Source organism: Sarcophilus harrisii, chromosome 4, assembly GCF_902635505.1.
Source record: "Sarcophilus harrisii chromosome 4, mSarHar1.11, whole genome shotgun sequence".
NCBI lineage: Eukaryota > Metazoa > Chordata > Mammalia > Dasyuromorphia > Dasyuridae > Sarcophilus > Sarcophilus harrisii.
Window position 1 is genome coordinate 448,315,188 of NC_045429.1, and position 115,142 is coordinate 448,430,329.

General features: G+C 45.5%; 2 protein-coding genes across 4 annotated transcripts; one reads left to right on the plus strand and one right to left on the minus strand.

Annotated features, from left to right (window-relative positions):
- The first annotated feature begins 9,950 nt into the window (after positions 1–9,950).
- BAZ1B (bromodomain adjacent to zinc finger domain 1B) lies at positions 9,951–68,668 on the plus strand. Of its 3 annotated transcripts, none has more exons than XM_031967959.1 (19): positions 9,951–10,516; positions 17,068–17,184; positions 25,599–25,743; positions 26,012–26,195; positions 28,553–28,674; positions 32,571–32,768; positions 47,867–49,571; positions 51,141–51,279; positions 51,682–51,815; positions 53,296–53,401; positions 53,707–53,805; positions 54,622–54,799; positions 55,969–56,151; positions 60,431–60,578; positions 62,740–62,887; positions 63,483–63,598; positions 65,255–65,400; positions 66,275–66,378; positions 66,593–68,668. In XM_031967959.1, exons 1-19 carry the CDS (start codon positions 10,410–10,412, stop codon positions 66,951–66,953), a joined length of 4,440 nt encoding a protein of 1,479 aa, XP_031823819.1. In that variant the 5' UTR covers positions 9,951–10,409; the 3' UTR covers positions 66,954–68,668. The 3 variants fall into 3 exon arrangements, with proteins under 3 accessions (XP_031823819.1, XP_031823817.1, XP_031823820.1); XM_031967957.1 differs by having other exon boundaries at positions 10,410–10,516; positions 26,012–26,213; XM_031967960.1 differs by lacking the exon at positions 9,951–10,516 and adding an exon at positions 16,132–16,216 and having other exon boundaries at positions 26,012–26,213.
- Positions 68,669–70,886: 2,218 nt separating this feature from the next.
- FZD9 (frizzled class receptor 9) lies at positions 70,887–79,452 on the minus strand. The gene is given in 4 exon segments (XM_031968750.1): positions 70,887–72,163; positions 72,166–73,500; positions 78,627–78,735; positions 79,354–79,452. Coding segments are annotated over 4 exon segments (2,478 nt in total). The 3' UTR covers positions 70,887–71,228.
- Positions 79,453–115,142: the final 35,690 nt, after the last annotated feature.

A 115,142-nucleotide genomic window follows, 5' to 3' on the forward strand; every position in this document is an offset into this window, starting at 1 on the left:
CTCTGACAGAAGGCTAATCAGGGCCTGGAGCTCTGGCAATCCCAGAAAAGGTGATTGAAAGAATCTTCCCAGAAACCTAGATTTGAAAGGAAGGGATCTCAGATGGAATCTAGTACAACTGCCCTGGTGGAAAATTAGGAAACTGACTTTAACCCCCCTTATTTAAGTGACTTGTCTGAGGCAGCTGGGAGATTTGATGAGTGAGAGAATGCCAGATGGGGGTTCCAGAGGGATTCAGATCTCTTGGTCTTGGACTCTCTGACCACCAGGGAGGAGGCCAGCTTCCCTACCTCTGAGGAGTCGAGATGAATGGGGGATTCCATTTCTGCTGGAAGCTGCTGTAGCTGGTACAGGGGTCTCACTGCAAAGTAAGAGACTTTTTGGTCAGCCTTTGAAGATTTCCCATGGGGAGGCGATGGGTTAGGCTATTATTTAGTTATGCTAAACCGGTACAATTGGGACTAAGGAAAACAGAATTTAAAGCTTAGAAGGGACCTCAGAGATAACTTAGTTGAGCCAACCCACTTTGTTTGGCTCCAAGTGGAGGCCGAGAGACTTCTCCAGGGCCAACTGAGGCCCCTCTCAGACACGACTGAACCTAGGTTCTATGGCTATAGAGTCTTTCCTCACTCAACCTGTTTCACTAGTCCATCTGGTTCCTTATAATTGTAAATATATCACAATTTAAAAACAAAAGTTACTTCTGATAAACATTTTCCTACTTTCCATCTTTCTTGGGAAGAGAATGAGAATTTCTGCCTTCAAAGAGTCTGCTTGGCCCTTTTGGGAGCCTCATTTCTCCACCTGCATGACACTTTAGAAAGCCTAGCTTGCACCATTGCTCTGAAAACCAAAAAAGGCCACAGAAGTGCTGGAGAATGAGAAAGCATTTATTAAGTGCTGACTTTGTACAAATTATCCTGCTGAAAGCTTGGAAGAGACTACCCCACCTCCAAGGGGGCTCACATTCTAATGAGGGATACAATAGTCCCCAGTCAGAAAGAAAGGTCCTTCAGATAGATCTTTAATGTTCTTATAAAATCCTATTAGTTTTTGCTACTGAACTAATTGACAATGCCAAGGATTTTGGTGGTGTGAAACTGTTTTGGATCTCTAAGAGCTGGGGCTGCAATGCTTGCAGGAGTTGTTGCCAGTTGGCATCTGGGTGGAAGGAAATTGTTTACCCACACATGGCCTTGGGGAGGTTGGGCTAGAAGTAGGACCTGTGCTCTTGGAGAGGTTCTTGCCAAGACTTCTTGGGCTGACCTACCTGTCCATGACATTTAGTGAGTACAAAAGGTGGGTCCCTTCGCCAAGGTGCTTCTTCCTCTCCATGAAGCCTATTGGGGCCAGGTGAGAAGCAGACCCATGTTTCTGTCAGGGCTCTAGGCTCTTGCCTTTGGGATCTGAGGGGAGGCAGAGGTGGTTGAATTTGCCCAGCATAAGCCCTCTCCTGGCTTTAAACATTTTTCAGGTTCAGAGAGGCTGGTTTGTTGTACCCCAAAGTGGAAAAGAAAATGCTGAGGCCTTCCCACAGTGCAGTCAATGCAGATAAAGGACTAACCTCCACCTCTACAAAGTCCCTGGATCAATCCTTGCCTTCGGACATCCCATAAAGTCAGGCAAATGCAAAAGGAAGTAAAAGTAGCTTTGGTGGGAGCTGGATCTATATTGAATTTTGAGCTAGCCAAGGAAGCACTTGGATACTCTGGTTAGCTGAGGTATCCTTGTGTTTTTTAGTCAATTCTGTGACCCCATTTGAGGTTTTCTTGGTAGAAATTACCATTCTCCAGTTCATTTGAGAGCTGAGTAAACTGAGGCCCAGAGGGGTTTGTCCAGTCATATAGGCATTATCAGTAGCAAAGCTGTTTCCAAATCATCCAAACTCATCTAACCCTCTTTCTACTGCACTATCCAAAGCTGTCCTGGTTTTCACCATCTCTTTTACAACCAAAGTGAAGGAAAAGCTCAGGGAAGATAAGAAGGAACCACCAATGACCAGTTAGGAAAAGAAATCTTTGAGGCTCTCACTCTGTATGGTACTAAGTGGGCATGTCTGAATCCCTGGGTATACAGATACAAGGTCTGCCCCCGAGAGAACCCACTAGAGAAGAATGCTTGTGGAGTGGGATGGCATGGTCTGTGTGTTGGATTAGAACAAGAACATCAAAATTACTTATAAATAACAAAATTAGACATTCCCTAGCCAAATCAAAGTGATGATACTAATTCATCAGATAATTCATGAGTACTTAAATGTACAAGACATTTTTGGATAAGTTGTTTTGGGATTTTTTTAAAATAGCTTTTTATTTTTCAAAATACATGCAAAAAGAGTTTTCAACATTCACAATTGCAAAACTTTGTATTCCAAATTTTTCTCCATCCCCCCTCTCCTAGACAGCAAGCAATCTGATATAGATTAGACATGTATAATGTCCTCTAAATGTATTTCCACATTTGTCATGCTGTGCAAGAGAAATCAAATCAAGAGAGGGAGGAAAAGCAAGGAAACTAAAACCAAAAAAGATGAAAATAGTATGCTTTGATCTACATTCAGTGTCCATAGTTCTCTCTCTGGATGAGATTGGCATTTTCCATCCCAAGTCTATTGAAATTGCTTTGAATCAGTCATTGTTGAAAAGACTTGGGAGTTGACCATCAGAATTGATCATGACATTATTTTGTTGTTGCTGTACACATTCTCTTGGTTCTACTCATTTCACTTAACATCAGTTCCTGTAAGGCTCTCCAGGCCTCTCTGAAATCATCCTGATGATCATTTTTTATAGAACAATAATATTCCCTTACATTCATAAACCATAACTTATTCAGCCCTTCTCCAACTGATCGGCATCCACTCAGTTTCCAGTTTCTTATCACATCAAAAAAGGCTGGTACAAACATTATTGCACATGGGGATACTTTTCCCTCTTTTCTGATTTCTGGGATACAGACCCAGGAGTAGCATTAAAGGATCAAAGAGTATGCATAGTTTGATAGCCCTTTGGGCAGTTCTAAATTGTTCTCCAGAATGGTTAAATCAGTTCAAAACTCCACCTACAATGTATCAGTGCCCTAGTTTTCCTACATCCCCTCCAACATTTATTATCTTTTCCTGTCATTTTAGCCAATCTGAGGGGTATGAAGTGGTATCTCAAACTTGGCTTAATTTGCATTTCTATAATAATTAAGAGCACTGTTTCTTATGACTAGAAATGGCTTTAATTTCTTTGTCTGAAAATTGTTCATATTGGATACCAAGTTGTACTAGTTGGGTTCAGTCAAAAGCAAATGCTTTTTAACATTTAGGGTATCTGAAGGCACAGCAGATGGAGGCCTAGTCCTGGATTTAGGAAGACCCAAGTTCAAAATCAACCTGACCCTAGACACCAGTGACTCTGGGCAAGTCACTTCCCCTATTTGCCCCATTTTCATCTGTAAAATGGGGGAAATAGTACATATCTCCCAAGATTATTGTGAGGATCAAATAAAGTTCTTAGCACAGTGCTTGACACATAGTAATAGCAAACATGATATAAACATTTGCTATTACTAATTATGTGTCAGCACTACACAAAGAAAATGCCCTAATTCTGTGACACAGTTGAAAAGTTATGGAGAACAGAAATCTTTACAATCATTGTTTTTATTCAGTCATATCCAACTCTTTTGTGTCCCTACTTGGGGTTGGAAAAAAATTCTGGTTTATTGCTTCCTTTCCAGCTCATTTGACAGGTGAGTAAATTGAGGCAGATAGGATTAAGTGACTTACCTAGGGTCACACAGCTAGTAAGTGTCTGAGGTCAAACTTGAATTCAGGAAGAAGAGTCCTCTATCCACCCAGTACTCTATCCACCAAAAATCTTTTTTGCCCATACAAACACATATAATTGTATACATATCTACTACATATGTATACACATATAATTTTAATCTTGTTTTATAAAGGTTCTCTTTGAGGACAAAAACTTTGATGTTCCTAACACTTAGAATAGTATTTTGCACAATAGTTCCTTGCACACAACAGACATTTGATACTTCTGTAATTTCATTGCATTGATATCCCTTGTAGTCTGCTTGTTGTCTGATTTCTATATATCTTTTTGCTTTTCCATATTTTTTTACAGGGATGGAGGGGAAGGGAGGAAGGGAAAGGAAGGCAATTGGAGATTAATGACTTGTCCAGGGTCACAAAGCTAGTGAGTGTTCAAGTGTCTGAGGCTGGATTTGCACTCAGGTGTCCCTGACTCAGGTCTCATTTCACAAATGAGAAAACTGCCACTATAACTGAAGGACTTGGCAAAGGTAGGATCCAAACCAAGTTATTTTTTCTTCCTGTTCCTTTCCGCTATACTAATTACTATATTACCCTATTAAAATGTAAATATTACTTCAGGGTTAATTTTATTTAAAAACTCTCTCTTTCCTTTACTCTGCACAAAGTAAAGACTTTATGCCTGTGGAATAGAACATCCATTAGTAAGCATGCCGATGACCCTGGTGTTATGGTGACTGTGAAGTCTTGAATGTTCTGCCAGTGGAGCGCAGGCGCCAGCAACTCTTACTCATCTGGAATAGTTTCAAGTCTGACCCACTGATAACTGAATGTCTGCTGGTTCTGACAGATGGCTTCCCTGAGGTTAGAACATGGTAGTGGCCAGCTGAAGACAAATCAAGGAGGGGTTGTGCAAAACAAAGGCAGGTCCTGCTCAACCATGAAACGACATCCTTGACATTCTTGGCAAGGCCCTGAAATAGGATATAGGGCCATCCACAAAGCCTCTTTCCCACCTGGATACACTCCTTTAGGACTCTGACTTCAGTCACCATTGGGAAATACCATCCAGCAAGATCCAATCTTGCTTTCATGTTTCTTCAGAATCCTCTTCTGAGTGGAAGACTACAAACCCCATTTAAGGGGACACTGAGCAGACAGTTCATTTCCTACCCGAGCTGTATTTATTTGGGTGTTTTCTATCATGCCCCTTGTCTTCCCTTTTTTATCTTTCCTGTTTTGTCTTTCTTCATTGGATTGTCAGCTTGAGAGCGGCGACTTTTTTGTTCATGTTTTACCCCTAGTGGTTAGCACAGTGCCTGGCACATAATAGGCATTCTGTTCCAGTTGCTAAGGAGTTTTGTCTATTCCATCTTGTCCTGTACTCTTCCATCTTGTGCCTCTGTCCTTCCTGTTTTTCCCCCTTCCTAGAACACATTTGATTGCTGGAACTGGATTGGTTAATTCAACTCAGTACCAACTATAAACCCAGCAATCTAAACTATGGCAGATTGCCTCTCAAAGCACTATGTACTACAGGCCCCCCCCCCCAAAAAAAAAAAATTGGCCACATTCTTATTTTAGTTCTTATCAATAGTGATACATGGGGTCCAACACAATCAAGAGCAGATTAGCTAGCTCTAGATTAACTTCTTCAGCCCAATAAAGTGTCAGGAAGAATATGATCACTTCTCATCCCAGTTCTGTAGAATGATTCATTCACTCTTGCATTAGTCAGCATTAGTAGAGGTCCTTGCGCCCATGCAAATAGCCCCTGCCCTTTAGTAATTTTGTACTCCAAGATGAGACTAGGATCTAGGAAACTAAATAACTGGATTAGGTCAAATAGCAGGGTTCATGTTAATGATTTAAGTATTTAGCTACATTGGTCTCTATATACTTGGCTGTGCTCCCAATTGGAGCCCCCTAACTTGTCTCTACTGCCCCAAAATGAATGTCATGGAACATCACTTTCAAAGGAGTGGACAGAAGAGGGTTCATAAAAACCTAGACTTTGAGGAGAGTGAAAAAGAGAGGGAAGGCCTGCTGAATCTCTCCTGATCTTAATGCCAGTGCCTTCCTTCTACTAATTATCTCCCCTGCACAATTTAGCTTTTTCTTCATCATTGACTGGCACTCTTTGAAAGGCACAGTTGGCCCAATATGTGCTTTTCTAGCAGACATAAAGTGCTCCAGAGTGGAATGGGCCTGGTGTCTGGATACTTCTTGGGGAGTTAAAAGCGATGCAGAAAGTAGGACTGCTAAATAGCATCAGGTTAAAGAAAGCTCTGAAAGGTAGGTCATTATCCCCTAAGGCTAAGGTGAACCAATGGGAAGTTTCAGAGTAGCCTCAGGAAAGGAAGTCGCTTCTATTTAATAGCTCAATTAGATTTTAACCATCTATTGCAAAAGAAGAAAAATTGGGGTTGTTGGCGGCCCTTAGTTCTTGAAGAGGACCATGACTTGAGGGAGGTGAAGTCAGGACATTCAAAAGGATTAGATTTAAGTGAGGGAGGGCTGTGCAAGGTCACCTGCCTCACTTTCCCCTCCAAAGCCATCAGGGTCTCTGGCCAGGATGATAAAGAGATGGCCCAGAAGCAGAGGGAGAAGTTAGCCTTTTTAAGTTAAGGTCTTTAACTGGTCTAGGTCAGACTAAGACCACAGTAATTAAGGCTAAGTACCAATTAAAGTAAAGAATGGTCTCTTTCACCTACCCTTTAAATGAATAAACCTGGGAGGGGGAAGACCCTCAGGATTCCTGACCAAAATGGTGCCCTGCCCTATCCCTAATTCTTAGAAGTCAATAAATTTTAGAAACAAAATCGTTTGCTATGTCTGAGAACAGGAAAGTTTCTCTCTCCCCAAAATACAGACTCATCTTGGCCAGAAATCACCTCAAAAGCGGTTCTCTGCTCACTGAAAAGAAAATTTGGCTTAACCCCAAAGTCACACTGCTAAGTCTGGTTGGAGTCAAAGGATCTTAGGGACCTGCTCTCATGACAACACAAGAACACCCTCTTTGGGCCTCAGTTTCCTTATCTATTAAAAATAAGGGTATATTCAATTAGATGGTCTCCGAGGTATCTTCCAAAACTAAATCCACCTTGTGAATGAAGTTCATTAATGATCAGCAAAGTTGGCTCACTGGGAAGAAATTGCTATTTTTTTTATCGTCATCAAATAAACAAAAACATACAAAAGTAACTTTGAAAATCCAAAATTGGCTTCCTAGCCTCGTCTCTTCCCACTTCCATCCATTGTCCAGTCTGATGACAGTGATTTCCTAAACTCAGGTCTAATACTTGAGTATCAGTACTTTCTTCCAGGGCTCAGTCTTCAATGGCTCACCATTATTACCAAGGCCAAATCAAGCTCCAGCTCCTCCACTCAACTCCTCTCCACACAATCCAATCTTGGGCCCATGGGCTGTTTCTTCACATAACTCTGCATTTTCAGGCTCCTTTGCACCAGCAGTCTTTTCGGTCTTGGAATATTTCTTTCCTCTTCACCTCCAAGACTTACCTCAAATCCCACTTGTGCAGGTAGCTTTTCCTGGTCTCCCTCGTTCCCCAATGCTTTCCCTTAAAAGTTAACTTCCATTTATGTTTATGTCTTGTACAGAATTGTTTCTTGGTTTTCTCCCCACATTATAGAATGTCTGCCCTTTGGGGGCAGGAATCCCAATTTGGGCCTTTCTTTAATATCCTCAGAGTTTAGATCTGTGTAAGGGACAATGTAAACACTTAATGAGGGATAACTGGCTGACCTTTAAAACCTGAATAAATGTCAGCTATTGTTTGGAGTATTTAGCATTATAAAGTTCTTTTAAAAAGTTCAAATAAGTGATCAATCATGCTTACATTCGCTTTTCTTGTCCCCAGGGCTTAACAGTTTGAGTTTTGTTTTGCTTTTGAGGTTCCTCAAATAAGGACGGCAGATTTGCAGACATTTAGCCTGCAAAAAAGAAAACTTTGAATCCCAACTTTCCTGATCCTTTAGGATATAACATCCTAGCGATCTGAGAATTTAAAAAGCCGTCCTAGTGAAGGGAATTGACTTTCCTAAGTTTGATTCTGAAAGTAAAAGCAGCTGTGGCAGAGACAGATTTATGTTTGAAGTACGCAAATGTGGCCCTAAACTAAGATTCTTGTTTCTAGGTGAGGTGGACTTGCTAGGAAGAACCTTGGCAAGCAGGGACCCAGGGGCTGGGGGAGAAGAAGATTCTGGCTCATATGCTTTAACACCTCTGAGGGGTTCTTTCCTTCCAGGGTGGAGATGCTGTCCCCGTGCAGATTAGTATTGCCAGTGATTCTGGCTGACTATAAACCTTAGCCAGTTTTTACCTTACCCAGTTACTTACCTAGAATCAAACATTTAATAGAACAAAAAACCAAAGTGCCCACAGCCTCCCCCCCATGAGATCCCGTTGAATCCAGGGCTGCACAGGAGAGCTGGCTCCCTGCTACGAGTTTGCAGCTAGACTAACAATACAGATATGGACAGGCTGTCCCAAATCGATGTTCCAGTGTCGAGTTTTCTGGGAAGTGGGTGCAGGTCTGGTTATTTTTTCCCTCCCTCAAATAGAGTGTACTTGGACACTGCAAAGAGGTGGGTGGGGGGTAGGGGACCTTAAACTACCGACAAACATTTTGCTGAGGGTGGCAGCGGAGGCCCGGGGACGGCGAGCGGGCCACGGGTCAGAAAGACTGCCTTGGGGTACCAGATGGGGGCCTTCGGAGGTTTGTCTCTTTTTTTTTAATCCGTAAAATGGGAGAATAAGAGCACAGGATGGTGAGGATCACATAGTGTCTTGGTAAAAGCGCTGAGGACGGGGCGCCTGCAGGGAAGCGCAAAGCCCCAGTGGATACGGGGGGAGGAGTCATGCTCAATTTAGCCCAGGCTGGGGCCCTGCTCCCTTCTCTCCGAACCTGAATTCAGAACTGAACGCCCAGAACGGCGGGTTCGCCCCTTGTCTGACCGCGGAACACTGCGGAGACCCCGGGGCCGGGGCTCCGATTCTGGACTTTCAGACTCCCTCCGAGAGTCACAAAACAAAAGTTGGTGAGAAGAGTGGTTCCGAGCAGTCCCTGAGCCCGGGAATCTAGACCCGGGGGGCCCCGGGATGGGGGGTGGTGGGACACCCCGACACTGTCATCCCCCAACACCCCAGTGCCATTGGGGTCCTGCGCGGCTCCGCGTCCCGCCCGGACTCAGACTTCCCGGAGGCAGGACGCGAGCAGTGGGACACTCCCCTCCCCCCCGCTTAGTGGTCCTCTCCTTTCGGGGGTGATCCTCCCCCAGAGCGCCGTCCGGCCTTTCCCAGATGCACTGAACCTTCTAAGGAGCCCAGGCTCCGGAGTGTGTCCGCAGAGCATTTCGGAAGGGGGGGGGAAGGAGGCGCCCGGGTCCGGATTTGTGGCCAAGGGGACGCCTCGGGGTCTCCCATAACAAAAGGGGGCTCCCCCGGCTCGGAGAACGGAGAGAACAGGCTTTGTTCCCTTTAACGCTAGCCCTCCCGAGGGCCCCCCAGAGAGAGACTGCAGGCGGCCCTTCGAGCCCCGGGACGCGCGGCCCCTCCGGGCCCTGACGCCTCTCACTGGGCCTTGGCCTTGGCCCTGGGCACCCTCCCGGGGTGTGGCCCCGCGCCTCCCGCCGCGCGCGGCTCCTTTAAGACGGGGGCGGGGCCCAGAAGGAAAGACAAAGCCCCCGGACGCGCGCGCCCCGCCCCCCTCCCCTCCGGCGCACGGACCGTAGTGCCCGGATGTCGGTGTCGCCGTCGGTGACAGATGGCGCAGTGTCCGTAAGGAGCGGAATTCTCCTGCTTGACCCCTCCGCCGACCCTCTCCCCCTCACTTAGCCCCCGACTCCGTTGGTCACCCACTGCCTCCCACCCTCACTGGCGCCCTCCCTCCCTCCGAAAATCGAGAGCCGGCGTCCAGCGCTTACATAACTTGACCTTTCACCTCTTCACACTGCCCTCTATTGCGCCGCAGCCCAACTACCCGGCAGGAGCCGAGGAGGGGCGGGGCCTTCGAGAGCTGAGCGACGGCCAGAGGGAACCAATCAGGCGCGAGCGCCGGCTGGCTCTCCGCCTATTGCGGCCGTCGCCAGAAGCGCCACGGGGGAGCAAGTTAGTGTGAGCGCCGGACGGGCGGGGGGAGGAGGGCAATCTCCCGCCATTTTTCAATAATTTCCTCCGGGGCCGCCGAGGAGTCGCGGCGAACGCTGGATTCCGGGGCTTCGGGCCGAGCTCCGCGGGGGGTCGGCAGACGCCAGGGAAGAGCGGCGGCGACGGCGGCGACGGCGGCGGCGTGGGGCAGAGCTCCTCGTCCCCCTCCTGAGGGTCCTTCCCGCGGCGGCCTCCGCGCCGGCGGGACTAGAGCGACGAGAGTCGGGGCTCCCGCCTCCCCCCGCCCCGGAGGGAGGGAGGGAGAGCGAGCGAGCGCGCGCAGGAGAGCGCGCGAGAGCAGCTCGCGCCGGGCCGAGAGCTAGGCCCAGCGTCGCGCGCCGGCCGGGGCTCGCGGAGCAGCCGCCCCCTCCCTCGCCCTGCGCTCCTCTCCCTCCCCCTCTCCCCCCCGGGCCGGCCTCGGTCCCGCTCCGGCTCGGGCCGGGCCCGGCTCCCGCCGCCGCGATGGCGCCGCTGCTGGGCCGCAAGCCCTTCCCGCTGGTGAAGCCGCTGCCCGGAGAGGAGCCGCTCTTCGTCATCCCGCACACGCAGGAGGCCTTCCGGACCCGGGAGTATCCTTTGGGGCCTGGTTGTTGCGCGGTGGGGGCGGCTGTCAGTGGGGCCGGGGGACCTGCGGGAGCGAAGTGCGCTCGGGTGGAGCCTGGACCTTCGGCCCGGGCCCCGGGGAGGGGGCGGGAGGACCACGCGGCGGCCCCGAGGCCGCTTCCTCCTAGTTCTCGGCGCCGCCGCCACTGGCCATTGTTGTCAGAGCCCCCGGCCCGGGCCCCTCCAAGTTTGTCCTCCGGGGCACTCCGGTGACACTTGTCCCGCCGCGCCTCAAACAAAGGCCGGGTTCCCGCTGCCCCTTCCTGGGCCCAGGGCTTGGGGGCCACTTGTTCGGCCCGGGAGCCCTCGGGTCACTTTTATCTTGGAAGTAGTCTGGCGAGGGCGGCCGCCAAAACAAAGGGCCGGGCCCAGCGCGGCCGAGGCGCAGAGAGCGGAGCCGGCCCCGGAGCTGGGCGGCTTGGGGCTTGACCGGCCCTCTCCCCGCCTCGGCGGCGGCTCTGCGGAGAGCTCGGCGCCCTGCTGTGGCTCCCCCCTCACTTTCCTGGGCACTGCTGTCATTGCGAGCCGCGCGCCCCTCTCTGAGACAGAACTTAGGGGATCCCCCAACCTGTTAGTCTGCTGTTCCTGATGAGGAGGGCTCGGGGAGCTCGGGGGCCCCGGCCAAGTCCGGCAGCGGACCCTGGGTGCCGGGCCGGGGTCCGGGGGGGGGGGATGCAAAGACAAGTGGCGCAGCCTTAGCCGTGGGGACTACTGGGGTCCTAGAGCCGAAGCCTCCCGAAGCATTTCATGGGACATGTGCTGAAGGCTCTTGTCTTGCCTAACGTTATGTCTCCTGCCATTATTTTTACGAAGCCTTTGGACGGGAAGTAAAGCCCTTTAATTGGCTTGCATTTTATAGATGAAAAATCGCTCTCTCGTGGATTGCTACAAATGGAAGCTCTTCCAGGGTTTTAAACAATTGAGCGATATGATGTCTCCAAGGTCCTTAGTGGTCTCCCGGAAGTGAATAAGTCCCTGGGTTGGCTAACAGTGATTGCACATAAATTTCCAGTTCCACATTCTGATTTTGATAGGCTCTGCTACTTTGGTTTTTTAGTTTCTTTACCTGTTGGTGTATACCGCGTAGCGAATGTTCCAAAACATTTTATTAATAGCTGTTGTTGGTATGTGTTGGAATATATAGATGTAGAGCTTTCGGCTTCATTATAATTCAAAAAGGTAGTTGTGAATAATGTTCTTCGGTTATATAACTGACTTTACGTGTCAGTAATGGTGATTTCTGTGAAATCTAACTCGGATTAGCAGACTAGGTGTGGTTTGAGATTGAGAATTGTAAAAACCCCATCAGAATCATTCCTGAATTTGATTATGTTGGATTAGGATTGGATGTTACATTGAACATTGTATATAAACAAGTCTTTCAAGAGGAGCTTGTGGTTAAAATAAGCCTGTCAGATTAATTTTCTGGTTATTATCATTTTTTGCTTGGTTTCAGCTGGGGGTTTTTCTGTGCTAAGTAAACATTCAAGTATAAAGCAACTTTGCAAACCGTAGACTTTCCTAAGTGTGTATGGAAGCTATAGGAGGCACAAGGAGCAAGGACTGTTTGAATGTTAATATGTAGTTGTACTGGACAAGAATGTGACCCCGGGTTTGTCTTGATGAAAGCTAGGCAGCTGTAGATGGAGTTAAGTTGCAGTTACAAGACAGAATTGCATTGGGCAGATGGAATGCTGAGCTGTTATGCCTTCTGACTTTAATATTTTGCTTTATTTTTAAGTATAAGATTATGTGAAAGTTAAGTGGGTTAGTGAGAACACAGAAGAATAATAAACAAATTAGAAATTCTTTTATTTTTCCTCACCATTAATAATGTCGCACTTTATTTTTCCTGCTTTTCTGTTGCTGGAGGAAATGTCAGTTTCAGCTTTTCTGACTGAGGATAAGGTGTGCTGTACTTGCCTCTTTCCTTCACTCTCCTTACCCTGCTCTTCCCATCAACCATTCTTTTGAAAGAAGCTCAATCACATTACAAGGCTAAGGAGAACAAAGGCTCTTTTTAACTCCACCCCCCTACCCCCCAAAAGGCTGAGTGGCAGGAAGGCCAATTGTAGCCTTTCTTAGCATAGATGCACTTAAAAATCTTCCTATATTTAAACGTGTTTCTCACTGATCAAAGGGCTGGGATGTTGCTGTGAGATTTTGTGTTTTTACTGCCTGTGGAGGAATCACTGAAACATGGAAACTTCAAATTGTGATTCTGTGAGTGGTTTTTGGAAAGGTAGATTTATTTTGGAAAAATTGAAATCTGAAATGCATTTTGGAAATAACTACAGTTTCTGCCAAATGGATATTTTTCTTTCATTTTCATTTTTTCTTCTAGTTCCCCAACATTGTTAAAGTGATATCTAAACTAAAAAAAACCCAAAAAACAACCAACAACCCTATCAGTGTTGAGACAGGATGTAGCTGAAGTCATTTTGCTCCCCTTCTAAACTTTTGGAATACTGGTAGATGTTTTAGTTGTTTTTTTATTTAACACTGAATTGATGGAGACTAAATTACCAAGTAAATGCTTGGCCCCTGCCTTCTGTAGCCTTCCCAGCCTTTCTTTCCAGGATTGTTCCTAGTAACTGCATTTCTGCCACCCTGGCCTTAATTGCTCATTGCTCTTATGCTCAATTCCATCTCCTTGCTTTAGGTCTTTACTCTGGCTATTTCCCACTCACAGTATTCTAGAACCCCTAGCTTCATTCTCCACGCAGAAGCACGATTTCTTAAGAAAAGAATGCAGTATCCCTAAGAGCAGCCATTGTTTCTTTTTTCTTTTTCTGTGTTTTATTGTTGACACTTTTGTATTTACCAGGCACTTGATATGTTCAAGTCTCGTCCAACTCTTCATGACCCCATGACCCTGGTGTGGCACACCATGTCCTCCTACTTGTAATATGCAGCTCTGTATAGCAATTAGCAGAATAATTTAGTTCCATTCTGGTAAATTAGGGGTCTTTTATAGGAAGACATGATTGTCAGAAAACAATCTTCAGAAGATACCCCCAAAAAACTATTATTAAGGGACCTCTGGCATGACATACATTTTTAACCTTTTGAAATAAGAATTTACTTAGTATCTGTGAGGAGGAAAACTTTGACAAATGCACTTCAAGAAGCACCTTCTCATCCAAGTGCTCCTGGTATCTGAACCAGACTGTAGTTAGCCAACCCAAATTCAGCCTGGTGATTTTTGTAAATTTTAGTTCCATTCCCTCAAGAGGTTTTCTTAATCTTTCTAGACTTGAGAAAGCTAATCTTTGCCTCCTTCCTCCCCCTCTACAGTCTGGCTGCCTATGCTGAGTTATCAGAATTACCCACCCTTTCCTCTTCTTGCTCTTATTTCATTAGTATAAGGAATTCTTAGTGAAGAATTTTTTTTTTTTTTTTTTTTTTAAACCAGCTCAGATCAGTAATTGATCACAGGTTATGGCCCTTACAGCTTTGAAAGTGCGGGGGCACTGAGTCCATATGAGTCAGAGATGGAACTGGAACCTGCCTTGCTGTTTCTTACTCCTGAGGCCTGCTTCCTGTACATACATCATGCTGTGCGGTTTCTCATAGTAGGGATTATCCTAAATGGATTACTTTATACCTGCCCAAATAAAGCTCACCTACTGCTGTTCTGCTGGAAGGCCTGATCTTTCCTGTTGACTTGGCCATTTTACTCTGGAAAATTTTGATGTCATTTGGAGATTTCACTGTACATTGTATCTTTTGTAGATTTTTTTTTTTTTTGTTCTTTTCTTTATGACTGCCCTTGATCAGTCTGGCTTTTCACCAACCAACATGTAACTTCTTCCAGCTCTTTTAAGTATAAAGAATGGCTAAAAGTCTCTCTAGGAGAAGTTTTTGTGGTTTTGATTTGTTATTTTGATATCCCTTTATTTTCTACCAGTGAGGTAGTATTTCCTTTGATATCTTATGGCAATTTATTTAACACTGAATTGATGGAAACTAAATTACTAAATGTTAGAATAGCAATCAATAGATGGTAAACTCTAAAAAAAATTTTTTTAAGTCTTAGTGATGCCTTTTGTTTCATGTGGATTATTTCTAGAAATACTTCTCTATACACACGCAAAAATAAACCCTTGTAACCAAAAATCAAAGTTTTAAAAAACATACCTGATTATAGTAATATCTGATAGTAGATATAGCCTTCTGCCCTACAGCTCCCCCCATTGACTGTTTTAGAAATTCTTTCTAGAGCTGCATACATATTCTCTTGTCCCCCCATACTTGATATAATTGTTTATTGATTAATAGTAAATTTGCGTAGCACTTTGAGGCTTTCCTCTCCACAATCCTATGAAGTAGGTAGTGTGAGCATTATTCATTTGGAAGAAATTGAGAATTAAGTGACTTGTCTATGATCAGTAATCTTTTATTTTTTCCAAAAATAGTTTTAAACATTTCATTTTGCAAGACTTTTATGTTCCAAATTTTTGTCTATCACTCCCTCCTCCCTAAGACAGCAAGCAATCTGCTATAGGTTAAATATGTGTAATCCTTTTAAATATATTTCCATATTTGTCATGTGCAAGAAAAGTGAGACCAAAAGGGAAAAACCACAAGAAAGAAAACAAACAGAAGGTGAAAATACTAAGCTTCAATTTACCTTCAGTCTCCATAGCTCTTCTTCTGGATGCAGATGACACCTTGTCTATGATCACATAGAAAATTAGGTATCAAAGCCTTGATCCCCTCTAGGTCACCTGACTTCTGGTCACTGGATCTCTTGCCCAGTATGGAAGTGAGGCCTGTGGCTCATAGTGCTTCTGTTTATCTCTGATTTTTTTTTTTTTTTTCTAACTAATTTTGGATGATTTGCTGTTTATGAGTCAGAGTGCCAGAAGTGATAGGAAAATAAAAATATGTTACAGATTATTCAGAAAGATCAGGGAGTAAGTAGAAACTGTTGAGCCCTCATAGTTTTATGTTTTGTTAGTAGGTTTGATTTGCCCATTTTCCTGAGTTCTGATTATAACTTAATCAAGTGAGTTGTTGACTGGAAGGGAATAGTTACATTCTGGAAGTTGCACAGAGAGAGGTTTTCATCCCATCTTTATTAAAGCAGTCACTTGGAAGGTACTGCGATTGGCAGAGGATGACTATAGGGGTACTTTATGTTGCTATAAGTTATAAATATATTAATTACCAGCCACGGACAGCTTGTGATTTGCATATGCTGCATGATTTTAACTTGCCCTTGGGATAGCATAGAGTTTTAAAAAAAAAAAAAAAAGTGTGGAACCATTAAACTTGACTATTTTTTCTTGCTTAGCTTCTAAAAAGTTGTTGCTAAAACCCCCAAAAAGACATTTGGGGATGTCATTTCATTGAAGACGGCCAGAAGGATGAGGAGAGAGGATATTATTATGAACTGGCTCTCTGAAGATTTTTTAGCTGCTTTCTAAAGAGAGATTTCATTTCCAAGAGGACTCTGTGGGTCTTTTCCCAGGCATAAAGCTGCCAGTACAAAGTCAGTGAATTGAATTAATTTCTCCCACTGCAAGTTTCTCATAAATTTATCTCACATTTTTCAGATAATCCCTTTTTTCTCTTTTAGCTAGTTGAGAGATCAGAGAGGAGGTCTTCTGGTTCGATTTCTCTGAGTTTACTGTTGAGGAATTTAATCCAAGGAGATTAAGGTATTTTCCCCTAAAGTCAACTGGGTTGGGATTGATTACAAATACAGAACAAGAGAGGGTTCTCATCTTAGAGAAGCAAACAGATATTCAAGGTCATTTGGCCCCCAGATTGAAACTGTTTCTTTCCTCTTCCCTCTTCAAATTTCAAATCCTTTCCATCATGCTGCTGCTCCTCTTAGGCATAAGGATTGGAATCTTGTGAGTCTGAGCATTAGAACCCCAATCTGACTTCTCCTAGATCTGACTCCTGACTGGCTCTTCTTAAACAAGAGTTGCTCAGGCTGTTCCTCCTCTCTCCACGTCTCCCTAAGGCTCAGCTTTGACCTCTAGCCAGAGTTGCCCTCTGGATGTGTTCCTGGGAGACAGCCTGTAGCTTTCATTTGGGGTCCTGAGTGACTACTTTACCTGAGGTTGGTAGATTATTTTCCTGGACCAGAACTCTCTGCCGGAGAAAACTTCTACCAATCCAGAGAGACTTGAGCTCTGTACCTTGACCCTGCTTGGGGCATTAAAATGAAGTTCCTTGCTCAGGATCACACAGCAAGCATGTGCCAGTCTTAGGACTTGAACCAGGGTCTTATAAGGCACCAGTTTGAGCCTGTTTGCTCCTCTGTGATGGGTTTAGTAGGGTTAAAAGAGCACATGTACTCAGGAGTGCTGTGCATATGGACTGAAGCCCGAGTTAATTTAATGATGATTCTGTGCACCAGCTCTTTCTGTACTTATTCAAGACCCTGGAGCTCCTTTAGCTTGGTATATTTGGGTCGGGATGCTCTGGACTCTCTGTGACTCTTGTAATTATGGCAAGTATCATTATTTGATGTCATTTTCCTGAACTTGGGTCACCCCAGAGAGTATGAGGCCCGCTTGGAAAGATACAGTGAACGGATTTGGACGTGTAAGAGCACTGGAAGCAGCCAGCTGACACACAAGGAGGCCTGGGAGGAAGAGCAGGAAGTGGCTGAGCTGTAAGTAGCACTGGGGTTCAGGGTTCAGAGGGGAGGTAGGGGCCAACACTAATCTCACAAATGCTCTTTGACATTTGAAAGTTGGGATCCTTGTGGCTCTGATGAGGCTTGGGCTCCCACCTATCCTGCTTCTTCAGGTGTGAAGTGAAGCAGACTCTGCTCCTGCTGCTAAAGCTTGTTCTCTGTTTTCAGTACAAAGGACCACTCAGGCAAATGTGGCCCTACTTGGCTGGAATATGGACTTCTTTTCTGGGGAAAAAATGGTTTGTTGTCTGCCTTTAATCAAAGGAAGTACTTTGTACTTCTTTTAGAGAATAGTGATAAAACTATCAGAGTTGACAGATTTCCTGAAATATATTCACGAAGTCTTGGTTGAGAGTTAAGGAAGAATCTTATGTTGTTGTATCCTTAAATTTTAATAGCACTTCGCTTCTTGGTGTTATAGAAAGATTACCAGAGATCTGATTTTGAGCCATGTGTATGTGTAATGTTGGGTTATGTTGACTGGTTGACTTATAGGCCACTGGTCGATCTTATAGGCCATGTTTTTGTTTTTTTTTTTTTTTTTTTTTTTCATGTATTAAAAAAAAACACTGGGGCTTTCTTGGTGTTTTTTCTTTATCAGTGTAGAAGAGAAATATGTAAGCTTAAATGGGTTAAGAAACTGATCTTATAGATCAGTTGTTTGGTTCATCAAAATATTGGATCCTGGAAACAACGTTACAGATGATTACTTTTGGGCTATATTGTGTGTCAACAATATTTTAGGGCTTAAAGCCTAGGAACTTAACCATCATTTGAAACATTTGTTTCTATAGGAAAATATGTGGCAAAATGGGAAAGTAAGGAGTATCCACTATGGGCTTTGGAGGCTGTGTGGGTAACAGCATTTTATCCCTGCTACAGCCCAGGTGAATCATGATATAGATGCAGAGGTGTTCAAAGGTCAGGAATTGAGAACTTAGGAGAGTTTCTGAACTTCATTTTCTTTAAAAATGTAATTTTTAGGAATGCGAGTTCCATGTAAAGAAGTATAATGTCTTACTTATCTAACTTCAGTTTCCTTATTTGTAAGGTAGGGATAGTAATTTGGCATGATAGAGTACTTATCTCAAGACATTTAGATAGGTGAGATGTGACAACCCATAAGTGAGGAAACAGACTTAGGGAGGGCAGCTTGACACATCTAGCTAGAAAGTAACCAGGGTTTGAACCAGGAGTTCTTCACAGAGAATTGGTATTTGTTCCATGGTTTAGGAAATATTTCAGTACAAGACAAATGCCAAGGGCCGCATATTGTTGATATTCCTTGTAAAGTTAGGAAATGTGGAACACAATCATTAGACTATAAACTGAAGAATGGCTCTAATAATTGTTTAGCCGTTTTTCTTTTTTTTAATCTGTTACTTTTACATCACCAGCATTTCCTGGCGTTTTCCTCCTCACTCTCATCTCAGAGCTATCTGTTATAACAGAATAAGAGAAAAAGTTCAGTAGAATTGATCAAATTTATAATATTCAACAATGGCGTCTTGGGTGGTAGTATTTTCACATCCATATTTCCCCCAATTTGGGAAAGAAGGGAGGAATCGGAATCTTCTTTAAATAGTTTTTGGGACATACTTTGGTTGTCATTGTTGAACAACATTCAATTTTGATATTGGGTTGTTGCATCTGTTGTTTCTCGGAGACATGGCTTCTGTATTCCTGGCTCTGCTTACTTCCCTTTATCCTAGTTCATATCAGTTTACTTGTGCTTCTTGACATTTATTGTATAAAATAGCACTCATTATTTTGCTTTGTCTTGGAGGAAGCTGCTTCTGCAGGTGTGGATGAGCACCTGCTCTGCAGCTTCATCTTAGCTGCCTGGGACAGGGGCTGAAAGCTGCTTGGCTTTGCCTCTGGCTGTACAGGTGGGTCCATCCCAGGCTCGAATTGGCCTCATTGACTGTTCTATCCCACTGAAAATTGCAACCAGAAGACCAAGAGGAGGAGAGGAGGGAAGGACTTGTGGTTTTCCTCTTCAAATGACTTAGGTAAAATAGTCCCTCAGGCCTTTTCCATCTCTAAAATTCTGATTGCTTCTTAAAAGACATACTTGGAATTTGAAGATAGAAGCAAAAGGTAAATTACCTTCTCAGAGTCAAGGAATCTTAAACCCCACCCTGGGGGGATGGGGTGAAAGAGAAATTGTTCCTTCTACTTCTTTTTTGGTCAATGGATAGAATTTCCAGCTAAAATAGAAATTCATTTTCCTGGCTTGGGTCAGTTGTCTGGGGTTTCTAGAAGGGCTCCTTCAGTTAATGTGTTCTAGACTTGGCGTCATTGCAGATAGTTTCTGATCTGAGCAAAGTCTCCTGAACCTTGGTTTCTTCATTTTTGAAGTGGGAGACAAAAACAGTTGTTGAATCAAATAAAATAATGGCTTTGTGTAATGTATATTGTCCCTGGGGAAAAAAAAAATTCTCTCAATCTTTTGGTGGTCTTTGCTGAACAAAATCTTTTATTGAGTGGTGGAAAGAGAATCTCTAAGCATTGAGTTGGGGTAATAAAGTGTGATTTTTTTTTTTCCTTTACAGAAATTATATTACTTTTCCAAAAATATATTATGTTTATACTTAGTTTCATATTATTTTATATTTCGTACTTATTTCTTATCCAGTATAGAGAGCACCATTTGCTTTCAGGCTTTCCTTGGACATTGGGGGGATTGCATTGACCTTCCACTGCCAGTTTCCAGACTTCCAATGACAACTGACTGGCATTTGTAATGAATTTGTAATGGAAGGTTATACATTTTGGTCATTGATTCCAACTTTACCTTGAGTTGTGCTTTTTTGTTTTGTTTTTGTTTAACTTTTTGCTATATGTTATTTTTATGACAAATGACAGTGAATAGTCTTAATTTTTTTATGATGAATATACTCAAAATGTCTGATTAAAATTTTAAAAGGTCCCCTAATATTGGGGTGAGCTGGAGGGAGATCTTTCAGCAACTACATTTTTTTTTCCCCAAGAGGATTATAGATGATCAGAGTAAAGCAAATGACTTCTTTAAGTTTATGTAGCTCAGTGGTACTAAATGGTAGATAGATAGATGATTCAAACCCAGTGCTTCTACCTCCAAATGCAGTCATTTTCCTCCTCTGTCACCAACAGAGCCACCAACACAGAGCCAAATGCTTCCGAGTGTGTTCTGATTTCTGTGCCAGGACACAGCTGACAGTTTCTAAATTATTGGGCTGTCTTTTTGACTGTTGGTAAGAAGTATTGACAGTTTTCTTATGAGATTATTACTGAATGGTATGTTCATCTCTTGGACCTTGAGTGGTATATACCTTTATTGGTAATTTATAATTATAATTCAAGAGTGAAAACCAGCTTTGAGTAATTTGGATTTCTCCCCCAAATGTCTTCATATTTTTCTGAGCTTTAATATTTCCAAATATGCCAAATTACAATTTCATCCTATTGTATATATTTAGGTTTTTGTTTTCTTTATCTTAGAGATTTTCAACAGTGGTCTCAATTTCTTGAAGTTTATATCTGTATCACAGATTATCAATTAAGTGCATTTTAAGAGGCTGCTTAGCCCAAACAAGTCTGAACATGAATCCTCTCTTCCACATCCCTAGGCTGTGGTTGGCCACCCTGGAAAACTGAAATGGGGGAAGGGGAACCTGGGAATTCTCCATTCTTGCATAGGGTCATTTATTTTGAGTGAGGAAGTCTTGGAGGTCCAGCCCCTCATTTTGCAGGCCAGGAAGTGACTGGTTACTTGTCCAGTAGATAGTAAGGTGGAGTCAGAATCAGATCTATAGTTTGCTCTTTGGTCACTTATGCACATTGCTAATTCTGGCCCCTGGGGACACAAAGAATGAGTCTTAAATAGGATGGCCTTCCAGATATCCAAGTAATTAACCCTGGGCTCCCACTAGCCTTCTCTTATCTTCATCTAAGACAAACAACACTAGTTCCTTCAGCTGATACTCATGACCTGAACTGAAACTGTTTACTATTTGTAATTCTGTCTTCATAGATATTGTCAAGTTATCAATACCCTTTCTAAAATAGAACATTCAGGTTGGAGCCATAAGTGATATGTTCCGACCAGGACAATGGGACTGTTGACTGCTTTTGGTGTTGTGGTTCTTTTAATATAGTCCAACAGATGGCATTAATTTTTTTTGCTACCTTGTTACACTTAATATATTGAGCTTGAAGTTCATTAAAACTCTTTTAAAAAAAAAACTTTAAGAAAAAAACCCAACAGTTTTTTTTTAATCATGTCTACTATTAATCCCATTATCCCTGGTTTTCTTCTCCCTTCCTGAGTCATCTCATAACAAATAATATTTCTTTTCTTTTTTTTTTTTTTTGTAATAGCTTTTTTCTCCCCCCTCAAATACATGCAAAGATAGTTTTTAGCATTCACTTTTTCAAAACCTTTGTGTTCCAAAATTTTCCCCCCCAGCCTAGACAACAAAGCAATCCAATATAGGTTAAACATGTGCAGTTCTTCTAAATATATTTCCATAATCATCATCCTGCACAAGAAAAATCGGATAAAAAGGGAAAGAAAAAAATAACAAGCAAACATCAACCCCCCAAAAAAAGAAGATAAAAATATTATGCTTTTATCTACATTCAGTCTCCATAGTTCTCTCTCTAGATGCAGATGGCTCTTTCCATCCCATATCTATTGGAATTGGCCTAAATTACCTCATTGCTAAAAAGAACCAAATCCATCATAGTTGACCATTCCATAATCTTGTTGCTGTGTACCATGTTCTCTTGATTCTACTTACTTAGCATCAGTTCATGTAATTCTTTCCAAGCTTTTCTGAAATCATCCTACTGATCCATTTCTTACAGAACAATAATATTCCATAGCATTCATAGACCATAACTTATTCAGTCATTCCCCAACTGATGGGTATACATCTACTCAGTTTCCAGTTCTTTGCCACTATAAAAAAGGCTGCTAAACATTTTTGTCTATGTGGATTCTTTCTTAAGAAGGAGAAAGTAGCCCAACTGATAAGTAACATTGATAGAATCCAAAAACATGGTCAATTGTTGACAGTTCTTGCCTCCAAAAAGAAATGAGTAGAGGGTTTCTATTCATCTCTTCATTTGAATCTTTTGATCTTCATAATTTTGTTAAATTTACCTTTTGTGTGTGTATGTGTGGGTTTCTTTTTCCATTGTATAGCTCTTTTCACACTTCATTATCACATTATCACATTATATATAGTGTAGTAATTTTCTATTACATTCACATTCTACAAATTGTTTATTTGTTTCTCAATTGATGAGCATCTACATTGTTTCCAAATCTTTGCCAATATAAAATTTTTGATATATGTTGGACTTTTCTTTGACTTCTCTTGTGGTCTGAGAAGAGCAATCTTACTATGAACATTTTAATCATTTACTTAACATATGTAACTCCAAATCTCTTAACAGGATGCTTAGACCAATTCAAAACCTCAGCAGTATCGGTATATCCTTTCCATAGTCCCTCTTCCATTGCTAGATGCGATATAACTCAGTTTTAATTGGCATTAGTCATTTGAAGCAGTTATTGATAGTTTTCCTTCTTTTGAGAAATGTGTCCCTTGATCACTTATTTATTAGGGAGTCTTTATTTTGATCTTATCTGATTTAGTTTGTTATTCCTTAGGAATATTTGCAAATATATTCTCAACTGTTTCCATTGTTGTCTTTGTATTTTTTTTTTTTCCATGCAAAAGGTTTTTGATTTCATGTGATCATTGATTTTAATCTTTTTGTGATTTATTTATTTATTTAGTGAAAGGCCATTTCCCCTCTTTCCTCTACCTCCCCATACTTTCCTTTCCCTGAAAAATACCTGATCTAGATGTGTCGATCTTTCTGTTCAGGTTATATGTGTATTTTGAGTTTATTGCTACATATCCTGTAATTTGTTGATCTGATTAAACCTGATTCTAACATTTTGCTTTCCAGTTTTCCCAGCAATTCTTGTCAAATAAAAAAAAATTCTGATCATTTGAATGTATCTTAATTATGGTATTCTGCTCTCTAATATATTGTTTTTTTTTTTTTAATAAGAAAGGAATTCCCTTAATTATTGCTATTCTGTCAAGTATCAAGTTGTATCTTTGAGATCAAATTTGCTGACTTGTGCTTTGTTACTTGCTAGCTACCCATACTCTTAAATCTTATAGAGACAAATTCAATTGGATCTTATTATTTGATGTTTTTATTCTTTTGCTTCCTACTTTGGTAAAATATATACACACTTCCACTAATTTTTTTTAGTTTTAAAGACCCCTTGATTAGATTTGCCAGACTAAGCAGACACATTCTTCCTCTCTCATGTCATTATTTACTGCTTCCATGGATAGGAGATTGTCTTGAATTTTATTCTAGAGCCCCTAAATTCAAATCTTGTTCTTAGACACATTTTTTAAAACTAGTAATTCACTTCCAAAATGTTTTCTTTTGACACTTTTGTCTTTGAACTGTAGTGAGGAAAACGCCATCTATACAATCTTATCTTCATTTTCTTGCTCCATATTTCGAAACTTTAATTAATACTCTAAATTTCTTCTGGCAATGTCTTCCATGTTTAGTTATCCCTAAAAAGTAGGTCATCATCGTGTGGTTTTGACCATTTGGGGACCTCTCCTACTATGAGAACAACACATCACTTTTTCTGTGTAACTGTGTGAAAGTACTGCCTTCCACTGCACAATTCTTCTGACCCTCCGTGGATCATCTTTAATCTAAGAGACACCAGAATTAACATAATTTTTCCTCTTCAAAAAGATTCTCATTTGTTTCTTAGTTCCAACAGTCCTTCCCAACCTGTCATCATGGTCAAGATTCTCCTCCCTCTTTTGATGTTTGTTTTTATATCCAAGCCTCCTTAAATCTCAGCTTCTATTTGTGGTGTCTTTTGTTTTTGCGCTCTCTGAATGAACTACTTAGAACTCAGGCAACGAAAAAACTGCTCACCGATGCATCAGATGTCAAGTATGAAGTTTTTTTTTTGTTGTTGTTTTTAAGAAAAATTTCATTCTTCTTAATATCAGGGTGCAAAGAGCTGTTTCTTGAGCTTGTTTGACTTTTCTGATCAAGCATTTCTCAAGAAGCACCTACTGTGTCAGATACTGTTCAAGCCTAAAAGGATGCTGGTCCCTGCATCTTCATCTTTAGTTGCTGAAAATGACTCAGTAGTTCTCATTCTTTGGGGGTTCTCTCTGCTAGCTACAGCTCTGGGGGATTTTTCACTTTCTCAGCTGCTACTATCTTTATTTGCTCTGTTAGTAAGTACCTCAAAAGTCATCCCCCACCTTCTCCTTCACCACCATCTTTGTCTTGCCAAAGACTCTCTTTTAGTAATTACCCTTCTTGATTCTTGGTCTTGAGTTTCTCCCTCCAAGATTGTATTCTGATTTCTTCTTCAGCTCCAGTCCTTCTCTTCTTCCTTCAGAAACTTCCAACCTTCCAAAGCCTGTGGAGTTGAATCACATTTGGTAGTATCGGAACCCTTTAGATAGTTCTGGATAGCTTGGAGATAAGTCTTTCAAAGCCAAAAATTCTAAATTTTTGCTATTGTTATTGTGTTAGAAAATTTTCTATTTTTCTATATAGTATGATTCCTGTTCTTTTCTCTTTTGTAAGTAGCTGTTAACCGCATATGAAATGTTCCATAGACTTTAAAGAAATAAATTAGATATTTATTTTTGCTTTGGACTTAATTTTATCTTTTTTGATGACTCAAGTTCCTAATTTTTGACATTTGTTATTTGTTTTAAGGCTTCTTTTTGACCTAAACTTGTAGACTTAGATAAGAATATTGGGCTGGTCAGTCTTAGACCTCTACACATTCCAGCCTGAAAACTAACTTTTCCAGACCCTAGGGAAGAGGACAGCCCATTTGCAGGTTAGGAATGAGAGTATGGATCCTAAGTTTTGCCAGATATAAAACTTGAATGCTATAGGATTCAGTGTCTCAATAAAAGGACAGTTTTGGTTTGGTTGACTGTTGTTGGACCATCTATCCAGTGGTCTTCAGATTGCTTTTAGAGTACCTGTGTGTATCTTTAATTTTTGTATCTTTTCCCTTTCTGTCATTTTTGATGTTCTTTCTCCTAACTTGTCCTTTATAACAATTTTGCAAAATTACTTGCTAAGAATTTCATAGCTATTAAGTGTTGGAGTGCGCACATTTCACATAGCTGTGTTAGAAGGTGACTTTGGATTGTTAATTTCTAAGTAGCAAAGGATACTTCTGACTGGGGTAGTTTAGGCCACACGTCTAACTTGAGTGCTAGCCAGTAGCATTACTTTGACCAAATGGCTGAAGTTGCCAGTCGTTTTAAATTTTCATTCTTCTAACTAATAATGACATCTTTGCTTAGCTTGAAGGAGGAGTTCCCTGCTTGGTATGAGAAGCTTGTGCTGGAAATGGTCCACCACAACACAATCTCGTTAGAGAAGTTGGTCGATTCTGCATGGCTTGAGATCATGACCAAGTATGCTGTGGGTGAGGAGTGTGACTTTGAGGTGAGTGTTTACTTGGGTCTGGAGCTACTGAAGTTACCTCCTGTAGTGTCCAGGTAGGGGGTGTGCAGTGGGCTCAGCTTACCTCTGAGGTATGGGGAAAAGCTGCTAGGGACTTAAACAAAGGGTATTGTCCACCAGAAGATAGCACCATTTCTATTGTGAAAACATCTAAGGTATTCAGGTGCTATGACTTAATTCAGTAACAATCTGTGTCTATCTTATTTATTCTAGACCCTTTTCTTTTTTTGTTTTGTTTTTCTTTTCATAGGTTGGGAAGGAAAAAATGCTGAAAGTAAAGATTGTGAAAATTCATCCTTTGGAGAAGGTGGATGAGGAGACCACTGAGAAGAAATCTGATGGTGCCTGTGATTCTCCATCAAGTGACAAAGAGAACTCTGGTCAGGTGGCCCAGGATCATCAGAAGAAGGATCCCGTCATAAAAGAGGATGAAGGCAGGAAAGATAGTATTAGTATGTATGGTGTTAGTTTTAATCAAGGGTTTGTAATCAAAAGCCAGTTCATTTTGTGCTATTCAGAAATCGTTTGTATTAATCTCACTGTTTTGTCATTTAACCTCCGGGATGAGTTTATAAAACAAGAAGCAGACACTTAAACCTTCCTAGGGCAATTGAACAAGGCGGCAACCCTGAAGTCCATTTGGTGGTTATTTCTTGTGTTTCTGTGGATGTATGATTACCTCAATTGCTAAGGTAGCCCTAGAGAAAAGGAGACTCAACTAAAGAAAAATGTAACTAAATGGCCCACATTTTTTTTTTATTATTATTTAAATATTTTTCAGTTACATGTAAAGAAAAATTTTTTTAAAGTTTCAAATTTTCTTCCTCCTGCCCCCCCTTTCCTTCCTTGAGAAGGCAAGCAGTATATTATTTATAATGTAAAGTCATGCAAAATTTCCCTATTTTCATATTAGCCTTGTGCAAAAAAAGAAAATTCACATATAAAACAAAGTTTTTAAAAACATGCTTCAATCTGCAATTAGACTTTTATTAATTCTTTATCTGGAGGTGTTGATGTTCATTAGAGTAGCTAAATGAATCACAATTCATCATATATTACTGCTTACTGAGTACAGTGATCCTCTACTCACTTTACATTAGTTCATGTGAGTCTCCCCCAATTTTTCTGAAATGATCCCTCTCATCATTTCTTAGAGCATTAGAGCACAATAGTATTTCATCACATTCATATACCATAATTGGTTCAGCTGTTCCCTTAATTGATAGGCATCCCCTCAATTTCCAATTCTTTGCATCACAAAAAGAGCTGCTGTAAACAAATGGGTCTTTTTCACTTTTCTTGTGACTGTTTGGCATATAAAGTTTTGGTGAATTGATAAAAACTTGGCCTGGTGGTATATGGTTTAATAATTGTCTTTGGTTTTGATTTGAAACCTAGGATACCACAATTAGTGTTCAAGATAGGAGTTAGCAGGGAAGTTCCCATTTGTGACTTTAATTCAGCTTTTTCTCTTTTTGAGCAAGGTACAACCTAAACTGGGCTTCCCTTTTCCTACCAGCATTTCCCAGACCAGCTAAGTGGGTTGTTAATCAAAATTGTAGGGGCAAACCATTTTCTTCCTCTCATCTTCCCACTAAAAGAACATAAATTTGTTAATGGTATGAGCATTTTTATTCAGGTGTAATATTTAATACTACTTTTAACTTTTCCACTTCTGGAAAAGTTTTTTTTTTTTTTTTTTTTTTTTTTTTTTTTTAATTCTTTTTTATTTTTGGCTAAGCAGTTGAGATTAAATGTTAGTAAGTGTTAAGTGTCTGAGATCAAATTTGAATTCATGTCCTCCTGACTTCAGGACCAGTACTCTATACACTGTGCTGTCTAGCTGCCCCTGAAAAAGAATTTTTAAAAATAACCTAGGAACCTAGAAGTAGCATATGCTTAAAAGAGTGACACCATAAAGTATACTTCAGCTATTAAGCTATTAAATTCTTTTCTTGAATAATATATTCACCATGGCATAAACTTTTTTTTGTCCCTTTTATTTTTTTTATTTTAAAAAATTTTTAATTGAGGCTTTGTTCTTTTTTAATTGAAAGAGAAAATAAAAATAATAAAATTATATATATTATATAATGCAAAATATATGTAATATATAATTATACATAATAAATTGATAAATAAATAATAAAATAAAAATAAATTTTAAAAAATGCCACCAAACTTAATAAGTAAATGACTTGAATAGTTATCAGTCATCCCCCCATTCTGTTTTGGCCCGTTTTGGCCTGTTTTGATCCCTTTTACGTAGGATCTTTCAGATTGAAAATGCTATAATATCCTAAAGTTTAGGGAATTAGGAGTCAGTTTTTTTTGGGGGGGGTTCTTCCTAATTTTTTCTAACATAGACTAATTTTGGGGGGACCATTTTATTTAAACATTAACAACTTAGCCCTTAGATTCTAATATTTCTTCTTACAAAATTAAATAACTTGGTTCTTTCTTTAAAAAATGGATAATTGGAATTATCATGTGACAATAACATGCCTATATATGTGCTTTGTATAAGGATATTATAGTAATGGTAATTATTACATAATATAGGTTTTACATGGCTTTGGCAAATTAAGAGTAAAGCCTTAAATTTAAGCATTCTTTGGAAGTATTTTTATCATGCATAAGAGTCAGGTAATAAATACTTGAATTCTTCAGGGGGGGTAAGAGTTGTATCCTAGACTAGTAGACTAGGATCAATAGGGCAGTGTGATTTTCAGACCTGAGATTTATTGTTCTATTACTTTTTCCTTAATTCATTTTTTTTTTTTAAATCCAGGTGACAGGGCACGTAGGTCTCCTAGAAAACTCCCCACTTCACTAAAAAAAGGGGAAAAGAAATGGGCTCCTCCAAAATTTCTGCCTCACAAATATGATGTGAAACTCCAAAATGAAGAGAAGGTATGTTGGCTCTTCACTTTCCTTTTCAAGTATCAAGGAAAATTGAAAAAGTTGAAATTTGAAAGAGTTGAAAATTGAAAGGAGTTTAATTATTTACTATATGAATGATTAACAGTCCTAATTTAACTACGTCAGAGGTCTGAGAAAGTTATAATAATAAATGGGAGGACAGGTGGAAAAGCTGTCCAACCACAAGGTCGGGAGGCTGGCAGCTGCAGGAAATGAGTTTCTACTTCATTCCAAGGTATTATTTCTTTACAAAGGGATTGACTATAAGTAGAAATTAATAATGTCCCTCTGTAACAAAATTATTATAGTCTGTATTTTTAAAATTTTACATATTTAGCTTATTACTTTTCAAAGTATATTTTTATTGAATGTCTTTTTACTTTGCCTGAATTTACCAGTGTATTCTTTCTGATTTCAGAGAAACTTCCTCTATAACAAAGAACTTTTAGAAAGAGAAATAATGGTTTAGTAAAATTTAATTACATTGAAAAAGTTCATCTCAATGTACTTAGGAAATTGGCAAAAGAAAAAACAAAAAAACCCAAAACAACTAATTGAAATATTTAATAGTTTCAGTAATATGTAGCAGGTTAAAAAGTAAATGACATTTTTGTATGGCAACACAAAATCTAGAAGGGAATAAAGAGATAAAAGTCCTATTTATAATTATCAAATGCATACATGTATCCAAAATATTCAGTAGTTCTGTAATTTCAAAATGCTTTTTCAAGAAATAAGATAACTGAAAGATATTCATATTCATGCCTGGTCATGACAATACTACCATAATTAACATAGAAATTTAGTGCTATATGAGCATAAGTGCTAGAAAGAAATGCTATTTACCTCGAAACAAACAAAAAAAATCCTCAAAACAAAAATTACTCCAGTTCTACTACCTTGCTACTGCAGAAAAGGCTGCTGCAAACATTTTTGCACATGTAGGTCCTTTTTCCTTTTTTATGATTTCTTTGGAATACAGACCCATTAGAGACGCTTCTGGATCAAAGGGTATGCATAATGTGATAACCCTTTGGGCATAGTGTCAAACTGTCCTTCAGAATGATTTGATCAGTTCACAACTCCACCAACAGTATATTACTTTATAAAGCAGTCATCTAAACTATTTGTTAGTACTGGTTTTGGAAATTCAACAGTAGATCATTACAATGGATTAGATTCACTTTACAGAATGATCTCAGAAAGAGTTCCATTTTTGATAGAACTGTCTAAGAAAGCTGGAAAGCAGAAAATTAGGTCTAGATGAACAATTTCTACCACATAACCACAATAAACCCATTGGTTATTCAGCTGGGATACTGAAGCTCGCACCATTAAGAAAGAAAAACCAAGCAAACAATGCTACCACCAAAAAAGCATGGAAGCAAATAACAAAAGAGGTGGAAAAGTCTATCTTGATCCATACTCAGTCTCCATAGTTCTCTATAGATGCAGAAGCCTTTCTCTGTCCCAGGTCTATTGGAATTGGCCCTAATCTCACCCCATTGTTGAAAAGAGCCACATACATCAGAATATTGATCACTTATAATATTGTTTTGCTGGGTACAATTATCTCCTGGTTCTATTGACTTCACTTAGCATAAGTTGATGCAAGTCTCTCCAGACTTCTCTGAAATCACCCTGCTCATTGTTTTCTATAGAACAATAATATTTCATAACATTCATAAACCATAATTTATTCAGCCATTTAAATTAGTCACTTTCTTGGCTGGTGATGAATGTGCAATAAAGATATAAAAATTATGAAAGATAAACTGAGCATTTCAGTTGTAAAGAATTTTAAAACCTACACAAACAAAAGTCATGCACCTAATATAAGAAGGAAAGGGCTTAATTCTGGAAAGGAAGCCCTTTATGTCAATACATCTGAAAAAATATATTAGCTCATAATATGTAAAAGTAAAAACCTTTCTAGATAGATGGTCAAAGGATATAAACAGTTCTCAGAAAGTTTCTCAGCTATTAACATTGAAAAAATATTATCAAAAATCACCCAAGGATTAGGAGAACTGCAAATCAAACTTATTCTCATGGTCATATATTAAATTGTCAAAGATAAGACTGCTGGTCAGTGTTGTGAAAAGACTTGGTTGAATTGTGAACTGGAATGATGATTCCTCAAAGCAGTTTGTAAATCAGAAAAAGAAGCTAAAATTTTATTGTTAGGCACTCCTTATTCAGAAGTGAATAGCAAGAGCCCTACGGACACCAATCACTGATTATTAAGCATTTACTATGTTTTGAATACTTGGGATATGTATTAAAAGAATACAACATCTACTTGATTAGTATTTTAGTGGAATCAAAACTGGATAGTGATAAAAGCCCATCCATTGGTGACTGAATATTATGCCGTAAGAAATGTTGACCATAATGGATTCAAATAAGGATAAGAAGATGAAAATGTTGTAAAGTGAAGTAAGCATAACCAGAAGAAAAAATGTATATGTATATTATGTGTATATATGTGCGTGTGACATGATATACACACACACACACACACGTAATCATCCAATTATTTTTTGTATTAACAGGAAAGACATTGTTCTTTTTTGGGGAGTGAGGGTGGAGAGGCAGTCGGGGTTAAAGTGACTTCCTCAGAGTCACAACTATTAAGTGTTTGAGATCAAATTTAAATTCAGGTCCTGAGTCCAAGGCCAATGCTCCATCATCCACTACCTCACCTTATTGTTTGGCTCAACAAATATTTTTCCATCCAACAAATAGTGGCTCTCTGTGATAAAAAGAGAAATTACTTTGGAACTTTAATACTAAAGGGTTATCTTTGGAAATCCTGGGGAGAAAAATCCTTAATTAAAATGGAACAAATAAAAATAGAAAATAACTTATAAGAGGTCAAAGATATCAATTCCAATGTTGCTGAGGCATTTATTGAATAGTTGATCTAAAGTAGCTATTTTATGGATTGTTCGTATAGTCCCCTCTTTCTGAAAGGCATAATAAATGATAGAGCTGAAAGGAACCTCTCCAATTCTGCTTTTAGGTTAGTAAGATTTTTCTCTTAAGAGGTCCTCCTCTGGAAACTTATCTTTGGGCCATGTTGCATCATGATAACTATTGTCCAAAAATATTTAAGAGGAGGAAGAAGTGTAACTTAAATAAGCGTAGCCTTCATCAAATTTTACAGATTTTGTTGTGAATCACTCTACTTCAAATTTTATTTCTTAAAACAGTAAATAATAAAATAGTATTGATAGTTTGAATTTTGGAAATTTTCTGCTATTGGTAAATATATAGGCCCTGTAGTGGAGAGGCAGTTTTCTTGACTTGAAAGAATTCCTTTTAAGATGACATTTTATCTTTAAACTTGTCATTTTGTTGTTCCATGTCAGTTGATAATGTTCTACAAATGACATTAGGGTCTGTTTGGAGAATAACAAATTACAGGGAAAATAGGGATGTGGTTGCTCTTTTCACATAATTGAAGGATTTTCATGAAAGGATTGCTATTTAAAGTTCCAGAGAGTAGACAACAGAGTATCACAGGTGAGCAATTGTGGAGAGTGAACCTGGAACTTGGTATAAGGAAATATTTCCTAATATTTTGAACTGCTTGAAACTGGAATAGACATTCCCTTAGTGAGTTGTCCATTTATGCAAATATTTGATGACCACTTGTCAGCATTGTGGGTGATGTTTGGGTTTAGAATTAGGATAAGACTATATATCTGGTGTCTGAGACCCTTTATATGATTAAGATCTCGTGATCTTAAGTATTTGAGAATAACTTGTGTCTCAGAATCATGAAATGAGCCCTTTTCTCTTTTCAAAAATGTCATGTTGTTCTTGATCTATATGGTAATTCCATTTATGCCCCAAAAACGAATTTTGTTTTGACTTCTTAGATCATCAGTAATGTCCCAGCAGATAGCTTGATTCGCACTGAGCGGCCACCCAATAAAGAGATTCTGCGATACTTTATCCGCCATAATGCTCTCCGTGCCGGCACGGGTGAAAATGCACCCTGGGTGGTAGAGGATGAACTGGTGAAGAAGCATGCCCTGCCGAGCAAGTTCAATGACTTCCTACTTGATCCATACAAGGTAAGAATTCTTGGTTGTGGAACACAGAACATTAGGTCAAGTGCTTGGGAATGGGGTGAGGGGAACACAACAGGAGCAGTTACTGCAGCAAGGCGTCGAAACTTTTGGAACTAATAATACTCCACTGGGAAAAGAGATATTGAGAAGTTGTATTTGACATTCTGGGGTTAAAGCTAGAAGTTCCCAAAGAAACATCATTGATTAGGAAAAACACTTGTTCAGTAGGGTTTGTATTTTGTACCAGCATGTGTGAATCTTTGCTGAAACAAAAGGAAGTTAAATCATAAGGTTTCCTAAATGTAAAAACTGAATTTATATGTTGTAGTGGTTTGTAAATAAGTTGGTGAAACATTCCTAAATTGCCTCTAGCAACATTTATTGTGTCTTTTGTCTGAAATTCTTGTGCTTTGTGGTTCTAAAAAACCGATTCTGTGAATCAGATAAAATCACTTATTGGCAGTTCTTATCCAAGAGGCAGCCGGTATTCTGGGTAGGCTAGGAGAAATTCTCATGTTTTCTAGAAGCTGAGGTTCCTGGGAATTTTCATTTTTTAGGTTTCTTGCAGGTGATGGATGAATTTATGTCTACTTTGCATTCTGAATTTAAGGGATCTGGACTGCTTTTTTTTTTTTTTTTTTTTTTTTTTTTTCTTTTTTTAGGGTTTGCAATCGGGTAAAAAAAAATTTTGTAGATAATGTTTTTTAGATCACTTGCTTTTGCTATAAGATATCTTAAGATTTTCTTCTTTTTTCAATCTTTTGGCATAGCTTCAGTATGATCCATTATAATTTTCAGAGTCTATTGCTTGGGCAGTGTTTTATACCTCATATGCCTACCTGTTAATTTTCATTTCATTTCATTTCTTTCTTCCTTAGCTCTTGTTTCTTTTCCATATTTTCCCCTCTTAACTCATTTCATTGTTTAAAAAAAAAAAAAAAAACAAAAAAACTTTAAAGTTCTTTCTTCTTGTGCCCAAGTTATATTTTATTTTGAAACTTTGCTTGTAGAGGGATTGAATTTCAAAGCCCAGAACCACATGCTTCCCCATCTCCCTTAAAAAATGCTAGGTTCTCCCTGCTCCAGCCCCCAGCTCTTCTTGAATCCTGACAGACCTAGACTTCCAAGTGACCCTTTGTTCTTTGTGGTCATCATGGACGTCCTCACTCGTTCTCTTTAACCCAAAGCAACCCCATTGGTGAGGCCTCTAGAATCATCTCGTCCATTAATGGGCAGGCTTATTTAAAAGTATTTTGAGGGAGGCGTCATTTCAAAGCTGAGTGTTGGGACACTGAGGGTGGCCTGTGAGTGGAGTGTTTGTCTTTAGGATGAATCCTCTTTCTTATCTTCTCCCACTTCCCAGGTCTTTCTGGCAGGGCACTTTCTAGAGCTGTGCTGTAGCTGGTTTTCTGGTTACATCCTGTTGCCCTCCTAAAGCCCCTTTGTCCAGCTGACATTCCTTCTTCATCTCTGTCTCTGGAAATAATTTTCTTTAGGACCTAGCTCTGGGCTTGGCTCTTCTGTGTTACCTTCCCAGTTCATTCATCCCCGGTCTCTTCATATTTCCTACAGTCTTGGGATGGAACTCCCTTTGGCCTCATCACTTTTTACTTTAACCTGGGCAGCACTCTGTTGTTTTTTTTTATTTGTTTGTTTTTGTTTTTGGCCAGTTTGGGGGGGAATTGTGTGAAGAGATATTAATCTCTAAAAGTTAAAAAGTGTCATGATTTTCTTAGTTTTGGCTGATTTCTTTCTCATGAGTTCTAGGTTAAACTGTAGAAGAGATGGCACTGGCAAGAAAAGTAATGACCAGTGGATGTCATAAGTTAAATTTCATATGTGAATCTAGTACTAACAATGGTTTTAATGATATAATTCATTTAATAAGGACATACATTAGTTTGAAGCAAATGGTGGTTATGGCAGGTGATAGAAGTAGTTGGCTTTCCTTACTGTTAGTGTGATCCAGGTTGCTAAAACACGTCTAGATAATTAGCCATTAGGGACAGCTTCTGCTTATATGATGGCCATTACTAACCAACCATCAAGTATTTATTAAATACCTGTCGTGTGTCAGGCATGCCAGAGTATCAAGTGCTGGGGCTACAAAGAAAAGGAACAGTAAAGACATAAGCACTTCATAAATACCTGGAATAAAGAGACAGTACAAAATGGCAAACTACAAGGTCTTTTATGAGGCTTCATGAAAGAGGAGGGGGCGCTGTGAGAGGGAGGGCATTCCACAGCTGGGGATAACCAAAGCAAGAGCACTGACCAGTCTTCTCCAATGAGTGACCTCTCAGAAATCATGCCAGAGTCCCAGACTGGGAGAATTGTCAAGGGAGTAAGTTTTGGGGGGTTAGTTTCAACATGTTTATTTTGAAAATGTCTCTAGGACATCCAGCTGAAAATGTCCATTAGGCGATTGGTGGCTTGTGAGTCATCTGTGGAAAGCGAGAATTAAATCTATAGGAACTGAAGAGAGGATCTAGGGAGCCCGGAACAGAGATGTGGTGAGCACCCCAAAGGGTTCTGAGAGACAAATGGGGAAGGAGGGAACCAGGCAAGAGGGAGGTCAAGGAAACCCACAGAGGAGGGAGAAGATCCAGGAAGAGAAGGGTATTTGGGAAGGATATGGATGGGGAAGAGGCCAGCCAGCAACCACTGAATCCCTAGGGACTATTCTGTACTTCAGTGAGCTCCGATCCCCAGAAAAACCAAAGCCTCTGCCTTAAAGGGAGCCTGCATTCTAGTTGGGGGATAGGTGGTAAGAACCAGCTTCCTACAAAGCCTAGCTACAAGCTCCGCCAGCCTGAGGTATCTGAAAGGCCTCCTCCACAATGGGGTTTGTGTTGTCTCCTGAAGGAAGCTAGAGGGAAAGTGGGGAGAGGGAGTATTCTGGGCACGAGTGCGAGATGGGAGATAGGATAGAAGGGATGGTTAGTGAAGGAGGTGCTGAGGTGGTAAATAGTTTTAAATGACAGAAGTTTTTCATTTGATCCTGGATATGTTAGGGTGCAATGGAAGTTGGGGGGGGGGTGTAATGCAGTTATTTCAGTTCTTTGGGAAAACTACCTTAGCAGCTGGTGGTTTGGAGAAGGGGGAAGGAGCCCAGGGTAGGAGGTGATGAGGGCGTTGGACTAAGGTAGCAACAAGGTGAGCAGAGAGAAGGGGCAACAGGCTGGCAACTGAGAGAACTTGGTCACTTCGGAGAACAGTTTCATTTGTGTGAGGTCAGCATCTAGATTGCAAAGGGCTGAGGAGTGACATGAGAAGAAATGGAGCTAGAGAGTAGCAGAGAAAGGGAGGAAAGTTGTAGAGTGGCACCTTGGAGGGGCAGGGTCTAGTGAAGGTGATGGTTTTGTTTATTGTTTTTTAAACAAGCTTTGAGTTTCAGATTCTCTGACTTCCCTTTTCCCCTCCTTAAGGAGTAAGCAATCAGATAAGGGTGATACATACAGATATGTGCACTTATGTATTCATCATTTTGTACACGAAGACTCAAATGCAAGTAAAAAACAGCATGTTTCACTCCTTTCTCTGTGGTCAGACAGGATTCATCATCATGAGTCCTTTGTCTTAGATCTTTGCATTATTGAGAATAGGCAAGTCATTCACATCATCTTCGAATAGTGTTGCTGTTGCTGTGTACAACGTTCTGATTGTTTACTGCACTGTGCATCAGTAAGTGTCTCCAGGTTTTTCTGAAATCACAGTGATGAATGCATTGGGAGAAGTGTGAAGATTAGAACGATGATTGAAGTTTTAGTCTGCTGGTGAAGACTGGAGGTGGAGGGAGGGGTTAGGTTCAAGTGCAAGGTAAAGTGAAGGGCCTTTTCCAAGGAGACAGAGTTGGAGGTGCTTTCCATTATTTGAGAAGAGTAAAGGAGACAAAATAGCTCAAGCAATTGGCCTTAATTTTCTTAATGAAGGGAAGTCCTTGGTTGAGAGAGGATAGAGTAGTGGAAGACAAGTAGGAGGCTTGAGGATTGGTATGGTTAAAAGAAGCTTCTCTTGGGAGTGTTAGACAAGCAGTCAGTTAGAAATTCCCTTCCCCCATCTCTCCCAATGAGTTGATTATGCTAAGTGGGGGGTGGTTTTATACTTTTTCAGATACCCTTGAGTCCAGCCAAGCCGGCTCCCACTCGGCTGTGACTGCCCAGCATGCCCCATGCTGAGATGATCCAGCTGCTGAAGGACTCTGCTCACCCAGGGAGCCGGCCATTTGGGAGGGGGTTGGGTGAGTCCATTTCTTTGCTTTTTAAGAATATGTGGTGTGGCTTTAAAAAAAATCACACCTTCTAAATAAAAGGGGTTACTGGACAATTTTGCTCACCCTCAAAGCCAAACTCCTCCAGCAGCTCTGGTATCCTTGGAGCAAACTCTGAAACATTTTAGGCTTGGCTGGAATGGAAAACTGGACTTTGGAGAACATGATACCAACTTTGAAAAATTTATCAAATAATATTAATTTGTGGGGGCAGAGGTAGCTTTATTTTAAAATTTGAGTTCCAGTGTCTCTCCCCATTCATTGAGAAGTCAAACAATGTATCATTTATATATATAAAATCTTGCAAAACATTTTCATATTAGATGTATCACAAAAATTGACAAGTGAGAAAATTATACATGAATTTGCAGTGAGAGTTCATTTATTAGGTCTCTAGTGGAGGTGGATAGTATGAGTCTTTTGGAATTGTTTTGGATCATTGTATTGATTAGAGTTGCCAAGTGTTTTACAGTGATCCTCATTGCAACATTGCTGTTACCATGTACAATGATTCTCCTGCTTTCATAGTTCACTTTGCATCATTTCATATAAGTTTTCCCACTTTCTTCTGAAAGCATCCTGCTCATTTATTATAGTATGGTAGTATCCTATCATGGTCTTATATCACAGCTTATTCAGCCGTTCTTCAATTGATGAACATCCCCTGAATTTCTAGTTCTTTGCCACCACACAAAGAGCTGCTATAAATATTTTTAAACATGAGTTCTTTTCCTTTGATCTCTTTGAGGTACAAACTAGTAGTGGTGTTGCTGAGTTAAAGGGTATACACAGCTTCATAGCCCTTTGAGCATGATTTCAGATTGTTTTCCAGAATAGTTGAACTGCTTGACTACTCTACCAGAGTTCTTTAATATACCCATTTTTCCTCATCCTCTCCTAAGCATTGCCATTTCTCATAGGTAGGTTTTTTGTTTTTCTTTTTTCCTAGTCAGTAGTGATTTAGAACTTACATGATTATATATAGCTTTGATTTTTTTTTTTTTTTTTTCTGGAAACCAAGTGTTCTTGTTCTTTTCATCTCTTACTGAATACTGGCTCTTTATTTTTACAAATTTGATTGAGTTTCCTATGGATTTTAAGATAGGAATTCTTTATCCAAGAAACTTGATATAAAATTCTTTGATATTCTTCATTCTTCTAAGATCTCTTTTAAGGAAAATATAGTTTCACTGATTATTTCCTTTAATTAGATATATATTTTGCTTTTATTTTCTCTGAGATCACGATTGTGCTTTTTTCTGCTTTTTATTTACTTCAGTTGAAACATAATAGATTCTTCTCCATTGCTTTACTCTAACTCTCAATCTATCTTTCTATTTGAAGTGTCCCTTGTACACAATATATTGTTGGATTCTGGTTTCTCATCCATTCTACTGTCAGCTTCTGTTTTATGGGTAAGCTCAACCCAGTCACTCACAGATATATGATCACTACCTGTTTATTTCCCTTCAGCAAAGTTTCTTCTGTTTATCCTGCTCTTTCTCTTTTTATCTTGTCCCTTTTCAAGTCTTTTTTTGTTTCTGACCATTGCTTGCCCTTTTCTGATCTCCTTTTTATCATTTCCTCCTATCCTTTTAAGCTTAGTCCCCTTCCCTCCTTATTATTGGTTAGGGTCAATTTTTTTTTTACTCAATAGAGTGTGTAAAATATTATAATAGATAATGTATAATTATTATGTTACATTTACATATTATATTGTTAAACATAATATGTTGTTTTTAATAAAGGGTTATAATACATAATAATATATAATTCTTCTCTCTTTGAACCAGGTCCAATGAGAATAAGATTTGAGCATTACCTACCTTCCATCCTCTCATTTCCCTCTCCACTAGAAAGTTCTTCCTTATTTTATGGGAGAAAATTTTTCCTATTCTACCTTTTCCTTTCCCCTTTTCTATGCATCACCTTTATGTTCTTTTTTTTGGGAGATCATCCCAAAATGATCAACATATATCCTCTCTATGTCGACTCCTTTCTGTTACAATAATAATTCTTAAGAGTTACATGTATCATCCCATATAAAGGTATTGAACAATTTAACTTTGAATCCCCTAGGAGTTCATGTAAACTCTTTCATTTTTCATTTTTTCTTTTTTGTTTTCTTTGAATTTTCTGTTTGAATGTCAGCTTTTTCTCTTCAGCTTTGGTCTTTTCATTAGGAATGCTTGGATGTCCTCTCTTTTATTGAATGTCCATTGTTTTTTGTTTTTTGGGGGGTTTTTTGCTAGTTAGGAAGTCCTAGCTTCTTTGCTGTCTTGGAATATAATCTGAGCCCTCTGATTCTTTAATTTTTCAAACCTTTCTGACTCTTGGTGGCCCCATTTTGGGGTTTTCTTGGCAGAGTTATTTGGGTGCTTCTCCAACTCTTTTTGCAGATTAAGAAACTACATCAGCTCTGTGACTTGCCCAGAGTCACACAGCTTGTAAGTGACTGAGGCCAGGTTTGAATTCAGAAAATAAGCCTCTTTGACTCCAGGTCTGGCGCACTTCTACATCATAACACCTCGCTGTCCTTTCTTATACTTGAAGATAGTGGTTCATTTCCTAAAATTTGCACAGAAGAGAATAGAGGTCTCTTTTTTTCCTTAAGCTTCCCAGGGTAGAAGTGATTGTTGCCTCTACTGGATAATTCTTCAGTATATTGCTTTGAGAGATGACCTAGCCTAGTGGATTGAGTGCTTGAATTCTCACTAGGAAGAGAAAACCTCTAGTACTACCTCTGATTACTTTCTCTCAGTTAACCATGGGTGTGACATTTCACTCCAGGTGACTTAGTTTCTTCATCTCCAAGACAAAAATAATGACATTATTTCATCCCAGTGGGCTTCTTGTACAAGTCAGATGAGATCTGGGTAAAGCACTTTTATAACTTTTTTTCCTTAAAATTTTTTTTGGCTATCTTTTTACTTTTTCCACCTATATTCTCCCAATTTATCCTTTCCTCACTCAGCCACTCTTAGCCAAGGTTTTGATTTTGATTTTAGTTTTCTTATTAGAGTTCTAGAGCCTTATTTTTTGGTCGTTAATAGTTTTACACTTCTTTTGAGAGTGATTTGTATCCTTTTCCACTTAACTACATCGAAAAACAGGTTTTGATCTTGTTTCTGTTAGTGTCTGTATATATCTTATGACAAAAATTTATCTAGAAATCTGCTAAAAGGAATCCATTTTCCGCCTCCCCCGCCCCCCCAACTTCTCTTCCCTTTTATCCTAGTTATATTAATTTTAGTTGTGCAGAAACTTTGGTTTCCTCTAATCAGAATAAATAATTTTATCTTTTGTAATTTCCTGTATCCCTTTTTGGGTTAAGAATGTTCCTGTCCTTAGCTGTGAGAGTATATGATGTGATTCTTTTCTCTTTTTCTTTTTTAATAGTTTTATATATTTAGTATTGAGGTCATATCCACTTTGAATTTTGATTTTCTGTTAATCATTTTGTTCTTTCCTAGTAACTGAGGTTATCATTGTACTTTCTCCCTCTCTTCATTTGGCATCCTCATTCCATTTCTATTTGTCCCCTACCACTGCTGCTGGAAAAACTAGAAAGCAAGCTGGCAGAAATTAACCTTAGAACCAGTATCTTACATCATCTTCTATAATAAGTCCATAATTACTGGCTGATCTATCAAAGATAATACAGTCTTTTAAATTAGAAGGGAATTCCTTTGCTAACTTAAGACAATATTGATGCTAGATATTATAGGGTGAAGTGGTCCAAGCCTTCAGGGGAAAATATTTGAAGAGTTATTCCAGGGAAAAGGGTTAGAAGAACAAAGGTGTAGGAGGACTTAGTATGGTCCAGCCTCATGAACTATTTGTCAGACTTAAAATGTCAGGAATAATTTTTTATCCTTTGGGCCCTTTGAACCCAATGAAGATTGCTTAAATGAGTACTGTTTTAAGATTGATTTGGCAGGGGTTTTACAGGATAGATTAGAAGGGAGATTAAGAGATTAGAGGGGAGGGAGACCTCTGGAATCTGTCACATAATCATTCAGGCTTGAAGTGAATGACTGGGTTACTAAGAATAGGAAGGAGTGGCACTAGGAAGATATTCTTTAAATCTATAGAATTTAGATTAAGTAGTCACAGTAGGAAGAAAAAGAAGGAACTTTATTTTGAGCTTGGATGACTCAAGCAGGGCAAAGGTAGGGCGAAGTCATGGTGCCATTAGTAATAGGAAACTTTGGAGTTGGAGGTATGGATAATGTACCTTAAATGCTGTGTCCCTAGAGGTTCATGTTCCAGGCCTTCGAAAGAACTTGCCCTTTTTCCAGATTGCTTTCTAATAGGTGACGAGCTTTGTTTCATCCACTAATTCTATGCTTTAATATGGTTTTAAAAATTCCTTTAGTGGCAACAGCTAGATGGCACAGTGGATAGACCATCCGCCCTGAAAGTCCTGAGGACTTCCTGAGTTCAAATCTGGTCTCATACACTTAACACTTCCTAGCTGTGTGACCCGGGGCAAGTCACTTAACCCAATTGCCTTAGCCAAAAAAAAAAAAAAAAGAAAAAGAAAAAGAAAAAAAAAAAGGCAGTAGGCACACTTACTGATTTGAAATTTAGTTTTTATTTAGCACCACAGTCATGGCTAGATTGGGGGGAGGGGGGGAGTCCTTCTCTAATTCATTAATGCTCAATTGTTTTGCTTTTCTCTTAATATTAGGAATTCAGAATATTTTCCCCAGATTGTTTGTTAATAGCTCACTTTCCTTCTCTTGAGTTACTTGTTCATATCCTTTATTTTTGTATTTTTCTTTTCTTAATTTAAATTTTATTTTTGGTTCTGTCTCGACTCTATCCCCCACCTATTAAGAAAGCAAGAAATATGAATAGAATACTCATTATACATACACAATCATGTAAAACATATCTGAATTTTCCTTGTGTTCCCCCCTAAACTACCTTCCTCCCATTTTTAAGGGGGGAGCTATGCTTCAGTCTACCCTTTTGAGTCCATCATTTCTCTGTTTGGAAAGTCCGTAGCATATTTTATCATGAGTCTTATGGAGTCAGTGGCGACTCTTCATATTGATCAGTTATTTCCAAGTCTTACATTGGATCATCATTACATTATTGATGTTATGTATACTGTGTTCTGTTGTTACTTCACTTTGTGTTAGTTGATAGAGGTCTTGCCATCTTTTTCTGAAACCATCCCCCTTGTCATTTCTTAGAACACGATAGTATTCCATCACAAATATATAACATAATTGATAATCAGCTAATGTTTTGATACTAATAGGAGCAACAATATTATATAATCATCCAGAAACATAGCTGACACATGACATGATAATTGAGTTTTTTGTTTTTTGTTTTTAATTTTTAATAGCTTTTTATTTGCAAGTTATATGCATGGGTAATTTTACAGCATTGACAATTGTCAAACCTTTTGTTCCAATTTTTCCCCTCCTTCCCCCTACCCCCTCCCCTAGATGGCAGGACGATCAATACATGTTAAATATGTTAACGTATAAATTAAATACAAAATAATTATACATGTCCAAACCGTTATTTTGTGGTACAAAAAGAACCAGACTCTGAAATATTATACAATTAGCCTGTGAAGGAAATTAAAAATGCAGGCGGGCAAAAAATATAGGGATTGGGAATTCAGTGTAATGGATCTTAGTCATCTAGAGTTCTTTCACTGGGTATAGCTGGTTCAGATAATCAAGTTTTAAGCACTTTATACAAAAGTATAAAGACAAAGTCCATCAAGAAAATCTGATTTTGAGTGCCAATAAATACCCAATTGCTTTGTCTAAAATGTATTCTTCTATTTATGGTTTAATTGCTCCAATTTATATAGCTGTAGACTTGAAATATATGCAGTAACAGTTAAAACAGAAATTTCTCAGGTACATTTCTGTGATCTGTTTTTGTATGTTAAGGATTTCTTGATGTATGCAACAGTGTCTTTTTCAACCAACTAATCTGGACTATTTTTTTTTCCCTTTGAATGGAAAACTCTTAGAAATCTCAATCCCATATATATATATGGAATATATATTTGCTCATTTTCTTCTGTTTAAAAAATATTCTTTGGCCCACAGGAAGGCTTTTTGGGGAAAGGAGGGGCTGGGCTTCAAGTAGAAATTTGGAGACATAAAACCAAAGATGACACAAGTTTTTTTATGTGTGTGAAACAAAGTCTGTAACAAAAGCTCTTTTTCTAGCAGTTTCAGTATATTTGGAGATGTCAGAATATATTTTTTAATTGTAGCTATAAATGTATGGGAGATTTATTTATAAACAATAGAAAACTGTTAAACTGTATCTAGCAGTCGTAATTTTTGACCGATTCCACCTTTAAAGAATTTTGAATAATTTCTCCAAATATGAGACACATAGAGATTGTTCAGTGTTTTCTATATAATTAGTATATTCATAGATTCTTAACACCAGGAAGGACATTAAATCATCTAGTCTTACATAGAAATCCTACGTATCCCTGACAAATGATTATCCCATCTAGTTTGAATCACACAAGGCAGCTAAATTTCTTGCTTTGTTGCATAGCTAAGTGTTAGAAAGTACTTTGCCCCAAAATTAAAAGGAATATAGAAAGAATGTTCCAAAATGGTGTTTAAAAGATATTTTAATATTGGAAAGAAACAAGCATTTATTAAGCACTTGCTGTGTGTTAGGCCCTGGGCTAAACCAAATATCTCATTTGAACTTCACAACCCTGGGAGGTGGATACTATTATTATTTAGATTTTATAGTTGGAGAAAATTTGTCTTTAGGGTGACATAGTCGGTATGTACCTGAGGCTAGGTTGTATTCCTCATTCCAGGTCCAGTGCTCTAGCCATGGACATCTTAGCAGCCTGTAGGGAATCCCCTTGAAACCAAAGAAGATAATTCAAGGACAAAATAGGACAGCTTAAAGAATTCCCTACCCAAAGAGACTATATGGAACACAAATAAAATTAGGTTAGGGTTTGTAATTCCAAAGAGTAATATTATATAAAATAAAATTATTTCTCTCCTCTTCCCCAGCTTCATATGAACCCTCTGGAAGCACAGTTGGTCATTGTGTTGATTAGAGTTCTTAAAACTTTCCAAGTTGTTTGTCTTCATGTCATTGTGTGAATTGTTCTGGCCCAGCTTGCTTCATGCTGCATCAGTTCATACAAGTTTTCCCAAGTTTCTGTGAAACCACTCCTTTACTTCTTACAACACAATGATATTTCATTATATTGCATCATAATTTGTTCAACCTGTTCTAAGTGATGTGTATATCCCTTTAGTTTCTGATTCTTTGCCACCATAAAAGTACTTCTCCAAATAGAGGCTATAAAATAGAGCTTGGATTTCTTCCAGTGAGCAACTTCTTTTTTATATTCTTTGGCCATTTACCAATTGGGGAATGGCACTTGTTTTTATAATTGGTTCCTTTTTTCTTACAAATGAACATAATCAGATTTGCTCCCTTCTCCTCAAAAAAAAAAAAAAAAAAAAATCCTCTGCTTCCCTTCTGATTTTAGCTGTATTGCTCCTCCTTGTAAAAAAAAAAAAAAAAAAAAAAACTTAAATTTTACAGTAATCAAAAGTGTCCATTTAACTTTTGTTCCTCAATTGTTTGAGTACTTTAATGATATTCAGTTAAATTTTGAGGTTATGTTGATCCTGATCCATGAGATGTTGCTGCTTTTTGGATATATGAAGTCTTCTCTTTATCAGATAGGGCTTAAAGCACAATTTTTTAAACGTAGTTATTCTTAAATTCATTCGTTGTTCATGTGCCTCAAATATGTTAATATTACTATAAATCTCTAGAGCATGGCTTAGCAGTATGGTTGGATCTCTTAAACTAAAACAGAAATAGTTTCAGAACATAAAGGTTGTAATTATAAACCAAGGTACTCAATGAACCCCTTTCGTGATGGTGAAGGCCACTGAGCTATTACAGTGGTACTGTGATCCTCATCCATTTTGGAGTTTAGTTTTTGGGTATATATAGGGAGGTGTGAAGTTTAGATTATCTTATATCAAGTAATACCACATATAAGTAATACTTATATCAAGTAATATCAATATTCTGTGCAGTCTTTAGGAACAAGGAAGAAATTATACCATGGAATTTTAGAGTATGAAAGAAGTTATTAACTCCATACTTTTTGTTCTTCAAATGAAGAGTCTGGACCCCAGAGAAGGGAATATGCCTTTCCCACAATCACACAGCCATAAACACTTCCTGATCTTGCCTGGATATAGCACTGGCCCATCTTTTAGTATTGATGGAAGAGACTAGTATAGTAATAGAGTAGCTAGCATAGTGCTCTAAAGTTTTTTTTTTGTTTGTTTTGTTTTTTTTATTTCCTAATAGCAACTTTTTATTTTCCCAAATATATGGAAAGGTAGTTTTCAACATTCACCTTTGAAAAATCTTGTGTTCCACTCCATTTCCAGTTCTTTACTACTGCAAAAAAAGCTGGTACAAACATTTTTGCATATGAGGGTCCTTTTCCCTTTTTTTAATGATCTTTTTGGGATAGGCACTGCTGAATCAAAGGTTATGCACAATTTTATAGCCTTTTCAGCATAACTCCAAATTGTGGTTACATATTTTCATAACTCCACCAAAAATGTAATAGTGTCCCAATTTTCCCAAATCCCCTCCAACATTTATCATTATATTTTTCTGTCATCTTAACCAATCTGAAAGGTATGAAGTGATACCTCAGAGTTCTCCTAATTTCGTAGCAGATGTTTTCTAATCAGCACCCAAATAACCCTTCTTCCTTTTCTCCTACTCCCAGATATAAAGTTCATTTTCCTCAAATGGTTAAGCAAAATTGACTAAAGATTAAAGGAAGGAAAAGTGGATAAACATTTATATAGCATCAGTATATGTCAGGCACTTTGAAAATATTATTTCATTTGATCCTCACATCAACCCTGTGAAAAAATTGCTATTATTACCCTCATTTTACTATTAGGGAAGCTGAGGCTATGAGAAGGTAAGTAGATTGTTCATATAATTGGTCAGTGTCTTTGGATATATTTCTGGTATTTAGATTGCTCAATGCCTAGTTTCCAGTTTCTCTAGCAATTTTTGTCAAAATAGTGAGTTCCTGTCTCAAAAGCTGGAGTCTTTGAGTTTATGAAACACTAGATTATTATAATCATTAACTACTGTGTCTTGTGAACCTAAGCTATTCCACTGATCAACTACTCTATTTCTTAGCCAGTACCAAATGGTTTTGATGAACACTGCTCTATAATATAATTTTAGGTCTGGTCTGTATTTTAAAAAAAAAAAAAAAAAAAAAAAAAAGCTGTCTAGGCCGCCTTTGTTTGCTTTTTTTTTTTTTCCTTCATTAATTTCCTTGGAAATTCTTGACCTTTTGTTCTTCTAGATGAATTTATAATTTTTTCCTAGCTCTGTAAAGTAATTTTTTGGCAGTTTGATTAGTGACACTTAATTTAGGTAGAATTGTCATTTTTATTCTATTAGCTTAGCATACCCATAGTGCTCTAAAGTTTTCAAAATACTTTTATGAACATTTTCATTTGATCTTCACAACTGGGGGAAAGATTCTGTTATCTCCTTTTAAAGATAGGGAAACTGAGACTGAGTGGTCTAAGTCAACTACCCAAGATCACCTACCTAGAAGGTGCCTGACATTTGATTTGGCCTCAGCTTTTCCTGGCTTCAGGACTAGTATTCACTCTCAGTAGCCTATCTTTCTTCCTGTAACTGACTTTTAGTTTACTTACACCACTGACATGACCTGTGGTGTTTCTATGCTTGTTTATTGGTTAACAGCTTCATGTGGTGGGAAAATAGTTGGGACACTTTAGGTGCTGGGCAGGTGTTCCAGCAATCTATAAGAGATAGCTCAGCAGTAATCAAGGGAATGGTATTGGTCTGTTCGATATTTTATCTCGCTTTGCATTCGGTAAGAAATTTGAAAATGACAAAATGGACTGAGTGGAGCATTTTCTGAATGTTCTGGGGATTAACCCCCAGAACAAGAGCATTGAGACATTTGAAATGCACATGTGAAATGTAAATGACTATTTAAAAAAGAAGGAAGAAAAGAAAAAACTAACTTGGATGCTTCTGTGGTATGGCCTATTCCCAGATTTAGAAGCTTTGAGGTCTGCTCTTCTTATTGAATGGGGAAGGATGACTACCTCCCCAAATCTGTGTGCTGTGTCTTTTTCTTTGGGGTGGAGGTAGTAATAGTTGTAACACTAACAACTTCCCTCTTTGCTCCTTGCATTAATAATATCACTGACAACTGTCTGAGAACTATATTTGCACCAGGCACAGGTTTCAATTATTAATCATTTTTCATGGTTACTACTTGAATAACAGTCTCTCCTAACCCCTGAGAATCCAGCTAGAGCCCTGACCTGTGTAAGGAGGAGGGCAGTCAGGGCCTTACCCAGTCATGAGACAATGAGTGTAAGGGCCCTAAGAGCCTCTTGCATTTCTCCATGCCAGGCAATGAACATTTACTACAGATTGGTGCCTGCTCTGAAAGGTTGGTAACATCAGAGTAGCTGCTCTTGCTTGTCTGCTGTAGGAGATATGGAAAGCCCATGTAAAGGATCCAGCCCTGACTCCTAGGAGAGGGACCTTATTGTTGATCCATTGAACATGATGAAAGCCATCCCTGGCAGAGGCTGTGGAACATTGGCATTGACCAAATTTTGCTTTGTCAAGGCTCTCTGTCTCTAAAGAGAAATAATTTGACCACATCTGGATAGTTAATTAAGAGGATATGTTAGCTATTCATCACTGCTATTCTAATATTAATTTCATTTCTCTTCTTTAATTCTAGTACATGACGCTCAATCCTTCGACAAAGAGAAAGAATATTGCGTCTCCTGATAGGAAGCCCTCTAAGAAGCTTAAGACGGAGAGCTCTTCAGTGAACCAGGTGCTGAATCCTACATTATGGTGCCATGTTCATCTAAAGAAATCTTTGAATGGCTCTCCCCTAAAAATGAAGAACTCAAAGAATCCCAAGTCTCCTGAGGAACAGCTAGAAGAGATGATGAAAATTATGTCTCCTGGCAAATTAAATACCACGTTTCACATTCCTAAAAAGGGTCCCATCTCCAAAAAGTTAGGGAAGAATGGGGACAAACCCTTGAAAACAAAGGGTAGAAGCAAAGGCATTTTAAATGGACAGAAATCTCCAGGAAAATCTAAATCCCCCAAAAAGGGCTTGAAGGCACCCAAAACCAAAATGAAGCAGATGACCCTGCTGGATATGGCCAAGGGCACCCAGAAAATGACTCGGACTCCGCGGAGCTCTGGGGGCACACCTCGGTCCTCCAGCAAACCTCATAAGCACCTCCCTCCCGCTGCTCTCCACCTCATTGCCTACTACAAAGAGAACAAAGACCGAGAGGATAAGAAGAGCGCCCTGTCCTGCGTCATCTCCAAAACGGCCCGCTTGCTGTCCAATGAGGACCGAGCCCGCCTTCCTGAGGATCTCCGGGTCTTGGTCCAGAAGCGCTACGAGCTTCTGGAGCACAAGAAGAAGTGGGCTTCCATGTCAGAAGAGCAGCGCAAGGAGTACCTGAAGAAGAAGCGGGAGGAGCTGAAGGAGAAGCTGAAGGAGAAAGCCAAGGAGCGCAAGGAGAAGGAGATGCTGGAGAGACTGGAGAAGCAGAGGCGCTATGAGGACCAAGAGCTGACGGGCAAGAGCCTACCCTCCTTTCGGCTGGTAGACACTCCCGAAGGGCTCCCCAACACTCTCTTTGGGGACGTCGCCATGGTGGTCGAGTTCTTGAGCTGTTACTCGGGGCTGCTTCTTCCTGATGCCCAGTACCCCATCACCGCAGTATCCCTAATGGAGGCCCTGAGCGCCGACAAGGGGGGCTTCTTGTACCTGAACAGAGTGTTGGTCATCCTGCTACAGACTCTGCTTCAAGATGAGATTGCCGAGGACTACGGGGAGCTGGGCATGAAGCTCTCAGAGATCCCCCTGACCCTGCACTCTGTCTCTGAGCTCGTGCGCCTTTGTTTGCGCAGGACGGATGTGCCCGAGGAGAGCGAGGGCTCGGACACGGTGGATGAAAGCAAAGAGACGGCCTCCTTTGAGGATAATGAGGTCCAGGATGAGTTTCTGGAGAAGCTTGAAACCTCTGAGTTCTTTGAGCTGACATCAGAAGAAAAGCTGCAGATCCTAGCTGCTCTCTGCCACAGGATCCTCATGACCTACTCTGTGCAGGACCACATGGAGGCGAAGCAGCAGATGTCAGCTGAGCTGTGGAAGGAGCGTCTCGCTGTGCTGAAAGAGGAGAACGACAGGAGACGGGCCGAGAAACAGAAGCGGAAAGAGATGGAAGCCAAAAACAAAGAAAACGGGAAGGAGGAGAATGGGGTGGCCAAATCTGACAAGAAAAAAGAAGTGGTCAAGGTAGAGCCCCCAGTGGAAGTAGAGGCAGAGGACATGATCAGCGCCGTGAAGAGCAGGCGGCTGCTGGCCATCCAGGCCAAGAAGGAGCGAGAGATCCAGGAGCGCCAGCTGAAAGGTAACCTTTGAACCTTCGGACTTTGGCTGCACTTGGACTCCCGCACCCTGGGCCTGTCAGGATCCTTGAGCCTTTGAATAGCATTGGATAAGTGGTGATTTCAAAATAATCAGGTCCTACTCTGACGAAAAGGAGTATTTTGCATATTGTAGATATTTTCAAGCTTTTGAATGAAGTAGTTCAGTTCTGCTGATGTAGAGAGACCTGAGTTAGAGAAAGTACCTCCTATGTTGTATAAGTACAGTAAGTCACAAATGACCAATTATTTACTTGTTTTAAGCTCGCTGTCATTCAAGTACTATATCTTTGAAATTAAATAACTTCCATTCATCACGCTAAGTAAGGTGTTGAGGGTAGCTGATGTAATACCGAGAAAGACTGTGTTACACAAGATGCACCCAGGGTGAAAAGAAAGTCTTGTTCCTAGAATTCTTTTAAAAAGTAATGGTCCTTTTCCAACAGATATCCTAAACACTAATCTGAGAATTTGCAAATAAGAAATTGAGGAAAACCCAAGATACAGAACTGATACAGGCCTTGGTGCATGTGAAATTTAATGCTAAATGGAGAGTTAGAACTCAGGTTGTTGTCTGGTGCAAAAGAGGATGTTGTATTTCATCCCTTTTTTTTCCTCCCCACTGGGGAGGTCAGCTCTAAGATGCGCATGCCACCTGGTGGCACTTAGTGTCCCCCCTCCCAATCTTGGCTTTGCTCACATGATTCCAAATGTATATTTTGGTTCGGTCTAAAAACCATCAGGACACTTGAAGATTGCCTTCACTTATTTTGGAATCCTCAGTTTTTCCAGATATTTACTAATGTTCTTTTCACTAGTATTATATGGTTTTGAACCAGGGTTAAATGTATTGCATTTAATGAGTGCACTTATTTTCACATTTTCAAAGTTAAAGTTTAAAGTTTATAGAAAAGATTTAAAATTAATAGATGTTTGTTTTCTTTTATGGAAATGAGTAATTTGGCTCTTTGAGTTATAATATTTTTTCATATTTCTTCTCAGATAAAACAGACTGGACAAATGAATTCAATGATTGTTTTAATTTTCAATTTACTAGAATCAATAATTTGTTAATTATTTTAGCTTTCAGCGCAGCTGTTCGTCTTTTGTTTCCTTGCCCTAGTATTAACAAGTAAACCAGCTTACCTAACATGTGCACCTTGTTTAAGTATCAACTATATAACTCAACTTTTGTGTTCAGGATCAGTGAACTTAGTTCACTTCTGGTATGAAAAAATCCCCATGAAGCTTTCACAAGTTTGACAGATTGTTTAATTTGACATGAGGGCTTTTTTTTTTTTTTTTTTTTTTTTTTTTTTTTTTTTTTTTTTTTTAAAGCTGTCTCCATAGGCAGAAGAACTTTAGTTTTGATATGTTTGGGATGTTCTTGTAGGAATAGCACTTATTTTGGTTACATTTTTGGAGAGAGAGGGAATCTAGCATAAATTTGTTCCAGATAGTGTTATAAAATAATTTTCACTACTTGCTAGGATTACTTTCCAAACAACAGATGTGTGAAGAAAGCTAGATAACCCACTTTTACTTCTTAATAGTAAAATTAGAGCGAGAAGCGGAAGAGGAAAGAATCCGGAAGCACAAAGCGGCTGCTGAGAAAACTTTCCAAGAGGGAATCGCCAAGGCCAAGCTGGTCATGCGCAGGACTCCTATTGGCACAGACCGGAACCACAACAGGTGGGCTAACAGTGTCTTTCATGGCAGTGAGGATTGCTGAAGTGGATTTTCTTTCTTTTTGAGATGAGCCTGCTTGTTCAAGAGAGATTGAGTGGAAATGTGGATCCTTGACTCTCCTTGATTAGAAATGAGTCTTTTAAAAATTCCAATGCCCACAGTGCATTTTTGATAATCTAACAAGAACCCTGGAAGAGGAGGGAGAGCATGAAATCAAGTTCTAGGAGCTCCTTTATGGTTTCCTTTGTCGCCCTCTTGAGGAGCATTTCTCTAGAGGCTGAGCAAGATGGAAATGGTTTAGCAGTGAGGAGGAGATGAATGTTCATTGGTCTTTTGTCATGCCTTTTTACATCATCTTGTTAAAACTTCCTCTGTTTTTTGCCTTACTGTATGCTTGTTTTTCAGGTACTGGCTGTTTTCAGATGAAGTTCCTGGATTATTCATCGAGAAAGGCTGGGTCCATGATAGTATAGACTACCGATACACTCCTCCTCGAAAAGAACGGCCCGACTGCTTGGATGAGGATTGCAATCCCCGAAGTAAATGCACCCCTCAGATCCCTTGCCTTTTTTTTGGGTTAGGTTAAGCAGAAACAGTAGCGCCCCCCCCCCCCCCCAACATAATTGTTGTTACATTTGTAGAACTTTCTCTTTTTTTTCCTTTATTGTGAATAGTCTTTGGTCTGTGGAGGGCTTTTGGCAGCTGTTCCAACTTTGTCATTAGAACTAGAATCTCTTCTGACTCCTTTGCAGGGTTCTTTATTATTTGTGTGACAATGGGTGAATCATGTTACTTCTTAGAGCCCATCATCCCTCTTTGTCTCTAAAATAAGGGAATTTGGATTAGCAAACTTCAAAGATCCTTCTATTCTTTTAGGAATAAGAAGCATGATGCTATAGAAAAAGCAGTGAACTGAATTAGGAAACCGATTTCAGCCTACCTCCAGTACACAAAATGCTGGTTTTTCAAGCTGTTTCCCAGTTAAAATAAGTCATGCTATATGCCACCATATAATGTAACTTATTTTGTGTGTGTGTGTGTGTGTGTGTGTGCGCGCTAAATATATATTGAGGGCAGTTTTGTCTCAGAAGTGATAATAAAGTTATATTTTCTGACAGGTGAAAAGGTAGAGACAGAATCATTAGCCTTGGGGATTTGGTAGGCTAGTACAGGATGTTTGAAGATGAAGGATTGATCCCAAATTGTTTAAATATTAAAAGGGAAAGGTGAACAGCTTTACAACCAGAATTCTCTGAAGATTTAACCCTGGCTCTGGAGAGGTTTTAAAGCTTCCTTCACCAGAAATGTTTATTTTGGTAGAAGGAGAGATTTTTCTTTTTTGGTAATCTGAATATTATTATAATGAAGAAATAGAAGTTTGTATTTGGGCTCATTTTTCTGTACCCATCGTAGCATAATTTGGATCGCATCTTTATATCATCTCTCACCTTGGCCCCAGAATAAGAAGCCCAGACATTCTCATTCTCAGGGTTCTGAATTGAAAAGACGGTTTCTTTCATTTTCCCTTTTTAAATTTTTTTTTTTTTTTTTAAACTTTAGCATAGAACGATCAGCTGCTTCATTTCAGAGGTCCCTACCTTCAGACATTCCCATTCCAGTCCGCATCCTATCCCCTTTCTTGTCCTTGGCCACATGAGCAAAGCCATTTCCAGGTCTACACTGGTCCAAATATAAGTGCCCTGTAGTCTCCTGACTCAGGGCAACTCTGGTGTCTGGCTGCCAGGAACTACCCCCTGATGTTTGAGACTTCCCTCTCCCTGGCAGGCAGACAGCACAAGGATGTCACTCTTACTCTGCAGATAAGTCACCAGGAAGGGGCTGAGGGGCACCCTGACTCTCTACAATTTTCTTTCTTAAAAACCTTTGTTCTTTCCACCTTGTCACTTAGTTCATGGGCCTGAACATAGAAATGCTGTCCACATGGCACAGCCTGGTGGGCCACACTGTGGAGCAGAGCACAGTGGGAGAGTCCATGCTGTTTGTGTGCATTTTTCTTAGGTAAGAAAACAGGCCTCGGGAAGAATGCAGGTGTACCCTCTCACCCTGGCTGTGCGGCCGAAGGCTCCGTGGAGAGCACTGTGCCCAAGCAAGGACAGAACCTGTGGTAAGATGGAGGGCACGTTGCTCCCCTTGTCATTTTCTTAACAAAAAAATGACGAATTAGTGGCAGCTGCACCTGCACCCTTCTGGGAGCCCTGGGGACACAGAGGGGCTTGTCTAGTGATGAGGATTGGGCGAGGCTGTTGCTGAATAAGGCAGCTGTCCCTAGAGAATCAGTAAGAAGAATGGAGTTGGCTGTAACCCTTGGCTTGGACTTAAGGGCAGCAGCTGGCTCGTTGTCCTGGGGGTGGGTTCTTGTCCCTCCCGGCCACACTTCTTTCTGGAACTCAAGCCTTTTCTGTCCTGCAGGTTTTTATGTGATAGCCAAAAGGAACTGGATGAGCTACTGAACTGCCTTCATCCTCAGGGAATAAGGGAAAGCCAGTTGAAGGAGAGATTGCAGAAGAGGTGAGAGTGGGCCTCCCCTTCTATTCTTGGTCCACTGACGCTGAGCTGGGAACTCTTGCTAATTCTGCCCTGAATCCCTCATTACTCACCCAAATGCCTGTGGGTATTTAAAGGCATATTAAACTCTGTGCTCGGAACCATTCAATGGACATGGAATGCCAGGTTCAGAGTGCCATCATCCCTGCCCAGGGAGCCTGACAGAGGGTTTTCCTTCAGAAATTGTTGCCGTGGGAAGTTTGGGTCTGCCAAAGTGAGCATCAGTACTCCTTATTCCTGGGCCCCACACTCGCCTAACCACAGGAGCTTTTCTTGGGAGCACAGGTTATTTTCTTGGGGATATAGTAGCATCACTTCTTTGCTTTCCATCCATATACATGTCTGGGTTATGTGTTTATATAAACTGTGGTGGGCCCTCCCACTGAGTTTCTGGATATATGTTTATCCCATCCCCTATGTTTTACCATATTTCAAGACTTTCTGCAAAACCAAATCTGTACTGTCTTAGTGCTCCAGCAGCCAGCTGATTACATACATCAATTTGCTGACTGGAGATATTACAACTGGGTGCAAAATAGAGGAATTTATTCTTTTCTAATATTGACATATCTAAATGGAGCAAGACAGCCAGCACATGACATTATCAAAAAAAGGTTTCAAGTCGCCTCGCTTTTTAGGGTGTGTTCTCCAGGCATGTGTCAATTGCTGCAAGGCTCCATCTCAACCAGTTCTTACCTGAATACTAGTATAAGTTTGTGGCAGCCAACACTTGCTGTTCTAAATCTCTTGGGTTTTGCCATATTTTTTCCACTTTTCCAGATACCAGGACATCACCCATTCTATCCATCTGGCCCGGAAGCAGAACCTGGGTCTGAAATCCTGTGATGGCAATCAGGAGCTCCTCAACTTCCTCCGCAGTGACCTCATTGAGGTGGCGACTCGATTGCAAAAAGGAGGCCTTGGTTATGTTGAAGAGACATCAGAGTTTGAAGCCAAGGTGAGAGCAGGCAGGAAATCGGTCGCTGCTTTGAAAAATTTGGCTTGGAATTTCCTTTTTCTTTTTGTTTCACCTTTTCAAAGATGACAGATACTCAGAGTCCTAATGATCCATGTATGTAGATGTGCAAGAAAAGACCAATGTGGGACCAGCCTTTTGTTACGAATGTCCCTGAATGTGTTCATGGATTCCCCCTCTCCTAGCTGGTGTCTAAAAGGCCTGGCCTTTGTGAGTGTCTGCTCATCAAGCTTCCTTTCTTAGCAATTTCTAGCTCTGTGTGGCTTGAAGTTTTCTGTTCTGAAATCCTCTCTGCCTGCTGTCATCACATTTAACTTAGCATGCATTGGGGTATCCTGCTTTTCCTATAGCCAGCCACCAGGGAAGTTGTGATAGAGTGAGCATTGTTTTCACACTTAAAACTGTTGGTGAACTATTGCTTTGATTCGATTCTGAAGTGAAATTGAAGTAACTGCCCTAGAGGCCAAAAGTGACAGGTTTGCTTGGTCTTAGGTTCAAAGCTCAATTAAATTCTAAAGACTCATTATTTGGAATCTTGAATTTGTGAACTCTGTATTGGCTCTGTATCCACAAACTTGTCGAGGTTTAGTTTGATTCACTAGGATGTCCTCAGAGAGAACACCCTCGGAGCTGCTGAATGGAGAAGGAAGGAAGAGGGTTTGCTATGTGTATCTTGAGCTGCTCTGAAGGATGAAACCCTAGATCATTTCTCTACGTATAAATGAAACTTCAGCAGGTGAACCAGAATAGGCCATTTGATGTTCTTGGCTCTTGTTGGCTTTCCCTTCAGAAACTAAGTTGTTACAAGTGAGACTTGTCCTTGCCCCTTGGATCTGCTCAGATACTTGGGAGCCTGCCAGGTTGCTTTAAGGAGATCCCTGTTCTAGGAAACACTGAAGTACTGCACCATCAGCAAGATATTTTAAGTCTATTTTTCATGAGGGGGGTGGGATTCTGGTTTTTTTGAGTAAGTTGTGGGTAATTGGAACATGGCATCAGGAGCAGTTGGGCTGCTCTTGGGTTTCCAGCTTTCCTAGAAAACTACCCTTCCAAAAGAGCATCTAGAATATTGATGTTTGACTTAAACCGAACTTTCCTTGGTTGAGAATAATGTATCCTTATTTACCCTGGCTTTCTGTGGTTCTCTACAGGTTTTCTCCCTGGAGAATCTAAAGGATTTTGGGGAGTGTGTGATTTCCCTTCAGGCCAGCGTCATCAAGAAATTTCTTCAAGGTTTCATGGCTCCAAAACAAAAGAGAAGGAAACACCAAGAAGATTCAGTAGCAAAGACTGAGGAAGTAGATGAAGAAAAGAAAATGGCGGAAGAAGCGAAGGTATCCACCCCTGGGGAATCCATTGCTGGATTCTAGGCAGAAGTAGGGGTTTTTGTTTTGTTCTTGGTGGTTGAAGTTTTAAAAGCCCCTCACCCATCACCTTTGTTTGCCATTGTTCTGGACCAACACTATCTCCTCAAGTCCTTGGTATTTTGCCTCATCTTGTTCTTTCTTGTCCTTTGTCTTGGCTTGGCTGCCTGCCATCGTTCCCTCTTAGTGCTCTCTCGGGCTTCTCCCCATTCCAGCACCAACTGCCCCGCTTTGGGGGATGTCCAGGTGGGACCAGGTACCCTGCCTTCACGCACCATGACAGTTTTGTTGTCGATTTTGTTAGTTTATTTAAAATGATATTTAGTTAGATGGAATGTAGAATGGCAAACTTCCCCTCTCAGCCCAGGTTACTCTTGTTGCCTGTTTGTGTCACTAGGAGATAGGAGGTCTACAGAGGGGACTCAGGACTCTTTCTCCTGCTTTTGGGGCTTTTTGAGCCTCCTTCAAGAGAGTTCAGAGGTAACGAGGACCTACAGGAGGGTGGCCATTGCTGAGAGTGGAGCAGGCCTGGGCTTGAGCGGTTTTCAAGATAGAAGTGAAGCAGCAGGTCATGTCATCTCTGGGATAGCAAGGGGGCTGGCTGTGGGATGTAAAGAACAAGGGCCCAACTGTAGGTGGTGGTAGTGGAGCGTTCTGAAATCTGTTCTGAAATCCTCTCTGCCTGCTGTCATCACATTTAACTTAGCATGCATTGGTATCCTGCTTTTCCTATAGCCAGCCACCAGGGAAGTTGTGATAGAGTGAACATCGTTTTCACACTTAAAACTGTTGGTGAACTATTGCTTTGACTCGATTCTGAATTGAAATTGAAGAACAGTCAGAGTTGTCACAGGCAGGTTGAGATAGGGCGCAAGAGCTGAGCAGCATGGGCTTGGTGGGCAGGAGGCTACCTCTGTCATCATCCTCTGCTTAGAGGGAAGGAAGAGGTGTGCAGAAGCAAGTTACGTATAGTAGTTTGGGATGTTCTCACAGTGGGCTACTTTAGTCACAGCAGAGCACTAGGACAAAGAGGAGAGTCCGTTGGTGTGTGTGAGAGACTACCTGGCTTCTTTTAAATAGTAGTCCCTTCTGCTTGTGAGATGCAACCAAGTGTCAGGGAAAGGACTGGCCTTGACAGACTTTTTAACTCTTTGAACCTTTTCCCTTGGTTTTCTGGGCTATGGGATGAAAATAATCAGTATATATCCTCCTCCTTGGTGGTGATGTGATGCTGTTAACAGTCACTCCATCTGGTGACTTTTAATTCCATTAAATGATAGCTTCCCCCCCCCCCCCCCCCCCCCCCCCCCCCCTTCTTCCGCCCCCCCCCCCCCCCCCCCCCCCCGCCGCCCTGTTGGATTTGTGGGAGAAGCTGTCAAGGTTTCCCAAGGGGCTTCCTGTCAATGCTGAGTCCCCAGAACTGTTTTCTCTCATAGCGAGAGACTAGAGGCTCATCCCAACTCCTGCCTGGCCCATGGGAAGCTAAGGCCTTGATCTGCCATCTTCCCTGAGCCTGCTTCGAGAGCAGGACGGGATGGCTGAGCAAGGAGAGTTCTCCATTGGAGAAGACTGGGTGCCTCCATTGGGCCACAGGGGAAGAGGAGAGAGTGGGCTTACTCATCAGGGCCAAGACATGGTACAGGAGCAAGATTGTGAGGAGAGTTTAGTGGAAAAACTAGAAACATTGTCACCAGGTTCCTCCAATGGTGTTGTGCATTGAGATGCCTGCTCTTCCCTACACTCCCCACCCAAGACAACAGGGGCACCTCTTGGTTTCCTTCCAGTTGATTCCTGCTTGGTAGCACGTGGCCATTTCTAAACCCTTGAGCATATTTCCTGGGCAGCAACCAGGGCCTCTGGCTCCTCTTGGAGCCCGGGGGTGGGAGGGGACTAGACAGGGCAGTCTGGGCCAGTCCAGGCTTTGATGTGACCCCTCTTGGCTCCTGGGTTGGACAGCTTAACTCTTTCTTTTCTCCGCATTCTCTTGGGAGGAGAAAGAACACATTGACTTTGTTATGGACTTGGCAGAGCCTCGCTCAGGTGTCAAGGAAGGGGTTGAACAAGTGTGATTAGATGTGCTATCTTCCTGTACTTTTCACCCGATCTTTTGTTTCACCTGCTTTTGGGAGAGACTCATAACTTGGAACTGTTGCATGAATTTATTGTGTTGAGATTTCCAGCACCCAGCAGTGTCAGATGCCCCGTCTTCCCTTGTGGCTGCTTTCTGCTTCATGTTGACATGAATATCGGGAAAGTTCCTCTCAGTGGAAAGATAGAAATAGTTTGTATCTGAAGAGAGAAGGGACACCAAGAGCTTTGACTTAAAGTGTGGTCATTTCCCCGGCTTCTTGGGGAGAGGCGAGTGGGCCCAGAGGTTTATCATTTTCTGAGTCACTTGGTCCTGTAGCCCGGTGGTGGCAGATTCCTGCCTGCGGCTGCCTCTCCAGGAGCTCTGTCCAACACCTCTAGTTCCTTGGTGATCCACTCCAGGCCAGCCTGCTGCAGGGTGACCAAACCTCTGATTTAGGGCGGGCAGGACAGGGGGAAGCGCACAGACTCCCTCACTGGCAGTGGTCTCGACTCCTGACCCAGGGCCTTGGGCTCATCCTGAAACAGCTCCAGGCTGGCCCCTTGTCCCAGTGACATGGGCCAGTGGAGGAGCAGGGCCCTGGGGAGAGAGTGCATGCAGTACCTGTCCGCGGCCACCAGAGGGCACTGCCGGCCCTCTAACTACCCCATTAGACCCAGTGACTGGGAGTCTGTCCAGTGGGGAGCAGCCCTGGTGACCCCCCCTCCTGGAGTCCTGGGGGGTTATGGGGACATGGACCTTGTCTCAGAGAGGGCGGGGGGGGGGGCTGTAGCACGGCCTTTTTGAGGCCTCTCCTTCTGTGGCTCTATGTGGGCACACGTGCCTGCCCAGGAGCATACTCATGCCCACATAGCAGCCAGGGTTAGAGCTCTCGATGACCCATCCCAGCCATTGACAGCTCTATTTTAAGGTCTGCAGCCCTGCAGGATAATTGACTTCTAGTGTATCTTCCACGAGGGGGAGGGTAGTACCACTTAAAATAGACCTGCCTTTGCCCTGGGTTGGTCAGAGATGTCCAGTTTCAATGCCAGGGTCCTGTCTTCTACTCTTCAATATGTGGCTCTGTGTTCTCCTAGCTCTGCATCAGTTCGTGCAGATCTTCTCTCATTGTTCCAAGGGCTTTGAGTCACTCACTCCTTCTACCCCCTCCCCATTTCCTCATTACAGTTTGTGAATAAGCATCTACTATTTTTTCTGCTGCAGAGTTCAGCTAGAGATAATTTTGGCATCTGAGGAACCTTTTTACCCTTTTCCAAGAAGCAGTTATATCCTAAGTACTATGTATGTTATGAGCACTAACAGAGCTTACTCTGTGCCAGGGATTGTGTTATCTGTGGGGATGCAAAAACAGAAGGGAAGCAGTCCCTGACCTCAGAGAGCTTCTACTTGTTGAGGAAGGTACATAGAAATTAAACAATGTGGTGTAGGCCATGGAGTACGGGCTGAGGTACTTCACCTTGCTTCAGTCTCCTCCATAAAATTGGGGCAGAGGGCTGAAGGGGGAGAAGGTCTTAATTCTGTAAGAACAGTCCCTCAGATTTTGGAGAGGAAAACGCGTATTAGCATTTGGCATCGGGGGTAGGGCGGGGAGGTGGGACACCAGTGGGAAAGACTGGGAAGCTTGGCCTGGTCCTGCTTACTGTCCTAGGGGCCATAGCCTGTGAGTACTTTAAGGAGGGACAGGACTTGGACCTTAAAGGCAGCTGGAGAGGAGGGTGCCATCCATTCCAACCTTCATTTGGAAAGATCTGGAGATGGGAGGAAGATCACAGACAGCACTGAGAAGGCTTCCTTCTTTTGGCACAGTATAGATAAAATGTCAAAGCAGAAATTTTAGAGGGAAAAAATGAAAATGAATAAACATGAGTGCTCTTTGAATGGAGTAGTCCTGGACTCCCTGAGCTCCCCTAGAAGGCCTCCCTAAAGGGAGGTGGCCCTATGGTACTGGCAGGAGGCCGCACACCTTGTATAGCCATGGGTTTATTGTTGGTTTGCTTAAAGCATGCTGGGGAAAGTGAATGGCCTTTGGAATTTCCTTGTCTTTCTCCTTTTCTGATTCATTCTCCTGCACAGAGAGACCTGTCACTATTCACACCACAGCAAGATTTCCAAGCAAGACTCTCATCTTCTAGTCCTTAGACCACTTTGTTTTCTCCCCAGGTTGCTTCGGCTTTGGAAAAATGGAAGATAGCGATCCGAGAGGCCCAGACCTTCTCTAGAATGCATGTGCTTCTTGGGATGCTCGATGCCTGCATCAAATGGGACATGTCTGCAGAGAATGCCAGGTGCAAAGTGTGTCGGAAGAAAGGTAAGACAATGGGTGCCACCTTGAGGCGGGCCATGCATAGAGAAGGTGGGAGTTTGTCCTTGCTAAGCCTTTCTTTTCTTTCTTTCTTTCTTTTTTATTATAGCTTTTAATTTACAAGATATATGCATGGGTAATTTTTCAGCATTGACAATTGCAAAACCTGTTCCAACTTTCCCCCTCCTTCCCTCCACCCCCTCCCCCAGATGGCAGGTTGACCAATACATGTTAAATATGTTAAAGTATAAGTTAAATACAACATAAATATACGTGTTCAAACAGTTATTTTGCTGTATAAAAAGAATCGGACTCTGAAATATTGTACAATTAACCTGTGAAGGAAATCCAAAATGCAGGCAGACAAAAACAGAGGGATTGGGAATTCTATGTAGCTGGTTCAGTTCATTACTGCTTCATTGGAACTGATTTGGTCCATCTCATTGTTGAAGATGGTCATGTCCATCAGAATTGATCATCATATAGTATTGTTGGCTAAGCCTTTCTTTATCATTCTCAGGTTTTCTGTATTCACAGTAGCCATCTCTAATACAGTGTACTTGAATGCTTACACACACATACACACACACACAGTAACTAGATACCCCAGAAATAGCTGAGCTTATGATACCAAGTAAGAAAACTTGAAAGCTTAAATTAAAACAATCCTTGATTTTTCAAGGCTTTCTGAAAGAGGAAGTCATTTTTTTCAAATCTAAGGTCTTTTTCCACTAACTTGAAATACAGACTTAATTGAGTTGAGATCACCTGTAAAATGAAATACTTCTTAGAGTGAGGATCATTCTTCCTGTGCACATACACACATTCTACCCTCAACCCTTGGGGCCTAAGGAGCAAGATCTTTTAGCATGTCCATTTGGGAATCTTTCAGAACCAGAGAACTAATGACAGTAAGGCATCACCTGACTTGATTCCCTCAATACAACTGGTATTCAGAGTGATAGGAAAGGAATTTTATTTGACCCAGACCAGTGACTTTTATGTGCATGAGGAAGTCCTCTTCGTTAATGCTTTTATGCATGAGCGCTCTTGCCCTCTCCCCCTCCACCCCTCTGATACTCTGCCCATGAGGATTTGAGACCCACGAGTTGGCCAGGCTTATATAGATGGTACATTCAAAGAGAAGTTGAATCCCTGGGTTCTGTGGGTTGAAAGTAAGAATTCTTTCCACTTAGAATGACAGACTCTCTTGGATGTTTAATACCAGCATTGTATCACCTAGTTTGGAACCTGCTGGTGTTTGAAGGAGGAAAGAAAAAACTATTTCTTTAGTCACATGAATTATTGAATCTCCAACATGTGCCCATAAAGTTGCTCCAGGGGAGTCTTTGTGGTTCTTTGTCTGATGATTTAGCTATTCTTGGCAGAGCCCCTCTGGTCCAGATCAGGTCTCATTCCAGATCTTCTGAAAGTATTTAGAAAGATACTTTGGGAAATGTTCCCCACAGTGTTGTGGGATCTGTGATCCTGGGAATTGTGAGGTTGATGCAAACAGGCAGGCAGTAGCAAATGGTAAAGGTTTGGGCTAACTATGTGGTAAGCCTGGGGGGTTGGTGGGAGTTAGGAATTCAGGAGCAGAGGGATGGAGCTACGGAATTTAGGGAGACAAGTCCAGGGGCAAAGCTCAGTTGCTTTGGACGTCCCCTTTCTAGTTGCCAGTCATCCCTCCTTGACCTTTGCAAGGGCAGGTTTGGATGTGCTCATTTGTCTTGTTACTAGATCCTATCTGCTGGTTCTTCTCTCTTTCTTTCTTAAAAGTTTTGTTCTATGATAGGGAATAGTATATGGGTGAAGAGGGAAAAACAAATCCCAAGGACTTGAGCCTGAAACTAATGATAAATTGACTTAAAATAAGTCTCACTTTAGTCCTTCTGCATGCCAGAGAGCTTAAGGTTATTTTAGCTCTTAACGCCATGAATTTGTGAGTTAAAAAAAAAAAAAATTATGAGGAATTTGCCACATCATGAGAGTTAGCTGAGCTTCGGGCAATTGCTCTGGTCTTGCCCTGCCCTTCCTGGTCGCCCAGTAGAATGTTCTGGCCCCAGAGAGTCTCCCCGAAGAGCTCCATCGGAGCCCAAATGTCTGTTGCTGTGCTGCCAGACAACATGACTGGGGTGTTTTTTATTTGGGGGTCGGGGTTTTGCAGGTGAAGATGACAAGCTGATCCTATGTGATGAGTGCAATAAAGCCTTCCACCTGTTTTGTCTGAGGCCGGCACTGTATGAGATTCCAGATGGAGAGTGGCAGTGCCCAGCCTGCCAGCCTGCGACCTCCCGACGGAGCTGTAGGGGCAGGTGAGTCAGCCTGAGCTAGTGCCTGGAGGGAAGCAGGGAGTCGCATTTTACTTAGCGACCTGGCAAATAGACCCTTGCAACCAACAACTTTCCATTTAGGGGATTCTCACCGAGTTCAGTTTTGATGCCATTGTTATGGCCTTGGTCAGGGTGAGAGGATTTGTGAGTTGTGGAGGGGGTGGAGGGCAGAGCTGTGTGAGCCTGGCCTGCCTGTCCCCATAAAGTTATATCCTGCTCCCTCTCAGTTACGGTTAGAGAACAAAAGGGAAGAGCCGGCCTCTTCCCCAAAGGTCAGGCCTTTAGCCAGCTGGTGCAGGGAGAACTGCACTGGCTTTGATGTCTTGGTCACCTGCAAGCTGTCTCAGCTCCTGGAATGGAGCCATCAGGTGAACTAACACCTGTCGGCTGCTGATCTCCTCGTTCACCCTTAAAACACTAATCTGGCCAAGGTTGTGGGGGTGGATCACCATTTTGTTTCTTGGGGGAAGAGCACTTCTTGCTTTTAGTTGGGGTCATTCCTGGCCCTCTTGGAGCAAACTCAATTCTCAGTCAACACGACCTGTGTCCTCTGGACATCCCCTTCTTTCCCAAATAGGAATTATACTGAAGACTCAGATGATGAGGATGATGGGGAAGAGGGGGATTCGGAGGAAGAGGAAGAAGAGGAGGAGGAAGAGGAGGAGGAAGACTATGAAGTGGCTGGATTGCGACGTGAGTTTTTGATTGAGCCTGACTTGTCTGGTGTGAAGTTGTAGTTTCCCATAGCCAAAGACTGCAAGGATCGCCTGCCTCTCATTTTTACTCGGACTCTCTTCCTACTTAACTGTGTGTTATGGCTTTCCCAGCTACCTCAGGCACAGAGCTGGGATGGATGTCACCTATAGGACACTCAAGGTCAAATCCTTTTGCTGTAGATGGAAGCCATAGGTTTGACCAGATGATTTTAGCCCCCTCTGGTCTGTCTCTTCTCTTCTTTGCATTCAAAGTACAGGGAAGCCTCGCTTGGAGGAAGGTGAAGGGGGTCAGCTGGACCCTCTGTATAATTATCTGAAATGATCAGAAAGGCTTCCGCTCCATGTCTCGTCTTTGACAGAATTGCCCGCACTGGAAATGTCCCTTTATTAAGGGAATGAAAAATCCTGCAGCCTGGGGCGGGGTGGGGGTTGGGGGTGTTGGGGAGTGGATTCTGTAGGCTTCCCCATTCTTTTGCTTGCTTTGGCCATTCATGTCAAAGTTCTGTGAGCTTGTGATCACCTTTGCCCCAAAACCACCTCCAGTCACCCTCTATCAGGGTCTGCTTTGAACTCAGGGAGCCAGTTCCTAGCTCTTTACAACCAGCCCCCCACTGGGGCTTCCAGGAGCGGCCAGTGGAGCTTCCTCAGATGATTCCCACGTCATCTTGGTGTCGTCTTCCCTGCCGCTGTCCTTTGGGCTTGGATTTCACCAAGACACGTGGGACAGTTTGGACTGGGTCCTGAAGCCCCCGTGGGTCAGCCTAACCTGGGCTGTCCTTCCTTGGCGTTCTTCTGCCTTCGAGGCCTCTGCTTTGGCCTGGGGTTTTTGACCTCTGGGGGTAGCCACACCCTGAGCCGAGTGCTCTGACAATAGCCAAAGACAGGCCTGTGATCTAAAAATACAATGTGAGATGTTGTCTGTCCGGGCTCTGCCTTGGCTCCCCGCCCCTGCCCAGGATCTCAGCTGCTGAGCATTCAGGATGGGAGCCTGGAAAAATCATTGTGGCAAGACTTGAGTTTAGTGGAAGAGGCCAGAGCTTAGTTCTTTGTGGAGCATTTGTGTCTGCGTGCCCCATGGGCGGCGTTGGCTCTGTTGCGGGCCTGACTTGTGGGCTGGGCCAGAACCTGCCTCTATGAGCTCTGCGGGCCAGGCTGGCCCAGCAGCCAGAGATGGACACCTCCCAGACTGGCGGGGGGGAGGCAGAGCTCAGAAATCGGCCCCGGATGTTCTGGGCTCTCTGCAGAAGGTGCCTGCCTCACCACCCAGCACCTGGGTGATCTGTGTTTCTTTGGAAAAGTTCTGTTAGATTCTGGGCCTATTGGCACCCACCCAAGGTTCTCAAGATGGCTCTTTGCTTTCCGAGGGCTTTGTGAACAGATTAGGTTTCCTGAAACCTTGAGTCTGATGGGGGTTGGGGGAGGGGTTTGGCAGGGTCTCTTCTTCCCTCCACTTTCCTCTTTGGTTTGTTTTGTACCTGAAAGTACCTGAGCTTGGACATCCCATCCGGGGGGTGGAGGGCCGTGGCTGAGGCTGGAGTCTGTTGGGACCCTGCTGGGTCAGGATCCTCAAGCTCGCCTGGGCCCCGCCTGCCCGCCTGGTCTAAAACCACCCCTGTTTTTTCTTTTCCTAAAGTACGGCCCCGAAAGCCAGCCCGGGGCAAGCACGGGGGCCTTGTAGTTTCTACGAGGCAGGGCCGGCGTCTGGGCAAGAAGCTCCATCCTCCTCGGAGACCCCGGCCCAGGGCTCTGCCAGTTGACAAGGCAGAAGTGGACGAGCTGGTAAGCTGGAATTGATTTTAGGCAACAGGTGGGGATGCCCCTCCCTTTCTTCCCTTCCCCCACGTCCATCTAGTTGGGGGAAGGGGACTTAGAGTGGGCCCAAGCCAGCTGGGACTACAGGCCCTCCGGGGACCAGCTATGCCCGGCATCCCTCTGCATTCGCGATCACACGGTGTCTGCGGCTTGGTTTTAAATAGTCTCTCTCTGTCTCAGGGGGTGGGGTGGGTCGGAGGGCCGGGGCTTGCGGGCGTGAGAATGCCAGCAATGCCAGAGCTGTGCCGGCTGCCCGGGTGCTTTTTCTGACAGTTGTCCCAGCTCTGGACTGGAGGGAGACGGGTCCTGTTGGGCCTGCTCTTATTTACATGGCCCTTTCCCTCAGTCAGAACTGGCAGGGGCATTTTGGGTGTAGCAGAGCCTGGGCCCTGCTTTGCTCCCCACTCCCCTCCGCCCCACAGCCCTCACCCCTAAATTTGAACCTCGACAGCTCTGGTTTTCTCCGAGTTTCTCCCCATAACAGCCAAGGTCCGGGGTCCAGCAGCTATGGTGATGGCTTGAAGTGACACGTTGAGCCCCCTAAAAGCTGGCTCTTTCCCCAGCCCAGCTACTTGGGGAAAGGCAAATGGGGCTGTGGCCAGGTGGGGCCATGCTTCGGGTGGGGCGCTCTCTGTCCAGATGCTTCACTTGTTTGGTTGGGATTCTTGTGCCCCCAAAGCCCCTGCTGGTCTTCGCTATAGGCCTGGAGCAGGAAACGCTGGTGTTGGCTTCATCTGGGGTGAGCTCGCGCTCCCACTTCTGTCCCTCTGTCCGGTCCCCCAATCCCCGTGCTGTGCTCAGGGTGCACTAGCGTCACCTCCTTTCCTCTCCTCGGAAACAGGTGCTTCAGACCAAAAGAGGCTCAAGAAGGCAGACTTTGGAGCTGCAGAAATGTGAAGAAATCCTCACCAAGCTCATCAAGTTCCGCTTCAGCTGGCCTTTCAGGTTGGGCACCCCAGGCCTGCTCTCCCTGGCCTCCTGTCCCTGCCGGGCCAGTTCTCCCTGGGCTGTTGCTGGGCTGTCCTCGGCCTGCTCTCCCTGGTTGGCTCTCCCTGGCCTGTCCCTGGGGTGGGGCTCACAGGAGGAAGGGGAGGAGGGAAGGGGCTCACCCCAGGGACCTCCAAGGCTGACCTCCTCTCCCTCTGGCCTTTTTTCCCAGGGAGCCGGTGACCACAGAGGAGGCGGAAGATTACTTTGACGTCATCAGCCACCCCATGGACTTCCAGACGATGAAGAACAAATGCTCGTGTGGCGCTTACCGCTCGGTGCAGGAGTTCCTGTCCGACATGAAGCAGGTGTTTGCCAACGCGGAGCACTACAACTGCCATGGCAGCCACGTGCTGACCTGCCTGGCGAAGACAGAACAGTGCCTCGTGGCCTTGGTGCACAAGCACCTGCCGGGCCACCCGTATGTCCGCAGGAAGCGCAAGAAGCTCCCGGACCAGCCCCTGGAGGGGGAAGCAGGGGACAGTGACCCCGAGCCGCTGGGACATTCCAGGGGGCGGAAGAGGAAGAAATAAAAGGAGGCCGGGGCCGGCGTCTGGGCGGCGGCGGTGGGGAGAGAGCCCCCGGCAGGCTTACCAGGGGTGGTTTGGGGGGAAGGGGGAAGTGTTCCTTCTCCGGGCCCTGTTCCCTAGACCTCATCGCCACCGCTGCAGAGAACTGAGCGCCTGCTTCCGATATAATAAATGTTGTTAGGCAATGTTGGTACTAGGTTGGCTTCTGTGCCCGGAGTGATCTTAAGAGGTTTGCAGTGGGGATGGGGTGGGTGCTCTTGCCACCATGTTGAAATTGTTAGGAAGTCAGTGAAATGCTGCTGAGTTCCCTGGAAATTCCACCCTGCCCCTTGCTGAGAATTCTCTCCTTCTTTCCAGCCCCCGGGGGGTTGCCCGAGAGAGCCTACGCCTCCCTCTCACCAGGGGAGGGGTTGCTTTGCCACACAGGACCAAGAGTAACCAGGCCAATGGGCTGTTGATTTTAAAATATATATATATACACACATACATACATATATATATATATATATTTATATATGGTCTTGATTTTTTTTTTGGGGAAAAGACTTTCCTGCTCCCAGTAAAAATGGGTATATCCCCCTCCCCCCCATTCAGAGGTCAGTTCATTTTTCACCAGCATCATGAGACAATTTGGCTTTGAGGTGATCTTGGTGGGTCCGAGGGCACGTTCCCTTCCCTTCCACCCTCCGCCGTCCCCCTTCCCCCCATCCAATTGAGGCACTTCACTATTAAAAAGACTGGAGGTTCCTGCTCCCTTAGTTGGCTTATAATCATGCAGCCAGTCCTTCCCTTGGATGAATCTGGCCAGAGGAGGGGCACTGGCACTCGGCCCATCTCTCGGCCAGACAAGGTTTGGAGGGCAGAACAAAGCAGGAAGAATTTGAAAGTGTAACTTTTTTAAAAATTGATTTTTCTAGTTATTAAAAGTTGCTTGTTTCAGCAGTGATATTGTATAAAGGACACCTTGTAAAATAATTGTCGTCTTGCTTTGGCACATGTACAGGACAATTTATATGAAAGCTGTGTTTGCTTAATCCTTGTTCTCCCCCCAGCTCATTGAAAGCCAGAAGGATGGGGGAGGGGCTAGTGTTGGCTCCTTGACAGCAACGCCACTCCCACACCCCCACCCCCACCCCCACCCCCAGCTCCCTCCTCTTGCCAAGTGTCAAGGCCCCAGATTCTGGCTTGGAGAATCTGAGGGTGTCGGTGGCCCCAGATGGAGAAGCCCTTTCCTCGGTGAGTCCTTAGTTGTTGTATTTAGGCAAAACTTTGTAGTCCTCATTCCCTTTTATGGCCAACTTTGATAAAAAAACAAAAAAAAAATACAGAACAGGGTTAAATTTTTTTCTATCAAGTTTGAATTTGGAAACTGAGCCAGCCAGCTCTAATGTACCTATTTAAATACACCCACAGAAGCGATGTAACGCCTAGAATTTGAGGATAAAATCTTTACTACTAAACTGCAAGGTGTGTGTCCCTGTACGTCTTATCTTGGTGGCAGAGGACGGCTGGGGAGCGCGCCGCCGGTGGCTGACGCGGCTCCCTCGCTCCCCTCTGCCCCCGTAGGCCCAATCCTTGTTCCTTAGTGAGCGCCCGATGTTGCTTCAGTGACGTCCGAATTGTATGTTGCCTTTCTTTGTTTTTAAAAATTGTCATTCAGGAGGGAAAGGGTCTGCCAAAGACCAGACTTGTAATAAATCGGAATTTCAAACAATAAACGTCATGTGCTTGTGTTTGTTTAAAAGAGAACTCTGGACACCCCAGGGGTCATCGCTGGCGGCCGGCCGCGGCTGTCCCTCTGGGTCTTGGTCGCCGGTGGCCGGCCCCTGCTCGGCCCCGGCAGCCAGCGAGGTGTGATGTCTTCTGCCGGTTTAGCCACGGGTCAGGCTTGGGCTCCTCTGGACGTGTCTCTGAGGGCTGGCTTAGCTGGGGCAAGGATGGTAAGCCATTGAACATTCACTGCGATGTCCTGAAGTTTTCACTTTTTTAAGAAAATTAAATACACTTCAGGTATAACTCACCAAAGTAAGGATGGGACAGAAGCAAACCCTCAGGCCTCGGGAAGTGTCCCTGGCCATGTTTTCTTGGGTCGGGGCTCTCCAGATGGAAGTTATTCCCTGGCCTTAGGCACAGAGCACTTGGTGACCTTGGGAGGAGCCGTTTCTCCCAGATGGGACTGGACCCCCAAGACAAGGTGTGCCCTCCTTTCAAGGTTCTCTCATCAAACTGGGGCCTACCAAGTGCTTCCCTCAACTCCCGGGTAGAGTGAGCGGGGGCCAACACCCACAAAGCTCTAAATTTGAACTTGGGGGGCCCTGCCTGCCCTGGCACCCTGTTGTGTACGGCTCACCTGCCTGGTGGAAGAAGGGGTGGGGCCAGAAAGGCTCCTCTAAGCTCCCCCGACCTTAGGGGGTGAGATCCCACCCTGGGAAACCCCGCAGGTGGCGCCCATGCTGCTGACCCTCAGCAGTGAGGGCCTCCCACTGGTGCCCCCCGAGGGGCAGGGCCGCAGAGGAGGTGCCCTCTCAGGCCTGGGCTTGGGGCGGCTGTGGTGTTCCACCCATAATCATTGTGCACAGGCTCAGCTCGATATATGTAACCTTAGGCCACCCGGTCATTCATTTTAAGTAGGAGAAAAAAGGGTCTCCAGGTGGTCCCATGTGCCATTCTCCCATCCCGGGTGCCCCCTGCTTCCCAAAACAAGGGGGAGGATGGGAAAGTCCCGAGTAGGGAGGATGCTTGGAGGAGCCAGGCTGGGAGCTGGTGGCGTCCGGCTTCCTGGAGCCCACCTTGGCTCAGGGGGCGTGGCCTGGGAAAGGGGCTGAAGGCTCCAGCCTCCCAACCCTCGCCCCCATAGCTCAGCCGGGCACTGACACTCCACCACTCCTTGGTCCGGCAGGCTCCCAGCGGAGCTCTCCTCCCCATCGTCAGACCCGGAGGGCAAGGGGAGAGACAACTTCAAGGTTCCACTTCTCCAAAGCCAGATCTGCCCTGCACCCAGGGCCTGTCGGACAGCAGCCACAGGGGTTCCACTGACCATAATCGCTCCCCCCACCCCCCTTCATCCTCATCAAAAAACATCAACCTATGAACTTGGAGTGGTTTCCCTGGAACTAATACTGACTGTGGAGGTCGGGGCAGCAAAAAAGGGTGAGAAGGCAAAGGAAAGGGGAGTCGGGGTAGGGAGCGCACGTGGGGAGGTGCGCTCGGAGCCGGGGGTGCCCCTATCTGCGGCCAAGTCCCCCCCAGGACTCCCTGGGATCACCCCCATCAGATGGAGCTGCATTTCCTTTCCCCCTCCCCTATCCGGAGCAGGAAAAGGCCGCAGAACTAACTGCTCACGGCCCCATCTCCCTAAGAAGGGAGCCCCCAGTCCCAGGCCCAGAACCCCGGAGAGCTCGGAGGGGAAGCCAGGTCTCCTAGCCCCAACCCCCTCATCCCTCCCTAGTAGCTGGTGCCCTCTGACCCCAGGGGGTGACCCCAGCCCATCCCCCGCAGAAGCCCATCCCCCGCGGCTCCCGCGACCTCCTGGGGCAGCCCGGGAGACCCCCACGTGGGACGCTGGCCTAAAACTCCAGGGGGCTCGCCTCCCTCTCCGCCTGCCGGGAGTCCCACAGCCTGGGGGGGGGGAGGAATCCAACTTCGAGCTGTTCTTCCCCCCTCCCAAGCCCAGACGGAGAGCGAGAGAGAGGGAAAGGGGCTGTCTGGCGTCCTTCCAAATGGGGCAGACGGAGGGGGGGCCGAGTCTGGGAGGGGGCCGGTCCCGCACCCCCGTTTCTGCCGTCCCAGGGGAAGAAAGGGGGGGAATCCCAGCCCCAAAGGGTCCGTGAGAAACGCAGCTGTCACAGCAGAAAGGCTGCAGCCCCAGCCCCTGCCCCCCGCTCCCTCCGGCCACCCCCTCTCCAAACCTCGCGGCCCCAGAGCAGACCGGGCCAGGCAAGCGGGGCACGCAGGGTGGGGGCGAGGGGGCTTTATTCCAGTCCATGCTTCCAAAGGAACTTCACAATAAATTACATCATTAAATAAACTTCTGCCCGGCTCGCGGCCTTGGGCCCTCCCCTCCATCCCCGGGTGCTTCCGGAGCCTGGGGACGCGGGCGCCTGTGTCCCCTCCATTTGGGGCGCCTCCCTCCCGGCGGCCTCCCTCCGTCCCCCAGGCCCGGGCTCCGCCGGCCGCGACAGCTGCCTGCCCCCTTCAGCTGTCCCAGAAGGCAGGCGGCGAGTGCGCCGGGGAGGGCCTGGGAGGCCGCCGGCGGGGGAGGGGGGGCGGGCCCCGCCTCTAGAGGTGCGTGGGGTTCTCCAGGTACGGGTCCGCCTTGGTCATGTGGAGGACCACGGCCGGGGCCTTGTAGTGGCAGTGCGGCCCGCGCCCGCAGCCCGCCGGCCCCCCGCAGCCCTTGCCCCTGGCCCGGCCCCCCGCCAGTTTCCGGTGGCACAGGCTCTGCCACGTCTGGAAGGTCTTGGAGCTCCAGACCCAGACGCCGCTGGTGATGCCCACCACGAGGGACATGAAGATCTTCAGCATGAAGACGGCCACGGTGGGCACGGAGCCGCCGCGCAGGGAGCAGTCCCGGCGCCCCCCGGGGAGCGCGGCGGCGGCGCAGGGCTGCTCCGTGGCCCGCAGGCGCCAGAAGTCCATGTTCAGCCTCTCGTAGACGTAGCAGACGATGACGCAGGTGGCGGGCACGGTGTAGAGGATGGAGAAGACGCCGATCTTCACCATGAGCTTCTCCAGCTTCTCCGTGTTGGTGCCCCCGGTCTTCATGATCTTGCGGATGTGGAAGAGGGCCACGAAGCCCGTGAGCAGGAAGCTGGTCCCCAGCACCAGGTAGCAGGACAGGGGCACCAGCACGAAGCCCGTGAGGGCGCTGGCGTCGGCGCTGCCCACATAGCACAGCCCCGTCAGCTCGTCGCCCGCCACCTTGCGCAGCGTGAGGATGACGATGGTCTTGAGCGCGGGCAGCCCCCAGGCCGCCATGTGGAAGTAGCCCCCGTGCGCCTCGATGGCCTCGTGGCCCCACTTCTTCCCGGCCGCCAGGAACCAGGTGAGGGTGAGCACCACCCACCAGAGGGAGCTGGCCATGCCGAAGTAGTAGAGCAGCAGGAAGACCAGCGTGCAGCCCGTGTTCTCCAGGCCCTCCTGGATCACTGAGGCCCGCCTCGGGTCGCAGGCCACGCCGCGCCGCCACGGCCGGATCAGAAGGCCAGCAGTGACTTGCAGCACATGGACAGGAAGATGATGGGCCGCTCGGGGTACTGGAAGCGGTGCGGGTCCAGCAGGAAGGTGAGCACGGTGAAGGCCGTGGAGAAGAAGCACAGCGCCGACCACACGGCCATCCACACCAGGGCGAAGTCCTTGTCGCGCCCCGACCAGAAGACCTCGACCCGAGCGCGCAGCAGAGCGCGCGCACTCTGCACGATCTGGAACTTGTCGGGGTTCTCGCAGGAGGGGGCGCCGGGCGCGGGGCCCGGCGCGGGCCGGGGAGGGCGCGGCGCCACGGGCAGCATGCCCAGGCCCTGGTGGCCGGCGTGGCCGCCGCGGCGGCCCCAGGCGGCGGCGGGCCCGGCCGTGGCGTTCCCGGGCGCCTCCATGCAGAGCGCGTGGGGGTCGTTGGGCGTGGGCAGGCGCGCGCAGTCCAGGGCGTCGGGCCACGGGAAGCTGAACTGCTCCATGACGGGCGCGCAGCGGCGGCGGGCTTGTTCGCACATGGGCCGGCAGGCGGGGATGGGCGCGGACACCTGGTCGGTGCACATGGGCGCGTAGAGCGAGCACAGGAAGAAGCGCAGGTGCGCGTGGCAGCCGTACTCCACGAGCGGCGCGAACTCGTGCAGCTTGGCCGCCGCCTCGGCCTGCGTCTCGTGGCCCAGCAGGTTGGGCATGCGGGTCAGGTTGTAGCCGATGCCGCGGCACATGGGGATGGCCACGGCCTGGCAGCGCGCCCAGCCCGGCCCGCTCGCGCTCCCGCCTCGTCCGGCCCCAGCTCCAGCGCCGCCGCCCGCCGCGCCGGCCACCAGCGGCCAGAGCGCGCGGCCCGCCCGGCCCGGGGGCCGCCGGGGGCCGCCCCGGGGGATGCGGCGGCGGCGGGGGGCGGGAAACGCGCGGCTCACCTGCGCCCCGGGGTGCCGCGCGGGGGCCGCCCTGGCTTGCGGCCCCCGCCGCCGCCGCCGCCCCCGCCCGGTCCCGGCTCGGCCCGGCCCGGCCTCCGGCCCGGCTCGGCGTCTGGGCTCCCGGCTCGGGCTCGGGCTCCGGGTCTGGGTCTGCACGCGCTGGAACCGCCGCGCCCGGAGCTGCCCGAGCCGGGCCGGGCCGGGCCGGAGCCGGGCCGGGGGCCCGGGCAGGAGCGGGCGGAGCGGGAGCAGGGGCGGGGCGGGGCGCCGCCACCTCCGCCCGAGCCGGGGAGCCAGGAGCCGCCCGAGCCCCCTCCGGGCCGGCGCTACCACCTCGGGGGCGGGGCTGGGGCCGGGGGGCCGGGCCGGGACACGCCCTCGGATGGAGGGCAAGGCGCCGCGCCTCAGCCCCGCTCCTCGGCACCCCTGGTGGAGGGCTGACGCTGGCACCCGGAGAGGCGGGGGGGGGGAAGGGGACTGTCTGCGGCTGCGTCTGTATCTGGTGTCTGTCTGTGTCTGTCTGTCTGTGTCTCCCTCTGTGTCTGTCTGGTGTCCCTGTGTGTCTGTCTGTCTGTCTGTGTCTCCCTCTGTGTCTGTCTGTGTGTCCCTCTGTGTCTGTCTGTCTGTGTCTCCCTCTGTCTGTGTCTCCCTCTGTGTCTGTCTGTCTGTGTCTCCCTCTATCTGTCTGTGTGTCCCTCTGTGTCTGTCTTCTTTCCCTCTTGTCTTCTGGGTGTCCTTTGTCTTCTTCTTTTCTCTAGGACTTTCTGTCTTTGTTGCCTGCGTGTGTCTGTCTGTGTGTCTGTCTCCCTGTGTCTCTGTCGGTCTATCTGTGTCTCCCTCTGTTTTCTGTTTGTCTCCCTGTGTCTTTCCCTTCTGTTGTCTTGCTCCCTCTGTGTCTTCTGTCTGTGTTTCCCTTTTCTTCTTCTGTCTGGGTGTCTCGGACTTTCTTTTTGTTTGGTGTCTTTCTGTCTGTTTATCTCCTTCTCTGTCTTCTTTCTCCCTCTGTTCTTTCTGTCTCCGGGACTTTCTTCTTTTTGCCTGGTGTGTCTGTTCCCTCTTTCTTTCTGTCTCCCTTTCTGTCCCAATTAGGGCTTTTCCCCCTAATTTTATCAGTTTTTGTGTCATCTGGGAAGACCCAGAGGCAATCTTCCCATTTTGCAGAGGAAACCGGGGGGGAGGAGCTGGAAGGGCGCCTCTAGCTGACAGAGCCGACGCTGCGGGAAGACCTGACCTCACCGTTTCAGACAGGGGCGACCCAGACAAATCCTAACTTTTCAGTTCTGTCTCAGAGGGCTATATTGGCACCTAATTAGTCTCCCTGGTCAGAAAAACACTGAATGATTTGAACCGAAACTAGGTTTAATGGTCGAGACCTTTGGAATGAGGGGTTCGGGACGTGGAGGTCGCTCTTATTTCCCAGCGAGAAACAAACTGACCCCCCTCGCCCTTCACGGAAAGGGTCCCCCTCCCCCCATGTCACAGTCTTTGTGAAGGATCAGTGACTCAGAGCTGGCACTGAAGTCGGGGCCGTTTAGTCCCAATCGCTCGTTTTAGAGGAGGAAGCGGCCGAGAGCCCCCAGGAAAGTGCTGCCCTTTCCGGCAGTGCCGGCCTTGCGAGGGGGCAGGGGAAGGGGAAAGGACGGAGGGGTTCAGGGGGAAGGTCAGCCAGAGCTGCAAAGGACAGCTGGGAAGGCGGCTCCATTTGGCTTTGGGAGGGGCTTGAGGGCAGCCTCTCTCCTTCCTCCCCTCCCCTTCCCACCCTTCTCCCTTCTCCTCTTTCCTCCATCTCCAAAGTCACTTTCCTCAGTTTCCCTCAATCCACAGGAGAAGGAAATGGCGAAGTGTCTGCCGGGAAACTCCAGGGACACATTGGCTTTCGGGGGTCCCCAGAGTCGCCGAGAGCTGGACACGACTCAACAACAACAGGATTAGTCTCGGTACTCGTTGTTTTTTTGGGTGCTCTTTCCCGCGCACAACCCGCCCATCTCCACGCCTTTGCACACGAAGGCTCTTTCCTCCCTTTGGACTTTCTAGCTTCTTCCAACACCCAGTTTTCTCCTCTCCCCCGCCCCCCCAAGCACCAGCGAATCTTCTGGGCGGATGGTGCTCCTCCTCTGCCTGAGCACTCACTCCTTCCGGCTGACGAAAGTGTGAACAAACACGTGCTACGGCTAACACGCCTTCACGCCACGTCTCTGGGCGGATTGTCAGGGGAGGATGGGAAAGCTGAGACTGAGGAAGGTGGCCAGCGATAATGGCAAAAGGGTCTGGATTCGAATCTTCTGCTACGGCCATCAATGGGGCAAATCTCTGGGTCTCAATTTCCTCATCTGTAAATTTAGGCGGTTGTGCTGTCTCGGGGAGTTGAATCCTGGGGTCCAGGAAATTATTTCTGTTTTTAAAAATATTTCGATAATTGTATTTCAATATAATTTGTCGTCTTTGTATTTTATGAATTTAAAATTTTTATTCTGAGAAAAATGCTTAGTCAGAGAAGGGATCCCCAGGCTCCACCAGTCAATAAGGTCGGACCCATGATGCAAAAAAAGTTGTGGCCTCTTTTCCATCTTTAAAATCTATGATTTTATCTTCATTTTTCAGGAGGGAACCCTGGAGACTAGTCATATTTTGTCATATTATCCCCCTATCAAATGGTCGTTCACCCTTCTCCTCCACACCATGAGTGGGAATCAGGGCAATTAGGAATCTTATGCTCCGTCAAAGACTCAGAGAAGCAGCCTCAGTTTCCCATTTCCCCTTCCCCATCCTTGTTTTGTCTCATTTCATCACCCTTTCCGGTCCCCATCACCCGGCCCCCATCTTTAGCATTCACAACCCTGTGACCACCCTCCTCATCCATAGCACTTGGTGCCGGGCAAGAGCGATTCGAATCTTGGTTTTGTCAGTCACTCTCTATGACCATGAGCAAGTCACCCCACATTTCCGCTCCTTCCTCCCTGAATTTTGGAGCTCCCGGCAGCCTTGCCCCCACACCCGTGCCCCTCTCCCTTACCCCGTCCCAGCTCCCTTTCCTGGGTTGTCCCTTCCCGATAACCTGTAGTCCCCTTGAGGGCAGGGACAGCTTTTTTTGTATGTAGCCAGCACATAGTGATCCGAATCCTGACTCAAAACCCTAACTAAACCCCTTGCATTCCCCCCCTTACTTTTCTATTCCTTTCCTTGTGGTCCCCAACGCCAATCTTTACCCCCCCTCCACCTACTGATCCCATCCTGAGCCCCATCTTAGCCACCCACCCCCCGCACCCACAATCCCTCACCTCCATCTTTGCCGTCCTGGTCCCCAGATCCCCACTCCTACCAGCCCGCTCCCTGACCACGTTTGCCACCCCATCACCCCCTCCTCCGGTCCCCTCCCGGCCTCCTCCGCCCCAACATTCCCATCCCGCCCCCTCTCCCAGGCACCAAAGCCAGGATTCATCCCAGCGTAATGAAGCGCTCATCTGTGCTGGCTGCTTCGCCGGGAGAGCGTCTGTAGGCAGCCAGCCAGCCCCGGCCCCGGGAGAGACAGCGACTGACTGACACTTGAAAGGACACAGACACTGCGGGGTTTGTGTCTGAGAATGAGTCTCATCGATGACTTTACAGAACCCTTGAGGGCCGTTCTCCAGCTCCTCAGCCCCCTCCCAGCCCCCTCTGGAGCCCAACTTCTCCCGGAAACAAAAATAAGGGGTTAAGGAAAAAGCAGAGCCCCCCCAAGCCTCTCACGGAACATCCCCCAAGACCCCCAGAGTCCCTGGAGCCCCCGGGCTCTGGGGAAGCATTTGTTTTCTCTCTGGGGTCTGCTCTGGCTTTTCAGTTACTCCAAGTCTGGCTTCCTGCTAGTAATCTCTTCATTATCATTGTTGTGGGCACTGACTCAAAGCCTGCTGCTGGCTTGGATTCAGACACACACACTCACACTCACACACACACACACACACACACACACACACAGAGTCTCACACATAGTCACACACACTCACAACTCTCACACACACAGACACACACTCATTCACACACACACTCATTCACACACACACTCACACTCACACAGTCACACAATACACTCACATACACACACAGTCACACACACACACACACACACACGGTCAGAGGGGAAGCCTCCCCACAGAGCAAGGGGAATTATCTGCTTCCCAAAGCTTTGGTGCTTTCTTAAAAGAGTCTCCTTAAATGCTCTCCTGGTCCCGGGAAGCGAGGATGTATCTTCTAAATGATGGGGATTTTCACACTTTTTTCGGGGAAACCACCTGGGATTTTCTGCAGAAGGCAAAGGAGCAGCCGGGGAGGGAAGGCTGCTGCCGTGCTGAGTGGAGAAGGGTGCCGGGAGACGGGGGTTCGGGCTCAGCCTCCGATGGGGACTTGTGTGTGACTGTCCCCTCGGGACCTCTGGAGCCCGAAGTGCTCCCACTAGGCCCCACGGTCCCTTCCCTCTCTGACGGGTGCTCTGGACCTGAGAGCTGTGCCGGGGTTGGATTTTTTTAATATTTTAGTAACTTTTTTCAATATATTAAAACCAATACAAAACCCAAGAGATTAAAGCCAATAGAACTGGGTTCTCTGGCAAGCCCATGGATTTTGCACCTGGAAGAGTATTTTCCAGCAAAAGCCCCCCTCCCCATCTCCCCTCACTCCGGCCCCCAGTAGGTGTTTGCTGATGGCCGGCTCGGCCCGGAGCTTTCCTGACCAGGAAGTGCGGGAGTCTGTCCTGAGAGGCTGGAGATGGTCGCCAGCGACCCGAGCGAACGTCCAAGGGCCCGGGCCCCACAGGGTCTCCGTGGGTGCCGGGGCCAGCGCTGGGCCGTGGGGAGGATGGGCAGCTCCTTTATCCAGGAGCGGCTCCGGCCCCGTCCCAGAGCCCGGGGCCTGTTGCCATGGCACTGAGCCCACTCCCAGGCAAGACAAGAGGAGGGCAGAGATGTGGGGGGTGGGATGGCCCCTCAGCCGTGCGGATTCCGAGGGAAAGGAGAAAGGGATCCCTCTGAGCCGGCTCTCCCTCTCCCTCCGGCTTTGTTCCTCGCTCCCTCTCCTCACAAAGGGGGAACAATGGCCGTGGCTCTCGCTGAAAGGGACACTATGGAGGGGGTGTGGAGGGAGGGGGATGAAAACCAAGATGGCTTCCCCTCCTTCCCAGACTAGGCTCCCCACCCCCGGCCCCACTTCCTGGGGGACTTGCCGCCATCCAGGCCCAGGTGGAACAGAGCCCAAGGGTTGGCTTAACCAGGGGCCTGGGCAGACGTGACTTCGGCTGCTCCCAGGCCCTCCCCCTCCTCCCTGGGAAACCCCGGCCTCCCCCCTTGGAGGGCAGAGCCCCTGAAGGCTGCTGGAGGCCACAGCGCTGAGAGCCATGACTCACGGCATCCCCCGGTCTGGAGGGGGAAGAGACCCAGAAAATGGGAGCGATCCTCTCTCCCCTGCGTGATTTATAGAGAACCTGGCGGTTCTGCCGACTCAGGCCACGGGTTCTAGAACCTGGTCCGGCCCCAATCTGGAGCAGATAGGCTATCGCCCGTCCCGTTTGGGGGAGTCTTCTAGGTCGGGGGAATCGGGCCTTGGTTGTTCCAGCTGCCATAGAACTGCACCCGGAAAGTGTGGGGGAGCCTCCCCCCCCCCAGGCGCAAGTCGTTGTATTCACCTGGACTAATGTTACACTTGCAAACCTGAAAAAAAACCAGAGAGAAAGAGGGAGAAAATGTGAGAGAGAGAGTGAGAGAGAGAGTGAAAGAGAAAAAGAGGGAGAGAAAAAATAACAAGTGAAAGAAAGAAAGAAAAAGAGGAAAAGTGAAAGAAAGTATGAGGGGGAAAGTGAGGGGGAAAGAGAAAGCGAGAGTGAGATAGTAAGAGTGAGAGAGTAAGAAGTGAAAGTAAGAGAAAAAGGGAAAGTGAGGGGAAAGAGAAAGGGAGAGACAGAGACAGAGACAGAGATAGAGACAGAGACAGAGAGAGAATGTCAGAAATTCCACCGAGTCCAGGGTTCTTCACCTGAGGTACCCGGAGCCGCCACAGAAGAGACCCAGACTTGGATTTCTGGGGGTCCATGAACTTCTTTAATATTTCGGTAACTTCCAACCTCAGCAGCTTCTTTTGTAAATCTTTGTATCTCATTTTGTGCAGTTAAGAGCATGATTCCCAGGGGGGCTTCCCCAGACAGCCTGACTGTCCCCGGTTTCTTGTCCAAATCCACCATTTAACAGATGAGAAAACTGACGTTGGCTTTGACCTCAGGTGGGGCGCTCCTCTGTCAGAGGCGCCCCCCGTCTCTCCTTGTTCCCCTCCACCCGCTGAGCTCTGGGGGTCGCGGAAGGGCCTCCGAGGGTCTCGCTCCGGCCTGACGGCAGGGTGACGCCCCCGATGACAAACATCTGGCCACGAGTCATTCTCAGGGGGAGGAAAGGCCGGCACTCGGGGGCGGGGAGGCCCCTCTGGCCTGTACAGACCCCGGCTCCCCGGGGAACCTCACCCCCACCCCAGCCCCGGACAAACTGCGCTCAACAACTTCGAAGGAGCTTTCCCGGGAGAAGCCCCCCCCCCCCCCCATGAAATCTTCATGGACTCTGTCACAGGACCCCGAGGTCCCCCAAGTTCAGCCCCTTCGTTTTACTGTAGTAAATCAGGGGTCCGAAGTCATGCCTGTAATAAGTCAAGATTTGAACTCAAGCCGTTGACTCCAGATTTGAGGCTCACACATCTGGCTCTGAGTGGGGATCCTGCAGTTATTCAGTAGTCGTGGCTGACTCTTAGACCCCACTGGGGTTTTCTTGGCAGATCCTGGTGTGTTTGGCCGTGTCCTTCTGCAGCTCCTTTGACAAATGAAGAAACTGAGGCAGAGTGAAGTGGCTTGCCCAGAGTCACACAGCTAGGAAGGGTCTGAGCTCCAGGCTAAGGCTTTCTCCCCCATCCCTGGCTCTCTTCCCTGTATCCCCCCCGCTCCAGCCTCTTGCCTTAGGGCTCAGTCCTACTGATGTCAGAGCATGTGTCCTCTCTGTCAGGGAAGACTTGCCCAGGGAGGATCTTTGGTCTGCCTGGGGCTGGGGGAACAAGGAGTCACCCATCAGCCTTGGCATGGGGGCGGGGGCGGGGGGGTGTCCCTGCCTGGGAGGCTCCTAGGGAAGTTCTGGGGGCTCCGGGAAAGAGACAGGCCGGGGCCAAATCCCACCCCCCACGGTCTCTGTGGCCTCCCCTCTGAGCCTCCGCGCCTCCTCTGCAAGATGGCAGGGCTTAGCCCCCCCCCCCCGCCCCCCAGCCCTGCTCTGTGATCCCTCTGGGCGGCCGGGGCTGCCTTCGTAGGGACGGAGCCCGTGTCAAGGTGGACCGGGCAGGTTACTGGGGGAAATCTGCTGGGCCAGCAGGACGAGTGGGGGGCCCAGCAGGATGAGTGGGGGCCCGGCAGGACGAGTGAGGGACCAGCAGGACGAGTGGGGGGCCATCGGGCCTCGGCAGGAGGAAGGAGCCCTTGGCTGGGGGGGTCCGTTCCAAGGGCCAGCCCCCCTCCCATACGCAGCTGAGGGCTGGGGGGCCGAGGTTCCCATTCCTCCTGAAAGCCGCTTTGTGGACCCTGGGCCAGGAGCTCCTGTTTCGTTGACTTTGGAACCTGCCACTTATTTATCCAACTTGAAGGAAAATTCAGCAGCGGTGGAGGGAAAACAAAATAACTCGGCTGGCCACAAGGGGAGGGGAGCCCTGGCCCCAGCCCCTTGCCCCACCCCCACCCCAGGGCGGGGCCCTCCTCTGGCCCCCTCTCCCTGCATTCAGTGGTCCTCCATCAGCAGGGGCGGGAGTGCTGCCTCTGTCTTAGGGGAGGGGCTCTGGGCTTCATCTCCCCCTCATCCTTGTCTGAGCATGTGCTTAGGAGGCAGCTGGCCGGCCACGGCTGGGGTGGAGGGTCAGGGGTTAGAGGTCAGCCTGTGCCCCAGATGGGAGGTCCAACAGGGGCCCCTGTGTCTGTTCAGAGGTTGACCAATAACCGTGGCCCGACTGGCCTGGACCAAGCCCCTTCACATGAGGCAGCGTCTGCTCTCTCCCCTCCCCAAGCCAGGATAGCGCCAGAAGTGAATTGCACTTTCAGATGCTGCCCCTGGTCGTCTCCCAGACCAGGCAAGGTCGAGAGGGTCCTGGGGAGGGGAGGATTTCTTCAAAGCAGCCCCTTCCTGCTCCTCACCCTTCCTTCCTTCCTTCCTTCCTTCCTTCCTTCCTTCCTTCCTTCCTTCCTTCCTTCCTTCCTTCCTCCCTCCCTCCCTCCCTCCCTCCCTCCTTTTTCTTTCTTTCTTTCTTTCTTTCTTTCTTTCTTTCTTTCTTTCTTTCTTTCTTTCTTTCTTTCTTTCTTTCTTTCTTTCTTTCTTTCTTTCTCTTCTTCCTCTTCTTATTCCTCTCCTCCTCCTCCTTCTCTTCCTCCTCCTCCTCCTCCTCTTCTTCTTCTACTTCGTCTTCTTCTACTTCTTCTTCTTCTTCCTCCTTTTCTTTTTCTCCTTTTCTTCCTCCACCTTCTTCTCCAGGCTCCTCAATATCAATTGATCATTTGCTCATGAGAATCAGACCTGGATACAGTCCTTTGTCTGTCTCCCTTCGGGGGCTTCTCCCCATTCCCGACATCAGTCCTTTATTCAGAATCCACACTGTACAAGGATGTACATCCTAGGCGCCAGAGGTATAAAAGCAGACCCTTCCCCCCAAGGTTTTCCTTCCAGTGGAGGAATACATCACATGTGTGTGGGCATCTGCAAAGGAAAAGAGCATGAACAACTGGCAACATCAGGGAAGACTTCCTGTGAGAGGTGGTCCAAGAGTTAAGCTTTGAAAGAAGGCAGGATTCTAGGAGAAAGGAGGGAATTTCGGGCATGAGGAGGAGGCAAAAGTGTGGAGGTAGGAGATGGAAAGTCAGATTCTGGGAAGTCCTCCAAGGTTTGGTTTAAGGGCACCTCTTTGATGACGACTTCCCTCAGCTGGAAATGTTCTCCCCAACACACCCCCATTTGCCAATGTGGATCCCTTGTTGGGTTACCCCATTCCTCTCATCACACCCTGATATCTGTCTGCTACCACGTAAGCCCCTCCGTTGAGGAAGACGCTGAACCATGTTTGACTTGGGAGGGGGGTCTCTGAGCGGTCCAGAGAGACTGGGACACTCGTCTCGTTGCTAAGTGACGTACACGGTCAGTAACAGACGTTGGTATCTGGGACAGGATTTGAACTAAGGTCTGCCTGTCTCCAAACCCAGAGCTCTGACGGCTCTTTCACATTTTCAAATGCTTCTTCAGTACCGACACAACCTGTGGCTTCATGGGAGTCTTCCCAGAGATGCAGAGCATAACTTCTTGATGACTTAATAGAAGGTTTTCAAGAAATTTTGTGGCCAAAAAATCCACCGCTCTGAAAACCACTTCCAAGAACAGAGGCTTACTGTCTGATGATTGACTGTCCAGTTGGGCTCATCCGACATGGTAGGACTCGATAACTTTAGCAGGAAGTCTGCCTTGCATCCAGTAGAGATTTCATCAGTATGGGTGGAGTACCAATCTTTGTATTCCTAGCCCTTAGCACCTACCACTTTATAATTATTTGGATTTTTTCTCCTTTTCCTTTTTTTTTTCCTGAGGCAATTGGGGTTAAGTGACTTGCCCAGGGTCACACAGCTAGGAAGTGTTAAGTGTCTGAGGTCAGATTTGAACTCAGGTCCTCCTGACTTCAGGGCTGATACTCTATCCACTGTACCTAGCTGCTCCATAATAATTTGTTTAATGGATGACTCACTGGATCAATCAATTAACCAGCAAGCATTTATTAAGCACCCACTATGTATGTGAGGTGCTAGGGATGCAGACAATCCTTGCCTTTGAGAATCTTATATTTAATGTGGAAGAAAACGTCAATTTCTTATCAATCAATAGGCATTTAAAAGAGCCTACTATGTGCCATTCAGGGCCTTAGGTACTGAGGATAAAAAGGGAAAATTGGAACAGTTCCTGCCCTCAAAAGGTTTACATTTTATCACAGAATAGCATAAAAATAGGCAAATATTTGAAGTACAGGAATAGGTATTACACCTGAGGTTTCACTAAAGTAATGAACTCTCGGTTGAAGAAATTCTCTACTGAATTCTTCTTCTTCTTTTTCCTTTTCTCCTTCTTCTTCTTCCTCCTCTTTCTCTTCTCCTTCTTTTCTTCCTCCTCCTCCTCCTCCTCCTCCTCCTCCTCCTCCTCCTCCTCCTCCTCCTCCTCCTCCTCCTTCTCCTCCTCCTCCTCTTCCTCCTTCTCCTCCTCCTTCTTTCTATTAAAGTGAATTGATACTTTTTCTTTAAAGTATAGATTTGGGGAGTTGCCTGGAATCTTGGCAGCAGTGAGATGTGACAGAACTAAGGTTTGGATTTGAAGCTGGTTCCCTATTCATGATGCTGGCTCTGGGGTACATGCACAAAATAGACACCAAGTCAATTGGAATCGGGAAGTACTCTTGGGATTCTAGGAGGCTGTGATGAAAGGAGAAAAGGTGATGGCAGAAGGGTGGTTACAAGGCTCCAGGAAAGCCACTGCTCTCTCAACGTGTTCTAATTTCCTCTCCTGGGTCCTCCCCCATAGTGCCTGGGAAGAGAAGGAAGGCACCATGGGAGGCTTGGAGTGCGAACTGTCTGGGGGCTTCCACTGATGGTGATCAGAAACCTAATGGCGTCCTCGTGAAGCTCAGGCACCCAGACCAGCCCTGGGCAGAACCTCTCAGCTATTTCTTACTCTTGAACCTCTGGGTCCATTCTACCAGCACTTGGTAGAGGGTCTATCAATTTTGTTGTCTCCGAATGACCTCATCTGGATAGAAACAGGATCGACTGATTCCCAGGGACGGATGGGAGACCGGCCCCAAGCGCAACGCGCTCAGAGTAAAGATTCTGTCTGGGTCAGTTGACTGAAATCTATCCAATCCACTCTTCCTTCCTTCCTTCCTTCCTTCCTTCCTTCCTTCCTTCCTTCCTTCCTTCCTTCCTTCCTTCCTTCCTTCCTTCCTTCCTTCTTTCCTTCCTTCCTTCTTTCTTTCTTTCTTTCTTTCTTTCTTTCTTTCTTTCTTTCTTTCTTTCTTTCTTTCTTTCTTTCTTTCTTTCTTTCTTCCCTTCTTTCTTTCTTTCACAATTAGGGTTAAGTGATTTACCCAGGGTCACACAACTAGGAAGAATTAAGTGTCTGAGGCCAGATTTAAACTCTGGTCCTTCTGACTTCAGGACTGGTGCTCTATCCACTGGACCACCTAGCTGCCCCCCAGTATTGATTTCTGACCTGGCTGAGTAGAGAAGGACTATTGCTCTCTAGAAAAGTCACTTGTTTGAGTGTAACCAAAGACCACACATGCTACTGCTTCTGGGCTTGCAGAAAGGAGTTTATACTGTCTCTCCCACTTCTAAAGTCCATGATTCTATGTTTCCATGTGGAACAGAAACAGGAACAGGAAAGGCTCCTGAAAGACTTCAGTGGAGATTTCCCTCCAAATCAACAGTCATCCATTCATCACCCCTTGCTGGGTCTGCTCTGACAATGGGGTCTCACATTCCCAGATCACGTTAGTATACAAGTCACATCTCTCCATTTTGTCTGCTAGCACGAGAGACTTTGTGAACCGTCTTTGCTGGAGTGAAAATATACTCTATTCATGGCATTTCCCTAATCTACCCTTGGAGAACTACTGTCAAAAGAGTCAATGAGCTTAATCCCACCTGACTCATTCTTAATGAACCTTGGATTCTCCCAGTGCTCACCTATTTCCTTTCTAATTGCTTCTAACCTGTCCCTTGAATATTAGGAATCAATGTCAGTTTTTCTGGTCACAGACCAGTCTGAAGTCACACACTTCCTTTTCAGGAAATTGGGAGATCTGACCATTGTGACTCCTGGATCTCCTCTGATGCTATCTGAGTGACCGTGGCCAAGTTATTTAATATCCCTCCATCCTAGGGGTGAAAAGAACGATAACAATGATGATGATAATTATCATTTTTATCGTGCTTTGATAATATTTGCAAAGAGCACAAATATTTTATTTGATCCTCCCAAGCATTCTGGGAAGTAGGTACCATTATTATCCCCATTTTTACAGATATTATATAATACATTATATTATACAATATTATCTCATTTGATCCTCCCAACAATTCTAGGAAGTAGGTGCCATTATTATCCCCATTTTTACAGTTGAGGAAATTGAGGTATACAGAAGTCAAGTGACTTGTTCAGGATCACTAACACAGTAAGTTCCTAAGGCTGGGCAGGTCTTCCCGATTCCAAGTTCAGAGCTCTGACCATTTGGCCTCCTGCCTGCATTAGACAGTCTCTAAGCTCACTTCTAGTTCAGGAGTCGTGGTCTATTCCAACCATCACCAGCAGTGGGTTAATGATTTGATCTGACTTTCAGTACATTGTGATGTCGTCCATTAGATTAATTAGGAAGAGCTAAAGGTTCTCATTAGCATCTCATTTTTTTTGGGGGGGGGGGGAAGAAGGGGAATTTGGGTTTTTTTTTAAATTTAATTTAAATTTATTTTAAAGAAGATTTTAATTCTGTCTTTTTAAAAATTCCATCTTAGCCATTTTGTTCTTTCCCCTTTAAAGATGATTTTTCTTGGTAGAGAAAATAAAATAGAGTTTTTGTATCTTTTCCCCACCATCTGTTGCCAGCTTTCCAGGCTCACTGTCACCTCCCCTTTCTCCCCATTTTAGCCACACATAGAATGTGCAAACCTTACCTTGCACCATCATCATCCTAAAGTTTATGACCCAGAAGCTTTAAATTCTTCTTTCTGACCATAACCTCCAGTTTTCCCATCTCTCATCTGATCTTATTTCTTTTGTGTGACTTAATAGTACCTTAATTTTCCAAAATATGTAAAGATAGTTTTCAGCATTCATTAAAAAAAAAAAAAGAACAACTTTATTTATTTTTGCTGGGACAATTCGGGGTAAATGACTTGCCCAGGGTCACACAGCTAGGAAGTGTTATGTGTCTGAGGCCAGATTTGAACTCAGGTCCTCCTGACTTCAGGGCTGGTGCTCTATCCACTGCCCCACCTAGCTGTGCCCAGCATTCATTTTTATAAAATTTTGTGTTCTAAATTTTTCTTCCTCCTTCCCCCACCTCCCCCCTCTCTAAGACAGCAAGCAATCTGATAAAGGTTAAATATATGTGATCCTTTTAGATATATTTCCATATTTGTCATGCTTTGATGGAAATTCAGTCTCCATAGTTCTCTCTCTGGATGTGACTGGCATTTTCCCAAGTCTAAAGGAATTGCCTGGAATCACCACATTGTTGAGAAGAGCCATGCCCGTCCCAGTTGATCAGCCCATAATCTTGTTGTTGCCATGTACAACCTTCTCTTGGTTCTGCTCACTTCGCTCAGCATCAGTTCATAGAAGTCTCTTCAAACTTTTCTAAGATGAGTTTGCTCATCGTTTCTTACGGAACAACAATATTCTGTTACTTTCCTGTTCCATAACTTAATCAGCCATCCCCCAGCTGATGGGCATCCACTCAATTTTCAGTTCCTTCTGCCCTCATTTCTAAATCTTTTATTTTCCTTTTTAAATGTTGTATGAATACTCCTTTCTGTTTCTATATCACTGTCATTCTCCAGTGAGTATCCCATTACCAATAAAACTCTCGCTTTTAATGAAGTGGTACAAACTTTTTAAAATGAGTGCATTGGTCATGTCTAAAAAAGCACATCTCATGATACATCGATACGCCGTCATCCCTCTATTGAGAGTCATCCCTAGTCCTCTGAAGTCATGATTGGGGCATTACTTTAATCAGAATTCTCAAGTCTTTAGAAGAATATAAAACCATGGGTCTAGAGCTGGAAGGGCCCCCAGATTCCATGTTGTCAATCTTCTTATTTTACAGGTGAGGAAACTGTAGCCCATGTAGGTAATACTTGCCTAAAGTCCCACAGGTGGTAAACATCAGAGGCAAAATTTGAACTCAGGACCAGAGTCAATGCTATTTCTATTGTACCATGCCATCGTCCAAACCCTATTCTTCATCCGAACCACAAGTCTGCCCTTTCCTGCTCTCTCAGTCCATCATCCCTGTTCTGACCTAGAACTAGTCCAAACCAGGAGATTTCCTGCCCCCCTTCTCTGTTAAAACCCAGTTCTGGGTGAGCTCCACCATCCACTTTCCTCACGTCTGTTCACATGCTGCTCGATACCATGAGAGAATCTGCCATAACTCTATTTTCGGGCTTCATCGCCAATTTATGTTCTATAATCTCAACTGGTTTGGAGGAGTACAGCCAAATGGGAAACGAAATAGAGGTTCTGGGAGGAATCATCCAATAGGAGGCAGGGGGACAGGGGAAGGGTGTTTCTGAGGGGAGGTTTCCAGGGCTGAAATGATAAAGAAGCCATTGAGGAAGGATGGAGAAAGCTGAAAGAGGAGGGATACAGTCCAGTGAGAGATGACAAAATGGCAGTCCTGTGCCGTTCAAAGTGGAAATGGCCCATGGGCGGCGGCTATACTTCCAGCCTGGGCAAGATAGAAAGACCCAATCTTCACGGGGGAAAAAAGACAATCCAGGGCCAAGATTTAGCCCCAAAATCCTCAGACTCCAAATCCAGTATTCTTTCTATCACAGCATCTGGTCTGGCAGATGCCCCTGCCAAGTTTTTGAGCCTGATGTCTTCCACTTTTTGAATGGAAGCTCCTTGAGGGCAGGAACTGGATTTATATCTTCAATGTTTAGCACAGTGTCTAACCCAGAGGAAATGCTTAATAAGTGCTTTCTCTCTCTCTTTATTCTCTCTCATCTTCACTTTCTCTCCTTCCCCTTCCACTTTTTGTTCTCCCTCTTTGCTTCCCTCTCTCCCTCTTTTGCAGTAGCTGGGGACTTAATAGTGTCAGACATGGCTGATGAGTGTTTGTTCGTTGGTCTTGTTACCCTGCTGATTTATTTTCTCTGTCTTTTTTAATCTTATTTGCCAAAAAAAATGGCTTGTTGGGAAGGGTTGGGGGTAGGGCTAGATTGAGAAATAAAGATTTCATAACTCCAGAAGGTGTCAACAAAAATGCAATAAAGTAGGAAAGGAGGAATGGAGAGAAAAAAGTTAAAAGGTGGGGCAAGGTTGGCTTGCTGGACTGAGATAAACCAATTTGCCCTGTTGAGGCTGAAGTTCCTGGACTCTTATGAAGGGAATTCTGGGAGCATCTCACAGATCCCTCTTGTGAAGATCTCAGACACTGTGGTGCCATTGATTCTGCTGACAGACTGCCAAAGGTACAAGAGGCGGGCTGAGATGCTCCTTTGACTTGGGGGAAGGACGTCACCGTGGTCAGGAGCATGTTCTTGCCATCTGGCACCCAATTTCACCCCTGTCCTCAGAGACTGAAATTCTAATGACACAGGCAGAAATGGTTCCTTTGAAGAAAAGGGGATTTATCTAAAGAGACTGATGTAGAGGCATTGGAACTCATTAATTAATTCAGATTTAAAACACACACACACACACACACACACACACAAACTCAGGCTCATAGATTGATTGCTAGACCTTACAGAGCATTGAACTCAACCCTCAATTTTAAAAAAATTCAGATTAATAAATTTCATAGAAGGGAAATGACTTGCCCACTCACGTGGAATGTCTCCAAGGCCAGTTTTATTTACTACTCCACATTTTCTCATCCAGGAGACAGGCACCATGGCCCGTAAGTAAGGGTAAGAATAAGAGGGAATATAAAAGAATCATGTGATCCTTACTGTCAGGATCCAGTTGGAGCATCAAAGCCCAGAATGAGCTGAGGCTAGTGATGAATGATAAAGACAAGAAGACTTTTTCTAGCTATATCGTGGGCAGGGGGAAGGTTAAAAGGACAGCACTGGTGTTTTAGTTAGAAGGGACAAAAATAATGGAGGAAGAAAAGTTATCTTGAAAGTGGAAAGAGATGTTATTTTTTGGATATGGCCAATCCTTGGATATTTTTCCTGATTGTATATAGTTATCACAAGGGATTTTTTTTCTTCTGTTTTTAATTTGGGGGTGGGTATGGGGCGAGACAGAAGGAGGTAATGATGATGTCCCCATCCTCACTCCCCCCCCCAAAAAAAAATAAAGAAGAAAAAAAGAGGAGGGTCATTGAAATACTTTTTTTTTTAAGTGCATAAAACCGAGAAGGAAGCACAGACAATCAGGACAGTTTTGAAAATAATGCATTAAATTTGTTATTTGTTTTTTCAGAAAAAGAAGCAGGATAGAATACAGTTTTGGAGTCTCATGTACTATCCTACTTTTGTGCCTTGTAAACAGAGATACTTGGGTTGTTTTTTTGTTTGTTTTGTTTTCTTAGATGTTAAAGGAGGGCTGAGAAAAAGACAGAACTACTCGATGCTTCCTTGTCTTTTATTTTTTTCCTCTTCCAAAGAGAAGGACCTTTGTGTTGGGAAGGATGGAATACAAATGATAACTGGTGAGTTAAAACCCAAGATGCCCAAGATATAGGTAATAAGAGAGCACCTCATCATTGCCACTAGCTTCAGATGACCAAGTTCAGATATACTGTGCCTTAGGGTAATAACTATGGGATTGCTGATCTGTTATTAGTGATATGTGAAAAATCATGGAGAGACTCTGAGGCCTGAATACAGTCAAATGTCCCAATTTTCCAAAGATAAAGGAGAGAAAGGATAGATTCTATAAATTCTAAATCCAGCGAGACTGGCTTTGATTTCTAGTAAAGTGATCACATGTTGTGAGCACTTATAAAGGAAGAACCAGCATGGATTTCATCAAGAAAAGGTCATGTCACATCAATCTTGACAGGGATATCAGACTAGGAGGGAGAGAAATGCCACAGGCAAAGCAAATCTTTATCTAGATTTAGAAATAATACATACACACATCTCCATAGAAGTACTTGATAACACCTCCCCCTCCCCCCCAAAAAAAACAACTATTTGTGTAGAAAAGATTGAACAAAATTCATCTGGAGAAAAAAAAAGGTCAGGAATCTCAAGGGAAATATTGAAAAAGATGGAGGAAACGGGCCTCGCAGTACCAACCAGATCTCAAGCTATACTACAAAGTAGTAATCATCAAAACAATTTGCTATACATAGGGCATTTAAATGGGGCAGTGGATAGAGTTCCAATCTCATCTCAGATAGTTACTAACTATGTGACCCTGGGCAAGTCACTTCACCCTGTTTGCTGCCTCAGTTTCCTCATTTGTAGAATGAGTGGAGAAGGAAATGGCAAACCACTCTTAACCAAGAAAACTTCAAATGGAATCACAAAGAGCTGCTAAACAACAAAAGAGAGTCAAAGGTCAGATAGTGGAACATGTTAGGTACATAGGACACAGAAGTGAACTCAGTAACCTCATTGTCTAAGAATAAGAGCAATACCTACACTATGACTACTCTTTGACCATTACTAGAACTCTACCTCAAAGTAAAGAGGAAAATATAAAATATAAAAATATTTATAGCAGCTTCTTTGGTAGTAGTCAAAAAAGAGAGAGAGAGAGAGAGAGAGAGAGAGAGAGAGAGAGTACTAATAAGTGCTAAAAAAAAAAATAGCAAAAAGTAAGGTTGCCATCAATGGGGGGAACGACTAAACAAATGATGGCAGATGAATGTATTGGAAAATTACAAATAACAAAAGGGATGTTTTCAGAGAAACATTGGAAGACATTTATGAACGGATTCAGAGTGAAGTGAGCAGAACCAGGAGACTCATTTACAATACTGAGATAACTAATTTGATTTGGACTGCCTGGAAAGGCACATCACAGTGCAGTTCCCCTGTGTCTTCTGCCCTGGTCAGATCACCGAGTCCAGCTCTGGGTACCATATTTAGGAAGGACACGACAAAATGTAGTATTTCTAGTATTTCTAGAGAAGGGTACCCAGGAGAATGAAGACTTGGCCAGTGAAGAGACTGCGAATGGTTAGTCAAGAGCAAAGAATTGGGGCAGGATGGGATATCGGTCTCCATCTGAAGACTTATTTTGCTTGGGAGTAGAAAGAACAAGAAGCAATGAATAGAAATTTCAGAGAGACATATTTAGGTTGGGTGTAAGGACAAACTTCCCAGTAATTAAAGTTATTCAAAAATGAATATTGTGGGGCAGCTAGGTGGGGCAGTGGATAGAGCACCAGCCCTGAAGTCAGGAGGACATTAGTTCAAATCATTAGTTCAAATCTGACCTCAGACACTTAACACTTCCTGTTGTGTGTGATCTGTGGGCAAGTCATTTAACCCCAGTTGCCTCAGCAAAAAGAAAATAAAAAGTTTTAATACAAAAAAGAGTACAGTAAAAAAAAAAAAAAAAGAAATATTGTGCCTAGGGAGGCAATGGACTGTTCCTTATTTGGGACTCTAAAGTGGAGGTTTGGTGACAATTTGTGGCTGATATTATAAGGGTGAACACCAGGCTAGACATCCTCTAAAGATTCTTAACCCCCAAATTCTGTAACTAAGAGAATTAGTCAGTGAACCTCAGAGCAATCAAATCCAAGGGATTCACTTTATATGAAATACATGCCCCTTTAAAAGTTTTTCTTCAGATGGTAAAAAAAAAAAATGTGAAGTAATATTCAGAAGAAGAAATCAAAGTCTCAACAGTCATGAAAAAAAAATGCTCTAAGTTTCTAATGATTAGAGAAATGCCCAACTTTGAGGTTCTATCTCATGCTTATCAAATTGGCTAACATGACAGAAAAAGAAAATGACACATGTTGGAGGGGATATTGAAAAGAAGAGAAACTGTTAATGCTGAGCTGGGAACGGGCCTGACCTTTCTGGAGAACATTTTGGAATTATACTCAATATACCTTCTGACCCAACAATGCCATTAATGTCTAGGTCTGCATGCTAAAGAAGTCGAAGAAAAAGGGAAAGGACCCATATGTACAGAAATATTTATAGCAGCTCTTTTGTGTAGTGGTAAAGAAAAGGAACCCAAGGAAACTGAGGGGATGCCCAGCAGTTGTGGTATATGATTTTGATGGAATATTATTGTATTATAAGAAATGACAAGCAGGATGGTTTCAGAAAAACCTGGGAGGACTTATATGAACTGAGGAAAAGTGAAGTCAGCAGAACTAGAACACTGCACACAGTAATAACAAAATAGGACTAATGATCAACTGTGAAAGACTCTGTTCCTCTGATCACTAGAAATTCCAAAGGACTCGTGATGAAAAATGCTAACCGCCTCTAAAGAGAGAATTGATGAACTCAAGTGCAGATTGAAGCATGTTTGTTCACTTTATCTTTCTTCGTTTTTTTGATGCAATCTGGCAAATATGGAAATATTTTTGTATGATTTCAAATGCATAATCAAAAGCATCTTTCTTTATTTTTCAAAGGGTGGGATAGCAGCTAGAGGGAAAAAGACAACTTGAAACTCAAAAATTTTTTGAAAGCTTAAAAAACATGGTTTTTTGTTTGTTTGTTCGTTTGTTTGTTTTTTTGTCAAGACTAAGAACTAGATCGTTATATCACTGACATAGGGAATTCCCAGATGAAGAAACTACTTCCACCAATGCAGGTCAGCAACTTCTCTGTACTTTTTATACTCTTAGGAGAGTTGCCTAGTGTATTGAGACATTAAGTGACTTCCCCAGGTTGAAGCATATTTTTTCACTTTATCTTTCTTATTTTTTTTATTCAATCTGGCAAATATGGAAATATTTTTGTATGACTTCAAATGGATAATCAATAGCATCTTTCTTTACTTTTCAAAGGGTGGGATAGCACTTAGAGGGAGAAAGACAACTTGAAACTTGAAAAAAAAAAATTGAAAGCTAAAAAAAATGTGGATAAGAACTGGACCAGTTATTTCACTGCATGGGGAATTCCCAGATGAGGAAATTCCTTCCATCAACGCAAGTCAGCAACTTCTCTGTAATTTTTATACTCTTAGAAGAGTTGCCTAATGTAATGAGACATTGAGTGACTTTCCCAGGTTCACATGGCCTGTGTGGGTCAATGTAAAGAACTCCCAGGAAGCTAGAAACTTCTGTACCCTGCTCCCCTCCTCCTAAGATTAATCAAGAGTGCATTTAAGCTTGAAATCATGGGAAAACATAAGGTCCTGGCCCAATTACTGGGGCATTGTGAACTTTACATAAGACTGAGTCCCTAGGAACTAACAACATATTTCAGAGAGTTAGATCATAGAAAACAGAAACCAAGGCTGATCACAGAACAATGCCTTTCATAATAACATATGGTTTTAAGCGATAGAAGCAGAATGATTTCTCTTAATAAATTGCTCTGATGAATTATCAGTAACTCCAGCTCCTTATTTTCATCCGCCACTGGCCCATTTGTGTTGTGCAGGAGGCGACAGATCAAGAGATAGGACTTGGGCCTAGTTCCTTCTGGCTACTGTTGTCATCTGTCCCTTATTTTTGAATAGGAGCAGGATATCAGGGAGGTGATGCTATGACACCTCCCAAAGTAAGTTGGATTTAAGTGTGCAAAATCACCAGCCTTACTTTCTCTTCCAGAGTCACCTGGGTCTAGTTCCCTACCCACAACTCTATACTCTCTGTAAAATCTTGTCAAATAAAATCGGATTTTAACTATAAGGGAGGGACTTCCACATCCTCACCTCAATTAATCAGTATAAGAGTATTTTGGAGCTTTAAATGTGTAAACAAGATGGTCTATACCCCGTTATTTCTTTATGAGGTGTGAACCTCTTTAATTGGGTCAAGAAAAAAATAGTTAATTGGCTAACCAAACAAAGTAACCATGCCTTTGGGGGTTTTAAATAGCTAGAAGCATTTCAGTACTCCTGCAGTGGTAGAGGATTTCAGTTTGGAGGTTTGAAGTCCGAGTCCATGAGAATCTCAATCTCTCTCTCTCTCTCTCTCTCTCTCTCTCTCTCTCTCTCTCTCTCTCTCTCTCTCTCTCTCTCTGTCTCTTTCTGTCTCTCTCTCTTTCTCCAACTGATCATATCAAATGAGAGACTGAACTAGCAGCAGACCATTTATGTCTGGGAAGAATAGAAGACAACTGAGAACAAAATGATTCGCTGAGGAAAACACTGGAAAGAAAATCACCCCTAGAGAGAGGTAACTTCAGGGGAAATGACCTCTTACAATAGAGAAGAATATGAAGGGGGACTCAGGAAAGGAGCTGTGAATGACTTCTTTGTCACTTGTGTATCTTACATTCGTGGCTCACTCTCTTTCTACTCTACATATGAATTTGTTCTTCCCATGGATCTGTATATATTTGGGGCTTTTAAGAGGGAATTCATTATTATATACCAACTATTCTTACTAGACAATCTTAGTAAATGCTCCTACTAAAAACTAAGTCTATTGGCAGTTTGTTAAGGGGAAACACACCAGTGGGGGCTCATAAGCAACAGTGCTACAAGTTCAGCCCCTCGGGGAATCTGTCTGGTATAGAATGAGCAAGTGGCCACAAAGGGGGAAATACAGAACAAAGGAAACTTACAACGTTGTGGAAAGTTCTTTGTAAAGTGAGTTATGTGTTGGTAATTTATCTTCTATATAAATAAGGATCTTCACAAGTGAAGCTCGATTAAATCCTGTAAAACATTCCTTTCCTAATTTTCCGTTCTAATTTTTAAAACATGCCGGAGATTGGGGAAAACATCTTGTTCGATTTTCTCTTTAGAAATGAGAAAACCAAGGCCCAGAAAGGGGAAAGAACTTGCTGAAAGTGCAGTGACAAAGTAGAAACTGTTCTAGGATTTCCAGGTCTCCTGACTCCCAGATTTTTATTCCATTTTCATTAGAATCTGGTTCTTGGGAGAGAAGAACAACATGAGGATCCTACATTTTTCTAATGTTGCATTTCTTCCTTATAAAAATTAGCTCTCAGGCTCTAATAAGAGAAACCTTGAATTCACACAGGCTGAATTTTCATCAGGAGAGAGGGACAGTAGGTAAGACTCTTTACTAATCTGCCTTTTGATCAATGGATTGAAGAAAACTAGCTTTGGGATTAGAGTGAGGAGGTCGTCTGTGCCAATGTCATTAGGCTCCATGTGCCTGAGGGGTCAGAGGCCAGGCTGAGGTGGAGGGCAAGACTTCCTTGGTAGTCATCTACCAAGGTTATAGGTTATAGGTCTGTCTCAACTCTGGTAGGAGATGAGCCCTTTCCTGAGAGGATCCCTAGGTGGGTGATCTGGATTAGAACTCAGAGCTTCTTGGATCGGGATCAATTTGCCCTCTGATAAATGGGCTCCTTTCTCTGTGAGGTGAGTTGGCTGGCATGGAGACCAAATCCTGATACCCTGGAGAGCAGGTTAATCACCTGTGACTATGGGCAAAATTAGCCAAAAACGAGCATGTGGGAGGGAAGACTTGTCCTTTCTCAGTTCTGAAGAGGAGAGGCAGTGAGGGAAGGGTCCATGGTCCTGGAGCTGGAACTGGAAAGGGCCCAGGGGTCCCAGCCCCCCTTCTACAAAGGAGGAGCCAGGCCCAGAGTGGATGGGAGGAGGGGTAGGTAGTGAGTGATGGATGGGACGGGGACATAGGCCCTTTGGTGGGAATCTGGTGGAAGGAAATTTCTATTCAAATAGTGGTTCAGAGTGAGTGAATGAATGAATCAAAAAACACCTATTAATTGCTTATTATGTTCTGAGCAAGTACTAAGCCCTGGGGTTATAATGGTATATATATAGTATTATATTATATTAGCATATTATTATATTATATTAGTAGTAGTATGTTATTATTATATTATATATATATGATATGGTAATAAATAGGGTTATAAACTAAATATAAAAGGAGTTTACATTCTAACAGGCGACAAGGGTTCTTGGCCTTTTGGTGTGTCATGGTCTGGTGCAGCCCATGAATCCTTCTAAGAGTAAGGTGATTTTTTTTGGTTGTTTGTTTGTTTTGTTTGTTTTTCGAGGCAATTGGAAATAGGTGACTTGCTTAAGGTAACACAGTTAATAAGTAACTGAGGCTGGATTTGAACTCAGATCCTTCTGACTCTGGAGCCAGTGCTCTACCCAGTGTACCACCTAACAGGACCAGGATAAATGCATAAAATAAAATATTTAAGATGACAAAGGAAAATAATCATATTGAAATTCAGTTACATATATGTATATATATATATATATATTTAAAACCAAGTTCAAGTAATTATGTTGAATTATTTATCAGAACATGTAGAGGGCTGAAATTCTGAATCAGAGCTCTTAAGGCTGCCTATTCCATGTGAGACAATGGCTCTATTAGCATATATTTGGAGGCTGGCTCTCCTCACCATTGGTGCTTGCTGAATGTTTGGTAGTAAGATAATTGTAGGCAAGGATTGGGGGGGGGGGGGGGGGGGGGGAAGGAGGGGAGAGAAGTCAGAGTCACTTGGTGGCAGGAGGAGGAGGAGAGAGGCTGGAGAATCTGGACTCCAGAATCCCGGATACATCTTTGGCAGCTTCCCTGCCTCCTTCACTTCTCCCCCTAAAGACCAAGGACTTTGATTTATCCTGACTCTGGCTGACCCTGAGGCCCTCCAGGGAGCTGGCCACGTACTTTACAAGAATATATATAAAACTAGTTCAGGTAATTATACTGAATTATAGTTATCAGAATATATATTTAAAAAACAAGTTCAAATAATTATATTGAAATACAGTTATCAGAATATATGTGTGTGTATATATTAAATTCAAATTCAGGAAACTATTTTGAATATATATATTTTTAAAAATACATATATATATATTTAAAAATAAATTCAGGTAATTATACTGAAATACAGTTATTAAAATGTATATATATATTTAAAAGAACCAAGTTCTCACTGATTTGGGCACTTATCAGAATATATATATATATTTGCTTTTTTATTGAGGCAATTGGAATTAAGTGACTCTAAGTGACTTGCCCGGGGTCACACAGCTAGGATGTGTTTGTGTCTGAGACCACATGGAACTCTGGTCCTCCTGACTTCGGGGCTGGGGCTCCAGAATATGTACATATTTTTAAAAACCGAGTCCAGGTCAGCACTCCCGCGTGGGAGGAGCCATCCGAACTGGGGTGTCGGGGTTTGGAGCCACAGGAGAAGGACGAGGGGAACATTCCCCTCCGCCCTCAGCGGCAGCAGCGTTGATTTGCCCTCGCGCTGGAGTCACAGAACTAAAAGGTCCCGAGGGACGTGGGAGAGCGGCAGCTGCTCCATCCGCTGGTGGGAGCCTGGCCCCCGATGGGGGGGCCTGAAGCCCTGGGAGAGACCCCTGGGAGGGCCACAAAGGGGAGGGAGCGGGGCTGGGAGTCGGCCCCGCGCGCTCCGAGCTGGGGCTCCCCCAGCCACGACTCTGGCTCTCCGGGATCCCACCTCGGGCTGGGGGAGGGGGCTGCAGCGCTGCTGGAACCCCGGGCCGGGCCCCCCGGCCCAGGACAGACAGAGGGCCTTTCATGGCTTCCCTCGGCACTCTCCTCCTCTGCCCAGGCTGGCTCCGCTCGCTGGCAGTCCCCCCCCCCCCCCCCCCCGCCCCGGCCCTCTCCCCCGCAGGATCCCCCCGCACGATCCCCCCTCGGTGGGGCTCCCGCAGGCAGGCCCAGGGCGGAGGGAGGGCCGGGGCCGGGCCGCACAATGCGGCTCCTTGTTCCCGGCCCGACCAGCAGCCTCATGGAATCAGCTCCATTTCCTGCCCGGGCTCGGGGCCTTTTCCAAAGTAAATAAACAAATACAGTCGGGTTGGGGCTGGGGGCGGGAGCGCGGCTGTGGGCGTGGGGGAGCGCGTCGGGGGGCTCTCCGAGGGGCTCCCGGCGCCCGGGGGGGGGGGGGGGGGGGGCGCTTCTCCGGGCCCCCGGCCCCGGCCCGTGCCCATCCCTAGGCCTGACTAAGAGCCCCCGGGGGCGAATCATGGCCCTGGGCTGGGGCCTGGCCTCCTGGCCGGGTCCTCGCGGGCAGGGCTCCCCTCCAGGGGACTCTCCCGGGGTGGGTGACGCCCTGGACTGGGCAGGGGGAGGGGGAGGGGCGGGGGAAGCTGTTTCTCCTCTGCCCGCAATCTGCCCACGATAACCTTCCCAGCCTCAGGGTCAGGGCCCGGTGACGTCAGCTCTGTACCGGACTCGTCCGGCCGCCCCAGGGCCCTGCCCTCAGAGAGCTGCCCTCCGGAGACTCCCCCTGGGCCTGGAGTCCGGGGGAGGCCAGCGGCTCCCGGGGGGAGAAGCCCCCTTCGTGGTGGGGCCCAGCGCCCGTGCTCCCCCAGCGCCTGTGCTCCCCCAGCGCCCGTGCTCCCCCAGCGCCTGTGCTCCTGCTGCCGAGCGTCCGTGCTCCCCCAGCGCCCGTGCTCCCCCAGCGCCTGTGCTCCCGCTGCCGAGCGTCCGTGCTCCCCCGGCGCCCGTGCTCCCCCTGCGTCTGTGCTCCCCCACTCCTCGTGCTCCCCCACGGTCCCCACTGCCCCAGCGGGCCGGAGCTTGGACCCCCGGGAGGGGCCACGTGTCTTTTAAAGTGGGATTTCCATTTAATGACTCGGGGACACTTTGCTAACTTAGCCCACTGTGGGGGAGGGCGGCGGAGCCACTGCAGCCCGAGGCCCCGAGTCAGACCCTTGGCCGCCACTGCTCCCAGCCTGGCAAAAACAGATTAAAATGTCTTGGGGAATAGCTGCAAAATGAAGGGAAAGATCGGAGAAAAGGTGGTTCTCTAAGTCAGCTGCGGCCCCACTGAGTCCTTATGTGTGGCCCAAGGGACAGACCGGCCTGACTCCGTCTTGTTTTTTTCTTGAGGCCGTTGGGGTTAAGCGACTTGCCCAGAGAGACTGAGCCGGGAAGTGTCTGAGTCTGGATTCGAACTCAGGTCCTTCTGACTCCAAAGTTAGTGCCCTGTCCACTGGGTCTGGGCCTATGATGCCAGCGACAGAGGGAACTCCCAGATGAGGAGAGTCCCTCCTTCTCTTCTGAAATTTGGAGTCTTAGACACTCACACACTCACACACACTCACACACTCTCACACACACATTCACACTCACACAAGACACACTCACACAGAGACACACACTCACACTCACACACACATACACACACTCACACACACACATTCACACTCACACAAGACACACACAGAGACACACACACACAGACACACACACACTCACACACACAGACACACACACTCACACACACTCACACTCACACACACATACACACACACACACACACTCACAGTCACACAGAAATCTATATATATGTTACAGAATGTACCCGACATCGTCTCAGAGCAAGGTAGAAAACACCTTGTACCAGGGGCCAAAGTGGCAGCTGCCCACGAGGGGGCTTCCTCTTGGCTCAGAGACACTTCTTAAAGGGGTGTGAGATCCCCCTGCCCGGGCCGGCCCTGCCGGGCTGTGAGCTCAGAGCTCCCCTTCCCCGATGAAGCCCCCACGGCCCATCCCTGAGCTCACTGTGTCCCGGACCCGACTGGCTCAGTCCCACCTTGATGAAGAAGTTCAGGGTCTCTCATTGTTCTGCTGTCACCTCGTTGCCAATGAAGTTTACACCTGAGCCACGTATTCCCTCAGACTTGGGCTTTTAAGGGAGGCTTGGAGGGTTATAGCTTCCTTCTTTCGGGCCAAGGCTATGGATTATATGGATACAGGGAGCGGCCTATAGTGAAGTGCCAGGGATTTTGCCCAATTATTCTCTGTGTGTATTCAATACTTATATAATAGATATGTGGTGTGTATTTGCAAGAGACAGAGAAAGAGAGAGAGAGAAGGAGGAGGAGGAGGAGAAGGAGGAAGAGGAGGGAGTACTGGGAAAGATGGGAGAGAGACAGAGACAGAGAGACAGAGAGACAGAGACAGAGACAGAGAGAGAGAGAGACAGAGAGAGAGACAGAGAGACAGAGAGTGAGAGAGACAGAGAGTGAGAGAGACAGAGAGAGAGAGAGAGAGAGAGACAGAGAGAGAGAGACAGAGAGAGAGAGAGACAGAGAGAGACAGAGAGACAGAGACAGAGAGAGACAGAGAGACAGAGAGACAGAGAGACAGAGAGAAAGAGAGAGAGAGAGAGAGAGAGAGAGAGAGAGAGAGAGAGAGAGAGAGAGAGAGAGAGAGAAGGAGAAAGGGAGGGAGAGAAATAAAACATGAATTATAAAGTGGGAAAGTTGTTACAGGGAAATGAATGAAGTGTAAAAAAAAAAAAAAAGAGAGAGAGAGAGAGAGAGAGAGAGAGAAATAAAGTAAGAGTTGGACAAGGAAAGGCCTGCTGCCGGAGAGAAGGGCAGGAGCTAATTCTGGAGCGGGGAGTGGGACTCTCAGTGATAGCCGCCCTCCCTCACCCTCATTCCCGCAAAGCTTGTGGCCACAATAAATAGCAACAGTCAGCCCCAGAGCCAAAAAGGCCAAGGAGACCTCAAAGGGAAGAGTCAAATCAGAGGCTGCGGCCGGTGGACGCTGTGAGTGTGTGCTCTGTGAAGGTCCAGGTTGGAGGAGGGGGAAGGGATCAATTCTTTGTGGATCCTGAGTTATTTTTCCTTCCAGGGCTCAGGGATCCACCTGGGAAGGCGGCAGAGGGACCACGCTGTCCCATGTGCTTACGGGCTCTTGTGTGTGTCCCCTGGACTGCGGTTGGGGGAAGGAAAGCCCACCTGTGTTTTCCAAGGGTCCTTAGCTTGGGGGTAGAGAATTTTTTTTTTTTAAATATTTTGATGACTGCATTTCAATAAAATCGGTCTCCTTAGTAACTCTCTGCATTAATTCTCAGGAACGAGCCATGTACTTCCCCAGACTCGTGAATTTTATCCCTCACTAGCCTGAGTGTTTGAGGGACCTTTCACTTCTTTTTGAGTGGGGGGAGAGATCTAGACAGGAGCAGATTCTTGTCCATCTGCTCCCATCAGTCCTTGCAAAGTTTGCTGGGGGTTCGTGGGCTTGTGAGTCCCCGTTCTCGCTCCCAGACCAAGCCCTCCTTCCTTCCCAGTGGCTCAGGCAGCGGGTCTCATGCCCAGGTACAGCTGAGCCAAGGCAGGGTGACATGGGAGGGAGCCCATCGATGGCGCATCCTCAGGCCCCAGGCTCCCCATCGACATGCTTTTTGAACCTCAGTTTCCTCACTTTAAAACAATTGTCCTGAGTGGCTGCTGAGGTCCCCCTAGACATTGACCGTGTGACCCTCTGTCCTCCTCGAGTTCCTTTTCTTCCTGTGCCACTTCTCTGTTCTGAGGCTGGCGATGCAGGGGGTGGAAGGTGGGATGGGACTTTATGGATTCAGCTGAATTCGGGCACCCTCCCCTCGCTGAGCAGGCCCATGAGGAGCCAAAAGGAGCCTTGAGCCCCGCTCCCCACCCCAGAAAGAGGAGGGTGCCCCACGCTGATCTGGAAGAATGGGAAGCACTGGAAGCCTTGTTATTCAGGAGGAGGACCGGCCCAAAGGAGGGATCCTTTTTCAACCAAAGCCCGGGGGACCTGGTGTAGGAAGGAGCATCAGGGCTGGGATGGCATTTCCCACGATCCAGAGAATAACACCTTGTGCCAGATTCTGGGAACCTGCCCAGAGTGAGGGCCCTGGAAGGACCGGAGACAGGACTGCATAGAGCTCTCCATTCTTAGAGTCCCCTTCCCCCATGGAGCCCCCCGCAGCCCATCACTGAGCTCTGATCTCTGGCACCGAGCTCCCATGACTCCCCTGAGGTCTTCTTCCCAGCGCTGGGCCCTTCTCAGCCACTCTGAGCTCCCCCTCTCCCACCACCCCTCACACTAGGCTCCCATCTCCACCCATGAGCCTTGCCGTGGCCCACACGGACTTCCTCTCCCTTTATCACAGCAGCCATGAACCCCCTGTCTCTGGGCCTAAGCCTGTACCCACAACACTGAGTCTCAGGCTCTAACGTCAAGCCTCTGTCCCCCGGTAAGTCCCTACTCCTGCCCTGGGCCCCCATGTCAGCTGCTTTCCAGTGAATTTGGAAGGTTCTCAGCCTCAGAGCTCCCTCCACCCCACAACCCCCTTCCTACCTATTGCAGTCTCATCGAATTCCAGGAGCACAGTCGGGGGGTCAGGCCCCCCATAGCCCTACACTAGCTCCTCAGGGAGCAGCCACAGCAAGGAGAGAATGAGCACTGATTAAGCAGCTACTGTATGCCAAACTCTGCTAAATACAAATATTACCTCCCAGGGCTGTGATAAGAATCAAGTGATATAATATAGTCACATTTTTTCTTTCTTACTTTCTTTCAAGCTTAAATATGTGATTTGTGAACTCAATATTTTTTGGCACAGTTTTTATTATATATATAATTTTTAATTTTTAAATTATTTACAAAACATGCACGGGTAATTTTTCAACACTGACCATTGCAAAACCTGTTCCAACTTTTCCCCTCCTTCCCCCCCTCCCCTAGATGGCAGGTATTCCAATTCATGTTAAAATATATGTTAAATCCAATATCTGTATACATATCCATAGAGTTATCTTGCTGCACAAGAAAAATCAGATCTAAAAAGAAAAAAAACAACAACAACTATAGAAGGAAAACAAAATGCAAGCAAACAACAAGAAAAAGAGTGAGACAGCAAAATAACGTTTTGGTCATGTATACTTATTGTGTATCTAATTTATATTTTAATATATTTAACATCTACTGGTCATCCTGCCATCTGGGGGAGGGAATGGGGGGGGTAAGAGGTAAAAAATTGGAACAAGAGGTTTGGCAATTGTTAATGCTGAAAAGTTACCCATGCATATATCCTGTAAATAAAAGGCTATTAAATAAAAAAAGAAAAAGAGTGAGAATGCTATGTTGTGGTCCACTCAGTTTCCTCTCCCTGGGTGTAGAGGGCTCTCTTCATTATTGAACAATTGGAGCTGGTCTGAATCAATTCACTGTTGAAGTTGTTGAAGAGACCCACTTATGAACTCAATATTAAGTGGGTAATCAGCAATTAAGGTTAAAGCCACCTTGGATAATCTAGGGAAGTAGTTCTTTCTTTCTTTTTTTAAATTATAGCTTTTTATTTAGAAGTTAGATGTATGGGTAACTTTACAGCATTGACAATTGCCAAATCTTTTGTTCCAACTTTTCCCCTCCTTCCCCCACCCCCTCCCCCGATGGCAGGTTGACCAATACATGTTAAATATGTTAAAGTATAAATTAAATACAATATAAGCATACATGTCCATACAGTTATTTTGCTGCAGAAGAAGAATCGGACTTTGAAATAGTGTACAATTAGCCTGTGAAGGAAATCAAAAATGCAGGCGGACAAAAATAGAGGGATTGGGAATTCTATGAAGTGGTTCATACTCATCTCCCAGAGTTCTTTCCCTGGTTGTAGCTGGTTCAGTTCATTACTGCTCCATTGGAACTGATTTGGTTCATCTCATTGCTGGAGATGGCCACGTCCATCAGAACTGATCATCATACAGTATTATTGTTGAAGTATATAGTGATCTCCTGGTCCTGCTCATTTCACTCAGCATCAGTTCCTATAAGTCTCTTCAGGCCTCTCTGAAATTATCCTGTTGGTCATTTTTTACCAAACAATACTATTTAGGGAAGTAGTTCTTAACCTGGATCCACAGAACTCCTCTCCGAGAGAAAAAAAAAATTGAAACACAAAATCTTACCAAAATGAATGTTGAAAACTATTTTTTCATGTAATTGGAAAAATAAAACACTATTGGAAAAACCCTCCCCCAGAGACCCATGTATATATTTCAATGGGGATATGAACTTGGATGAGATAAAAATGATTTTTTAAAAATTTTCACTCATCTCTGGCTTAAATTTAGCATTTATTTCAATTACGAGTGTAAGCCACAAGGGTACCAAATGAGTACATGACACAAATAAGTAAGAATTCCTGATCTGGGGGGAACTTCTCCCTCATCCGTCCATCACGCAGTGCTCCCTGGTAATTTGAGCTACCTGACTGTTGGTTAAACCAAAAAAGCACGGCCAGTGCTCTTCCCCATGTCATCTTCCTCCTCTCTTTTTCTTGCCATCAGTCTCAATACAAAAGATTTTTGGAGTTGCCAGTTTTAGGTTATTGCTATCTTGGATTGCCTGCTTTCCTGATGATCTGGGTCTTCTGCACTATCTACTGTTTTGGGAAAAGTATTTGTGGGGTTTCAATTCTGCAGTGAAAAGAGGATTCAGGAGTCAGTTCTGGCATTAGAATTTTCCAAATGCGTGTCTTGGCAGGTCACTTTATCACTTCATATAAAGTTCCTCCTTTGCAGACTGGGGATGGATGGTCATACCTGGAACGCCATCCTCCCAGGGCTGTTGTGGCCAGAAAGTCAGGCCATCTTCTCTGGACTTAATGTGCATTTGACTTTGCCCGGGGTTCTGGATTGTTGACTTTGGAGTCGCCATTTTGGATACTTTCTGAGCAATGGAGAATGGCTGGGCAGCTGGAGCTAACTTTTCTGTCCTTCCTGGTGGAATTACAGCAGCATAGAATTTGGGAGCGAGAAGAGGACAGAAATGATCTCTTTCAACACTTTCATTTTACAAATGAGGAGGATGAAGTTCAGGGAAAGGAAGTGATTTCAGTCCACAAGGATGACGGAGAGCAGAAACAGGATCCAAACAAGGTCTGAGGCCAAATTCAGTCTTTCCCTCTGCACCAGGAAGATATTTTCCAGTTTCACAAATGGAATGGTGAGCTCCAGAGGAGGAGACAGTAGTAGAGTAGGGAGGATAAGAAATGCCTATGGGGAGGTGCCATAAGGATGCTGCAATCTAGAGACATCTGACCCCCAATGGTAGAGATATTCCTTGGGAAAAGATCCAACCATACTGCCCGGATGGCCTAGAAGTGGCGTGGTCCCACCTTTTCTCATTAGCAAAGGTTCCTTACTTCATAATAACAGCTTACATTTGCACACTGATTGGAGGTTGCAAAGACTTTGAGATTGCTGCCTCCCACTCTGCTCCAGTTTGGGATCATAACCACCTTGTGATAGAGGTGCTTATGTCTAACCCCATTTTACAAATGAGCAAACAGAAGCTTTCTGGAGTCCTTTAGCTCTTGAGATGAGATTTGAAACCAAGTCTTTTCCTCTCTCCTCTAGACTGGTTCAATGTTGAATTGGGAAGCAGAAAAATGGCTCCTGAACCCAGTGGATGAGGCGAATGAAGGGGAAGGTCTATGGGGAGGAGCTGTGGCTAACTGAGGAAGAAGCGTGGAGCACTTCCTTGGTGTTGCAAGCGTTTCTTTTGCGGTGTGAGAAATAAATAGCTGTCCTCTACTTGCTAGCGACCACTTACTTATACACTGAATAACTTTTCACGTAATGGGCCGTATTAATATCTTGCAGGGAAATCAGAGACAGGAGCCATGAAAACTTTCATTTAAGAGATTTCCCCCCCCCCCCCTGGAGTGGGAGAATAATGAGCTTATGAGGGGGGAGAAAAGTCTGATGTGATCTACTGGGGGAGCCCCTCTCCTACAAAGAACATGCTAGTTCTAGGCTCTAGGGCAGTGGTTCTCAAAGTCTGGTCCAGAGCATCCTGGGAATTTCTGAAATCCTTTCAGAGAGTCTACAAATTCATAATTAATTTTTATTTTTAATGTGATCAACATCTCTAACTATAAACCGCATAAACAAAAACTTTTTGGACAGATCTTCAATCATTTTTAATAGGATAAAGATATTGAGAACAAAAGTTTGAGGACCACTGCTCTAGGGGATCTGGCTTCCATCCTGGTGGACCTCAAAAAGCAGGAGACTTGGTGCAGCTCAATAGCACAGTGGAGAGAGACTGGGCCTTGGAGTCAGGAGAATTTGAATTCAAATCCAGCCTCAGACACTTAATACTGTTGTGTGACCTTAGGCAAGTCACTTAACCCCAATTGCCAAAACCAAACCAAATCAAGCAAACAAAAAACCCTCAACAAATCAGGAGACTACTTGCCGGGGAACTGAATATCCTTAAGGAGAGCTATTAATGAGTCAGATAGTAATAATAATAATAATATTTGGTTTGTAGTCATTGAAATTTTTCAAAATGCTTTACAAATAAATAAATTACCCCCAATTTAGATAAGAAAACTAAGGCAGACAGAGGTTAAGTGACTAACAACCCTAGAAGATAGATACTATTATTAGCCTTAATTTACAGTTAAGGAAACTAAAGCAGAAAGCAGCTAAGTGGCTAACAACCCTAGGAGATAGGTACTACATTTATCCTCATTTTATAGGTGGAGAAACTAAGGCAGAAAGAGGTTAAATGATTAAGAGGTTAAACAATCCAAGGAAGTATGTATTATTATCATCTTTATAAATGAGGAAACTGAAGCAAACAAAGGTTGTGACTTGACCAAGTTCACATGGCTAGTAAGTGTCTGAGGCTACATCTGATCTTCCTGACTATCAAATAGCTCATCTAGGTGCCAGCTAGTTCCCAGTGGCACAAACCAAAGAACATGAACTTTAAGAAGGCTTCAAGATGGATCGTGGTTCCAATGAGTTCAGAGCATCAATAATAAGCCGGGATTAGAGTCATTGGTGAGACATGTCTCCCACCTAGAATATGAGCTCTAGGAGCGAAAGGACTGTGTCTTATCTAAACTCTGTGTATGTCCTAAGATGTGGAGGAGTGTACACAGTAGGTGCTTAATAAATGTTTTTCCAAAAATGAAATGGATCTTAATAAAGTAGCTTTCATGATCGGCATAGTGGTGGAAAGCCCACTAGATTTAGAATCCAGAGGGCCTGGATTTACTGCTTCTGGCCTCACCCTCCCCTCTCTGGGTTTCAGTTTCTTCATCTGTCAAAGGATGAAAGAGTTGGATCAGGAGATCCCTCAGGGCTTGTGACCTCATGATCTGCTGGTGCAAAAAGGGCCGGCAATGGAGGTATACTAATTATATTATATTATATTAGTCATATCATATCATATTATATTAAAGGTTTCCTGGAGAAGATAGAATGTGAGTGGAAGGCATTTGAAGGGAAAGGGCAGGAGGATGAAGTCCAGGGTGCTTGTGCCGAGCTTTCGGGTGATGGAGCCTTTCTGGAGAAGGGCCCTGTCCACACGTGGGATACTCCTGGCGGATCCCCCCGGACGGTGGCACCTCTACAGGAGCTTCCTACAGGTGCTGGCCTGCTGTGCTCAGAGCACCGGGGTCAGAGCCTTGGGCAGGGGCGGATTGTGAGCCATTTCCCACCTGTGTGACCCCAAGCCGGTCCATTTCCCTTCTCCGGCCTCAGTTTTTCTATGTGTAAGAGTGGGGGTGACGGTGGACAAGAGGACCCTGCATGTCCCTTCAGCTCTGAATCTGGGGCACCGTGCTTGTTGGGACGATGACACGGTTAAGCAAGTGGAGATTTCTCCTGACCCATCATTATCTCAACCATTTCCCCAATGCCTCCTCTTGCCCGGGGCTGACAGCCCAGGAAATCTCAGAGGAATAAGCACCAAGCTCGCCCTCCACAGCCCGGAGAGGGTGGGGGGCCCAAGGGAGGGCAAACAGAGCTCCAGTTCAGCACATTTTCTGGATGCCCCCGGCCAGGTTGGGGGCCCAGCGGCGAGGGCTGGGAATCCTGGGGATTCCACGTTTCCGAGCGAAGGCCTGGCCGGGATCAAGAACCCACTGCCCCTTGGCCGCAGCAGCTGCCGCTTTCATCTCTTGCTGCCGGCTCACATTCCTCATCTCCACCCTGCCTGTTTTTCCCGGTGGCTTCTCTTCTTGGGCAGCCCCCTCCCCTCCTGCACACACTCACCTCCCCCTCGCACCCACTCCTTCACAGGGAAACCCCCACAATCCCTTTTTTCTGGCTCATCCTTTCCCAAGAGAGCGTCCTTGCTCCTGTTCTGCCCCTGCCTTCCAGCCCCGCGGAGACCCTGACCGGCAGAACGGGGGATGGCACTGGGAAGTGCCCCCAGAGATAAGGGAGCCTTCTAAAGCCCCAGCTCAGCCAGGGAGGGTATTTCTATCCGGCCAGGACTCGGGGAATATTTATAACGCAGCCTTGGGGGGCTGGGAGGTGGCGGGGAGCAGAGAGGCCTCACATAAATCACATTATTTCCTTGGCAGGGGTAAAAATAGCCCCATGGCATCCTGCACCCGCTCATATGTGGAACAGCTTGACCTCATGTTTCCCCCCCCTCCCGATCCGGCATGGCCCCTTCTGGCTCCCCCCTCCCTCCCACCGAGGGCTCGGAGAATAGTTTCCATCTCCCCACCCTGGGCAGCCTGACGTCTGCAGAGGGGATTGCTCACATTACCCCGAAGGGAAGGCTCCCACCCCACCTCCACCCAGCGCTGCCAGGCTCTGTACCAAGGGGCAGCTGCGGAACCAGACCTGGGGGGGCGGCTCCGTGCGACCCAGTAATAGTCGGGGGCAGGGAGCGGGCGGGGAAGTCACAGCCTCCTCCCAGGTCTGGGTCAGGGTCTGGGGCCTGGGGTCCCCCGATCCTGGGGAAATGAGGGAACAGGGGGTGGGGGGGGGAGGGAGGAAGGGATTGTGAAGGCCGTTTCCCAGGAATAAACAACCTTGAACAGCTCATTTATGGCCGACAGAAGCCTGGAAGGGCTGTGTTGGGAGCCCCCTCCTGCGCACCCTGGGGGCCGCCCTCCCCTGACACCCCATGCAGTGTAGAAGGCAGGGTGGGGCCGGAGCATCCCCAGATAGTCCCTCCCTCACCCTCCCTCCCTCCCTCCTCAGCCCAGTCGGATTTCCAGCTGTCCCTGGGTCATCAGCAGCAGGAAAAAATGACTTCGTGGAAAAGTGGCCCGATCGGAGCATGATGACATGCTCCTCTCCCAGCTGCATCCGCCAGCTCCCTGCCCCCACCCTCCCTCCCCGGGGCTGCTCCGTGCTTAGGGATGCGGGGGAGGGTCCCCCAGCGCCCAGCATCCTCTCCCTGGCCAAGAAGCCGGCTCCGGGAGGGATGGGGGGGGGGTCTGGGCTCCTCCCCTTGGTTTCCATGGAGAGTGGCAGGGCCGGAGTCCAGCTCTGGGGGCCACTTGGCATCCCATGGCCTCGAGCGCAGCCTCCCCGCCTTCCCTGTGCAAAGTGAGAGCGCTGGGGGAAGCGCAGGTGCCCGCCCGGGGTCCCTGCTGGCTCCAGCTGCCAGAGTCCAGGCCCTGACGGCAAAGCTGCGGCTTCAAGGCTCCGCGTCAGCGTCGGCCCCGTGGAAGGTGGAGGCCTCAGGTCGGGGCAGGCCGCGTGCCACAGCCCGGGAGGAGAGTCCTGGGGCAGCCGCCATGGCAGAGAGCTTGAGGGACACCCTGATGCTCTCGCCTGAAGCCCTATGGAGTGCCCTTGGCCTGCGCTGGCAGGGGGAGGAAACGAATGTTCTAAACCTGAATCTGGGCGTCCCACGGGGGAGGAGGAGGGTACCGTGGTCTTTGGGGGGGGCTTCGAACGGCACAAGGAGGAGCTACATCCCCCCCATTGTGGAGATGGCAGAGCCCCTGCCCCTTCCTTCACCAACTCATCTCACAGATGGGGAAACTGAGGCAATGGGGGGGCGACTTATCAGGCGTGGGGCTGGGAGGGAACCAGGCCTGGGATGGCACAGGGTCCCAAACCAGACCCACACACCAAGTGTAACTAAGGTGCTGGAGCATAGGGAGAAATGCAAAGTCCTGCCCTTGGGCAAGAAATGAGCCCTGCCCAAGTCCGAGGAGGGAGGGTTTGGTCACTGTCCCCAAGATATCCCAGGCTGCAGAGGGTGGGAGCTCAGTGGGAGGCAATAGGCAATGCGGCACCTCCCTCACCCGATACTGAGAAGTGCCCTAAGGGCGGCAGCGCACGGGCCCCCGTGGCCGAAATGGGGTTGTTCAGGGGGATACGACCGGAGCAGGAGCCACGTTATAAGAGCCCTTGAACAGCCAGGCCCTCGTTGAGCCCAGGACCAGACCCAGGAGGCTCTGGAGATGCCAGAGAGGATTATGGGGGGAGGAGGAGGAGGTGTGAAGGGCTGCAGCAGTGAGAGGAAGAACTGCCCCAGTGAAACCACAGGCCCATGCACGGCCCGCTGAAGTATCCGGCCAAGAACAAGGGATTCGAGGGTGGGCAGATGGATGTCACAGGGAGCACTTTGTTCGGGCCTCTTCACCGCATCTTAGAAAGCACAAAATCAGCCTGAATCTGGTCAGAGGAGGGATAACCAGCGAGGCGAAGGGAGAAGGCCAAGCCGTTGAGCTTAGTTCGGCCCAAGAGGCTCAGAGGGAACCTGGGGATGGTCTTCATGTCCGAGGCGGGCGTCTTTGGAGACTGAGCCAGGCGTGCTCTGCTAGCCCCAGTGCAGAGCTGGTAGCAATGATGGACATTTGGGACAAATTGGCCTCTAGCTAAGGAGAACCTGATGAAGTGAGAGCTGTCCAAACTGCTGCAGGCAGCTCTGGGAGGCCACGGGCTCCCACTTGGGCCCCGGGAGGTGATGGGCTCCTGTCTGGGCTCTGGGAAGTCACGGGCTCCCACCTGGGCCCTGGGAGGTGATGAGCTCCTGTCTGGGTCCCGGGAGGCCACGGGCTCCATTCTGGACTTTTAGCCAAGGCTGGCTATCCACGTGCCTGGAATGTCACGAAGGGGAGTCCCGCTCGGCTCCAGGTTTGGGACACAGGACAGGACAGTGATGAGGGGAGCGACCTAGGTCAGAGGCCCGACAGGGTCGTGCTCCTAGAAAGGAGCTGGATGTAAGAAATGTGAGGGAGAAAGGGCAAGCCTGGGCAATGGCCACTAGGTGAGGAGGCCAGACCAAGGCCAAGGGTGAGGACTTGGGAGTCGGATGAGGGGGAAGGGTCCGGCCTTGAAAGTGCCAAGTCTGGGATGTCTCTGAGACGGCATCAGCTTGGATTGTTCAGTAACCAGCTGGTGACCCAGCTCTGAGGCTCTGGGGAAGGACTGGGGCTGGATGCAGATTTAGGAGTCGTCGGCACAAAGACAGTGATCCGTATGAGCTGCTGAGGGAGGTGAGAAGCGAGGCTTAGGATAGGGACTAGAGGGAGGCTCCCCGGAGAGGAGGCGTAATCTGGATCATAGTGGAGAAGGGAGACTGGGGAGTGCTTAGACTGGAAGGAAAGGAGTTGAGAGAGAGCATGAGTGGAACGTCCAGGAAGAAAGGGGGGAGGGTTGTCTAGAAGCATGAGAACTGGGAGATCCTTGGATCTGGCAGCTCAGGGCTGTGGGTAACTTAGAGAGAGTCCCAGTGCAAAGGGCAGAAGAGGAGGGCAAGTAGAGGCGTGAGCATGGAAGGCAGAGGGTACCTCATCAGATGCTTCTGCATCTGTGCTTGGACAGCGCTTGGAAGAGAATATGAACGACGGGATCATAGATCTGCAGATTTCAGGGCTCGTCCCTCGTCATCCTGAAAGGGATCCAGAGAGGGATCACCCGGGGAGCAAGTGGAAAAGCCGGCCCCTGGACCTACCACCCACAGACAAGTCAAACAAAGTAGCCCACCCTCCTTTGTCCAATTCCAGCCCGTGGGACCTTGAGGAAGCTGTTTAACAGTTCCCTGCCTTAGGGATTGGATTCCCAAGATCTCTTCCAGGTTTTAATCCATGATCTAATGATCTGCAATCTTGAGAATTCCCATACACCAATGAAATCAGAGATCATTGGTCCAGTAAGACTGAACACAATCTGAGCCCCATCAATGGGGCCCACTCCCTCACTTGTTCCAGTAGGAATCCCAGAGAGCCGTGGGAGTGAAGTGGGAGCCGGAGGAGCTCCCGCCGGGCCCTCCGTCTGCTCCCCACCCCGTCCCCATCCCATCCCAGGCTCCTTCCGCAGGTTTCCCACTGACGTCCCCTTCTAAAAATGGCCCGTTCCAGAGCCGGCTCTGCTGGGGCTCGGGTTAAAAGCAAACAAGAAAATCCCAGCTCAGCGACAATGTGGGGAGACCTTCCCCCGCTCCGCTCTCCACACCCCGGCCAGCCCGGACACTGGGAAAGAAAGGAATTTCTGTCTAAATCACGGGCAGCATCGGGTTTCCTCCTCGCCTTCTCCAGGACAATTCCAACCTTCATCACGCAGCCGGGTGAAGGCCTTTAAAATGTGTGTGTGTGGAACATGTGTGTATATTTGGAAGGAGGGTTTTTTAAAGACCAAAGAAGCTCTATTCTGTTAAAAATGAAGCGAATATTATATTCTGTACGAAAACAGAGTCGGGGTAACTTGGTGAGACAGACAGAAAGCCTTTCATAACAGGCCCGGCGGCAGCGGCCAATTAAACCCGGCCTGCTCAGCTTGGCTCCGCTCCGCGGGCGGCTGCCAACACAAACGTGGGGGGGAGGTCAGAACATGGAAGCAAACGGCAGCACGGAGGTGCCAGGCCCGGGCTCCGTGGCAGGCCCGGGGCTGGCGCCTGGAGGCTGTTTCCGCTCTGCTGACTCCCCGAAAATGGCAGTGGAAATCCAAGGGCCGAGGCTCCCGCCCGCTTCCCACCGGCAGTCTGGGGCTGGGGAAAGACGGAGGGGGAGACGGGCGGGACCCGAGAGGGCAAGTTCAGCCGGCCGAGGGCTGCCGGAGCTGCCCAGGACCTTTTCCTCCAGGTCCCACCGTGGCGTGGGATAGGGAGCCCCGCTCTCGCCACCGTTCTGTTTCTGTCTGGGAGAGTCTGCCCTGCCCTTCCCGTCCGGAGAAAGGGGTGCAGTTGGAGTAAGATGATGTGGCTCTGCCCATTTTCGCCTGAATGACCTTGTTCTCCAAAATGAGGGGATTGGACGGGACGCCCCCAGAGGTCCCTTCTGGCCCAAAGTCTCTGGGAGGGGGGAGAGCCGAGTCTGGGGCTTAGCTGCAAAGGACAAAACAAAGATGTAATCTTCCAAGCACCTCGATTTGTTAAGCAATGCAAGCGGTTGTCCAACCGAAGGGGGACCCGAGACCGGGTAGGTCTGGACCCCACATACACGGGGTTTTATCCGTTAAAAACAACCAAATAAAGCCAATTACTTAAAAGGAAACAAAACAAAATTAGCAATGTGATTTCTGATTGGATGAAAGATTAGGGATGTTTCACATTGGGATGGAGAGAGCCAACAGGTGAGATTCCCTGAATTCCCTGCCCCCAGTGTCTGAACAATCAAAGGAACGTGGACACAATAACCAAATGATCAGTTGGGCTCCGTTTTCAGATAAGACCTAAGTGTTACCCGAGATGTGTAATTGTGAGAAAACCCCTTTTATCAGGCTTTGGATCTGACCAGATTTCTGGTCAGCATAACCTGGGAGTTCGGGGTCTCCATCAGCAGGAAGAGATGGTCCAGCTTCCCAACCATGCAGGGCCAGGTTCAAGCAATTCCCACAATGAATAAAGCTTTCTCACAAGACAGAAATTGAACTAGATACCTCATTGAGTTCCAGAACTGAGTCAGTGGGTTTCACTCAATTCCCACAACCACTTGCAGCTCTAAACCTCCCAATTTGCTAATATTTCATTTTGATAAAATCTTAATCTTTGCTAATATTTTAAAGTTTATTTATATTTATATTAATGTTATTTAAATTTTTGCATCATCTCCTCATTCTCTCAATTATGGATCTATTATCCATAAACCAAATCTGTGGGGTTTTTTAAAGTATGTAGCCATAATCAGAAGTACATAAATCAGGTTACAAAGCAAACTAGTGGGAGGGCTCGCAATGGATTAATTTTGAGGAGGCGTATTAACCCGTCACCATAGGAACCAAGAAAACAAAAACATCATGAAACAGACGGCCAAAGCAATTATCAGGATGACCATCAATATTAACTAACATCAAATCTCCTTGTGTTCTCAGAACTCACTCCCAGTGACCATGTAATCAGTACATCTTGAGTCCCAGATGTCTCTTGTAATAGTCATTGGCTCCTGATTATCTTGTCTGGGACCTTCTGGAACAGGTCTCATTCTCGGGACAGACAGCCCTGAAAGGAACTCTGCTTCTCGGATTCCAAATCATGTGTAAAAGATCCTAGATAATTCTGATAAAATCTTCTAGGAATAACACTTAATACAATTTAGTACAGCTCTTTGATATGATTCTCCTATCTTGAAACCAGAGAATTTTCAATTTTTATATAGCCCTTGTTCTTTTTATCTTTTTTTCTAAATTCTATATCTCATATGAAAATGTTCAAAAAACTTCCTGAGGGTCTAAATGTAAAAGGAATTGTCTTTTAAAATGATCAGATACTTTTAAAATGGGAAGATAACTTCACTTTATAATATTAACATAATTTATACATACATACATATATGTATATATGTATGTATGTGTATGTATATAGAGGAAACATTCTGGGGCAGCTAGATGGAATAGTGGATATAACACCAACCCGGAAGTGAGGAGTTCAAATTTGGCCTTAGACACTTTCTCGCTGTGTGACCCTGGGCCAGTCACTTAACCCCAACTGTCTCACCCTCTTCCCCCAAAAAGAAAAAAAAAATTCTTGTTGCTTTTTCAAATTTTACTATTCCATTTAATACTATTATTTCATGTATGTATGTGTATACATCTACGTGTACATATAAATGATTATGTATTATATATGAATATACATGTACACACACATATACATATAGTTCTTAGATAAAACATTCTAATCCTGGTATCTTCTCAAAATTTGCTATTCCATTTAATATGTATATAATCCTATATGTACATACATGTATATATAAATATATAAATGATTGAGAGGGTCCGATTCTGGGGCGTCCCACAGACGCGCAGTGGGGAGTTGGGAGGCAGGGATGCGACTTCCTGGGGGGAGAGTAGTTAGGACGCACCCAAGGGTGGACAGTTCCATCCCAGAAGAGCATCAGGCGGAAGTGAAGGCTCCAGTCCAGGGAGTCCCCAGTGTGGGGGGCAGGTGCCCCCACGCTCCCCCTCATCCCTCTGAGACCCTCACGGTGCACTTTCCCCTTCCTCGGCCGGCACCTAAACCTGCTAAATAGCGCCTGTCACACCGGTGGGTCTCCTCTCCCCTTGTAGTCAGGAGATATCCAGGAGCCATCCTGCTCTGGACCCCCTAAAACCCCCGCAGGAGGGTCTCCCACCCTGAGTGACTCACACGGGGCAAACGAGGGCTGGGTGGCTCCCAAGTGCTCTCAGCGGAAGCCCTGGGGAAGGAGGTCACCCGCCTGGGAATGGGGACACCTGGGACGTCTAATCACCGGCTCAGCCCCGGCAAGCGG

Coding starts and splice junctions, on each gene's coding strand:
- BAZ1B (XM_031967957.1), top strand. CDS start 10,410: ATGGCGCCGCTGCTGGGCCGCAAGCCCTTCCCGCTGGTGAAGCCGCTG. Junction 28,675..32,570: donor AACTCCAAAATGAAGAGAAG/GTATGTTGGCTC, acceptor TTGACTTCTTAG/ATCATCAGTAATGTCCCAGC. Junction 49,572..51,140: donor CCAGGAGCGCCAGCTGAAAG/GTAACCTTTGAA, acceptor ACTTCTTAATAG/TAAAATTAGAGCGAGAAGCG.